This window comes from Trachurus trachurus (assembly GCF_905171665.1).
Source record: "Trachurus trachurus genome assembly, chromosome: 6".
NCBI classification, from domain to species: Eukaryota; Metazoa; Chordata; class Actinopteri; order Carangiformes; family Carangidae; genus Trachurus; species Trachurus trachurus.
In genome coordinates this window covers 8,687,732-8,831,910 of record NC_139897.1, presented here as the reverse complement: position 1 = coordinate 8,831,910, position 144,179 = coordinate 8,687,732, and the positions used below count along the sequence as shown (strand labels likewise).

General features: G+C 43.7%; 1 protein-coding gene across 1 annotated transcript; it reads left to right on the top strand.

Annotated features, from left to right (window-relative positions):
* Nucleotides 1-40,200: 40,200 nt before the first annotated feature.
* Nucleotides 40,201-139,854, top strand: plxnb2b (plexin b2b). The gene is made up of 36 exons (XM_083972955.1): nucleotides 40,201-40,342; nucleotides 94,516-95,642; nucleotides 96,339-96,527; nucleotides 96,903-97,028; nucleotides 98,222-98,322; nucleotides 99,868-99,994; nucleotides 100,611-100,770; nucleotides 102,064-102,175; nucleotides 102,736-102,847; nucleotides 103,250-103,351; nucleotides 104,031-104,126; nucleotides 104,761-104,848; nucleotides 105,188-105,369; nucleotides 106,081-106,229; nucleotides 110,498-110,606; nucleotides 111,467-111,603; nucleotides 112,044-112,220; nucleotides 113,403-113,496; nucleotides 116,671-116,874; nucleotides 118,799-118,978; nucleotides 120,102-120,238; nucleotides 122,259-122,359; nucleotides 122,679-122,908; nucleotides 125,316-125,497; nucleotides 128,143-128,209; nucleotides 128,871-129,017; nucleotides 130,170-130,326; nucleotides 131,220-131,320; nucleotides 132,822-132,906; nucleotides 133,297-133,448; nucleotides 133,703-133,863; nucleotides 135,701-135,848; nucleotides 136,071-136,135; nucleotides 136,255-136,330; nucleotides 137,430-137,504; nucleotides 138,073-139,854. Exons 2-36 carry the CDS (start codon nucleotides 94,518-94,520, stop codon nucleotides 138,175-138,177), a joined length of 5,559 nt encoding a protein of 1,852 aa, XP_083829081.1. The 5' UTR covers nucleotides 40,201-40,342; nucleotides 94,516-94,517; the 3' UTR covers nucleotides 138,178-139,854.
* Nucleotides 139,855-144,179: the final 4,325 nt, after the last annotated feature.

The following is a 144,179-nucleotide window of genomic DNA, read 5'->3' as shown; positions in this document are numbered from 1 at the left end:
AGAAAACGCTATAATCGGTTATTTTTGCAGAAGTCTCAGCACCTAAAAGTACGTAAGTATACTCCTGACTGTTCGTAGATTTTGTTCTTAGTTATGAACAAATTCTGGATAAGAAAACATTCATGAATGCCACAATCTTCGTAAAAACTTCGTAAGTAGGACTTAAGAACAAATTTGTTCTTAAGAACGGTTCGTGAATGAGGCCCAATGTTTGGGAAATTAAGGTCAATCAAAGTGTAGAAGTAATTCTGCAAATTTAGATGAATAATACAAAATATAAAGGGCATTTATCATCACAAAGTTATAATATAATTCTCATCATTATACATTTTTGACACTATTGATATTGCTGCATACTGTACAATCGACTTCAATTGAATTCACAAGTACATGCCCCTCTGAGTAAGACTTTCTCCATTTTCTGATCCATAGTTTAGTTCTTCACTTTAACAGAAGTATCAGTCTCCTTAGAGACTGTCAAAAATTGCCGTCGCCGACTATATTTCAAGTCGTCTAGGCGGGGTATTGGGTAAAGTTTTCAACTAGCAATAATCGCGCCTCGGATAAACCTCATGGGCTACGATACTGCCACTGCGCAAAGATAGTTTAGCTACATTGCAGGGGGAGGGTCTCAAACATCTGCACAGCCCTGTGTTAGGGTTTTACAGTGCATATTCACACCCTAAAAAAAACAGGCTGAGATTGCACTCAATGTTTGGGAAATTAAGGTCAATCAAAGTGTAGAAGTAATTCTGCAAATTTAGATGAATAATACAAAATATAAAGGGCATTTATTATCACAAAGTTATAATATAATTCTCATCATTATACATTTTACACACTATTGATATTGCTGCATACTGTACAATCGACTTCAATTGAATTCACAAGTACACGCCCCTCTGAGTAAGACTTTCTCCATTTTCTGATCCATAGTTTAGTTCTTCACTTTAACAGAAGTATCAGTCTCCTTAGAGACTGTCAAAAATTGCCGTCGCCGACTATATTTCAAGTCGTCTAGGCGGGGTATTGGGTAAAGTTTTCAACTGGCAATAATCGCGCCTCGGATAAACCTCATGGGCTACGATACTGCCACTGCGCAAAGATAGTTTAGCTCCATTGCAGGGGGAGGGTCTCAAACATCTGCACAGCCCTGTGTTAGGGTTTTACAGTGCATATTCACACCCTAAAAAAAACAGGCTGAGATTGTGCTCAATGTCTGGGAAATTAAGGTCAATCAAAGTGTAGAAGTAATTCTGCAAATTTAGATGAATAATACAAAATATAAAGGGCATTTATTATCACAAAGTTATAATATAATTCTCATCATTATACATTTTTCACACTATTGATATTGCTGCATACTGTACAATCGACTTCAATTGAATTCACAAGTACACGCCCCTCTGAGTAAGACTTTCTCCATTTTCTGATCCATAGTTTAGTTCTTCACTTTAACAGAAGTATCAGTCTCCTTAGAGACTGTCAAAAATTGCCGTCGCCGACTATATTTCAAGTCGTCTAGGCGGGGTATTGGGTAAAGTTTTCAACTAGCAATAATCGCGCCTCGGATAAACCTCATGGGCTACGATACTGCCACTGCGCAAAGATAGCTTAGCTACATTGCAGGGGGAGGGTCTCAAACATCTGCACAGCCCTGTGTTAGGGTTTTACAGTGCATATTCATACCCTAAAAAAAACAGGCTGAGATTGTGCTCAATGTCTGGGAAATTAAGGTCAATCAAAGTGTAGAAGTAATTCTGCAAATTTAGATGAATAATACTAAATATAAAGGGCATTTATTATCACAAAGTTATGATATAATTCTCATCATTCTACATTTTACACACTATTGATATTGCTGCATACTGTACAATCGACTTCATTTGAATTCACAAGTACACGGCCCTCTGAGTAAGACTTTCTCCATTTTCTGATCCATAGTTTAGTTCTTCACTTTAACAGAAGTATCAGTCTCCTTAGAGACTGTCAAAAATTGCCGTCGCCGACTATATTTCAAGTCGTCTAGGCGGGGTATTGGGTAAAGTTTTCAACTAGCAATAATCGCGCCTCGGATAAACCTCATGGGCTACGATACTGCCACTGCGCAAAGATAGTTTAGCTACATTGCAGGGGGAGAGTCTCAAACATCTGCACAGCCCTCTGTTAGGGTTTTACAGTGCATATTCACACCCTAAAAAAAACAGGCTGAGATTGTGCTCAATGTTTGGGAAATGGATGCCGGCACCCGGCAGCCCTCGCAAAAGATACGCAGAGCTTCTATTTTTGCCGGACGCCGGAGCACGGCGCATCAAGCAGCACAGAGCAGGTCGTGTATGACAGGAAATCGCGGGCAAAATACAAAATAAAACATCCGGTTAATTTTCAAAATAAAATACACCATGTTTACAGCGGAGCATATTTCCTGCTTTACACCTTGAAAACATTGTAATGGGCAGCGACCGGCCTGAAGTCAGCAGCTAGGAGGTTTTCAGACATCATTTCACCCCGTTTACACCATGGACAAGGAGATAGTGATTGTAAAATCAAGTCGGGTCAGCACCAAGTTGTTTCCTCTGGATTAAATTAAAGCAGAAGTAAGTGGTCCGGTCGTTTTCGCTAATGCTGCGTTCCAGGCAGGCTTTTGAAATCGTAAATTACAGCTTCAAGTCACAACTTACGACTTTGTAGCTTTCCAGGCAACCCATTCGTGTTTTTCCGACCTGTTTTACCGGTGAAAGTCACTATAACGGCCACTCGTAACTTCCGACCGGTGAACTCGTACCAGATCGAACTGGTACGACTTCACGGTCGGAAAAATACGAGTTTCCTTGAACGCACCATAACAGTCCTCGTCCCTACGTCGCCACATTCACGGCGTCCCTTGGCTGCACACACAGCCCTGCATGCCGTTCTCTCTCCTCATTGGATAAAAACTGTAGGATACGATAAATGTTTTCTCCTCGGCTCAGAGCAGAGCAGAGTGACTGACAGACCCGTGTTTCAGACCAAACACTCTATGTAAGTGATTGCTGTCGGAAGATATAACTATTTAAGACTTATATTAACACAAATATATTACTTACTTCTGCTTTAATTGTTTTTGATTTTGTGGTTCACTTTATGGAAACTACAACCCGCTTTATCGCGAGATCACGTGTTCCCGCTGTGCGGCGGAGCCGCAACAATCAACATCAGGGACGGAACCATGGACGGAACCGGTGTGAGTTGACGGAGTCAGAGTACGCAGCCGTTCCGTAGCGGACCCGTTTCGGAATCGTTCCGCATCCAGTGGAATCCCGGCGTCACACAGGCAGAGCCCGTCTGCAGGCCTCCTTGGCAGGGCAGACGTCGCGGTAGAGAAAACGGTCGCTAATAAACATACCCGCATGTTTTTTAGACGTTTACCGCCGTGTGGTCTGTTGGTCTCATTGATGAAATCTTACAATTGTGGCAGTTGGATTCTTTGAATGAAAAGTGAAGCTGTGAGGAGGAGGAGAGGAGGTGCAGTGCTGCGGAGCTCTGTAGTCTATGTGCACAAATCACCACATTTACATCAATAAATAACTGTTTTACAATTAACTGACCAGTCTGCATATATTTTAAATTTATTTTATGAAGTTATATTACATGTTACATGGTTACAGTAGCCTACATGGCAAAGACTACTCTATACCATCTTTGGTTAGGGTGAGACTAGGTCATGGGCACATTTCATTACACAATGTAGACTGGTCAGATGCATACTGGATATCTGGCAATTTGCCTACTGCAGATTTAGCTTTTGTTTGCATACTACATTTTGGCCAAATCAGTATAGGTACTAGTAGTAGACATCGTCATGGTAACGCAATGCTGAGGGAGTGGTTCATTTGCATTTAAAGGGAGGGGCCACTGAAACAGACCGTTTTGCAGAGCCCTGTTTTTGAGAGTGCTGTGATGTTTGATCTTTGGGGTATTTTGACCGAAGCACGTCACAGACATGTCTTTAAGACACCCAGGAACTATTTTAGTTGGTGCAAAAATGAGCATAATAGGTCCCCTTTAAGGTCAATCAAAGTGTAGAAGTAGTCTAGGGAGACAAGTTTAGCTTTTTAAATTCTTACCTATCAAGTATTCTTTGAAGTACTTCATGAGTATTTCATACCACTTCACTACATTTTATAGAGAAATGTTGGAGACTACTTTTGACTCAAATGCATGAAGTGAATTTTGAACTAGTGGTCTTGCCATGCCGAGGCTTCAAAGCGCATGTTGAGTATCCAGGAAGTATTTTGCTATGTGTGTATCGATGACGTCCGAAGCCTCGATGGCCCGTTGCTCCGCCTACTGGTTCAGGAAGTGATTGTGATTCTGCTAGTTGGCGCTATTCGAAATAGAAGGGACAGTGAAACACAATGGAGGTTCCCCTGCATCTTGTGGTATTTATGCATCGATTGCAACAGTGGTTTCTGTTTCAAGAGCATTATCTCTATTTTGAATAAAAATGATTCCACATGTTCAACAAGCACATTCACTGCCCCACAACCCACATTAACACAAATATTCATTGTCCTCACCCCCATTCCCACTTTCCCTTAGCCTACTGAACTCAAATCGCCTATTTAAACCAGTAAAATGTATAAGATACATACAGACCACTAATAATATCATTGCAATATTTTTTCCTGTTTAATTCTTTTTGGCCAGTAGATGGCCTAGTAGAGCAACTGAAGCCCCAAGAAGCTTTGCACTTGAGTGAACCAATTTGATGAAAAGCTTCAATGCTTCATGAAGCTTCATCTCGCCATCACTAAATTGAACTAGTTACTTTGAAATTTTAGATGAATAATACAAAATATATAGGGCATTTACTACCACAAAGGTATAATATTATTCATCATCATACATTTTACCCACTATTGATAAGTTTGAATTCCCAAGTACACGCCCCTTTGTAGTTCTTTGGATGTCGTGACATCACATACGTAATGACGTGAGACGTTCACCACCTCGTTTAATCTGCTCCACTTTTTCTTGTAACAGCGTAATCAGTCTCCTTAGAGACCGTCAAAAATTGCCGTCGCCGACTATATTTCAAGTCGTCTAGGCGGGGTATTGGGTAAAGTTTTCAACTAGCAATAATCGCGCCTCGGATAAACCTCATAGGCTACGATACTGCCACTGCGCAAAGCTGAAGATACTACAATAGAGTACGGGATCTGACTCTGCTACAGAGAATGTTTAGTTGTGGTGCTGCATCATAAGTTTCAAACGACCATAACGTTTGCGGAGCACATTTATTCCGTAAACCCCTCTCTGTCTCCTGCGCACGGTAGCGTTTGGTAGTCGTGTTTGCCTGTTTTAAGTTTTTAATGCATTTCCAACCATGTCGCAATGCATCATGGGATCAAATGTCTCATTCGTTCGTTGTCATACCCACCCGAACGTACAGTTTCTTCACGTTTACTTACACTTGTACATTGTTAAAAATGTATACTGTAAAATGTAAACAGCCCCAAAACATGATGTTTTTTGTTTTGAGGACGTAATGATATTGAGTACTACTACCAAGCGACAGTCTACGGCGGCCCACGTGACCAAATTTCAAATCGCAGATCGCTGTTTGGGGGGTAACTCACTGGATAAAACGCAATCATTCAGTGTTCCACCTGCGCGCGCACAATAATAATAGGCTACCTACAATAAGTAACGAGCTCGTAATAAATTCAATAGGATGGAAAACAAGCTGCTGCTCATGATTTCTCCGTCGACGATGCTATGCTAGTGAACCACCACCAGATGTCACTGTAGTCAAGGACTGTCACTAACTATTTCTGCAGCCCCACTCGATAGAGCCAACCCTATAATAAACAAAACACGTTTCTGTCGAAATCATGTGAAAACCGACGCAATTGAAACATTATACACACTCCTCACGGTGTTCTTCTGAAATGAGAATCAATATCATTAGGATCGTTATCATATAATGTATTCAGTAGTATGATTGTTAACTGAAGCCACCGAGGTAATTAAGGTGAATTGATGTAATTAACCATGTTAATGTTTATTTTTATATTGTGGTTGTTTATTATGAAGTGTCACACAAATACCAACAACACTGTCTACTGTTACTTTTTTATACAATCATTATGATTATTATCATCATTATTATACTGTTATAAAACATGCTATGTGTTACATCTGAACATGTATTTTAATGTTGACTTGTCTATATAATGTCAATACAAAAGCAATAGCTTCTGTGTGCCTGTACTAACTGCAGTGTAGAGAGTCTGAGTCAACAAAATCTGACCCTAGGGCTCAATGGAAGGTTAATTGGGTAGGGTCTTTGGTTAGGTTATTTCTGTGGTAGAAGCAACTGTTTAGTGAACAGTGTGGGAACCTTTTTTAAACTCCTTTCATAATATTCCTTTAAACATATTGCCTGTTTACAAAAACCCTTTAATTTCAGGCACTGTGCCAGAGATCAGCAATGGAAGCATATGACTTTGAATATTTAATATCCCTTAGAAAGAAGCATGAGGTGTACTGTTGTCAGCAGTGATGACTGGTGGTTCCTCTCATTTCACTATTATCACACCCTTCTAAAGGTTACAGATCCATATGTGTTCAGGGGTGCACTAAAGAAAGGCTGCCAAGATTAATAAGTAGCCTACAGTTTCTGAACAATGTTAATAGTGCACACAGCTGATGCAGAACTTTCTATTTAAGAAGAATAGGTCTGGGGACCACAGCAGGAAATTCTTGATCATTTTTTATCATTGGTTTGGCCCAAAGGGTCAACTGTAAAGTTTTAGTGAAGGTCCTAAGATGATGGGTGGAAGAGGAATGTAACCCCGTTAAAGTAGCAGGGTCTATGCGTTCATTTAAAATAATGAGACAGATTTATCAGAAGTAATATCCTCTCGGAGACAGCTGCCGGGACAGGGAGGGGAGAAACGAGGACTGTCTGATTCTGCATGTGTATTTTCATTTGGTCATAAGCCCTTACTAATGGTATACACTTTGCACACTGTGTGTTTGTGGTATGACACAGACTGTAATTTCACTGTGTGGATATTAGAACCCCTTTCACTTGTTGTGAAGCTTCAGTGGGATAATGCAGGTGCTTTTGGGTGCTCAGCAGATAAGCATTGGCGTGCCAGGTGTTAAAGCTGCCTGGGCTGACACATTAGACAGGGATTTGCTGCTGCCAGAATGTCAGGCCAATGAGGCTCGTAGAGGTAGGCTTGGATCACTGTCAGGGACAGGTAAGTACGCAGATAAGGGGATTACACCATGTTTGCGCCAAGTAATCTCAAATGAATCCTGCCAGCCTCTGTTTCATCCTCACCTGGAAAGCCCAAATTTCTCTTTTCTCAACCCAAGAAACACATTACATGGACAGAGTTCAATTCACAAGATGATCCATTTAACCTGGCTTAAAAAGCCTTTGAGGACACATTGGGCTATGGTCATTTAACAACTGTGACAGTAATAAGCTCTTCTAATTCTCCGAGGCACCTGATTACTTTTTTGTATTAGTATTTTCCCGTTTATCAGCAGCTCTGCCCAGTCAAGCGAGGTGTGGGGTTTTGTAATCACCTGGGCCAAAAGTGAGGTCTGGTTTGGTGGTCCCTGACTGCAGGGCTTAGACTTGACCTGTTGAACAAAAAGAGTCTGTGAGAATAGTTGCAATTCCTTCGGGCTGTGGCTCTCCCTGCTGGTAGGCAGAGAGATGAAAATAGAGTGTAACAGATGGCTTAGCTGTTTCTGCCATTCAGTGCAGGCTGCTGGGCAGCCCATATTACGCCATGCCAACCAAAAGGGGCTCAGTGGGCAGCCTATAGTCCTCAAGCAGGCTGAGAGATATTTTCCCCCTGAACTATCAATCACAAGGCTAAAAAAAATGACACAAAAAACACTGTCATACAGGTCATGATCTAACCCAACGTACTCTATGTAGAGCAGCTCATAGTGGGTTAAGTAAGACTGTTTTGGGTTAGGGAAATGTAAGCTTGTCAGCTAAGTCTGTGGACTGTGTGTGTGCCAACAAGGCTGATCCAGCTTAGACCACACAGTTCAGCTTTCTCCCTATAATCACACTTTTACAGACCTTGTGAAGGACACACAACCTCTTTGAGTTACTGATCAGTGACTCAATAGGGAAAGGATATGTTACACACTGTGTAAACATGTGTACGGGCCTGTGTGTGTGTGTGTGTGTGTGTGTGTGTGTGTGTGTGTGTGTGTGTGTGTGTGTGTGTGTGTGTGTGTGTGTACATACACAGACCCTTGTGTAATCTGGGCAACATCACATCAGCCTGGTTAAGGACATTTATAGATGCTGAGAGTCCCTCTGTTCCCTCTCAGAGTGGGGCCACCTGGACAATACAGGATGAGCTGGGTAAACTGTGATTAGATTGTGTTATGAACAGAGAGGGGGAAACAATGACATTTTTCTTGGGTAAAGTGACAGCTCAGCCACTGCAAGGGGACATCTGATAAAAGAAGACAAATGTCGCTCATGGTGCCTTTTAGTTTCCTCCCCAAACTTCAAGGTCAAAGACAAAGTGTATCTTAGTTTCACTCTGTAATGCCACACGACTATGTACTATATATACAGTTTAAATATGTATATACCCTGTATGTATAAACATACATAGGCCTATGTATATATATATTTACATGAATCCGTAATATGTTCTTTTTCCCAATTTGCATCTTTAAATGTCAATCTTCAAATTCAAATATTCTCTCTCTTTCTCCAACACACATGCGGACACACATACACACATGCTTGCAGACTGTTCACACCAACCCACACACTGCTGCCACCCTGCTATTCCCAGCTTGCGGTTATTCCCAGACTGAGTCAGAATGGCACCATAAGCCTGTCTGTCCGTTTTATGCCAAACCTGATGTCGCCTTGTCGCACATGCCTTTGTGGAGGATCTGTGCTCTGGATACAGTAGCCATAGCTCAGTTGTTCACACATCCCTCCCTTCCTCTGTAATTATGTGTAAGTCATATTGACAGCTGGAGGCACACTTGGCTAGGTCAGGAAGCCATTCAAATCAAAGTGTTCCTTACGCTTGCGTTTTACATGACCTCCCCGTTGAGTTTTCCTTCACACCTTCACATTCACACCCACAACAGTTTCCTGTGTCTACTCGCCGCTGAATCTTTGCTACTACATCTGGTGTTGTCCAACTGCTGATAAACGGAAGACAATGCAAGAGCAAAAAGCCGTGACTGTGAAAATGTTTAGAATAATAATATAACATCTATCTTTGCTGAACATGTGATTAGATGCGTCTAGCAGGAGACTCACATGGCATATTCATCCCCGGTGTTGATATCTGTAAAATGCATGCAGTGTTGATGCTATAATATCCTTTCCTATGAAAGCTAAGACCAACTGGTGTATGGTATTTATAGTATACATCTCTGGTCCTGTATTTCTTAGTGAGAAATGAATGCATCAAGACTAAATAAATCAGCTGTGGAAACATTTCCAAAATACCTCCTCAACTTTAATCCTACTATACTTCTAATGTGCAAAATCTACTTAAGTCATCTTTTGCAGTAATAGAATTGGTGATGACTTACTGATGGTGCTCAGATATGCCTCTGTCTAATTAAATTGCTGATGTTGTCTGCCTGTGATAACCATCTACTTATTTTACAATCCCATATTATATGAGATTATATGCTCATAATTAATTCAAAACAACATCTGTGAAAATGCAAACTATTTACTTAATCACAGGAAACAATTCTGAAACAAGTCATAGCTCAATGCCTCATGTACAAGACATACAGTATGACATATTTTGCTGATATATGTAACTGTTTGCTGTTTATTTACCCATTTGTTAATGGTATTGTTGTCTTGGATTGCAGGCATATTACTCAAAGTAGATATATGACATACAGCAAAACAAATTTTACATTAAGCATCCCTGTTTACCATCTGTAAGCAGCCTGCAAATATTGAGTAACACTATATTGTGACTGTAAGCAGAAGGAAGTGTTTGCAACAGCTAACAACTCCCCCTGGAGACACTAAACAGATGATGAATGTAAAATGCCAATGTGTTATGTGCATAGAAGATATATATACAAGACGTTAAAATAGAAGACGCTTTAATTCTTGACAACACAGAATTCATAAAAACGTCCTTATTGCTGTATACAGCCATATCACAGTGTATTATAAACAATTGATTAAATGTCCTACACAGCTACATACTGTAGTTCCTCTTTGTTAATGAGGTTGATGCTCTATAAACTATACAAGCTGCCACCTATAGAGGGCAGTCTTACCACATGGCAAATGGACTGAACTCTGAACCTTGAATCTGATAAGGCCGCTATATCATTATGGACAACTGAAATGCTGTATCATAAATAAGGTTGTATAATATGGTGATAGTCAAACATTTTACAGCCTGGATCAGCTGAGGGACACTACATGACAAATGGCACTGTTTGACACCAGCATGATAACAGATTATCACTATTCAAGCAACATAAAGGCGAGCTGAGCGAAGGTATAAGAGCATTGATCAAAATGTCATCACACTCAGGCTATCTAATAGGACAAAGTGAACTTCTATTCCACTTTAGTGAATTTAGAGAGCTTGACTTGGCCTTTCCTGGCTACTGACATCCCCTGGGCTAGCATGTTCCAAGACTCAGCAGCCTCATTACTCTTTAGACAAACAGGTTTGGACATATTGAACTCAGACCCGAAACAACCTGGCTCTATGCCGCCACTTTCCACTCCCCCAGCTCTATTTGTGATTGGGGAGTGTTTGTCTCTCTCACTCTATCTCTGGGTGTCTGTTTGCCTGACACTTGTTTGGCTTGGCCTACTTTCTCCTTGATCTCATCAGTCAATGTGAGGACCTGTGAAGGCCATCTCCCCATCTTGCTCTGTGAATCTCTGCCAACGCCGTGCCTGTGTCAGCAGTTAGGGACTGACTCACACCCACTCAGTCTCCAGTCTCCGCTCCAGGGCCCACTGGGCAAAGGCAGCACATCTCCCCAAACAGACAGCCTCATTTGCATGCCCATAAATCACTAACAAAACTGACACAGAACCACACAAGAAGGCATGACTTGGAGTCACAAAACTCAGTCTGCCAAATCGTAGCATTATCTGATATTAGGCTTAAAGGCAAAAAAATAAGCTATTCATATAACCTCTTGGATGGGGATAGAGAGAAACAAACTTGAGTAGCACACATACGGCCCCTATCTGAAATCAAAGAAACTTTTAGCGTCCTTCTGCATGAATGTGTCAGGAAACTGCAAATTTCCTACCGCACAAAAACCTAAAACATATGGTTTGATTCAAAGGTTGTTACATATTCACATGACAGTGAAAGATGATTAAACTTTTCTAGATGTAAGAGCTGCAAAATTATACATCTTGTGATTAACGATTCAGAAGCCAAGGTACAGCGCGTGCACCAATAATTTGTGTTACAATGACTACTAATATAGTTTTTGTAAGGACATAGTCAAATGGGGCTCAGTGAAATATAAATAACTGAGGGGTGGTTGCGTTTGAAAATATTTTTAAACCAATCAATATCCTCGAATTCCCTTTCACACTAATCTGTGTTCATTTCTATGAAATACTGATGGTTTATTTATGTTTTATTTTGTTGTTTAATTGACTGGGAAAACGCAATTACATTCAGTCACTTAAAATACAGCTAATGTTTTGCACGTAGAGCTTATAGTGACAGCTCATTTACAGTTATTGGTAGTCTTTAAGATCACACAACTTAAAAATGAAACCTGAATGTTAACGACGCAGGAAGAGACCAATGCAACATACTTTACTCTGCACTGTGAATCATCATAATTGCATAGTGCAACAAAGAGACAAGGCCACAGTGATAAGTTTAATTTATACCACAATTAAAAGTCAAGCAAGACAGAGGGAGTTTCTGATACAGGTCTAAGATGTTGATTTTATTTGTTTAAGGATAATGCTGTTAAAACTCCCGCTGCCAATCCAATACAGTGGAAGTGAATGGAGACTTATTGCCGATGCTCAAAGGATCAAGAAATGACATTTAAAAAGAAAAAACTCAGCAGCAGTGTGTCTTTGTCAGGATAACTGACACACGGTTTCCTCTGGGAATACCGTTTATCCTTTCAAAGACAACATAAAAGCTTTCCACAGTGATGGCTGTAGATCATCCAGAGTAAATGTGACATGGTGTCTGGATAGACATGTGCTCTGAGCTATTTTCAAATGCCATGTTTCTAATTGTTTTGAACACCTCAGACGAAATGGCTGTAGCTGCTTGGTCAGTGAGGTCATGTCCTCTGTATTGTTCATGAGGAGGTGGGGCTGCAGACCTGTGGAGGAATTTGCATTCTATAATTACACACAAGCTAGACATGAATAAACCTCAGTGTGTGGGCAAACTAGTGTATTAATAGTAAAATATACATACATACAAACAAACAAAAAAACAAAAAAACAGAAAACACAGCCCTGTGCCTGCATGGGCATTTCCCACCTTTTGTTAAACATTTTTCATCTGACAAAGTAAAATATAAGTTATAATTACTTTCTTCCATTTAGTTCCTTCTGTTTCCTGGTCCATGCATAATGGATGTGTGCCACATTGTATTGAGGGAACAGTCATTACTAATACCTATGTTTTTATACAATGACAAGTGTGGTGTTGGAAAAGTGTTATTTTGGTGGAAAATGTCTCAACTCAGCAGCACAGCCTTGCCCACACCATGTTTTTAAATTGTCTGCAAAAAAAAAAAAGGGGGGGGGGGGGGGAGAAAAAACTGCAAAACTATCTGTATCCTAGCCCCCACGGGATGAGTTTGAAAATGTTTTCAGTTTTGTGATCTGGGTGAACTGACCTTTTAAGCTTCTCCCAAGGCCACGTAAACTTGTCATGGATCAACAAGTTAACTGACGTGTTATTTCATGGGGCTGTCTCCTCTGCTTCGTAGGGAAAACATCAGTTTTTTTTAATGTTGTTGTGGTGGTGGGTCCTGACAGAATTATGTAACTGTGGAGGCTATATTGTACTACGGTGGTTGCTGGGGGCGGGAGCGTTCATGAAAACCAAAACCACCGACTGTAAATATTCATTGTCCTGCCCGGAATGACCCGGAACCGCCCGCTCCCATTCGACCCTCCTGTTGTTGGATCCGGACCTCGCTCCGAAACCACAGCGCGGGGCTGCAGCCTCACCGTTCCCACCGCCCAAATATTTCGGTGCGTTGGCGAACAGCAACTTGTACAGCTACTACTTGCAGCTTGTTGTCTACATACACACACTACACTGAGGCTTTGCCGGCGGTGAGAGCGGAGTGGGAGGAGAATAATTCCTCTCCGTGCCCCGGCCGCGTTGGTTCTCCTTCAGCGCGCGCTTCTCTCTCTCTCTCTCTCTCTCTCTCTCTCTCTCTCTCTCTCTCTCTCTCTCTCTCTCTCTCTCTCTCTCTCTCTCTCTCCTCCCTCCCCTCCCTGCCTCTTTCCCGTTTCTCTCCTCCCTCTGTACAACCTCCCGATCTCCAAACGCGATGACAGTCAAGACGGCGGACGCGTGAACGGATCCCACAGGTGTGTCCCTGCAAAAAAAACAAACTGAGCCGTGGCTCCCGGAGACGCACTCGCGCACACGCACTGACGCGCGCGCACACACACCTGGAAATGACCATGTGACTCGGCACCTGGGCGTGGAGAAAGTCCCAGATATCCTGAGCGGAGACTCTTTTGTGAAGGACTTGTGCCTGTGCCTCCTTTCAACAGGAATTGACAATTCGGTCAAACCAAGTGTAGCTGGTGTTTTTTTTTTGTCTTTCTCCGGAGTATAGTGCCTTTCTGAAAGCCCTCACAGGACGAGTGGGCAGAGTAACATGTGAACTTGCTTTCGGACTTATTTGTTTTTATATAATTTCATCACGGACTGTTCTTCAGTGTCTGGGCTGTTCGCTGTGTGCAACTCCACTCTCTTCGCTCCTTCTCCTCCAAGGTGAGTTTCGTGGGGAAGCTGCATCCCGTCCAAAGTGGGATTGGGACTATTTACTCCGGCGTTTAACAGCACTACTTCCAATTCTATTGTGAATACGAGCAGTAAAGTTTTGATAGGCTATCATGCGCCTCATCGATAGGACATGGAAGCGGAAACCGTGGCCAGGAACGCCGCTGTATTGTTTTATGAAGCGCTTTTACTCTGCTGCTCTGAAGTGTAGTTCTTACCTGCTACATGCCCCGGAAATACGCTGCTAACAAAGCCGCCCCGGAGCATCATAACAATCACGGCGTGATAACTGGGAAAGACTGTAGCTTTCTTTTTCTTTTCTTTTCTTTTTCAACAATGCAGACAAAAAAACACTGTAGCTTTCTGAAACACTTAAAGTTTGCACAGCTGTGTTACTGTACTGAACTGATGAAACGTGCCGTTGAGACTCTCGGTAGTTGTAGTCACGCCTGGCGGGGCTGAAAACTTGCTCTACTGTTAAACTCAACAGCTGTGTGTGTGTGTGTGTGTGTGTGTGTCTGTGGATAAAAGCCCCTGTAGACGTGCTCTTCTCTAAACCATGCATTTCATCTCAGGAGCATTGCTGCCACAGCATCTGCCCGGTCACCTCACAAGGAGCCGTCTGTCCCCCCCCCCCCCCCCATACACAGGCAATTTCAGTGAGGGATGAGCACATGAGCTGTGTTCCTCACCTCTGGACAGTAGCCTGTACATCAACATCTGAGAGGACACAAATAGTAGGCTAGTGAGCATTGCCTTCTGTTTGTTTCCTCCCCTCTCGCCCACCGCCCCCCCTCCTTTCTGTCTTGTCTCTCTTGTGGAGGACAAGGAGACAGAAGCACTATTCATGTCCCTGTTGAATCTCCTGTGCAGTTCTGTATCTCTCAGTCCCTGGCGCGGCCCTCAACAGACCACTGTATTGCCTTGTTGTGTCTCTAAATCGTCCTTTTATTTGCAGCCCCTGGCATCTTCCGCCTCCCTTGAGCGCAAGACCTACTGTACTTTAGGATTGCTCCATCTCCTGGGGATTATTCCCATTAAATAACATTATACAAACAGAGTCATAGTGGGAATGGATTAGTGCGGGCAGGGGGGCATGTGGTGGCAGGAAAGGCGACTGCTGTGTGGAAGCAGTGGTGGCTGGAAGGGGGTTAGAGCATGGGGTCAGCCTCCAGTCTCCTGACTGAGCAGGGATGGTTTTCCAATAGATGCCATCTGCTCACATGGACACACAGGCAATTGAAAACCAAGCTGCTTCCTTGTCCTTTCCCTCTTTCAACCATCTCTCTCTCTCTCTTTCTCTTTCTCTTTCCCTCTCTCCCTTTGCCCCACAATGCTTCATTCAGGGTTTATCTCTTCCACTCTGAATAAATAGAGACACCTTATCTGCACGCAGGAGAGTGGTGATAAATGTTTTCTCCTGTTCCCCCGCAAGGGTGAAAAAGACAAACGTACCACACTTCTTCATCATAGATGCTCTTTTCAGGGCAGGCGAATAGGAGACATTTCTCATTCAGGTCATGGCAGCATTTGAAAATTCAGCAAAAACAATCCCGAAAAGCTGAACGCAGGCTGATACCCTGTAATACAAGGGAGCCGAGGAAATAACAAACAAAGCAGGCATTTCCACAAGTCTTTTTTTCGTCTTTTTTTGGTAATAGGCTGCTGGCTCTGGAAATGAAACTTTGTGGTGAGATCCACTCTAAGTATTTTTGGATCCAGTAAAATAGCCTCTGACCAACTGAGAAACGGAGGTAGTGAATTGCTGGCCAGCGAGCACTCAGCTGTTAAGCTCCTGCATGTTTTGGGTAAGCCAGAGTTCATCCTGTCCTTTTCAGTGTTACACACTTTTCTCAGATAGTTTAAAACCATGCCATCTCCTGGAAGCATGCACCACATTTCAGAGAGTGTTGCTGTATTTTCGAGGTCAAATGAATTTGAACTCATCCCTAGTCTCTTTTGTTTCCTTTGCATTGGATTACTGACTTCTGTCATTTTCATTTTGAAAATAAAACCATAATCCTTGTAAGCAACAAGCAATCCCATGCCTCCTGTCTGCAGCCTGCAAACAGAAAAACAGCACTGAGCTAACTGATACATGAATTGTGTCTGTGCCAGTGGCTCATTGCAAGTGGTTCATTTCAAATGACAACTTTTTTCCCCTCTGTCCCCACTGAACTAGTATTGCATTGCTGTCTGTTAGACCTACTTTAATTTTTTTTAAAAGAAGGTAACTTTCACAATCTCTGTGGCCACCATTCATGCCGTTCAGAGTGGACTTTGTAAACTTGCAGGTCATAAAACAGGTGTGGCGTTCATGAGAAAAACCCATATGCATTACCTTTTTCCTCTTGCTTATCTAAGGTACACACGCGCTTCCGCGAAAATGTGGGCAGACGCGTGAAGGGCGTGTCAGCTCGGCATTAGACAGCTGAAGAACCTGGGGAATAGAGATTTCCTTCAGATTGGAGATAGGCTCGTCTTTTCATGTCTGAGGATTATCCTACGATGAAGGGAAGTCATGCTGAGGTGGATTTCTGATCTTATCTCCGCTGAGTTTTTACAGCTGCCACCCATGCCCTTGGACTTCATGGCCTTGTCCTAAACTATCACCTCAACAGCTTTCCTTTCTTTACTCCGCCCCTCTTGCTCCAGTGCTTGTTTGTGTTTCGCACGCCGAACCCTCACTGCTCGTGCTACTCAACACTTCATTCCCCTTGTTTCCTTCTCGCGCTCGCGATCGGAGATAATAACAAAGCCGATGTATGACAGACCTACAGGGTGTGATCATGCTAATTCTCATACTAACTCCCCCAGCAGCAGGGTATGAGATGAGGCTCTGTGGCAGAAGATAGCAGCTTGGCACCAACCCACCACCTCATTCAGCTCTCAGTTCACTGAAATCCAGGCTTTAAAGGAATAGTTCAACATTTTGGCAAATTGGCCCACTGCCATAATCCCTATAGTCATAGCAGTAGGTTTATTGACTTTATTTGTTGGTGCAAGCTATTTTTAGAACGGCGAAGCAGAGCTGTGAGCTGCTCAGAGCTACGCTACAGAGGCTCATGGGATTTCTTGGTTTCCCTCATCAAACTCATCAAATACACAATCCAACAACTCCAGAACGCTCTGGTGGACAGGTTGTGACCTGCACATTCACCACGCTTTGAGATAATAATGGAACATTACGAGACAGAGTTGTTTTCGAGGCAAATGCAGAGACCGCTTGCCGAAAAACAACAACGGTTTTGCATGAAATTACCTCGCAAACAACTCCATCTCGTAACGTTCCGTTATCTCATATTGATAATAACGGAATCAATAATAATATTGATGAAGGAAACGGAGGCTAAATTCCATTAGCCTCCACAGCGTAGCTCTGAGTAGTAGTAGTAGTAGTAGTAGTAAACCTTTATTTTACCAGGCAAGAATTGCTAAGAATACATTCTTATTAAGGCAATGGCCTGGTAGGAGGTGAAAGACCTCCTAAGGGCAAGGGAGAGGGGGAGTATAACATTAAAATATAGACAATAAAAGCGCATACAACAACAGTGACACAAAAGAAGAAAGAATAGAGACAATAAGCCAACATAATGCAATGACATACCACAAAATGACAGTTATTTTGACGTACAGTGACATACAACAAGTTATGTAAGGACAGAGATACTAAATGTAAAAACAGAGATACTAGACAACCATAAATGAGACAGTAATAAAACGCCAACAACAACAAGCAGCTTGCGGCTCTACTCCACCGTTCTAAAAATAGCTTGCACCGACAATTAAAGGTAACAAACTGACTAGGCTATAGGGATTATGGCAATGGACCAATTTCCCAAAATGTTGAACTATCCCTTTAACTTAGTCCACAGGCTTCCACGCCAGGCACTTCAGCCTCAGACATCACAGTCAAGCTCTGCTCAGCAGGGCGCACCTTTACCTCCAAAACAACCTTGACTCATTTTTTCTGACCCATGCTGTCTTTCATGCCAAGTCCACGACCGGCCGCACCATGTGCTCAACCCCGACCGTGGCTCACTTTCTTCTCCATGCTGTTGCTGCTGCTGCTGCTGCTGCTGCTGCTATCGCTATCCTCACTGCTTTTCTGAAGCTCTCACCTTTTTAACCATTGTGACTCTTCCCCACGCTCGCGGCACTCAGAGAATTAGTGAGAGGAACATGATGAATATTGTAAACACGCTCGCTCTCCTGAAAGAGATGAATGGTTCAGGTATAGGGAGGGAAGGGAACTGTCTTAATTGTTTGGTTGAGAGGTTGTGGGCAGAGTGTTCAGCACAGAACTGAGACATCTTGATATTTAAAGGAAAAAAAAAAAGGTAGACTGCTGATGTGATATATGCAGCTGTTTGAAAATAAAAGTGAACCCAGAGGAAAACATGATCTCCACTGCTGCTCAAAAAACATTTTGAGAACAACAGTGGTGTTTCCTGTCAGCAGCCATTGGGTTGCCTAGCTGAGGATTGAACGCAAGTGATGGATACACAATACAGACATCTGCCTCAGCCTACCCCCCCACCCCCACCCCCTTCACCCACTTTCCCATGGCAGCTGAACTGACAGGCTGACAGAGACACGGTATCACAGAGGCTTTTGATGCTATACCTGCTCACTGGAGGCATGTCAACCAGCCCACCTACTCAGCCCACTGGCAAAAGTTCACACCTAGCCAGGCATTACAGCCCAGCTCCAAAGAAGCAGGCATCTGAAAACTTATCAGCAACGATGAGAGTGAGGGGGGTGGGGGGTGGGGGGGTCACCTTGATTCCCACCCAGGGAAATCTTAGTCAGATGCTTTCTCTTCAAGGCTTGTATTGGCAGGAGAAGAGAGAGCAGGAAGCTAATTTATTTTTCGCTTTGGTAATTGAGTCTGGCACGCATTGCTATCAAAACGCCGTCCATTTAAACACTTGAGAGGGAAGTTGGTCGTGCCTGCTTCAATCAGCGTAATGTGACGGGCGATGTTTAGTCCAGCTTCTTTGCTTTATGATGAAAAGACGACTCTCTGATCTCTCAGACTTTAACATATCGAAGATGAGTCGCCGCTTCATTTCTGTGCAAATTGAGGGTGCCTGTGCAGGATTTGGCGGCTTGCTGATATATCTTTCTCTGAGATTTGGGTTTGAAATGGACTTAGGCTTATAGTAGCCGAGGAATAATGGAAACTGTGTGCAGAGCCACTTATTCCACCTGTAATGTATTTTCACTGCACTTTTTGTTCTTGACTCGGAGTTGCTCTATGTTGAGTGCCATTTAATCCGAGCTAGGGAACCAGAGGGTGCAATTCATTTTTATCCGTGTGAGTCATTTCGCAGTTAATCCTCAAACTGACCAATTTACTCCTGCCAAGATCGTTTTTAATTATCACCTCTGCTTTACAGTTAAATATGACATCCAGCTGGTTTATGTTAATTTGGTAGATGTCATCCAGTATTGGACCTCTGCTTATTTTATTTTATTTATTTTGTGCATCTACACTAGGCGGTTGATTACAAATTACTGAGCCCCAGCCAGGACTGGTGGGTGACAGATGCAGGAAGGGTCAGTGCACTGGCAGCAGCTGGAGATGAAGGTCACAGCAACCTGATAGAGCTAAGGGAGAAGATAATGTGGCAAACCAAGGAAGACATAGATGGATGGTCTGTTGCAAGTGCAACTCTATAGAGGGGAGATGAATGATCCTTGTGGAACTAGGAAGTAACTCACTTGCAAGTGCAACGGTGAACAACCTTAATATAAATGAATGGTGCTTTGAAAAATACCTCATTTTGTTACCAATACATTTGCCGCATTTGTTGGCATGAAAAAAAGAAAAAGACTGGAAAAAAAGGAGACTTGCAGTGTTTATTGCTCTAATTTTCACTTTCACAAGAGACAGCTATTTATTTATGTATTCATACATAGAAGGAAATATTTTTAGATGGGCTGCCAGGTATGTTAATAAGCCCCAGATTCATCACTATAACTGGTATAAAATCTCACAGTTAAAATGTTCGTTTAGATCATTTCTACTTAGTATTTAGACAACCTCAGAATTACATTTTAATACCATAAATACAATCTATAGGCATACTGAGGTTTAAAATGGCACTAGCAATTTAGATTTTGAGGAAACATATGCTGTCCTTATTATCACCGGCATCTGCTGAAGTCTGCTGCCAGCTGGAAGTGGACATGGGGGTGGCAGCACTGCTGGAGGTTGGGTGTCTGTCTCTTGGTTGTCTGTTTCAATCAAAATTCAAAGTCAGGAAAGTTCATAGGGAAGAAAGATGAGATGTTCTTCATCATACGTTCCTGTCCTTGTCAGTGTAAGGCCTTTTTTTAAAAGGCCGCTGGACATTATGTCTTTATGAAATTGTGAAGCAGAGCCCACATACAGCTGAAATTCAGGAGCACATTACACAAACATGGGCGGTTTATATATCACATTGTGTATTTTTCCACAGAGGCCAGCTCCGGCTGTGATGATACAGTATGAAGGCGACGCTGTCTGCCTTTATTACAGCTCACAATACGACGATATTGTGAAAGTGCAATCTTTTTTTTTTGTCTGAGTCGTGTCCTTGTCTCTGTTAAATGAGGTGGGTATCGTGGCCTTTCCGTAGCCTATGATCCAAGAGGGACCTATTAAAATCTGTTCATACAGCAGTTGTTAAAGTTACCGAGAATCTAGTTAAATGCCAGTGGCTCTGTTGCCTCTCATCTGTACACCGACTGACCGTTTAACTGCGGTAGCACTCTCAGCCTCAGCAGCAGCAATAATGCTGTCAGAGATACGGCTTTAACCTCAGAGAGAGACATTTTGAGGTGACCACCGCTCTCTAAGATTTAAGGCTGCTAATGTCTGAGGTTGGCTTCTCTAAGAGAACAGTAATGTTTGCGAATACAAGTTAAAGTTTTTTTTATTTTTTATTGATAAATGAGCCACCAGGTGCAGCAGCAGAGAGAGTCGGTGGAGGGAAAGGAATAATGGCAAATATGTAATAAAAGAGGGAAAATGACATAGACTAGACTGGAGGTGAGCTGCGTCACATTTTGTTTTGTCTTTTTTTGGGGGGAAGCAGACTCATGGAGGGAGTAAGTATGACTCAGGCCTTTTACCTTTGCACTGACCTTGTAGAGTTGGGGCATTATGGCGGAGGCAGACCTGTAGAAGTTCACATACAGGAACATTAACTATACCCAGTCATGACCTCAGTACAGGGGCAGCATGGAAGTACAAGCTGCCCTTGTGTTTATAACTTCCTGTTTATGTTAACTTCTATGAACATACTTTTTAGTTTCCTGTATCAGCAGAACAGAGTCTCTTTTTATCCTCGCTCTTGTGCTGGAGAACTTTTTATTTTTTTTATTTTCTGATGAATCTTTTTTTTTTCCCCCAAGTCTCTTCTTTGTCTGTTCTTACTCAGTGTGTCTATAGTCTACGTGGATATTAATCCTGGTGCTTCAAACCTGCCTGGGGCTCAGAGCTGTCTTCTGAAATGCAGATCTGTGGAGGTGTCATCATAGCTCTATGTCTTGGGTGCCTGCGCTTGCCCCCCAGCCTCACTCTCCTATTCACGCAGCCGTGATGACATGCATTATTCCTCACTGACTCATCTGGGCAGCCTCAAAGCTGCCCAGTTGTAGTTATTCCTCTCAACTTTTTTTTTTTCCATGAAAAAGGAAGTTGTTAGATATTTTGTGCTGGTGTCTGCAAATCACGTAGACGTGGCATCTGCATTTTTCCACACCATCACTCCTCTTCCTCTAATCTGAATACAGCTGTTCAGCCATGTGATGGTCATGCAGATAACTTGCGCTTCTTGCACAGTTTATTTTCGTCCTGTGACACTGTTTCCCAGTATTTCCCCCTTTCACAGATCTGTGTTTACAGCCGACTCCGCGCTGGGTTTTTCAGCCTCTAACCAAGACGAATGATATGTGGAGAAATGACATCAGAGTCACAGCCACATGCCCCTGTAAGAATACCTAAATATTTACAAGCCCTCATAACACACGCTAGCCTACCATTTGTCTAGGCCGTAAGTTTTTAAACCCGGCCCTGTGGTCGCCTCCCTCGGCTGCAGCTACGTCTGCTCTACGTCTGAGCCGATCCCACGCCATTGATCCCTCCGAGGAGCCGGGCTCTTTAATTACAGTCATTAGGGGGAGTAGATCTGCTGCTGGGGTTAGAGAACCTTATTACCAAGACCTTGTCTCTCTTTCTTCTCCACGCAGCAAAACGAGCTAATGCTGCTCCGCTAGTGCGTCCTGTGACAACACGCTGCAGTTCCAATGCTTACAGAAAACACGCTGCCAAATTGGATCCCCAAATCACACAAGTCTCACCAGGAGACATTCTCCTCCCTTTCTACTCTCATCCGATTTCAATTGGACATGGAGGAGAAGTGTGCAGCATTCCAATAACAGATTGAAGCAAAGTGGGGTGTAAGAGGCCATGTCAGTGTGGCGTCGCTTGTTTACTGGTGGACAGATGCCGACTGGCTGCATGACCAGGCCGGAGTAGCCATTTATCCACCACTCCAGACCTCCATTAAGATCTCTCTGTAGCCCTCCCTGTTGAGATCAACAGTACACTTCCACTGACATGTCTCTACTCCACCTCCTCCTCCTCCTCCTCCCTTAGCCATAGTTTTTATTTTTAACCAGGTTCTGTTCTGTTTCACTTGCAGTCCCTGTCTGCCGTCGGGCTGTCATCATGCATTCCTCTGTGTCTGTCGTTTAATTAGTCATATGGAGCTGGTCTCCTCTTTGGGTAATGGAAAAAACAAACTCACATCTCGGTCCCACTGGGTTGTTGTGTGTCTACACCTTCCAACTTGAAAATAAAACATTATCCCCCTCGAGCGGCCTGCTTAAACCACACATCTGTTCTACACACAAACAAAACAACTCCTAATCACAAAAGAGCATCGAGATTATTAAAAAAAAAGTCTAATTCCAAGTGATAAAGTGTCTGTTTTTTCAGTTTGGGGGAAAAATGATCAGACTGGATTAAAGTGATTTGGTGTTTCTTCTACATAGACAGAATTCTGAGCCTCAGGATCTGAATCGGGCCTCACCACACGTGTTAAGTCTTGGCCGGTGTGTCCATGAAATAACAATACTTCATGTCGACAGCCTTCAATTGTTTTTATTTTACTGTTCAGCAGCATGACCTGGCAACAGCCTGACATTTATGATGAATATGGTGCAAAAATGAATTTCTGTTCTGCTTTTTATTCTAAGGAACTTCCAACATGTTTCTGGGTCAGAGTTGGCCGTTAGGTGCCGCGGCCTCATGATAGAATACAGTCATACCTTTGTCTAACGGCGTGCACCTCATGTTGGCTGGTGTTGATGTTAGCCTGAGACCCCAAGCTAAGCGCGGCCCCTGTATTCCAGTGCACTATTAGCAGCTGCAGACCACCCGTGGAGCTCAGACAAATAAAAATCCCATTTCCTCCCTTTCCATTGCTGGTATTAAGAGCTAAGGATTGTGCTGTTGCCTGAGTGCCAATGAAACAGCCACTCAGTGTGTGAGCAGTTAAAGCCCTCTCAGCGCAGTGAGGGCGAGGCCTTCCTTCTGTATGCATCACCCCAGCCGGCTTGATCGATTCGCTGTTTGCTCTGTCTTGTCTGAGTGCGAGCTCACACTGCCCACTTCGCCCACGGAAAATAATTCGGACTTTGACCAGGGCAGGCTGCCTCCCCCAGGCTTCCCTTAGCACACAGGCACAGATATAGTACACAAAATGCATACATGTACAGTGAATCCTTCCATGCACAGTCTGCCCCGCCACTCCCCCCCCCACCACCACCACCACCACCACCACCCCTAAGGGTGCTGGACAGCCCAGGCATGGATCCATGAATTCCTCATAACACAATCTGTTGGCTGATCAATAATTCAATTCTATCTGTGAGCGAGCATGTCTGGATCCAATCTCACCTGCACCTCCCTTGGCCTTCTCTTAACAGGGTGGGTGTTGTGTCCTTGAGCCCGGGCTGGGCTTATGTCTGCGCCGTTCTGTGTGTTGTCGTGTGTGCTGATTAGTTGGCTTTAGTTAGTTCTCAGGCTGTGCTTGTTCTGGCCCATGGTTGTGTATCCACTTCCCCTGTGCATGTGTGTACACGCATGAGAGCCCTTGGCTGTTGTGGATTACAGAGTGTTCATTATTTCAGCTGTGTACATCTCTCGTGTCTTTGTGTCCACAGCAGTGAATGTGTCCATCTATAGTTGGCAAAGTTGACGTGCGCGCGTGTATGTGTGTGTGTGTGTGTGTGTGTGTGTGTGAGTGAGTGAGTGTGAGTGAGTGAGGGAGAGCTTATGCATGATCTGTCTCTCCCTCCAGGCAGCTAGACGAATCAAAGGCATGGATCTCATTAAAAGGTATAGAGCCTGTGGAGAGGTCAGTGGCTAAGTTCTCTGATTAGTGGGCTCCGGTGGGCTGCCTGGGTGCTGTGTTTGGCGGCGGCAGGCGGGTGGGTGGTTGGGGGGGGGGACCCCTCATCAACATGCCTCTCATCCCTCTTCAGCCCACACCTGCAGGGCGATGCGCCCAACAGTCTTTCTCACCGCGAGCCTCGGCCCAATCCGACAGGGTCAAGGACGGCGCGGGGAGAAGGCGAGGATTTACCCCGAGTCATCATCGTCGTCGTCGCCCACGCTATCTACCCGACTTTCTATCTCGCCCCCTAATGGGCTGCCTACTTCCAGTTCTGTTTTTATCCCTCTTTGAGTGTTTTATCAAAGGCCACATTCAGTTTCCATCCCAGCGACAGATTCTCTCACTGCATATCAAGCTGCACCACTAGCCCGACGAGCAGCTTTCTGGGTCGTTAGTAACTCGTTCCACGGCCTGGACTCCTATCAAAGCCAGCGACCATGAACCAGGGATGACTTTCAGCCAAGGGCAATGTGTGCGTGTATCCGTGTGTGTGTACGAGTGCGAGACCATGAGTTAGAAAGACAGGACACTTCTGAAGGTTGCCTGACTTTGGACAGTTTCTCCTTTTCCCTCTGAATGGTCTTTTTCTTCGCTCTCCCCGTCTCGTCTCGTCCCCTGTGTGCCTCTGGTTTAATGTCCCTCCAGATAAAACAACGCCAGTAAACTTCCTCTTTGTTTCTCTCTCTCTGCTTTTCTTGCTGATAACCACGGTATCTAAAAGTAGGCCCTGGCAGCACTCCTCGTCTATTCACCCTCCTCTCTCCCCCTCTCCAACCCATCACTTCCCCTTCCCTTCTCCTGGTATGCTGTGAGTGTATTGAGTGTAATCAGTTGATGAGGGGGGAAGTGTGTGCGTGTGTGTGTGCGTGCGTGCGTGCGTGCGTGTGTGTGTGTTTTTAATTCATTTTATTTATTTATTTTCCTTTCTTTTTTTCTGGGCCTATCAGAGTGGCTGTGGTCAGAGAGTGTAGCGACTTCAGCCAAAAGAGCCGCTGAGAGGCTAAGCATGGGCTGGATGTCAGACGCGCTATCAAAGTGTATAAACTATAAGCAAAGTAATCCGGAAAATAGCGTAACTATAGCGGTCAACAAAAAGTACGGCAACCCACGCTAACCCCCGCTCTCTCTCTCTCTCTCTCTCTCTCTGAACCAAAGGAAAAGCAACAGGTGAACATAAGTGCTAAACCCATAATGACGTGACCCGCTAGTAAAATAATAACATAAACTAAACTCAAATTAAACAACACCAAAACAACCCTTAAAGGTATAATATGTAGGAATTACCCCCATCTAGCGGTGCAGTTGCATATCGGAACGTATTCTTGATGTTGCATTCAAGTGAAATCGGGCAGACGTCAGACAGACAACAGACGCTGCATGTAACAGGATAAACAAGCGTCTATGTAAACAAGTGGTCCGCCAGCACGAGGCAAAACAATACAGGCATGACAATATGTTGTCATGGTGATGCCGTATTGTTTACCTGACCCACGTTTTACCGTCTTTCTCTCGTCTAGTAAAATGACATCCGTCCTTCCTCACACTACACAGTGGTGACAGTTTTAACAGGCGCTACCTGGAAAACTTTCTCCCCGAGCCGACAGCTCCGCTGAGTTTCTGTGGTTACCTACGGTCACGCTGCCACTGAACGTAAAAAATGGCGATGCAACATGGCCGCCTCGGTTCGGTGCGTCGCCCACCGTGTATTTGTAACGACTTGTAACAACTCATTCTAAAGTACGAGAAAGCTTTCATTTGTATGCGGGTGTGATTTGACTTCAGTGAAATACGTATTTATGAAAGCAATATTTGATTTTTGCTAATAAAAAGCCAAATAAGTTACATACTGGGGCGTTACAGAAAACCCTATTCATGGCTCCTACAGAGAGGATAGGTGCGAATGTGCTGACTGTCACTTCCATTAAGTGCAGTGTCCTCAAACACCTCCCCCTTGTGCTCAGACCTGGCTCTTAGTAAGGCAGGGTCCCCTTATGGACAGTGTCCAACCTCTCTAATCCACAAACCCCTCAGTCCACAGATATGTTGTAGTAATTACAGGGCAGTTTTTTTCCCCCTGTAAACTTTTCCTACAGGAGGATTAAGGACACTTTCAACCCTTATTATATATAGTTATGTACATGGTTTTGGCATCAATATGCCCCAAGTGCAGAGAAGGATGAAATCACATTAGTCCACATGCACTGCTCTATGGCTTCCCCTGCCTCTCACCCCCCCACTCCCTGTCCCTCTCAGGCTCAGTCAATTAATAAAGCTTGACATTTGTTGGAGAAAACAAATAAAAGTGCTCGGTCTGAGGATTGCCTTGCATGCAAACCACTCTCCCATTTTTTTTTTTTTTTTTTTGCGTTGTTTACATATCATTGGATGTCCTGATCCCTGGACAACAGCGTGCTGCCAAAATTCAGTTTAACGCTGCGCAAGTGTCTTTTCTAAAGGGCAGTGCTGCGCCTCTGGTTGTCGAAGTCTGTTTAGCAGAATAATCAGCGCTTTAATTAACAAAAGTCAGTTCAGAATATCAATTATAGTTTTCCTTTATCTGCAGTCATGTCACACCGAGAAACAATTATGAGTGATGGTGAGTTTCCATTGTCTCTCGCTGGTGATAATTACCAATGTTTTTTTGCTTATAAATCACTTTTTTCCTTTAAAAAACTTCTCCTGCCCTCTGCTCTCATTTGTTATTTCCCTTTTTTTTATACTAATGAGTCCCCTTAAGCTTCCCCTTCCTTTAAATCATGAGTTTGCTGGCGAGTCTTTGAGTGTGTTGTGTTGAAGAGAGAGGGCAGTGTGTTTTCAGTCGGAGCCTTAGGGGCCCCGCTAACATTTTGTTTCAGTCTCATCCCAGTCCAGACACGCTCTTCACTCTGGTATGACAAACATCTCCACAGCACTCGCTCTAACTGGAGTTAAGCCTCGATGGCACACAGCCACCTCCGCGCACTCATACTTCATTCAGCCACACTTTCATACACATTCGCAGTCTAACTCTAACCCCCCCAGCTTTCTGTTTATCTTAGTTTCATTGTCAAACACCCTCACGCAAACACTGTCAGGTCTCCTGTGAGTCTCCAGGCTCTGGGGTTCATCTTTTTCTTCGCTGGCTGGGGGTAATGACATGGTTGTGGCCTGCACTGTGGTCACCGTGAAACAACAGTCCCCGCTTCGCAAACCACACCTTTCTGTCTGTTTGTGTAGTAGTGTGTGTTGTCTGGAGGTGTGCCACCAGCCCAGAGTCAAACTGTCATCACCCTGGACCTCCTGCAGCACTCACTGAACAGTGTTTGGTGTCACCTTTTTCTCCTCGACATGTCATCCCTTACTTTTTTCTCCTCGCTTTATTAAAACAGCCCTCCCTTCTTTTTCTTTTCTTTTTTTTAACTTCTCCTCCATTGTTTGAAACTAATTTGTCATGCTTGATTGTGACTGATACATTGACTAGACTTTGGTTCTCTTCCAGTTTCTGCAGAGTTGTTTGCATTTGCTGGTCGGCCCGTCCAGAACGCATGAAGGGTGCAGTGGAACCAATTATAGCAATGGGTTTTTGTGCGCAGTAAGCGTAGCATGCCGGTAGTCGGTGTGATGGGTTTTTAATGGGACCGAGCCACAGCCACAGACGTAAAGGCTTGTTGTTTTTGGCGATTGAAGTGGTCAGCGTGTGATAGGTGGGCCATCCGAGCACAGGCCACTTGAATCTGTGACTGATTGTAAATATCATGCGCCACATGATTTCCCCACCCATATTTTAAATTGCTTTTTTGTTCCATGGATTTATAATTGAAATGTGAGTCACATTGTTTAAGTTTTTTTTTTTTGTTCTAAAAAAAAAAAAAAAAAAAAAAAACCTGAACATGAAACAAAAACAAAAACCTTGCACTGATGGGGTGCCTGAGCTTCCATCACATTGCTCATAACTTTATATTCAGCACTAAGTGGAAAAAGAGAATTAAATAACCGCAAGTTTTCATTTCCCACACTCATAATTGATGTGCTAGTTGTTTGCTGATTCATGGTGAGCGTTGAAAGCAAAGTCTCATCCCTTAGAAAGTATTCTTAGGATGTTATCTCTTAAGTAATGAAAGTGTCCCTTCTTCCCTGTCTGCGGAGCCGGCGTGTGATCCTGCGTCTGGCTAGGGGCTGTACGGTAAATGATATGGCTGGGGCCATTAGCTAGATCTTTGTCTGTTCATACTGCTGCCTCTTCCTGATAGCTGGAGTGTTTTCTGCTTATTAACCATACTGTCATATGCTCTTTTGTAAAGACGCACATTAATCTAACTGCACGCCGGCACATTAAAATTCTTTAGAGCTGCGCACATTGAACCACAAGAGGCTTGATCAGCTAAGAAATGAATGAGAGAATATGCCATTGAACTACTTTTTTTGCTTAGCTCAGTGTAGCCTATCGAAGAAGTGATTTGTATTTGTGCAGCTTTTAGGTCCCCCTGCCCTGTTTGCAGTAGCCGGCCTGAACAGGGGGGTTGTTATCAGAGGGCCTGAATGAAACAGCTGCCTAGCACTCTTCACCACGGCTCTGTTCGAGTCCTTCTACGCCTCTTTTGAAAATGTCGTGTTCTGCCCATTGTGTCAGACACACTTTTTCGCTAATGGCTCCTGGCTCTGATCCAACCACGTCCCACATTCTGAACCTGGCTTTGGTTGCATCAGCCCCCCCCCCCCCCCCTCCATCCCCTCTCTACCCTCCATCGCCACTAGGAGACTTACCTGGATCATGCCAGCCAGCCAGCAGCCGGCTTTTGCTTGAGAAACACTTTTCCACAGTAGCTGGGGCATGTGGAGGATAAGCCTCACCCTGTGGACCGCTCCAGGGAGGGTTAGCTAGCACCTGCCACTGCTAACGCGCTAATATTTAGCGACGAGAGGGTTTCAGCGAAGCCCTCTGGGTACGCCACACAGGATTTTTCACTTCACAAACTAGCCTAGTCACACTGAAATGGCTTTTCCTACTATTTTGGCTCTGCCCTCTCTCTGCCCTTGACTCTGGGAGCTGTTATTGAAATCAACTGCACGTACCGACCTGTCAGCGCCACGTAGCCGCTAGCAGCTAGCCTAAGTACATCACCCTTATCTGTGATGTCACTTGCTTCCTCCCTTGTCCATGCTTGTCTGAGCCAGGTCATACAGCACCCCCCCCCCCCCCCCCCCCCCCCCCCCCCCCTCCTCCTCTCTAGACCTGTCTGCTTGGCTGTAATGCAGCCTAAGCCTTTTGTTGAGAAGGGCATTAGCCTATATTTGTGGGCATGGGCGCTTTGTCATCCAGACCTGGGAATGGCTGCTCCAGATGGGTGATTAGTCACCGCTGTGTGTATGTGTCTTTTTAGTGACTGCGAGAGAGCTGCTGGTGTGTGTATGTGACCTAAGATCGCTGTGATTACAGGGGGATGAGCCCGACAGCCTAAATGAAGATAAAACACGGGCGCTTGTATTGCTTCATGTCATGCGCCGCTGTACGTGCATGTGAGCATGGATTTTCTGTGTGTTTATTATCTTATAGCCAGAGCCCCCCCCCCCCCGCCCCTCCACTCCACACTCGCACCCTCCTCTCTGGCACTCACATCCCCAATTCAATCCCATCTATAGCTCTGTTTCAGCTTGCAGGGGCTTCCATCAGTGATTTGGAGTGCAGCTCTCATGCCTGTAGGCTGCTGTAATGATAGCTCTTGCACAAAAAAAAAAAAAGAAAAAAAAAGGCCCAGCTGTTTGTTCACAAAATATGAGAATGAAAAGTGGAAAGGAAGAAGAGGAGGAGGAAGGAAAAGAGAATGAAAGCATCACCAGCCCTCCGTTGTATAGCAGCAGTCTCATACAATTTCATGGAGCAGCCCTTACAAAAGCAAGAACACGTGCACCATGAAAGATTAATTGGTTGCTGTTAGCCTAACTCTCATCATCACCTGCAGCAGCGAAGGTGGGGAATACAGAAAAGAAACGTGTTGCCTGGTGTCGGCGAGGATAATAAGGCACCGGGGGGAAACGCACCCCCACCCCCCACAACCCACACCTCTCTCTGGCCTCTGCCTGACAAAAAGTTTCCCAAGTCAAACACGCCAGAGTTAGAAATTGAATCTGAGATGCTGTTGTTTTGTGTTCACCAGGTCTAGTTAGCATGGTGACGGCTCATCAGCTGGCACTGATTGCACCGTGGACATGGTTAACAGCCCATTTAGAGGTTGTGCGTGTGTCTGCGCATGCACGAGTGTAAGGACGTGTAACATCGTGTGTGTGTGTGTGTGTGTGTGTGTGTGTGTGTGGTACAGCGCTGTCCAGACACATCTGCCTGGCTTTAATTAGTTTTGCCTGGCACAGGGACCAACCAGTCTCTCTGGTGTTTAATAACAGCCAAGACAGTGGGCATTTATCAAGGTCTGAATACAGCTAAAGGATTGTGCATTCATTTGGCCAAAATCACTTTAACGTGATTATGCTCTTTTTATTTTCTGAGGCCGCTTGTGAAGAATTTCCTGTTTTTCCCTGCACACTGGGGCATGTTGAAACACAAATCCTCTATGCTGCGAATATTTTGGCTCCCTGTCAGTGCTCTCCTTTTTCGCTCGCGCTCGCGCTCCCTCTCCTCTCCTCCTCTCTTCTCACTTTCTTTTTTCGTCAGTCATTGTAGTAATATGTCGTGCATCTGACCCAAATTTCCCAGGGTCCCTTCCAGGGTTCTTCCTCCGCCTCGTCCCCCCCTGCTCTTCTTGATCAGAGGCATCGCAGTGTGAGAAGTGTCCCAGGCAGAGAGACGGAGGCTATGTTTCGTTGTCTCCTCAATCAGAATCAGTAAGCGGTCCGCAGGAGCAAACAGACCCCGCTCTAAATGCCTCCTCCTTCAAAGTGTCTGTGCCTTTCCCCTCCTCTCTCCTGACTGCAGTGGATTCTAATCAGGGCAGGAGATTTTCGCTGATGGGCCAATATGAGCTGACAGACACCCTCCCCTCCCTTAACCTATCTTCTGCCTCCTCTTCCCCTCCATCCCTTCACATCTGCGAATGTTACCTGACGAGACTCATTTGTCAGCCCCCTCGCCAGTCCTTCTCTTTCCGTCTGCTTGCCCCAGCCACCTGATCCCTCCCTCCTGTTGTTCCCGCCAGTGCCAACAGAGCTGAAGAGTCTGCTGTGTGTGTGTTTGAGTGGGCGGGGAGTCAGAGGAGACAGAAACTAAACTGAGCAGAGTGGAGGTGCACACAGGTGCGGCTCCTCTGGCTGCCTGAGGGATAGCTGTCAAAGTCTCTTCATTTTGGCCCTGTTTCTTCATGCCGTCCCCTCAGTGGCCTTTGTATGCCTCACTCTAGTCCTACTCAGGTCTATCTAAGCTCTCCTATAGGACAGGGTGGCCCCAAGAGTTGTAGCACCCACAGGGAGCACCCTTCCCCCCCAGCTGTTGCTCCAGCTGTTGCTCTTCATCAGTCTTCAACTTCTGTGCTTTTGTATTGTACGGATATTGTTTTTGTTATTATCTCTGACTTACTACAAGGGCATTCTCCCCATAAGGGATAATAAAGATTTCTACTACTACAGTAATATATTGCATGCCAGAAGGGCCTAAAAAATATGGTGAGGAATTCAAAAGCAGCAGGAGCAGCAGCTAACGTTGCCCCCAAGCTCCACTTGCAAGCTGAGTGAATGCAAATGGACTTTTTTAAATAAAGCAGAGTTCCCCAGCCGTAATAGTCTGCATGCTTTGCACAATGCTGCAGAGCCCCATATCCCCTCATTCAATTCCACAGCAACTTCCTTTTTGGGTGGGATTGGCTGTCTGATTCCCTCCTCTGTCAGCTCACTGGAGAAGATTGCTTTGATTTTTTAGGGACAGACTTGACCAGATTAAATAGAGTAGGTCCGGGCCGCGCGGACGGGTGGCTCCCAGCCATCATCTCATTTGTGTTTCTCATTGTCGCTCGCGGCTCCCCTCTATTTTTGTTCTCTCCCCTTCCCTTTGTTTGCCTCATGCTTCTGCTCAGTATCTGGCCAACGATTGATAAGACCCAATCCCTGACAATGCTTGGCACGCCGCGCAGGATCGGTGGCGATGGCGCTCATGCATTGTGGTGAGCGCGTGTCTGCTCCGGCTTTGGGAAAGGAGATGGGATGCGACTCACGTCATTGTTTATCTACCTTTTCCACTTCCAGATGGCGCTCAGCAGAAAGAATGTGCTTCTTGACACACACACTCTCTTTTCTCTACCTCCCTCCTTTTCCTCACTCCCTCCCTTCCTCCACCTCTCCCGTGGCTCAGGCCGGCACACGGACATGGATTCAGGTCCAGAACACGCAGCGTGAGGTGAGGGGGAAGTTTTGCGAGAGAGCCAGGAAGGCAGACTGGGACTTGAGAGGGAGTCCTGGAAAGTCAGGTGGTGGTCTCTGAGCGCGGCCGATGGCCGTGTGTGTGTGCTAGGACTTAGTGTGAGAGCATACGAGCTAGTTATCATATCTCTGAGACTGCAGCACTTTCCCTGTCTCGTGACAAGTGTTTGTGAATATGAATAGTAAGGCATGAGTGCGCCAGTACAGCAACACATTTGAAATACTTGACACATTTTCTCATTTTTTTTCGAGGTCATTGAATCAAAAAGAAAAAAGAAAAAAAGAAAATCTTGTCTCGGGCAACAATTGAGTCGGCCCGGGCCTCGGTCCTCTTGGCCATCTGGATTGATGGACGGTCAATTCCAGGAGCGGGAGATAATCACAGTGTGTCAGCCTCCTCCGATCCAAACTCTTATCTGTGTCTGCCCACAGCCAGCATGCCACAAATGACACAGAGACACGCGTTTTCCCTTTATTGTTCCAAAGACCCAGGGGGAGGGAGTGTGTTTATACATACTGAACTTTGCTTTTGCAGACTTGTGCGACTGCATCCTTCGCTAGATGAACACAATTCACCTGAAGTGCACCTTCACCACAGGAGTACTTCAACAAAACCCACCTCCCTGTTTTGGAAAGTGCACACACTTTATGATAAAGCAGTGCTTTTGGATGTTTTTCCTCCATCCTTTTGCCTGCTGCCTTTTGAGATGAATTATGCACTGTCTGAAGTGTCTGGCGATAAGCCCTTTTTCATCAGAGTCCTCACTGCGAGACCTTCTACAGTGACATGTCAGCAGTATCAGGTTAGCTTCTGGCTTCGTCCCAGGTCACTATAAGGTTCATTTTTTTAATCTTCTGCTTTTCAGTCCCATTGCATTCTGTATCGAGTGTGATTAAATAAGACTACTTCACTGGAGTGTGTAGTGCAACAATGGACTCAGGCGAAAAGTATTCATGTTTCTCGCATCCACTCTGCTGGCTAAAGGTCTTTGAGGGGTTATTTTTTTCCCCAGAGTGAGCTGTACTAATTGTGGCCTAATGACGAGCTGTTATGGGTTAGAGTGGTAAAAAGCAGTCGGTTGGTGAGGCTTGCTGCCTTTCCTATGCGGGCTGATTACGCTGTCTAGTTAATGCACCCTCCTCAGATACAAATGGAGGGTGGTTATTGCATCAGGAGAGACAGTCAGCCTGTCAAAATCGCCCTCTCCAACAGACAAGAGAGGGAGATAAAGAGAGATGGAAAAGAGTGAGAGAGAATATATTCTGGAGAGCCAATTTCACTGAGGGGATGGAAGCATGGTGGTGCAATTATGAAATATAGCTTTCTGTTTCAATAATGACCTTTTCTCCACTGACTATATATAGGCCAGTGTGAATGATTTAGAGAATGGTCCAAAGTGTCATATAGATGATGACCTATGGATTCTTATGGAGAGTAAAGACAGTTTCCAGTGAAAAATAGTTTCAAGCTGGGCACTATGCTGAGCAATAATGGTGATAATGACAGCTGGGACACTGTAGAAAGCAGTACACAGCACTTCAACACTCAAGTTGTTGTCCTTATGCTACTGTTAGTCACTTCCACGTCCTCCTATGCTGGTTGCGTATGTGTGGGAGTGTGCGCCCATGAGTATCTGCCTGGATTCTACAGAGGGATAGGAGGGCACACTCATGTGGGCTGTTTTTCTTTGACTGTAATTAATCACCAGTGGGTCACGTGATTTTTTCTTTTCTTTTTTTTCAAACCAAGATCCATCATTTTCATAGAAAAATCTTTTTCAGCATAACTATTGCTGCAAGTCACACATGAAAGCCCAGCGAAACATGGCCTCAGCACTGCTGCCAGTTGTGCCAACACCCACACTGGCTCCAGCACTGCTTACTATGCATCTGTCTGGGTAGATACTCAGAGGTGGCACAAGCCAGCCGCTCTTCCAGAAGCTGAGCCGGTGTTTGGGGGGGATAAAATGGGGTCAGGAACTGAAAAACTTCCTCTGACCTGCTGATGTAAGAAGCTGAAAACATGTTTGGCTACATTCAAAGCACACACACAGGGATGTAAAATATTTATGATGATCCCTAGCAGTAGCAATTACACATGCACGTATGTATTAGCATGTTTACATACAGTACAGAAACATATGTTTTCACTCAGCAATTACCAGCTGGTCTTCATGTCGGTTTGTTTTATGTCCAGCAGTCATGTACAATCCTCCTGTATCTATGTAAATCATACATACAGGAGGACTGCAAATCTCTCTACACAAAGTGTAGCACTGGAATATCTTTCAAAATCCATACTTAATCTTTTAATTATCTCTTTATTTTTGAAATTGATATTTTTTTGCTAACCCTAACCTCAAATTCAAAATGGGTGTATGAGAATAAAAAACAAAGAAAAGCTTCATCTCTTGAAAATGTAAATCAGGAATAGACATTATTGTTTCAGTACTTGATACAACTGGTCAAACATTTTACACTTCAATTTTTCAAACTGTCATTTGAATGTCTCAGTTTTTCAGAAACTTAATTGAAAAAGAAACAGTGGAAGATTTAAATAGTACAGAATAATGAAATCATCTTGTTAGACTAAATTAAATTTTTGACTCATCCAACAGCTGAACACACTCGTGGCATTATTTCTACTTTGAAAAATGCAAAATCGTTGCAAGAGTTCCCACAAATGTGTTGCACAAGGAGTTTACTTTGCTTTCACCTTCTCTCCGGTGCGGGTTTAGGTTAGGACACTTGGTGCTCGTGTTGTTCTACTTCTTGTCTTGGAATGTCTGGGGTCATTATCTTTCTCCTTTGTAACTTCCTGCTGCACGGTATATTGCCCTAATAATGCATTACAGGGCGTAGCAACACAGTTTGCTCTGACATTGCCTTTGTACAGAGAGAGGGTTTGTAAGTCAGCAACAAAATCTCCACAGCTGTGGTAATAGTGTGTATCCATTGCTGAAGGAAAAGCTCTGATTTAACCGATTCCCCGCACCCTGAAAAGGCCTCTCTTCTTTGACATTCACATGATTCAGACATGACACAAACAGTTTTTAAACTGGGGTAGTGTACCTTGGTACCACTTCAGATTTGAGCTGCTTACATCTCAATAACAACAGGAAGAATACTTCTATAAGACAGTGAGGCGCTGGTCATTAGGGTGTCGGTGTAAATTACATAAAAATACATCAGACCACAGGACAAACACTGATTTTTAATATGAAAAACATTGAAAATAGTGATAATATATCAGAGCTTGGATTGTTCTGTGATGTATTTGAAATGATTATTTACTGTCGACTCTCACACTCTGGAGAGGGCTGAGGTTCTTGGTTGGGTTAAAGGAACTATTTGTTCATGCTACGACTTGCTAAAACTTCCAGAGTTTGAGCTCTGTCCTGAGGGGGAAATGGACTGTTGTAACCGTTATGCCTTTTCTTCTCCTGGAGTTAGCATGCTAACCAGCTAACCTCAGGTTAATGTGTCATTTTCCAATATGAGTCACTGTAGCCTCTAATCTGACCCGAAGACATACCACTGCACGGAGGACGTATTACATAACAATGACCGAAAGTTTTGTTAAATGAGAATGAGGATTGCCTCCGCCCATTCCCGGCCAGAAACCATTTTTAGCGGCAGAGAAAAAAACGTACAAATGGCTCCTTAAAGTGCAATTTTGCTGTCATTAGTTGTAGCTATTCTCAGTTTAATTAGTTTGGATGCCACTGAAAAAAAAATTAGCGATTTGAGTAAAGTCAGTGAAATGAGTTTATTTTCCAGCCCAGAACACAGCCCCATATACCCCTCTCTCACACACACGACCCCCCCCCCCCCCCCCCCCCCATGGTGCGAGTGTACAGCCATGCCTGACTCCACACTCTTCTTATCATGATTGCTTGCGAAAGGTGGCGGGACGCTGAGTCCATTCACTCCGCCAGACAGCTTCATAAAGCGAGCGCGATGGTTCCCAGTGGGGCCCTCATCAGCGGCGGAGAGCGGTGAAGCGCCTCTGGACTCTGCTCTCTGAAGTGACAATAGTTCTCCCGCCGACAGAGGGAGAAAAAGGGAGCAGCGGCGGAGAAGAAAAAACAAGATGGCCACCGAGCAATAGGCATCTTTTGAATGCCTCATAGGGAGGTCATCCAGGAAGTAATGAGGTGAAACGCCGCAGTAGAGCAGTAGCTGTCAATCAGTTTGGACATTGTTGGGTTATAATGAATGCCTGAGTGGTAAGCACCCACATAACGAGGCAGCTTGGCTAAACGTACACCACCTGTATCCCCCCCTTCCTCCGTCTGCCTCTCTCCCAGTAAGCTCCTTCATCCCTCACTCTTTTTTCTTTCTCACTGAGGACTAGGCAAGTATTACTACCCATGGACCATTTCCCGAGCATAAACCAACGTCTGTCTTACACACGTCTCCTGCTTTGGCATTAAAACCATCACTTTCCCCCATCCCTCTTCCTCCTCCTCTTCTTCTTCCTCCTCTATCTCCTCTCCATCTCTCCCCCCCCCCCCCCCTCCTCTCCGGTAGCCGTCACAGCCGCTGAACGATTTCCTCTCACTGGGAGGCCCCTCCGAGTCACTGTGGCAGTGTCAAACGAGGCTCCTATTTAAGCTCATTAAATGTTTCCAAGAGAATAGGAAATCAATGGTGCATACCGGTGCGCAAGAACTTTTCTCTTAATTTAATTTCCCCTCCCCCTTATCTGTTTGCACATCTCTCTCTTTCTTCTCCTCCTATCATTCTCGCATGTTCTTTCCAGCATGTTGTTCTCCTTTAAGTGGTGGAGGTGGTGGCGGGGTGAGGTGGTATGTCGGAGGTGGGGGGGGGGGGCAGAAACGGTCGCCTTCAGAAACCATTTTGAACTTGTATATGTGACGGGCACCATGGTGTGTGGCTGTCCAGACTTCTCAGCATTGTTTGGATCTCACCACACAGAGCACAGTCGACTTGAAAGTTTTGTGCACGCTGACCTCGGCCCTGGAGTTTTTAGCCTTTGTTTCAGGGCCGTGCTGTTGAGGGAACAGGCTTGGACCAGAGCGGAGTGTTGCAGTGAAACAGTGTGGGGGAGTATGTCACGGCGATGAACCCCCCGCTCTCTCATGGCCGTCTCCTTCCCTCCTTGACTTGCGCTCATCATCCTCTCCTTATTTTGTCCCTTTCCATCTTTTGTTTGTCAGATATGTGCATTAGATTGTTGTGTGTGTGTGTGTGTGTGTATGTGTGTGAGAAGAGAGAGTATATGTCTGGCAGAGCTGGTGTGCTGTTTGAAACTCTGCCTGGGGGCTGGGCCCACACCTTCTCTGGAGCTCCTGTAATTGCTCTTTTGGGGCCATGCCTCTGGCTCTGAGCCCGTCTCCATCACTCTCACTCTGTCTTTCTCCCTCGATCTTTGGCCTCCTCCCTTTTTTTTTCCGCCCTCGCTCCGATCCCCCCTTTTCTCCCTCTCCTCTCTCCCTGCATGCCTCATTATGGCTGAGCCCCACCTGCTCAATCTGGGAATTCTCTCTACACACACACACACATATGTACGGAGCCACTCAGCAGTTTTCCGAGCTGCCTGTCGCTCCAACTCCGTGTGTGCTATAGGCTATAAAACAGCTTTGCTAATACGGCTTGGCCGGGAAATGGAAACAATAGTGCCGTGACATTTTTTTTTTCCTTCTGACTGGTGCAAACAGACAGTTTCTCATCTCTGTTCTGGCTGTCAGAGCCCCATTTTTCATAAAGCCCCAGCTCTTCAACCCCAGCTTCTGCCATTGTGTACACTACTCGTCTGAGCTTTTTCCCCCTCTTTCATTCCAGACCTCCCTCCAGTCTGTCACCCAGCAGCCCCCTTTCCACGCCCGTTCCCAGGCTAGGGGGCTTACTTTGAAGGCTAATGGATGTGGCCAGTTGCAGATGCTCAGCAGCAGCAGGGCACTATCATAGGAGTTATCTAAGGGCCTGAGTGGCCTGTGATGAATGGCTGGGAGCTGTGTGTCTTCACCGATCAATAAGCCACTAGCACCCAGATGAGCTAGATGCCCCCTCGCTCTCCTCTCCCCCTTCCCCACACATATATCTCCCTCTCATAATCTCCTCAGTATGTTTGTGAACTTCTCCCTCCAATTCATGGCCCGAATTGCACCATTGATCTTTTATCCTTGGCTTGTTTTAAATAAAAGGCCAGTATCTCCTCTTCACCCAAGCATGCACAGTCTCTGACAGCAGTTATTGCTACACTGGCGGCAAAGAGCACAAACATTACTTTAGCCTGATCGAAGGCCCCCGTGATCGAAGGTCCGTAATCGGAGAGGGGAAAAGCGGCTGTATGAAGCTGCTGCACCCACCCGGGAGCACCGCCGCGGTTTCCATCGCAAAGACCGCTGATGCAAGCCGAGGTCCCGTGTGGATAATACACACACACTTGTAATGCAGACAAACACACATGCATAGAGCAAACACTCCTGCTGTCAGGGCTCACTGAGCGCAACTTGTCCCAGAGCACCTCAAGCAGCCCCACCCAATCTGAAAGGAAATTACATCTTGTCAGTTTACCCTCATCTTTGTCTCACTGTTGTGCACACATGTACAGTATGCGAGATCTCTCCAGACCACCAAAGCATGTAAATGTGTATTTCCTTTGCGGAACAACAGGTGTGTCATAGCTAGCGTATGTGTTGGTTTTTGATATGATTTTTTTTCCTTCCTTTTTTTCTCTTTTTCGCTTTGCACACTTGCGCTTCGTCCGCAAGGGATTTGTGATGAAAAGAGCCGACTGGAAATCTCTCTCCCTCTCTTTCTTTCTCCCCCAGGGACTCAGTAGTCTGTATCCTTCTCTTCTCTTCTCTTCTCTTCTCTTCTCTTCTCTTCTCTCCTCTCCTCTCCTCTCCTCTCCTCTCCTCTCCTCTCCTCTCCTCTCCTCTCCTCTCCTCCTCCCTCTCGCTCTGATCTTCCCTCTGATCTGCCGTTGTCTCTGTCACAAAGAGCAGATTCTCAGCCTAGTAATTGCATGTCTGCTGGCCACCACACCTGTTGCTGTCAGTGCGGCGGCGTGGGAGAGAGGAAGGAGCTGTGCCCTTTGGCCTCTACAGCTCTAACCTCCGCACCACAACCTTTTGCTGTGGGGTTGAGCCCACAGGGGGAGGTGGGAGTGCGATGCGCCGAGTGTGTACGTGTGGTACGTGTGTACGTGCGGTGCGCTCTCACAGTTGATTGTGTTTATCTGTAACCTTCAGCGTCACCTCTAGCATGTGTGTCCGTGCAAATACGTATGTGTGTCTTCTCAAACCTGGCCAGTGCTGATGGTTTACTCTCTCCCCCACTAATCCTCTCCTCTCCTTTCTCCCCTTATCCAGAGCCTGGGCCCTTAATGAAGCTGGGGGTCAGCGGCAGTGTGCGGCTAATTGGCCAAGTTTGCCCGGGGCTCTGGCTGCCTGTGATTGAAGTGTCCAGTGAGGACCCACTGTGCAGCCGCCGCTGCACCCTGCTCTGTTCCACTCCAACAGCCAAGACGCTCGCTGCTCCCTTGTCTGCCTTCCCCTAGTGAGTAGCACCCGAGGTCATTCTATTTTCACTTACACTCCAAATACTTTGTCCAGTTTTCTCTCTTCTTGTATTATTTTCACGCAACAAAGAGTCTGCAGGCTCAGACTTTTATCTGAATCACCTGTCCTGCATGTCGCACTGTTTTTTCTCCCTATAAACATTTATCTTTTCTGCCTCATTTTTCTAAGCTCCTATGTGCTTCTTCTTTGTTTTCTTTTTTTTTTATTATTGCCAGACCTTCATTCCCACACTCGGCCCCAGCATTTTCTCGCTTTCCTTGGCTTGTGCCACCCTCACTCTTTCACATGCCACAGTGGGATTCGGGCAATTACCACAGTCCCCCATTGGCCAGAGGCCAGACAAAAAAAACACACAACTTCCAGCCTATTTCTCTGACGATGAGTCCAGCAGTCCCATCCCTGGCCAAGTTGTAAGGCACTGTTTTGACTTAACAGGAGGGGTTGGAGGCAATGGCAGAGGGTATTGGGGGTTTCTCTAATTAGTCGAGCCTCCAGCTCCTACTCGTTAAGGCAGTGCTGGCTCCCATTGTTTGGCTGTCAGTACAAGAGTGGAGGTAGTGTGGTGATAGTGAGCTCTAGGGAAAGGGCTGAGTACTCAGGGTGTGTAGAGCAGAGAGAGGGGAGTGAGGGAGCGGCCGTGCTACCCAGCAGATAGTTGACTGCCTCACCTGGGAGATGATCTGGCAAGGTTCAGCCTCCAAGTGCCATAGTACACCAACAGAGACACTTTTTGTTATTGTGCTCATAGAAGTGGAACATTTCTGGCTAGTAAATGGTCAACACTGTGTATTTGTGTGTCAGGAAACAATGGTCCAATTATAAGACAAGACTTAGCCTACAAACTGGGATAAGTTATATTCTGTCAGAACTTTATTTGCACACCAGTAAGTTTCTGTGCTTGTTTATTAAGGCCTGCAAGTCATTAAATTTGCTCTGATGCTCATTAAACGAAGATCCCCAGCAATTAAATGCTCCTATCATAGTTTTATATAGACAGCTGTAAAACCTTCCTCTGCTCATACTTCACCGAGGAGTGGGAAACTTGAGTCACCATGACGTACTGAGCTGATGAGATGAAAGAAAAGGTGAGGAACATTGACATGCAGTCTCACATAAATGTGCCGTATGTGAGATCACCCACCGTTCACTGCTTCCTCCCTAACTGTTTCAGCTGTGTACTTTAAAACCCAAAGCTGCCACAAAGCCTCAGGACTTGCTGGTTTCTTAGTGTGCTACACTCGTCCATCTGTGCAGGGCTTAGCTTGACAGACAACTCCTTTTCTCACTCATCTTCTCCATAATCAGCTGTTTGCTTAGGTCATAACTCTCGTGCTCCACTTTCCATCGCATTTCCTCCAGGCCTGCATGCCCGCCAGCCTGCCCGCTGGTGTTAAAGATAAACAAAATATGGCTCATTTGAAATGTAGGCTACCCCAGGTGGTTGTTCTGCTTGTGCTGAATTAATAGCACATGGGCAGAGAGATGCCATTGCCCAGAGTACTTAAGCTACACTTGTGACCCAAAAAACATGGCACATTAAAAATTCAATTCATTCAACACTTTTGGAGTTTTCTTCAGTGTTTTTATCCCTTTTGTTGTTCCCACGCTTCGTCTCCCATCCCAGAAGCTGGTGTAAATGTCATGGTAATGACATGCTTTTTGGTATCCATGTGGATTAGGAGGTGCCAATCATTTCTCCCATGAGCCTTTGCCTTGGCACAACCCAGGAGCAAAGAGGTACTTTGGGATGAATGAATTATGATGCACATGAGCAAACAAGTTTGAAAAAAAAAAATCTTGTTTTCTTGTTTTTCGCCTTCCTTTTTCATGATGGGAAGATGGGGCCTATATTTTTCATTTCCCTTGTGCGGCACTAACCTTTTTATCTTCTGCATTAATTCAAGAGAAGTTTGAACGTTAATCAATGCAGTCACCTATATAGTATTATTGTTATACTGAGATCCGCCTCTTTAGAAGTACTCCTTTTGAAGGATATAGCAGTTACAGGTAAACAGGAACGTTTTAATGGATAGTAATAAGTTTGGCACATAATATTTCAAAGAGGAGGCTCACCGAAAATATTGTTTTTAAAAAAGGCTCCATGTTTGTTTAGAATATTGCTGATGGCGATACCCTGACTGGCACTTTTGAAGTTGGTTCAGGTTAATCAAGTGAGGAGAAAGCTGTCCGACATCAAAAGTCCTTTCCACGATATTCAGAATGACTCAGAATTTAACTATGCATCCCCAGAGATGAGAGTGAATAATTCATTTGTCACACTAAATCAAAGTGATCGTCCTAACTTTAATGCCTGGGATCTATGGAAACTCTGAAATTGTCACAATGGATTGTCAAATGACAATGTCATGTAGGCCAGAAGCTCTGCTGTCGTCAGGTCACAGTGGAAAAACTGCTCGATCCCGCTGTGTTTTTTTTTGTTTATTTGTTTTCTCCTGGACCACATAGACATTTTGCCAGTTTTCTCTGCAGTGATAAATGTATAATTCAATTCCAGGCTTTAAAAATGCATCATAACCAAGCAAAGTATTGCGGTGCCGGCATAATCTTAACACCTTCAGAATGTGTAAAGGTGGTTAAGAATGCTGCGAACCCCCTCCAGACATACCTGCCAGATGATAAACTATCACCGCAGGCAACACAGACATGATCCCCTCAACAGTAGCCCACGTTCGGTTTTCTCATCGAACACTGCAAATGCCATGTCCTTGTGGTACCAAAATAATATAAAACACCTTGTTCCTGACTCATCAGCCCTTTCCCACCTCCTCCGAGCTCCCCCAACTCCAACACTGTGCTGCAGTCCTCCATTTTTCCATCGCCCCCTGCGAATATCCAAGCTGTCGAGGCTGACTGGGCTGAACGTTTCCTTGCCAGGGCACAGTTGGAACAGATCCGGCCTCCGGGCCACATATACAGCTCCACTCCAGCCCCTGCAAACAAGGCCTGCCCCGCGCAACTGTCATCTAAATGCTAAGCGCTTTGGATCTCCACTGTAGATTCCTTTTGTACATACTTAATCGTGTTTTTGAGACTGTCTGTCCTATTGGAACGTAATAGCTTTACATGATTTACAGCATGCTGAGCTTGATGAGCGGCTGTTTGAATTTGCACTGAATCATCATTAGAGAAAGAGCCTTTGTTAATCCACAAGGTGTACAGTTCCAGAAATCTGTATAGAGGATGCAAATGCTTTTTGTTTGGTTCCACTATTTGAGGATTATGTGCTTTACTGTACTCAAAGGCATACTTTTTTTGAAGCAACAAAGTTTTGTAACGGTTTACAAAACCGTCGAGTGAGTTAATCGCCTATCTGCACCCTCAATGACTTAGAAATGTGGTCGTCAGCCTTTTATGAGAACGTAAGCTAAACAGTCAGGCCCCCTGTAAGGGGAGGTGCACTGAGAGACAGATTCCAGAAGAGCCTCTCAAATAGTTTCATGTCAAATTCACAGACATACAAATCTCCACAATGATCTGCCAAGTTTCTGCAGAATTCACTGGAGCAGGAATAGCAGAATTTCACGCCCCCGCCCCGAGTCTCTGTTCCCCTCCCACCCCCCTCCGCCATCGCTGGACGGCGCTTGGCAGCAGAAGGTGATGGCAAACAGCTGCGAAAGTCAGTGTGTGTGTGTGCATGGTTGAATACACACACTAGATAAAGAACTTTGTTTTTATGGTGTTTTGTCTCTTTGTTTTAAAAAAAAATTTGCAGGCATCTTTTACACAGCAGCAGACAAGTCTGTTATACTAATATAGAGCTCACAGTGGACTGAATGAAATATGAATGTGGATGCAAGATGCAAAATGTTGAAGTAGTTAAAAAGCTCCAGATCTGATGTTTCAGAACTGATTCTGCAGTTTCCTTGGCAGATAAACAAGCGGGAGCAAATGGGAAAAGAGAAGATGATAATGGACTTCCTTCACAGCTTAATTCCTTCCTGTGTGTACAAAAGGGAAGTGAAGCCAGTCCCCTTCTGGAATTATTTTATACTTTTACCCAGTTTTGTTGCCCCAGCAGCGTTGTGTTTGCCTGCTGACTAGCACAGGCACATATTTTCGGAGGCACGCAGCGGATACTTCCACCTCAATATTTAGAACGTGTGCATTCATAGATGGAATAAAGACACGCTTTTTTCTTAAACATGTTTTTTTTTTATGTCTGTGAAGTATACAATCACTGAGCCTTCTGAATATAAAACCGTAGATACCAGCTAAGGCGCTGAACCTCCCCATTAAAGCTCTCCAGGCAAGATAGCAGCTGATAAGCCGGTGTCCAGAAACTGTCAAAACAAGAACGGCGTGTGATTTCTAAGACATTTGAATTTACGAGCCTCACTGCAATATAAATTCCATTTGAAATGTGTCAATTTCATGTTTTTCTATACATAAATAAAGACGTTCTTGCCGTAAACTGATGCAGTAAAAACACAGTTTGCTGCCTTCACCAAAATTCAGGGTGCAACAATGCAGGAAATGAAGTGTTTGATGCTCAAATTTTCCCGGGGGAGGATGCCCACAACCCCCCCCCCCCCCCTTAATGTATCCTTGCCAAAGTTGAAACGAAACCCACGCTGATGCTGACTAGTATGTTGTCAGGAAAGAAAACCATGAGAGAATGATTCAGCAGGTCCTCTGGATGCTTCTCTGCAGCTGCCAGAGATGTGACTGCTCAGAGTCACTGAAGTCTCTTTTATTTGGGTGTGCTGAGCAATATAAATAATGAAATGGAGCCAGTAATTGGTGGTTCTTGGTAATTAGGACCAAGCTGTCAGCTAGGGAAGTTGCCTCACTCTGATGCCGCCGCTGCAAGGGCAGTAATTACTATTATCCATGGGGGTTGTTGACACAACAATAATCCCGTTCTCAACCAGGATAGTGGGGCTTATGTTTACTGTGCCCACTTTTAAGAGGTTCAGCTACAGTTATGCCAAAGACAAAAAATCTTGAAGTATTTACGTTAAAGTCCAGGTCCAAGTCAAGTAGCTAAAACCAAATCAGGTAAATAAAGGAGGGAGACCTCCTCGTTTTACAGTAATGGCCTTGAACGTCCTGCGCGGCGCTTGTGTGAAGAGCTCGTCCATATTTTCATTAGTAAAACAGTTTGACTCTTTCCCTGCAGGCGGTGTGACGCCCAGCCATAAACAGCATTATCAACCATCTCAGCAGGTTTTCTAATACCCCTGTAATCCTGTCATTTCATTCATGGATACCGCCGGGGTTATTCTGGGCCTGGAGCATATCTGCCCGCCTGTCTCTGCTCCTCTGTGTGAGAGATTGGATTCCCCAACTCCCCTTCTGCTCAGTCTTACCACGCACACACACACACACATACAACACGCCAGCACACATGTCCATGCCCGAATGTTCGTTCATCTCTTGTCAGATCCCCATAGTGTAAATGGGCCGGTCAGGCCACGATGATATATAGGGTGGCGGACAATGGCGTCGTATAGCCGGTGTAGGGGATGATTCCTAGTTGCGGATAATAACTTATCCTCACAGTCTGTTCATCTGGCTCAAGACTTACAAGCACAGCATTTGCCCCATGAGATGGAGAAAGCGAAAGGGCCTCAAAAGTAAAGAGTACCCAGGTGACATCTCCTCCTCCTGCTATCATGCAAAGTAATGAACCTCCCTATGTCTCGCATGGCTTCATGCAAGATAGCGTGGAGTGTGATTATTGGGTGGGTGGAAAGGGGGCAGCTCGGGGGATGTGAGGCTGAGCAAAGCGAAGACAAGTTGCTGTTTTCACCAATACAGCAGCACACAACACGCAAATTGCATCGTCTCTGAATTAAACATGTGGCACCTTGTTGCTCGAGGCGTGATGGACATTCAAACATATTGCCAGGCAGAGAAAATGGCTTTTTAAGTAGACTATTTATGGTGAAGATATTGTATTCATTTGATTATAATAAAACATCCATTACACTCTGAGTGAACGGCATGGGGAGGTGAGGCCGACAGAGTGCAGCTCAATGTAATAACAACTGCGCGTCTGCTCTAAATGAGCCAAGGAAAAGAGCGGGTTCCTGTAGATATTAGTTTCCTTTGTAGGGGTGCTCAGATCTGGTGATATGCTTCGTGAGGAGTAATAAAGAAATATATCTGTTTTTATTGTGCCTTGGCGACAGAGTTATGTTTAGAGCTAGTATAAAGAGCTGGAACATGGCGTAAAATGATATTATGGCCCATTAGGTGGGGGCCCGAGCTAAGCATCGCAAGCGGTAACCGAGGACCGGGGGTAATGGGGCCGCGGCGTATTGTCTGTGATCTGCTCTTTCACTTCTCACTGATTGAATCGTCTACATCACTGGCACTCCATCTCCTGGGGAACCGGAGGAGACGAGGTGATTTTGGCTGAAGACATCACTCTGTCAAACCTGGGAGATAAGAGAATGGGGTGGGGGATTGGAAGAAGAAAGGGGGGTGTGGGGGTCTGTAATGTAAAGGAAAGGTGACGTTCAGGAATTATAGTTAGATTGCTGTGCAGAACAAACAGATCCCAAGGCGCACAGGCATTTCTGTTTGGAATAGAAATCATGTTGTGATTTTATAGCTGCTGCACATAGGGGGCTCTTACAACAAAAACAACAATAAACTGCAGTTTACTTGAGTTGGATTGCTAACTGCGAGCAGACGAAAATGTGAAAATGTGAAAATGTGACTGCTCTCCAGCCGGCCTCTCCTGGCCCTGCTTTAATGCTGCAGTTCAGCCTGAACCAGCACTCTCAAGGTTCTTCAGCTCCCGACCTTGTATCTGTCTGTCTCGCTGCTCTGGATCTCTGCAGAGCCAGCCCCTCCGCTGCCGGGGCTTTCCCCCTGTGGATATCTGTTGGAGGGGTTAGGATCACATTAAGGTGCTGCTCCTTCTGGCAGAACCTTTGCCGTGCTCTTCCCTCAGGACCCACTCCTGCTCGGCATACTGTAAGGAGAGGGAAAGGTCTGCAAGAGGGGAGAAGCAGAGAGAGAAGTAAATTAGCATATCCTGCTTCTCAGGAGTCTCCTGCCTGTCGATCGTCTACAGCGAGCAAAAACCTCCCGCCTGTAAACTCAGCTTCACCCCTTTCCCCTCACCAAGCTACACCCTTCCAGTTGTGTGTTGAATAGGTCGGGCATTGTGTTGAGCGGCGTAGTTTATCTGCGGTACGGCGCAGCCAGCATGGGGTCTCTGGGAAGTAATCTGAACCAAGCAGGCGAAGAATTCCAGGCATCCTGAATGGAACCAGATGTGTGTTTTCGTGTTCGCTCGGTCTCACGGCGCGCACTCCCTGTGAGTTTGAGTCTTATGTGTGAGTTAAAGACTTACATGAGCATGCTTCTTGGAGAACACTCACTATATATATATATATATATATATATATATATATATATATATATATATATATATATATATATATATATATATATATATATATATATATATATATATATATATATATATATATATATATATAAGCATGCAGGGGCAGACTGGCTTTCATAACACAACAACTAGATGATATGATAAGAAACAGGATCAGTCAGATATGGCCACTGCAAACTTGTTTGTGTTTGTATATCAAGTGACCTCGGCCCCTCCCCCTCACAGATTACCCGTCGGATTGTGTTGCTTGCACATATGAGGTTGTTTTGACCCTTAGATGGTGAACACACACACACACACCCTCAGCATTTTTGAGACAGTATTCCAGATCTTGTCTTGCATACTCGTGCATTTTTTAATTTGCTCTAAGGGTACAAAATGTGAGTAACACAAAGTCCTATAACAACATCCAAACAGTAGTTTGGTTGCTTGTGTTGGAAGCTTATATTATATTTATTTATATTTTGTGAGCTTGAACAGTGTAGAGGAAAAGTACCGGCTACGCCAAAACCAATAGTGGCTCCGCAGCGTATTATGATTCACTGAAGAGATTACACAAGCAAGGAACGGATACCTGATGAAAATATTTTTTATAGCCAGAGAAAAAAGCTATAATTAGAGGTCGGTGCACAATTGTTTCTCTTACTTTCTCCCCTCAATCTACTGAGTGGAAAAATTGGTCCACATTTTAAAAGCCATAGAAAATGGTAAAGTGGAGCATTTACATGAATTGAGGTGTCAAACCAGTGACCTGATGGACCTTTTTCATGATAGACGTTTAGTTACAACAGAAAAAAGCTGTAAATGTAGACGTCAGTAATGCTATTAATCATACCTGTGCTGTTCCTGCAATAATATGCCAATATGATCAGGCTGTTGCTTAGGAAAGTAAGATTTACGTGTCTGACTACCCTGTGACAATTTGTTCTGTGCGATATTGTGTTTGATCTTCTCGTGGCCCGGTGCCAGTTACAAATTTGAAACTCTGTAAAAAATGTAAGTGTTAACATCACCATCTGGTTTCTGGCATTACACCCACATTGCGTAAGTGTTGACCCCGCGGCCGTGGCTAAAGCACTTAGATGGTTCCGCCAACCGCACAAAGGCTTCTCAAATCTATTCCACGTCCACAGACTTGTTTCTCCCTCTTCTTGGCTCTTGCTATACCATCAAAGGAAGTGGTGTTCATTGGCCGGGGCTCTTTCCTGGCAGGAATGTGTGACTAAGTGTGTGCGTGCTTGTTGCCTGAGCATGTGGGCCGGTATCAGCCTATCACCACAGGAAATGACCAGCCGTTTGCTTTGAAGTCCCAGCAGAGTTTTTCATTATTCCTACTATCTCCGGAGACACAAGGCGACAGACCCGCCCCCCCTCTTACATTGCTGATGGTCTGCGCTCACCCTCCGCTGCTCCCCACTCAGAGCTGTGCCACCAAAACGCCTGTTAGAATGCAGAACAAGGGTCTATTAGCATAGAGTATGGGAGCGCTGGCCGCCACAGGGCACAAACCCCACCACTACCCCCTCACATCCACACGGCAACACTTGCCTGAAAAGGCTGAGAGGGCACGTGTAATTGCATTTTCTTCTCCCTGTGCAGAAACTCAAATGCAAGACACGGGGAAATTCTAAGATTCCCCAACCCATGGCTCATCCCTCCACTTCCTCTTTCTCAGTTATTCCCACTTGCCTCACCGCTAACCTCCACCCCCCTTCAAGCCCTCCTCTCTCTTTCGCTCCTAGCATGTCGAAATGTGTGGCGTGCGATGAAATTAATTGGATCGCAGGGTAGAAGTGTTCAGCCCCCTGTGGCGTGCTGCTGTGTGAGGTAAGATTGGCACACGCTTGCCAGAACTTGCTGGAAGACCAAGAGTTGCTGCGTTGCCGTTCTGTGCCAATCTGGAGCTCCACTACCTACACACAGCCGCGCACGGAATCAAGTCTTTTCACAGACACTATACTATACACTTCTCTCCCACATGCGCACACATACACTCACACACACACACACACACACACACACAAACAAAAGCTGCCTCCTCTCCAGTGGTTCATACAATATATATATGTACAACTTTGAGAGCAGGCAGGCAGATGTGCTGTTTATCTGCCAGTAGGGCGCATGCCAAGACAACATGCCTGGGTTGGGTGTGGTTGAAATCTGGGTTAGGAAATCCCTTGTCGGGGTTATTACATGCAGTAATGCTAATGAAGCTTTTGCTCTAGTAATGGCATTACCAAATGGAAACGCTAACCCACATGTTCTAATCGAGCATTATAATTTACAACGACAGAATCCTAATGACTAAATATCTAGTCTACAAGCACCAGGACAATCTGGATCGTGTGTATGTTAATTCAGGCTTTTATGAGATACAAAAGCAGAGACTCAAGGCTACAAGCTGTTTGTGTGAAGTCGCTTGTAAAACGAAAAGAAAAGCATGTTTAACTCTCTCCTAGAGGTGCTTCTGTTTTGCTGAAAGCCAGTGCCAGTGCTTATACCGCAGCTTAATGAATATAAACCTGGTGTACAAACCTCCCATTTTCATTTAGCAAATTTATTCCAAACTTCTCAATGCATGAGCGTTTTCTGTTGTATAAACACGAGCGGCCTCGCAAGAATGGAAATAGCAAAGTTTCAGGCGCTCCGGTGGCCAAGGGGGGTTTAAAGCGCTGACCATGAACTGCATCATCCGCGGTTCAGGTCCAGCTGGGGGATCTATTTTATGTAGCATGCTTTTGTTTTCCCACCGTCTCTCATCTGCCCCTCATTCTTTGACTTCTCTCAGCTGTCAATCACGTCACGGAGGCACGAAGGCCTGTTAAAAAAAAATGCAGAGCCTCATCACCGCGATAAGTACGAATCTTATTGAGATGAGCGAATACCTGATTGGATAAACAAGACCGAAAATATGAGCAGACACTCAGTGCCAGCTTTCATTATCCAACAGTCTGGTTAATCAATGTTATGGACACATTTTAGTCGGAACTCAAAAAGCATCAAGGTTCGATACCCAGCTCTGCCCTCTGCGTCCAGCTTTTCCATTTTAATGTGCGTGCGGTGCCTGTCTCATGTCGTTAAAAATGCTTTTCTCAGTTAAGAGGTTGCTGTTTGTCCACCCTAACCCACCCCTCCCCATCCTCCCTCTCTGATCAGTGCTGTGCGGCTGTGGCTTTTTGACTTCTCTGTTTGGCCTTCTCCCTCCGTCCTGCCGGCTGGCTTTGTCTGATTTATGACAGTCTGGAGCTAATGGTACAGAACCAGGATTTGTGTCTGTGGTGTTGTGACTGGACCGGTGCCGGCTCATTGGCCTCCTCTCTCCCCTCTCTGTCTCTCCCTCTCTCTCTCTCTCTCCCTGGATGAGGTGAGCAACAGTGAGATGGCCGGTGAGCAACTCGGCTGTTGATCAGCATCCCCGTGCTCCGACTCATTCGTCTTCATCACCCCCACACACGCACTCCCTCCTCTCTTTTTTTTCCCTGCTAGAGGTTCCAGGCTGCCGACTGGCGGGGGAGCCGACTCACCTTCAGACAAGGCCAACAGACCTTGCCTCACCTTTTCATCCCCTTTCATCCCTCATTCTTCACCTGGCCCTCTCTCTCTCTCTCTCCTCCTCCTCCTCCTTACACATACACATTTTCCTCCTCGCGCTCTGTCCCTCTGTGTCGCAACTAAAGACCGGGGCCAGGCTGCAAGGCAGGCAGGGGGCCTTATATGTGGGACCGTGTTAATTGGCACGGGAGTCTGGAGACGAAAGCCACGTTATCTGCCGCCACAGCCCCCCCCCTCCTCCTCCGCCAAACCCCCCCATCTCTCTCCTTCTTCCTCTCTCCCTCTCTCCATGTCTCTGGAGGCTGCTTCCATCATACCGCTTGCGTCGCCAGGTTTGTGAAGGATGTCGCTGCCAGCTGTCTTTTTCATGGACGGCTGCCAACCTTTCCCCATATCTTCCGTCCGTTGTCATTTCCTCATTTATTCCCATCTCGCAGTTTTTTCCCACCTCCCGCCGTTTATCTGTTAATGAACTCTGTGTCTCGAGCCCGTTTCTGTTTTCCAGCCTTGTCTCGATGTGTGGAGTTTTTTTTTTTTTTAGGCGAGGACGGGGTGTTATGAAGCCTTCGTTGGCACACTGGCGCAGTGGTACCAAGGTCGGGCAGGGCGGAGAGCGCCCAGGTCGGCAGACAGTCTGTGTCCATCGCACCATGCCAGCTCTGCAATCTGTGAGCAGTGTGTTAAGCGCAGAACAGACACTCCATTTCCCTCTCGGCCTGCCGGCGTTTGCCTTCTTCAGTGGCCCGATAAAGGTCAGAAGAGCACGAGCAGACAAAGAGAGCTTTATATCCCATCTGAACAATGAGAATCAAAATCGATCGGCAGCTTCTGCTCGACCTTCCTCTCTCTTTCCAACCGAGCCGAGCAGCATATTTTCTGCGTGGAAGCGGCGGTCCTGCCAGGCCGCCTCCAACTCTGATTGAGTTCTTTGCACTGTGGGTGAATTGCAGCACATTCCATTTGTGAGTTTTAGATAAAAGGTGATGTTGAAAGACGCAGAGCCGCTTCTCGTAGATGCGTAGTCATGTAACGGAAAGGCTGATGGAGCCCACCACACACACCACGCGTCCTGTTCAGACGGCAGCGGGGATGGAGAGAGGGGGGTTTCTATTTACCCAAAGACACGTACAGTATTTGTCTGTCTGCTGCCTGTTTGACTGTGTGAAAGTGAATCCACTCGTGTCTGTGTCTGTGTCTGTGTTCTAGTTGCTCAGTAGCCATGCCTCCCCCAGTGCACGAGTTGCTGCTAAGCCCTCCTGCACTCTCTCTGACCCCGGCCTCCTATGAGGTGTCACAGCGAGCCAAGTGTAAAAGAGATGTGTGCCAAAGACATGCAATCCCTCCTGTCATGATGAAAGTGAAACAATCTCTCTTGCGTATGCATGCACACATACACACACGCGCAAGTTAGTCATTTCTTTTGGTCACACTTTAGAACTTTAGCTCCAGAGAGCTATTGCTTTATAAATGAAGTTCACTTGGCCTTTAATTATATCAATTAATCTGAACTGGCAGTGCTTTATGAAGAACACACAGGGCAAGGCTAATTGAGCCTTTAAACCAGTTACATCGAAGGACTTGTCACTAATAACTGCTCTACAAATCTGACGAGGGCTTCCCTGCTCTTTCTCCAAAACTCTCCCTATTGATCTTTGTTGTTTTCCGTTGTTTATCGGGCTTGCATTTCTGTCCCGTGCCTCTGTTTGCCCTTCCACACACCAAGAAACCCTCCCAGCTGTATTGCACCCGTGGCGATGTCGTCTTTCGAGAGTTGCAGTTTCGAATATCCTCTCATTGATGAACTACTTTGATACCCTTGTTAGAGCGAGCTGATTTTTACCGTCGGGGGAATTAAGGGCGCTTTTGTGCGCCGTGGCTCCTCTGTGTCATGCAGAGCGGTGATAGCGCCTTCTCTCTGAGAAATAGAGGAGCAGGGACGGAGAGGGTGGGAGGGAGGGAGCAGCTCTCTGATCTTCTGCCTCTTCTCAGAACCATCTGTCTGGTGCTGGCCCAGCATTCTGTGCTGCTTAGTATTAGCACTTACAAATATATACATTTCTCACATCTTAGCTTTTGAGAGCAGTCGTACCCCTCGCTGAGTTATGCTCGTCTGGGAAGATGGGGAAGCGAGAGCAGATTGGAGTCGGGCAGGGCTGTGGGAGCGATGCCTGCCATTGCTTCATTGACAGGAGGGGAAGCGAGAAGGAATGGGAGGGAGGGAGGCAGAGAGAGAGGGAGGGGGAGAGCACACGATTGGATGGATAATGGAATCAGGGCTGTGGATTGGCCGTGTGATCAGGGTTTGTAATATATCCCACAGTGGCTAATGGAATATGTTTGCTTCCAGCAGCTTGATATCACAGCAAGCAACATTAACTCTGAATACTGCCTAGTATATGTGCACATCTATCATTCTTATTCCTATATTTCCCTTAAGCATGTGTCGGCAACAGGTTTTTTACAGAGCAGCATTGTGAAATCACTTACGCGTGTGACAACAACACGGCCTTTGATGGCCACATTGAACCTGCAGAAGTGTGCATTTGAGTTTTTATTCATTCCGTGTCTGCCAGATCATTGGTGCCGTGGAAGATGGTTGCAGCTCTGTTAGTCAAAGATAGACGCTTAAGAAGTTTCGGGGGCACAAGCAAAGTGATATTCACAAATGCTAATAAGCTACATCTAGTGTTGCACTCTTCCTGACAGTTGTCAGTGTTAGGTAAGCTTCTGAGTCGTACAGCAGGATGATTTGGTGTTAAGTCTGTCTGCTCTTCTCTCTCTCTTCTTTTTTTTTTTTTTTGGAGATATCTTGTGGTGAGGAGCTTTTATCCAAGGCTTCCATTTCTCTTTAGAAGCTGGTGACTGACTCTCCCGCCCCTCCTCCTCCTCGGTTCCTCGCTGCTGTGAAATGGAATTGCTTTCTCGTTCGTTAAAGATTTTCTTGTCGCTGCCTCGTACTACTCCAGGAGTGAGATCACTCGAAAATGGCTGCAAGTTCTCAAACACCACTGGAGAATTATGGCGTGGCAGCAGTGGTGTGGGGGGCCGTCGGGGAGGTAACATAAATAAAGAAAATTGCTTCTTTTTTTTTTTCTTAAAAAAAAAAATATTTTTCTGAATTAAATCTGTTTTTGGGACTTTTTTTTGACAACACACAAATTAATTCTGGCAAGTTGTCGCTTTACATTAAAGCATGACGTGGCCTGCTGGTGTAAGGGAAAGCAATCCCTCTTGGTTGCCATGGAAGCAGGTACGTTGTAGCATCGGGCACCAGGCGAGCTGGTTCTGCCAAAAACCCACAGCCCACCTATATCCTATATTCTTTTCTTGGGGTGAATGGTTTCCCTTTCAGACCTATCCAGTCCTCTCTGTGAGAACATTTTGCCCATTTTCCAATCACACTGGTATTTATAAACCACTGCTCCCATGTGTGGTTTTACTCCAATCCCTCCATGTGATCGCTCCCTCTCACTTTAAGAATCAAACAGCGGAGGATAATCTGGATGTGCTCAGAGTAATCCCACTCTTTTTAAATTATGTTTCTCCAAACAGTTGTTTGCGGTGAATAAGCCGTATGAACTTTCTCACACAGCTCCTCTGGTCCGTCCCTTCCTTTTTCTCCTCCACTTGCTCTTTCTTCTTTCACTCAGACTCTCATCACCAGCTCCATCTGCCCCAGAACGGCACAACTGTTCCTCGCGTCTCACACCCATGCCCCGGTACCCACAGTGTTGGCGTACCAGTGCAGCGTTGCTTTGGTGGTGGTGGGGAGAGGGGGGGGGATGCTGCGCCAATCTTAATCACATTGGGTGAGCACACCTGTGAAAACAGATGTCCACCGGGGCCGGCATGCTGTTCCTCTTTAGGGTGGAGAGTCTGTGTATGGCTCCGTGCCACCCCTCTTCTTCCCTCCCTCCCCCTACTTTGCACTGAGTTAGTCCGGTCCCCAGCAGGCAGACCTGGCCGCCGACACCCAGACAGGAAGAGCCTCAGGCAGGGGTGGGGGGGGCAGGAAGCACCGGCCCCTGTGCTTTACCCCCTGCTCTGTTTATTTTAATATTATTCCTGCCTCCAGATGATAATGAGAAAGTGTGATCAAAGCCTCTCCACCTTCCAGCAGAACAGAACAGACGTGTCGATATTATGAAATACAAAATCATTTCCACAGGGATTTGAAGCTGCGATGACCCTAAAACAATATTTCGCCCTCCTCATAAGAAAATTTGATAAACACCAGGTGTTGACCTTTCAAAATAAACCTCACAGATTATGAATGGATCTCACTCATAAGAATGGGCTTACACTGATATTTGCCATATAGAACGGCAGCAGTACAGGCATGCTAATGCCTCCGTACGATTAAGTGCTTTATGATGGCATTGCTCAGCAGTGTTGTGTTTTGTATAATTACAACCTTATCTGATAGCAGGCATCTTATATAGCGGGGAGCCACATAGCCGTACTTTAGCCCCGGACCCGTCTGGAATAATGCACGCCATTAAAGTGGTTCGTCAGATAACTACTGGTGTTAATGAGTTAACCAGACAGAAAGATCTGTATTAGTGCATTTAGAAAAGGCAATAAAGGCTTCACCAGCCTTAGTAGAAAAGGATTATGTGTTTTCTATCCAGCTGTGCTTTCCCATTTACCGGGCCAAAACCTCATTCATTCCATGCTGCCAAATCCTCCCGGCGGCTCAGTTTCATAGAGGTGCTTCTCCTAAGTGCCCCACCTACATCGACACGGTACCTGGCACAATCTCTCCTACTCCTGCCCACCTGTGCTGCACACAAGCCGATGTTTTGAAGGGTTGGTTCAATCATTGTCAGTTTTCATATTTCCGTCTGGTAAGCTTTTTTCTTCACTTTCAGCGAAGGGCATAGGCTCCTGTAGCCATTTATATCTCTATAGGAGGAGCAGTGATTGTATTACCTGTGCTGGTTAGTGATTCTAATCTGGTCTGGAGAGGATATGTCTGTGACCTGTCGCCCCCCGGCGTGCTAATAATTACACTCCCAATTATCGACTAGTCCTCCCTTTAATTAAAGTGCAGTTTAACAAAACACTATGTATTCTGGAGACCGAAGTTTTTTTTACAGTCTTTGAGTTTCATCTCTGTTTTGCTGGCAGCAATTAATTCTTGAGTTCAGTCAACTCATGCAATAAAGAAAAAAACTAAAGATAAACGCGACCAAGGCTGTGTACACCCATTTAAAAGGCTTTCTACCTTTGTATAGTCGAGATGGATGTGTGTCATGACGTCTAATCTACACTCATGAGACATTAAAGTGTCTGCAACTGTCTCTGTTGATAGTTGAATAACAACTCATGAATAACTTTTTTGTCTCTGTGTAATCATTTTTAATGTTTGTATCATTAAAAATGATACAAAGACCATTATTGAGGGTCATGATGTCCATAGCATATCATTCTTTTCTTTTTGATAGAACCAGCTCCTGTAAAACCTGTTGAAGGCCCAATGACAACTTTAATCACAAGAGAGGACAATAACGTGATTTCCCAGCTCTACATGTATTGTTAATCCTGTCCAAAATGAAAACTCTTATTTACACAAATGATATCCCATTCACAAGCATCTAGCCCCAGTGGAGACAAATCCAGCTGTATGATTTCATGCAGCTGTATTTAAATGAGGATTTATATTTACGTTATAATTTGAGTGAACCAGCCGTTTAACAGTTTTGCATTGAAACCCACGACACACCCATTCAGTGTCCTGCCCTGACAGGGCCCACACCCTCCCCTCCTCCTCCCCGTTCCAGCCTCCGTCCGCTGCACCATCCTCTCGTCCGTCCACCATTGATCCAGGCTCTTATCTCCACTCTGATCCCTGTGTTATTTCGGGAGCATAGGGATTGCTTAATGATCTATTGACCCAACTTATCGACCTGTACAGTCAACCACAATGGACCATCTACTAAAGAGGGGCCTGCAGGGCACGCGCTCCTCCCTCGTGTACTCCCACTCATCTCGTGCCCTCCCACCCTCCTCTGCCTCCAGTCTCCACGCTCTCTGCTTCCCTGTGTAACCCCCACAGAGATTTGGTCTTAATGTGCTTTAAGCGTCTGGCTTGTAAAGTTGTCTGTGTATTTTTGCTATTTAAGAGTGCCGTTTCCAAGTCGGCCGCTGATGACATGGCTCAGCTAAATCCTCTCCCTGTGTTTTTCATTTAACTTCATGTCAGCGTGCGTATGAGTCGCTGACAATAATTTGTTTAGCTACTCATGTCTGGTCTGTTTGAAGCTAGACTTCCTCATTTGAGCTGCGACTTCTCTGCTCCCTCCGCTGCCTTACTCCATGATTGGATCAAAGAGATGGGCGCAGATTGAACTGAATGGAGCTGTGCAATACGCGCTTTTATCCAGCTTTCATTTACATGTGTGTGACATTAGCTTCAGTAAACTTAAAGGGAATGGAGATCGCTTCCTGACAGGTTGGGGGGGGGGGGGGGGGGGGGGGGGGGGTCTATTTATAGACAGCCTGTTGTGAATGAGGATGTACACAATCATCTAACAAATGTGAAGAAGCCACTTAAGCACCACCACACGTCTGATTGGATCTTGTTCTGTGTCTTGTTTGCACTATGGCACCTTCAAGTGCAAGTGCAGTTGTTGTGACACGTTGAGCTGACTGTGGGTGAGATCCTGAGGGATTTGCAAGACACCAATAAATGACTCCTCTGTGTTTAATGCTTTTGTTCCTTTTTTTTTCTCCCCGCTGGTTCCTGATTGTTTTTGTCATGCATGCAGCGCAGCTTAAAGATGGCATGGCTGGTCGGTCACCTGCCTGTGACAGACCCTGGCCAGACCTCCATTACATTTAGTATGGATTTCCACGGTCCCAAGAGAATCATTTATAATAATTTGTACTAACCTCTCATCTTGTGCCACCATCTGGTAAAAAAATCCCACAACCATCATTTTCGGAAACATTTTAGTCGACTTTTTATTGATGGATGGTGACTCTTAGTGAAAGGTTAGTGACGTTAAACATTTACGTTTATCCTTCTCTACATTTAACATCTAATCACCTCCCGTTCACTCTTTGTTGTCCACATTTGGTTTTTGCGGTGCACACATGTGATGTGGGGCATAATTAACAATGAAAGTTGTCCGGTCAAGGGCAATCTAAATAGACTGCCAGGGTGCATGAATTATTGATATGCACAATTAATTAATTTTTGTACTAATTTGTGAGCAGAAATGAATCAAACCTCTTGACTCCTGTTACCTGCCTGCGTTCAGACGGCTGAGGCTGCTCTCTCAGGACGAAGCTACTCACAAAAACAACGGTGCTTAAGTCGGGTTGTTTATTCTCTCAGGTGGGAAGTATTCAGTGAACTGACACATGTGTGAATAAATAAGGTAATTAGTGAGAAAAGATCATTTGAACGCATAAAAACAATGAAATTGTCAGATTTCTCGGTTTTGTTTATTACTTTTCTCTTTTGACATGTAATTATAGCCTCATTGGTTCGGTAGCACGGCTGGTTCATCACAAAAATTAGCCCCTCATGTTTTATTTATATGACCTAAACCTGTTGCTCATCACAGCCATTAACAGTTAAATGAAGGTATTTACAATTTTGCACACAACCTTTTTAATTATGGCTGAAATTAAACCGTAGGTCATTTCACTGTCATTTGGTAAAACTGATGTTTGGAATATTACAAATGTGCCAATATCCTGCAAAAAAATTGGCCGTATAACCCACATTATATTGTATAAGATGACTGTCATGCACCCCTGACATGAGAGGTACATGCATCATGTCCTGACATGCAGCCACACTCAATGCAGGTCGTGATTGCGAATGGTGACACGCCATACGTGGCATTATGAAATTAATGTGGCTTGATCGATATCGGACGACTTTCAAGCAGCTCAATTTTACACTTGCTGCAGGGAACAGATGGTACTCACTGATAATGTGTCTGGAGGTGGATCCATGGCGGAGGAGATGCAGAGGGGAGACCAGATCCTCTGGAGCACTGGAGAACGGAGAAAAGAGGTTAAGGCGCTGTGTAATACTTATTCACACAACCTGCATGGATGAATAATTCCCTAATCAGATTTACGTAATGAATAGTTAATTGCACATCAGCTCCGACTGTACACAACACATGACCCCTCCCGAGCTCCAGATTCATTTACACACAAATAGCAGCAGCACAGTTGCCACATAGAATGATATCTGTACTCTTGCGCTGTTATCATCAACATCAGTGCGTTATGTAGCTGCAGGGCATAAATTTGTGTTCACACTGTGTTTGAAGGAAAAACATTCTAGTGGCATTCAAATATTAAAATACACCCACAGGCACGCTAATGCCTCGGCAGCAGTGTGTTACATGGTAGTTCTGCTCTCTAGAGCTGAGAGGATACCTGTTGAAGAATTTCAGGGTGCAGAAACCTGTCTAGTCTATAATTGATAGGCCTTGCCGGTGCATTGATAGAACCGGGTATCTATGTGAAAATAGGCCTCTATCTACACCTCGTAAATCTCTCAGTCATGTCAGGTTGAATCTTCTCAAACTACAGGTCCTGGGGGAACGGGCGAATGAGACAAGCGCTCCGGTGTTGAAAAGCTTGTTATTGGAGCCCATTCCTGTTCTGGGATTCCTTTTGGGCCCCTGTGATTACAGTGCCTCAGCCAGGCCGTATTTGTGTGCATGCCTGTCACAGAGTGTGTGTGTGTGTGTGTGTATTTCTGCCTGTGTGTGAGAATATCTGCTCCACCAAGTTTTGCTCTGTGTGTGTGTGCTGCTTGTTACTTGCATGACTCGCTCAGGGCTGAAAGCAGGACTGAGTGAGGGATCAGAATTCTTAAAACCAGTCTGGGCACATCTGGTTGTGATTGGCAGGAGAAAAAAGGGTCCTTGTGTTCTGGGAACTGGCAGCAAAAGCTTGACCCAACCCAGTATAACCCAGCCCAGTACAGTACAGAGCCAGCCAACATGGAAAAAAAAAAACAAAACACCAACAGCAGGACTGCCCCCCTTCACCCCTCCCTACTCTGGGCCAATTCTCATAATCCCATAGCAAAGCCCCTGGCAGCATTTCTTCTAAACACTGTTCAGGGCTTTCCCATTCCTTCCATTTCAATATAAAGGGAAAAAAAAAACCAGTAGGAGCCTGAGCCAGGTAGACCCAGAGCGCCATTACTTTTGGCAGCAACTCTTGTCTAGGATAATGATGCCCCGGGGGGTGAGAGTGCACCTAAATGTCTGTTTGCTCATCTTGCAACCTTAGCCAACGTAGGAGGAGGGTAAAATCGCTATGGGCGGGGGCGCGGGGTAGCTACATTGAAAGGCATTTCATGGTGGGTGCTAAAACGGTGTGTTCTTCCATCTGTTTGATTTTCAAGTTAAAGGTTGGGCAGGTCTCGCCTTGCTTAGTGTGTAAAAGGATGGCACACCACAGATTGAGCATGACAGAGAAGACACCCTCCCCACACACACACACACATACACACACAAACACACACACACTTTCAACCAAGCGTAACAGAGAACAGTGGCAATTAAAAAGTGATGCCAGCGTTTATAGCCGCTGCCTCGAGCCATTGTTTGCCCTGCCTACTCTCATTGCGCTCATTATTTGGACCGGCGTTTTTTACCTGTGGCACGTCAATGTGGTGCTGGTTTAGGAGATAGCCCGGCTGGCTTCTCCCAGGTGGCTGCGGCTGAAAACAAGCCCTGTCACCTCAGCGAATCCAGCTCTAATTTAAATGGAGTGTGTGCGTTTAGCCTTGTGAACCTGCAGCCCCTCAGCTTGGACACAGAGACGTTAAACCGTACAGCTCCAGCTACAGAGAGGATATCATGGCTGTGTGTTATTGTGCCTTCAGTGCTGCAGAGACTATTTACCGTCCTTATTAAGCAGGCTGTCTGGTGACTGGGCAGCAAACCTGGGTGTGTGGGAATTCTCCCTGTACTGTACGTGACACCGTTCTGTTTGGGATGTGTGTGTGTGTGTGTGTGTGTGGAGGCAGCCAGGCAGGATGCCTGAGGCGCGGAACTGAAGCCAGCGCACTACTGGTGTTTCCACACATGCCGCAGATCCAGTGACCCTCACCAGCATAATGACTGTGGGGTTAATTCCCCAGGAGTGGCCTGATGCTCAGAGGGAGGAGATGAGAAGAAGTGTGGCGAGGAGGGCGATACAGCGAGGCCACAGCTATACACACTGCTCTGCAGATCCTTTTCTTCCATGTAACACAGAGTGATCTGTTTCTGCCCCATCCTTTCTGATAGGATTTTGCAAGCTGCCAATAATCCACTGGCATTGCAAGGAGCATCTCTCTCTCTCCCTATCCCTCCCTCTTGCTTCCTTTCTGTTTCTCATTCTCATGGATTTCTAAAGCTAAAAATAATTTCACCACAAATAAAAAGCTGAGAGGGGAGGGGGCTTGTTTTTCTTTCTCTTTTTTTTCATCCCTAAATCATGGCTGGAATGTTTGAGGGAGGGTTTTGCTGGCACAGAGCAAGAAGTAGAATTACACAGTGACAATCTCCTTCTCCATCTCTGAGGCACTGTAAGACGAGGCAAAGATGCCCATTTCCCCGCCGCATTAAGTGATTTGCAGCCCAGCGTTTGAGGAGGATTCTTCATGGGGAGCACATGAGAAATCATCCATTTGCATGGCATTTTCTTTCTCAAGATGGAGAGAGATGTTAAGTGCTGTTACCATTTTCCTCTAGACACTGTCAGTTAAATTGTTCTCATAAATAATGTTTTCAAATGAAACCACAGTTTGCAGCGCTCATGGAACGTTCCTGATTAATGCCTCACAGGCCTGTTTGCTCTGCTTGTATCTTAGTGTATTTACTTTGCATAGCTGTAAATCCTTCCCGCTGCATGGCAGTGCAGACCCTGTCCATTAGTATTCAAAGTGCACAGTAATGAGATGGGGGAAGTAGGGGTGCAGTGAGAAAAGTCTCCGTCGAATTTGGACCTTTTGATTTTCAGAAACTCTCCAAATCCTAGTTCCTATCTGCTGTGGCTGCAGTTTGTGATTTCTTTTTTGTGTGTGTGTGTGTATTTGTGTTGATGAGAAGGCTGCCAGTTCGACTGTTATCTGAAGAGGAGAGGCTGCGTGCGCGTGCATGTGCATGTGCAAGTGTGTGTGTATGGCGAGGGATGGCCGTTACATAATGATGAGATATTGAGTGTGTGACCTGTACCACTTTATCTCACCCTGCACAGATTGCATTCCATAATCTAATGAGACAGATATTCTTTAATGGAAATCCTGGACAGGGTCATGATTGCCATGATAAAACTTAAGGTCACACTTCACATTATACAAGGACTGGATCGCATACATGAGTAATAAGCAAAGCCGTTATTGCTGCGGAGAACACACTGTAATCATATGTTGCATCGTATTATTTCTTTGCTTATTAAACAAGCTGAAATTGTCCCGCTGACAGTCGAGCTGCAGTGACAAAAACCCTGTCACTAAGTAATTACCGGGAAATCAGTGCATTATGAATATGTGGAGGACGGAGAGGAGCGGGATCAGTGCAAACAAGTGCAATATGCAGAAAGTGGTGCACGTGGCCGCTGCAGGAATGTGAGGTGACTTTAATTGGTCCGATAAATGAGGTCAGCACAATTTCTGGGAGTTCGCGCTTGAAATATGGGCGTCAGGTAATACAGACATCACACGGGCGCCAAAAGCAAGCTGTGTATTCACAAGGTGTGCGACACAGACGTGCAGAAGCAACCTTATGGAGGGTTTCTCGCCAGATTTCAGCGTTTGCAGCTGCAGTGTGAAGATGAAAAAGCCTCAGACAAGTCCTGGACTTTTGGCCTGGGCCTTTGCTGGCTTTGGCATCATGTGAAATTTTCCGCTCCCACAAAAAGACAAAAAAAACAGATTAAGTAAATATTTTTTTCCGTCCAAAATCATTGTGTGCCGGTAATACCAACACAAAAATTCAGTCGACATCAAAAGCGTGTGTGGGAAACCTTCTTTCAATTTAGCTTTTATGTTTAATGCATTGTTTGGGAGAGCAGCTCGGCGACACGGTGCTAAATTTTTGAAGAGGTTTGATGACAACAGAATGAAAGTGTCGCTTGCGAAGAGCAGATGAACATGGTTGGTGAGTGGAGGTAAACAACATCATAAGTAAAGTAAATGCTGTATCAGCTCGGAATAAATTCATCCGATGGACCAACACTGAAAGAGAGATGCAGCGGCGACAATGACATGAAAAAAAAAAAAGTCTTCCCACCAGACGGTGAATCATCTTAATTGACGATCAACAAAAAGCAGTGGGCCTTAATTATGCCTGAATGAAAATAGAGACAAACTGTGTGAGCGATACAGCTGCAGCGAGACAAGAAGAGTGATTGCAGTTGGAGAATTACCATGGAGATTTTTCTTTGCATTCCATTGGTGCTTTGGCCATTGGAGGGCAGCCTTTTGGTTTCAGTTCAACATGGTCGGCAATGAGAGAGGGGACAGACGGTTTGTTTTTTGGGTTTTTTGGTTTCAGTATCTGGAGTCGGGCTGCATCCATCCCCCACTTTGCTCCGTTTCTGTCTGTCTCTGACTCTAGCTCCCCTGACTGCTCTCCCTCTTTTGTCCCTGACTCGCATGCCTCTATTTGCTGGAGGGTTTCTGTGCTCCATGCCATGGAGACCCCAGCTGCACAGATGTGTTGCCTGGCTTGCAGTTTTTAGCATTTGCCTGGAGCAGCCACCCCTCCAGGACCACCGGTCCTGATGAAGAGCAGCAGAGGCTCCATTTGGCAGCTTCTCATTCGACATGGGGCTTCTGTCCCCAGACGTCTGCCCCCCCTCCTCCACCACCTCTCTCATCCTGAGTGCTCCTTTGAAACAAGGGAAGCTGCCAGGAGGGGCGAGAATCCATCATTACTTTGGCCCAGGGCGCTATGTTTAACTTTAGCGCCCAAATGGAAAAACGTGCACAGCACAACAAACGGGTGGCAACGGAGGCGCCCTCTCTTCCCTCCGTCCATTGAAAAACTAGGAGAGGAGCACTCGGCTCACCCTTTCCTTCTGATTATCCATCACCCCGGAGCTTGTTGAAAAATCATTTACTGTACGCGGAGGTGATTGACGACACAAAAACCAAGTCTGCGTTGGCCGCCGTCTCATCAGTCCACCCCTTCAGACATAATGCCCTGCCTCAGAGGACAAACGTACGCACACTCGCACACAAACACACTCCCAACGCAATCTCAAATTGTTTATAGAGATGTGACACTTAAAGTTCAAAAGAGGCTGGGGGGTTGTTGTAGGCAGAAAACATCACAGCTCTCAATGGTGAACACCCCCGGAGAAATGTTTCTCTTGTCACTCTTTGTCTGATTCTCTCTCAGAAATCCTCACCTAACACACAGCGGAGAAGCTGACCTGCTTGGTTCAGTGCAGCAGCATCCATCACAGGGAAAGAAATGAGACCAAAGCCAAAGATAAATGCTGCTATTTTCTTTCTTTCTTTTTTTTTTTTTTGGTGAAGTGAAAGCAATACTCGCCACTGTTGTGGACGTACTGTTGAGTAATTTAGTCCAAGGCAAAAAAACAAAACAAAAACATGCAGTCTGCTAAAGTGAGAGAACCTCAGTGCGGAGCATGTGGTCTAATCTGACCTTGGGAGTAGGCTTGAGGTTCCTTCAACATTTACTGGTGGGCTTATAAAAAATGTTATGCGGATTAGGTGGAAACTTCTGGAGAATCCTTTCTAATCCACCGTTCCTCATGATCAAAGGGAGCCAGATAGCACTGAGTTGAACTTACTTTTCCTCCCCACTGTTTTTTTCTCCCCCTCCATCATACTGTAGAGAATCTTTTCTACATGCACTTTGCCCCAGCTTTGTCCGATGGCTCCAATGTATTGTTCAGGGAGAGTGGGGGGTGAGATAGGGTGAGAGAAATTGGACTGGGAATATCCTTTGTGTGGTGGGCCCTTTCCCTGCAAGTGTAATTGGCTGGAATGGTGAATTGAAAGAAGTCATGGTCGGTCATGTGTGTGGTTTAGAAATGTGCAGGGTCAATTGACTTCGAGACTTTTTATATCTCTTCTCTCACTGCGATGATGTCTCCTAAATTGCCCAGAACTATTGTTTTCCTCCTCTCATTAAGCACAGACACCCAATTTGCTCTAATTTGCTAGAATTACCTATTATTCTAGCTAATCGTGTTCTCACCACTGCTAATTTGTGGTAGTCAGCCCTGCTTCGGTGGTCATGTTTTTTTTTTTGTTTTTTTTAGAAGCTTGGCTTATAGGCAAAAGGCCATACAGACCTGCAGCTTTGGTGAAATTCACAAAGTACATTTATGTGGGTATTATACATAAGCACACCTTTGAGGTACATGAACTTTGTTTGACATATATCCGTTTAATGCGATGATCTACCTTTACTACACTGCATTTCATGAAGAGAAATTAGCCTACACTAGTTCTAGCTACCGATTTTATGAATCAAAAACCATCTTGATGTAGTTTTACATTGCGCTCTGAGGCTTTTCTCTGGAGCTGGAAAATTTAAAGAAAGGCTTCTGATTGGCTGTTTTCTGAGCAATGAAATAAAAGTCCACCAAATGAGCAATCCTGTGAGCTTGAATGATGGTCCCAGGTTGACTGGGCTTAGACTGCTTTGTTGTGAGATCACAAAGTTACAGCAGTCCTGATGACTAATTTTTAAGGGGAACTATGCAAGTCTGGTCGCTTTTCTGCTGTTTTGCCAATCCTCCTCCCAGCATGTGCATTTGTTTCTAATGAAGCCAGTGAGAAAGCAATCCATGGAGCGGTGGATAATGTTATTTATCATATACGTGTTACGACATGTACATTGTGTCGTCTTATCTGTCATAAACAAGAGATTATGGGTTTACAGGGCGTATTTGTGTTGCAGTGCCGCCAATGAGACACTGGGTCTGTGGCGCTGATCTTGCAAGGTTGGTTTTCGGCCAAGAGACGCTACGTGGGAGGCAGAGAGCCTCCATTCTCCCTGTAACAAGTCACATGTCATTTATTTAACCATCACAACTCCAAAACAGTTCAATTAAGGTAAAAATGTAGCATAAATAAGCTAAACATCCTATATAGTTCCTCTTTACGGCAGGGGTTCTGAATGCAAGCTGTATGCATTTCTATGTGGACAGAGAGCTTTACTACTTTTGTGGTATTAATATAGAACCCATGTGTACTTTATAATTAATTAAGACATGGAAATAAAACAAATTCCTGTTTAGTTAATTTGTCTGAATATGAAGATATAGGGAAAAAATAAATAACAAGTTGGTTGTTTCTAATCGTTTGCTCTTGTGACCCTGTAGATCGACCCATCCCCTTCACTGGGAACGACTTGGCTTATAGTGTATACAATAGCTCCATGCTGCTTTCAAATGAATATATCAGTGGGACATTTTCCTGGTCATATGTCTATTCTTTTGTCATTTCAATCAGATTGTAAATGGTTTGTGCTTAAATCAAAGGATCTAAGAACCCATTTCAACACTGATGACAAAGATTAATTAGGGAGTCTACATGAGACGGTCCATGTTTGATTTAATTTTCTGAAATCACCAACAAAGCCAAACAGTAAACAGAGTCCAAGAAAAATAAGGCGAAAGCAGCCTTTTGAAGTGTGATATGTTGCGAGCTGGCCCACCATCTGTGTGAGCTGATCAAAAAACAATTGACATGTGCATCTTTACTGTGATGTTTTAGTTAGAGGCCCCGGTCTCTGCGGATTGCGTAAGCAGAAGGCACTGCATGGCAATCAACATTCTCAAAAAGCTCCGACTTGCTTGATGAAAACTTGGAATGCTCCACTCTGTCACTGCCAGCGAGACGGGAAAAACAACAACAGTAGTATCTGTTGTGGATGAGGGAGGCCCTGCAGCCCACTCATTGTGATATGCTATCTTAGATGTGATATGAGAGACGTACACACGGCTTTATTGAGTCTGTGTGGAAGCTCTCCAGAAAGGAGAGCACGAGTCAATGCGGTATTTGGTTGGAGGGATTTGAAGGATGAGAAGAAAAGAAAAAAAAGGGGGGGGGGAAAGGGAACTCTGAGAAATGAAGATGTTTGATTGTTCTTGTTTTAAATAATGGCGCCAGAGGGGATTTTGAAAGCATGTGTGTATGTGGTGTTGACACCTGCGAGGTAATAAGAGTTTCTTTTCAAAGGCATGGTTGGATTTGTGTCAGTGCCAGGCTCTTTCTCCTGTGTTTTGATTTCTGAAAATTAGAGTGCACAAATCTCTCTTCCACCAAAAGTGTCTTTAGCTGCCCCAGAACAACTCTTAATGCATTTTTGATAGGCCTACTGGCTGGTATTTTACCTTAAAACACTGCTCCTCTTTTACGAGTCACAGGAGACAAGAAGTAATTGATATGGATTTTAATTTGCCAGTCCTATCCACTCCTCTTAACATGCATTAAAAGTGCTGAAGTGGAATGGTCTATGGAAACTGTCATTGCCCTTTTCACAGCGATAAAAGTGTGTTTAGGTCTGCTGGACAATTTATACCTTTTTCTTTTTTAATAAGAGAGTTTTTTCTTTGCTCACTGCACCAGCAGGTCACTCCACCCTATGAAACCTCTGGGGCACAAACCATCGCAGGGTAAACAGGCGAGGCTTCTTTAGAGGATAGTCTGCAGTGATGAGTTTGAAAAGAGAAATCAGAGTGATGAGTATCCGCTCATCTGTAGATTTTGAACAATTTACTCCTCCTTGAGCTGTGCTTACCAAAATGGAAGCAATTAATTCCATTTTGGTCTTGCCCGTATCCTTCCAATTTCTTATCGCAAATTTGTTTCTGACGTCTTTGCTCCTCTGAGGACCATTTTCTGTCCCTGCCTTTGGACTTTGAATAAGATGAGGAGGCCGTGTGCTGAGCCCTGTGTGGCCCTGGGAAAACAACAACATCCAGTCCACACTCTTGATTATTCTGGTTCACTGACACTTGTTGTTTTAATATGTTTGTCTAAAATCAAGGAAGGAAACTTGTCCATCTTATGTTATCTCAGCATTTCTATAGCTAGACCTTTCCCAGACAGCCCTGACAGGATATTGATGGGCCTCCTCTCTTAAGTCGCTTCCATTTCCCCCATTTTTTGCTAAGCCATCTTTCCCCCCCAATCCATCCCGCACCCCCGCTACCCCCTGTCCCAGCCTGCACACCCATCCCTCTCCACAGGACAAAGAGTTCAAACCCCTGGTGGAGAGGAGCTGTCTGGCTCACTGTCAACCGTCCTCCTCCCCCTCACCCCGCGAGACTGCAGAGTTCAGACGTTAGAAGGGTTGATTGAAAATAAAACCAAACTCAAACAGAGGGATGCTGCTCTTCTGTGTGCGCAGGCTGTTAACATAAGTGAGTGGCTGTCATGCGTTTTGTTGGCATCAACACTTTTCTTTGGGCAGCCCTGCAGAGAGGGATTGCTTGTCGCGGGGAGGAGATAGTTGTCAGGACACTGTTCGTGCCCCGAGGATGGAGACTAGCAGGAGCCCTTCTGCCGGCTTGCTTCATTTCTAAAAGATGCAGGGGAGAGTGGATGGTGGGGGCTTCTGGAGCAGACTGGTTCCTGCAGATCTGAGCGGCCAAGTGGAAAAAAGGCCCTCTTTATCAAAGCTTCACTTCAGACAGCACTTGGTGACTGGTCATTTTTACAGAGGACCCCGTGGCCTGGGCAGGGCAGAGTGGCCACATCAATGTTCAGGGGGCAGCAGAGTTAACGGAACAGGCAGGAAAAGAGGAGGGACTGTGGTCCATCAAGGCCTGAGGGGGAGATGGACCAGAACATTACTACTCCTCTCTGTCTCCCTTCTTGTTATAGCCAGATTAAACACAGACTCAACTTTTTGAATTGGTAAATTATGTGTCCAGTGACTTTATTACACTGATCCTCGTCCCGTTTGGTTCATTCCAGAAAAAGGCAGCACTTCAGTCCGCCAGACCCTCCAAAGACTGCATCAGTATGAGACTCAGTGACAGATTGACAGTGCATTTGAGAATACTACTAACTAGAAGCTAGTTGTCATGTTGATGAGTGTTATGGTGTTGAAGACGGATTTACACGTTCCCTCCCACTCACTCATATCAGCTACTTTGCCACCCAGGCTGGGTTTTGTGGTAACCGCTCTTTGAAGACCTTGAAAACCTGCTTGCTCAATCTGTGTCTTACTACTAGAGACGGCATCCCACAGTGAACACAATATGACGGTTTGAAGTTCTCACATAGAAAATAATTTTCTCTGTGCAGACTGTTGGTCCATTTTTAGAATAAACCTTTCAGGAGCTGTTAGGATGGGTTACACAGAAAGGTAACCTAGTAAAGTAATAAAGCAACCTTACTGTTTTGTACATAGTAGCTAACAGTAATCTCCCACAGTTTTGTTATTCATTCTGCGTAGACTTGACAAAGTTACAACTACTAATGAGCTTCCGCAGGTAAAGGTGGGAGTGTGAATAACCCTGTGAAGAAACGTCACTTGCTATTTGCAAAATGGATAATTAGCAGTATACATGTGAAAACACAGGGGCTGATTGTCTCACCAGTGAGTGGTCACACATACTGTAAGCTCCACGTCGTCTGTACAGTACACAAGGCGATGCGTGTGAACAGAATGAAAAAGTAAAATAACTGAACACATTAATCCGACTCCTGACAAGCCAAAGTGCAGAAAACGTTCATGTGTTTATATATTTTTGAAGTGGAACAGTGGAACAGAGACGACCATAGATGGTAAAGTTGTCAAGAAGAAGAAACACAGCTCTTGCTGCTTCTTCACTGCACCCATGGTTCAGGACTGTGACTGTGTTGTGCAAGTTCACACTTCACAAGAAGCATAGCTCAAAATTCGGTTCACACAGATTAAAATTAGCTAGTTCACATTCATACTTCATAATTTTGAATTTGAACAACTTCACAGTCCCCAAAAATGAACGCCATCGTCTTCTTTCTTCCCTTTTTTTAAATTATTTTTTCCACTTAAATTCTCTTTTCATCCTTCTCATCCTCACCCAGCCGCCAGTCACTGTCACTTCACCAAGTTCACTTCTGAGAGCCAAGACAAACCATACAAGAGTGTGTGTTGCTGTAAGTTTGACTTGACTTTGTGACTTTGTGACTCTTGACTCGTGGTTTTAACCTTCCATAATGATTTCTCCTGATCATAATTTACTTGCAGATTTGCCTCAGCTCTCTGTGTCATTTCAGATTCACTGCAGGTTAGGCTGACGACGTGATTTGTTTTTTCAGGCACAATTCACATTAAAGTGTGATTTTTTTCTCCTTGGAATCTGCTCTCTTCTTCTGCAGTGTTTGTATTGTCAGGACTAGACGCTGGAAAGATGTCCGACACAGAGCGCAGCGCTTCTGATGTTTGTTTTATTTTTTTGGAGCATTACCACTTCCTTCTGGTGTGTTCACCAAGCTCATGTTCAAATTCTTAGTTGGAAAAGTGTGCGTTTAAAGGGACAACGAGGAGTTTGTATTTGGTTATAAAAAAGTCTCATATGAATGTGGATGAATCTACGTTACTCAAATTGTTAATGGTTCCATTTTTGATAAATATATCGTTTTGTCTTTATTGTTATTTTGTTTTTATTATTAGTAGTCGGCTCGCTCTGCATTTCCTACTTTCGGTTTCGCCGACGCTGCCCAGCAGGTCATGAGAATAACGCAGCCGAATCACCGTAATGGTCGGAACTACGACAGTATCTGATCGTCTTCGAACCTCCGACTTTCATTTTTGATCAATGAAAACAAATGTTTTCACTTTCTTCCGTCTTGCGCTGTTCCAAGTACGGAGGCTCATGGGAAATGTAGTGTGATAACACTTCACTTTCCAAAACTCCTCATTGTCCCTTTTAATTCATCTTTCGCCCAAAAAAAAAAAAAAAAGAGCATTTGTTTTTTAAAAAGTTTTGGAAATATTCAGACGCAGCCCTGCACTAGTCTTGACGTCATAAAGGTGGGGGGGGGGGGCTTCTTGACATGGCAACCATCCGACAAGCTGAAGCAAAACTGACGCCTTTAATCTGCCTTAGCCTCCATTCCTGGCTTTCTATAATTGTCTCTCGTCTTTCCTTACTCAGTTTTACATATTTCTGTCTCGCCACCCATTCCTGTCCTGTCTTCATCCCCCGTTTGCATTGGTGCTCCACCCCGTTTTTATCTCCTTCCCTGCCTCATTCCCTCGGGCCCCATCTGTCTGAACTCTGTCCATTTCCACTGCTGACCTCATAAAGACGAAAGTAAGAGGATTCCACTCTCTGCGGTGTCAAACAAAATCACGCTGCAGCCCCATATAGGATAAAGAGCTTAGATATTAAACATATTACAGCTTCAAAAAAAAAAAAATACTGTATGTGATGTCCACCATGTGGTTGTAAGCCTTTTCTTGATTTATGCTTCCCTCCTCAGTGTCAATGTGACTCTCCTTTACGAAATACAAAAGCTCATGTGTCTCTGTCACGATGGAGTCTGTCAGATCATTTATTTATTCATGAGGAAATGCAGAATTATAGATAGAACTGGAAGAAAAAACTAATACGGATGAAATGTGTGTCTTGCCGATGTATGTGCGAGATGGTCTTCTTCCTCTTCTGCCAAGAGGCTGTTGGGGAGTTTTTTTTTTTTTTTCCCGATACAGCACTTTAATGAAAAACTCAAAAGACCAGACCAGTAATCCCTGACAACAGGCACACAATCCCTGATTTGTGATGTTGAGCATGCTGCATTGTAAACAAATCCAGACAGCATACCAAGGCAGCAAATATCGAGAAGATCTATTAAGCCGTACAAGGTCATTGCACTTGAAAACATGGTGTGCTTTTCCTCCCACTTGTACACAACAACTGTCCATTTAAAAGCAAACAATGCAAATAGAGGAGGAACTTCTATTTGGTATAAAAGGATATTGAAAAATTAGAAGGCTATAACAGAGATGATTTTTTTTCTCTCTTTTTACAGAAAGAAGTAAGTGAATGCCTCATTCGTGCAGAGCGAGAGCATAATTCTGGTACTTTCCCCCCGCTGTCAAGAAGTCATTGTAGCAGCCCAGGATTGGATTTAGCTGAAAACAATTCGTCTCTGCCACGGTGACCCTCAGGTGAACTGTGACTGCCGAGAAAACGCTTCTTCACCCAAAGTGTGGGGCGCAGATTATATTCGGTGGCTGAGGTGTCATTATGGGTTTGCTTTGATTTGTCTGGTTAATGTTCACCTCTGTCCGGGGGAACACGAACCACGGCCAGCGTCTCTGGCTGTGTGAGAGAGCCCAGCGTGTCTGTTAGTGGTCTGACACTCTGACTCACTGAGAATGTGATACTCTTAAAGGAATGACTGTGGTTACACTCTGTAGTTTTTTTTTCTGACACACACACACATACACACACGTACATGTATATGAATTCCCCCAATCTCTCACACTTGCATATAACTCTCTACCAATCTCCCTCTAGCCATCTCCACCGCTCTTGACATATGTCAACCCCGTCCTCTTTTCCACTTTAATTTCAACATCCCTCGCTCCCTTTGCATCCAGCATTTATAATCAATGTTATTTATTACGAGAGAGATTAACTTGGCCTAATCGACACAACCCACCCACCCATAGAGAAACTCTAAACGTGCCTGTCTCTATTAAGTGCCTCCTAATGAAAATTCACTGTGTTAGTAGATGAGTGGAGCGACTCAATGGGCACACCACAGCGAAATGATGATGAGGTTTTTTAAAGCAGGCTGGCATTGATTTGATCCTGGATGCTCGGTTGCATAACCGAGAGCTGCTGTTGCTGTACATACTAGTTATTGATCGGGAAACGGAAAACACAGGTGATGTCGGGTTATTTTTCAGAGGCACAGTTAGGCAGCCTCTGTTTTTTGTTCTCTCAACACGGATGATCTCTTGTTAGAATCACACAACCTGCTTTCTTCTAAATGTGTATTTTTTTTCTTTCTCTCATCTAAAAGTAAGAACCCACAAGGGGCCGGTGAGAGAAGATTGTCACTCATGAGAAAGCTGGTAGGTAGGATTTTAGGATTTCGCTGCCAGTTGGAAGCTTAGGCCAGATGAGTTTCACAGGAAGATTGGAACACACTTGCACACGCACGCACACACACACACACACACACACACACACACACACACAGAAGCGCTCGCACATAAATACATACGTGTGTGCGCGGACACCACTTGAGCTGCCGGCTGACAGTGATTATAAACCTTGGGAATATCTCCCACGTGTGGCCTCACGCAGCTATCAAGAGCTTGCACGCCATGCGATCTAACCTCCTGATCCTTGGTCTCCTATTGCCATGGTAACAATCAGTAGTTATACACCACCTCATCCCTCCCTCCTCCTCCCGACGCTCAGATGTGACTTGTCGAGGATGTGGATTGCCAGGTCACAAGCCCAGCGTGTGTCCCACCGAGCCAGCCGAGAACCAATCAAGGAAATGGATGGACTGGCTCCATCATACGCCACTTATTATTAGTCTCTGCTGTCTCTGCACGGCCGCATACGCACCTGTGCAGCTACTTAAGTATTTGTGCCTCTTGGTAAGAGTGCACACTTCACTTTGCTTTGAACAGGGGAATTCAGACCCCTCTCTCTCTCTCTCTCTCTCTCTCTCTGTCACTCGCTCTGTCTCTCTCTCTGTCACTCTCTCTCTCTGTGTCTCTGTGTGATAAATATATGTGGAAGCCTTTGCCAGCGAGGTATGCTCTCATGCTGTAATCATGGCTGGACATTAACACAACAGCTCTCCATTTAGTCGCCACAGCTAATTCGGCAATGCACTCTAGTCGCCTTCCATTCACTGATGTGAGTGCTTGTGGAGTACAGTACAGTAGCGCTTCACAGTTGTTAACAGCTAACAGGGGAACATGCAGAGATGAAAACACTACACGCTTTGAGACGCTGTCTCACTCCGACTCGGCTGTAGTACTGCCCCAGGAGACCATTATGTTGCTCTCTGAAATGCGGTAAATTCGCACAAGGGGAGATGGAGAGAGGGGGGGGGGATGCCGTGCCGAATGTTAAAGATTTCTTTTTTTGTTGTTGTTGTTTTGCGAGAACCTGCGATAGATGTGGAAGTTAGCGATATCGGTTTGGCCCCTCTGCGGAGCGAAAAGGAGTGGTTCTTCTGGGGGATGAGGAGACGGCTTTGATGTGGGTTGTGTTTCCAAAAGTGGTGGATCTGCTGTTGAAGAATCGGATGTTTCTGTTTTATCCGTGTTGTTAGTCATGTCATTAGGGAAATCATTTGTAGATGTTCTTGAATAATTTTAGCTCTAAGCTCCCACGTCAGATGTTTCTTGCTAGGCTATGGCTTATCTCCCCCGAGGGCCTGTTTAACAATTAGTTACCATAGTGCACCAGCAGCACCCACAAGACTGCAGAATATCACCGAGTATCAGCCTTTCTGTAGAGGAAAAGTAGTTTTTATTCTTTCTTTTCTGTCTCTTGGTCGTTGTTCTTCGGTGGATCTGACTCTGCACCTGTGTCACTGTTAATCCACCCAACTGTTGCACGTGTGCCACAACATTTCAGCTGCATTGTTTTAGCCTTTATCCTCGCACAAATAATTTTTTCCCACTTTAGTGATAATCATTAGCGAGACAAAGAGATGGAGACATTGACAAGTGAGGCAGCCACCCCGCTTGAGCACTCGCACGAGGAAATGTATTTAATTAGTTTAAAGATAGCAGGGGTGATCATAACATCAGCAACTTGGGAAGTTAAGCGCCGTCTTTACTTTGCTCTTGTTATTTGATGAATACTGTGCAAGAACAAAGAACCCCCGTCTGACTGTACCATCCTTTTGATTTGGGTCTAATTGGGTGCACGTTAGCCTCTGGTACAACAGATACAACTAATTAGGCTCTTGTGCGTGTAATTAAAACGATGTACCATGGCCAAGCTTCCAGCAGGGTATGTGTTTAACAAAAGCAATTAAGAAATTTATCACCTGAAAAGATCCTTTATCCGTTTTTTATCTTAAAAATCAGGCCCGTCTTTGTTTGTTTTTGGAGGACAAAGGCGAGTGTGTCCTTTGCCACCGTCCCCTGCCTCTGAAGGGGACGCTGCTGCTGTGGTGGCGGCGCTGGAGCTGTGGAGAATTAGGTTTGATCCTGGGAGGCTGGCACTTATCAGGAGTGCTGTGATACGGGGGGCTCAGTAACCTCCTCAGAGATTCCTTTCTCCTCTCCCTCACTCTCTTTATATTCTCCACTCCTCCCTCCTTCCCCTCCCTCATCATTTAGCCCTGTATTAAAGATTCATATGGCACCTACAGTGTACTCAGAATACACTACGCCCCTCCTGCTGCTCTCCTCTTCCTCCTCGTTCATTCTGCCCTCTACCTCCTCTCCTCACCCGTTACCCAGCCCCCCTACCCCCATATCAGTGAATTCCCACTAATAAGGATACTTAGAGTAAATCCTCCCAACTCCCCCTTTCCACAGCGGATTAGCGTTCTCACCCTCGGCAAAGAGAACAATCGGTTGAGAGGGGCAAAACAAAAGGCCTCCTTGTTGGTGATGTACTGTTTTGGATCCTGGAGCTTGTTTTCTGTCTTTCTCACACTCTCTCTTTTTTTTCTTTCCTCTGGCTGATACAGACAGTTACTCATCCTCTCTGTCTCCCATACCTCTTACACTATCCCCTCCTCTCCACTCCTGCATGTTTTTCTCTCCGCCTGAAGCTCTCATTACCTGATAGGCCATCCATGCACATATGCCCCTCTGACCACTTATGGATTTGTTTTCCATTAATAAATTCCGGAGTCAGACTGAAACTAATGCCATCCTTCAGACCCAACTCAATCAAACGACTGATGCTTGTAATTTCTGCTGAAGCAAATACAAGTTCCCCGAGGACAACATATCTTTCCTAATCACTCGCATTCCCCTCACTTAAACCAACAGGAGAGACAACAAAGTTCGTATAGATGATAAATAGAGTTGTTGTAAGCGTTTATCCCTCTCTGTCTTAAGTCACTCTATCACATGTAGAAATGAGGCAGCTCACACCAGCCCCACCGGAGTCTTCTAGCAATTAGGCAAGTGCCAGAAAAACACATTAATCTAGCTATTATATCTAGCCTTGTTAATTTATAGTTGGGTTGGAGAAGCTCACTCATTAATTGGCTGTGTTGGATGACACACAGCGAAATTACATTTGCATAAATCATTTTTAAATTGCCCCCCAACATTCAGCGGGGAGCAATGCTGAGAATAAACCCTTTTGGTTTTAAGTGTTTTGCTTATTTGACAGCAGTTTAGTGATGAGAGAGAGCAGGCATGGGGGGGAAAGGTGTCTGGGAGAAGTCGGCGGGAGCTGCAGGCCGCTCTGGGCTCTGCGGTAACCATCTCGCCCACGTCTCCAATACAAGCAATGAAATTGGCTGGAGTCAGCAGACCAGGACGGAGATAGTGACTGGCAGGGTGCAGGGGTGGGGGGGCAGAGAGGGTGGCAGGACGGGCACCCAAGCAGCAGCAGGAGGAGGAGGAGGAGAGGGGGTGAGTCACATCCAAAAGGACTCTTGAGTTTCATTCCAAAAATTGAATCGTCAATTTCCATTCAGCCGGCCACTCTGCAGGATTGGAAATGAATGAGTGTCAGGGCGCTTGGTTGTCCTGGAAATAGAGGTTAGCCCCGGAGTGAAATTTAACGGTGACAGCGTGGGTGGGCTGGGAGGGAGGGAGGGAGGGGGTGGGATGGAGGAGTGAATAAGGTGGGAGAGGAGAAAGGAAGGTGGACTGAAATCAAAAGTGAAATTAAACACAGGGCCTGACCTTGGCGTGCTCCGTTTTTTGAGATGGCCGGCCCCGATAACTCCTCCGGCTCGAGGCGCGCACGGCCGGCAGCTTTGGCGTGACCGAATCTGAGAGAAGGGGACAACTGTAATTATCAGCAGAGGGCTCAGGAGATAAAGAGAGGCCGGGATGTAGGCTTCACTGGCAGACATCAGCACTATCTCACATTCAAACTTCACACTTGTCACCGGCCGGCGGCTCGTGTGTGTGTGCAAGGGTGTCCCATGTTTCTCTCACAGGGACGTGTCGTGTGCCTCTGTGTGTTACCCCCTCCCACCCCCACCAATATAAACCCAGACTTTGATGTTTGGCCCCCTCCACCCCACCACGTCTGAAGTCTGCATGCGACAGAATGTCAGCGCACTCACCTGACATGAAAGACACCGTGGCACCTTTAGAGCCGCGGTGCAGATGCTATCGCTGACACGCCTCAGCTACGCCACACGACCGGCCCATAATGCCACCCTGCTGCTTATCAGGCCATCTGCAACCTGATTAAAGCAGCTTATTTTTAGGCGGCGGGGGGCTAATTCCCTCTGACCTTTGTGTGCCTGCATTTGATTAGAAACAGTGATCACACAAGGACCGAGCAATTAATCAAAAAAAGTGAATCAAAAAAAAAAAAAGTAATCATAGCCATTCATCAGATGAGAGGTGTACGTGTAGATCTGCATCACATCATACTTGTAGCTCACCGGGGAGATGTTCAGATGATCTACTTGGTAATTCAATAATAATGGAAAATCCTTTACAAGTAAAGTTCTGCTTAAACACAAGTATAGTAGAAAGTTTAATGATCAGATACTGTGAAAGTATCCATTTGATAGTGTAATAGTATTAAATGTAGAATCTTGTTGTGAAAACAAATTCCAACTTGATTGATTGGAACCTTTATTTATCCCTGCAGGGAGATTCTGGTGTCCAAAACAGCGACAGTTAAAGGGACAAGGAGTTTTGGAAAGCGAAGTGTTTTCACACTACATTTCCCATGAGCCTCCGCGTGCATGGTGAAATTCTTGGACCGGCGCTAGACGGATGAAAGGAAAGCATTTGCCAAGAAATTTTTCATTGATCAAGAATGAAAGTCGGAGGTTGGAAGACGATCAGATACCGTCGTATTTCCGAACATAAACGGCGATTCGGTGGCGTTATTCCCATGACCCGCCGGGCAGCGTCCGCAAAACCGAAGGTTTCGCCCAGCATTACACCACTAATAATAATAACAAAATAATGATAAAGACAAAGCGATATATTTATCGAAAATGGAGCCATTGACAAGTGTGGGTAACGTAGATTCATATGAGACTCTTTTATAACCAAAAGCAAACTCCTCGTTAAAAAGAGCCAAGTCTGTACAAAAAGTGCCATGTCCATGGGCCAAAGTGTCAAGCCAATGTGCAGTGTTGTGATTTAAAAAAAAGGTGCAAAAGGTGCAGTTCTCTATGCAGGTCCTTGGCTTCTTAGCCCAGCCGCTCCATTATATCCAATCCGTGTTGTGGAACCTGATGGCTACTGGCACAAATGACTGGCCAAAGCGTTTGATGAACTGCTATTTATTTATAATTTATAATTCAGTCCTTAATTCCAATCAACTGATAAAACATGTAGGATTTTCAGATTTTTGACATTGCAGTTTAAAATTGAATAACTGCTAACACATTTTCACACAATTGATGGCTGCAAGGGTTAGCAGTGTCACGTCCCAGCTAGAAGCCCCATGGTTCAGACCTGTCGGCCAGTTTACATTTTCCTGCAGGTTGTCTGGCTTCCCCCCACAGTCCAGTGACTTATGGGATGGCGACTCTAAATTGCCTGTAGGTGTGAATGTGAGCGTGAAAGGTTGTTTGTCTCTATATGTCAGCCCCCGTGATAGACCGCCGACCTGTCCAGCGTGTACCCCGCCCTCTCCCGTGTCGGCCGGGATTGGCTCTGGCCCTGTGTGCCCCCTAAAAGGATAAGTGCTATCACTACTCAGTGAACGACCAAATGCCTCTCGTGTTAATGTCACGCTGAGCAGGATGGCACAACCATCAACAGTTATGTTTTGTTTGTGCTCAGCATCGTCGGAGCAGATGTGCTTCCTGGTAGCGACATCATGGGGAACTGCAAATTCAATGAAAATAAGCTGTTCCAACAAATTGCTGTGATATAGCTGAAACTGGTACCAGGCACTTGTGAATGAGCCACAGTGTATTTTGGGCAGAAAGTGTTTCAAACTCAAAGGGGATGGGAATCCCTCTTGAAGAATGAGAAACTCAGAACTGCCAAATCAGCCTGCCAACAGACGCCAGGTATTTCCCAGCTCTGCTCCACAGTCGTCTCATCATTTCATACTTGATGACAGTGGAATTGCTCTTTTACAGTCATCAGTCTCAGCCAGCTTTGCCTTTGTACCAATTATTATTCAGGATTTTTATCTTCTTTTATGTTGTAGTTTTGACTCGAAATTGTTACTTTTGTCATGATTTGATCATCAATATTTTCACTGGACCAAAAGTCTTGTTTGCAATTGTAGCATTTGGGCAAAATTGATAAAGGATTTGGCATTAAGCATTATTATATGGTCTTAAATCTAACTTGCTTCTAGGGGAAAATATATATATTTTATGTCTTTATTTGTTTTTATTGTGAACCTGAACTGATTTTATAACAGTGAGACAAGATGCATCACTACCACACAGTTATGAGACTTGAAACTATTAGAGAATTATTAGAGAATAATTCGAAAATTTTCAGTCTGGAATATTTTTTAACATACTGGATTATTTCATGCTTTGAGAAAATGAGTTTGGTATGAAGTCAGGTCTTGGTTTGATTAGGTTGATGGGAAAGAAATGATGCTGTGTGATGCAAATCAAAATTTGTGAAATAAGAAGTCAAAGTATAACAGCTTTTAGTAGTACAGGATGCACATGTGCCTGAAAACTGTAATTAAGTGAAGTACTTGAGTAAATATACTTGGTTACATCCCAGCACTCTACCTCACACACAACCTCTCAGCATAAAGGTTTTTGATACTGAGCCAAGCGAATAATATCCCTTAGCCTCTAAGCATAGTGCAGGTAGCTATAATGTGTGTGTGTGTGTTTACGTGCCTGTGTGTGTGTGTGTGTGTGTGTGAAATGGCTCCTGCCTTTTAAGCATCTCACTAATACGTAGAGTCCATTTTTCCAGGATTACAGGTGGGGGTGGTGGAGCTGGGAGCTGGGAGCTGGGGGGGGGGGGGGGTTCTCTCTACGTGCCTGTCATGCCAATAGGCATCCATCAACAATCACTGCAGGTCCAGCTTCTCACAGCAGCCTCCTGGGGAACGGAGCAATCATGGCCACGAAAAGGCTGTAGCCTGGATAGTCTGGACGGGATTTGGGGACTCTCTATGTTTTTCTACCCCCCCCAGAGTGTGTTTTGTGAGATTGAGGGAATGAAGTTCTGCGTATGAATAAATATGCTTATCTAGTAGAGCTGAAACAATAAGTCAGCTAATCACCAACTATTATGATAATTGATTAATTTTCATTATTATTCATTTTTTAAGCAAATATAACAATGCTTCTCTGTGCAGCTTGAGGATTTTCTTCATTTCTGTGGTGTGTGTGTGTGTGCATATATTAAGAACAATATGTGTAGATTGTCTGTGCAGTTGGACTAATTGGTTACTTTTACTAAATGTCAGAATACAGAAAAACATCACATCTTCTTGTTGCTTGTTTTGTTGGACCAACCAAATTCTCACATTTGAGAAGCTGGAACCAGTAAATATTGAGTGACTAACAACTAATCGATTATCAATGTTAAATTATTTTCCAGTCAAGTCAAATGTGTTTCCATAACCCAAAATGACACATGTTCCTGATGGGCTGTACAGTCTGCCTGGCATCAGACACCCTCTATCCTTAGATGCACTTTTCAGATGAAGTACACCACAACCCCTCCTCCCTCCCTCTCTCCTCCCCCCAGTCCTCCAGAAAAAAAGTTTAACAGAAAGAATCGATCAACTACCTAATCACCTGAGCGCTAACTCTCTCACGTCCTTTTTTTTCTTTTTCTCGTCTCGCGTCTCAGTTCTCTCGCAGAGTGACACGCAAAAATAATTCTCCCTCTCGCACTCACACACAGACACCTCTCCTCTACCTGTTAGATAGACTGAAGACTTTGTAGTAGCAGGGGCAGACAGGAGAGGTGGGAGTGGAGGGAGGCTGTGCCGGCAGACTGGGAGAGTGGCAGCACCACTGATCATCTCCACGATTTCAAACTTAATTAACCTGAGCGTCGCGCCACACGTCCTCCGGCCCGTCAGCGGTGAGTGCCGGTTCACTATCACCCCGGAGATCTTCGGCGATGACAGGATGAGAAAGGCGAGGAAGGAGAGGGGCGAGACGAGGCAGACGGGAGCTTGTCTTACCAGAATCACAGAACTTACCAGCTATAAAACCATCATTTCTCTTTGTCACAACTTTAAATTTTAATATGTTTTAGTCGTTATTAGACTCCGTCGTGCTCGTTAGATTAACCACTGGGATCTGGGGAGATGGGAACAGCAGGTTCTACAGCAGGACAGGATGGGCAACGTGTGTGACATTAATGGTTTTAATTCACCAATGCACAGTGAAGCTGTGTGCACAACTTTGGTATTTCAAGTAGAACAAGTGAGTCTGTATATAAATGTTTTCAGGCGACAGTTTAGGGAAATAAATTTACTGTTTTCCATCTTTTCTGTGAAATAAGTTTGACTAATCAGGTCTTCAACCTGTCTGGTTGTCTGTGTGCCTGTTGCCTCACTGATTTTCTTTTCACTCATGTTTATTTCCCTTTCTTTCTTTTCTTTACTTAATCTGCCAATTATTTCCTTGGTTTCTTGGAGCCCAACATGCTTTTGTCTGACCAACACTCCAATCCAAAGATATCTCATCATTCAGGGGTAAGAAAAGTAGCCAACATTCACATTGGAGAGACTGGAAGTAATTTTTTTTTTTGGCATTTTTACTTGAAAAAAAGTGAAATAACTAATTGATTCCCAAAATAGTTGCCAGTAAATTTTCTGTTTATCAACACTCCTTCCAGCCCTGTTAACGTTATCGCGTCCCAAGGTAACAATTAAAACACAGAATGTTTTGCCATCACGCATAGCAATAAAATCTAAGTTATGATAAACAGCAATTATCCTTTTAGAGTTCAAACTGGAATCCCAGCAGTCTGTGTGCGTCTTTCCGCCGTCTCCTCGTCCGCAGGTTCTTTAAGCTCTTCAGGCGTAATTGAACCAGAGTCCATAAACATAATCCTGTTGTTAACTAACTTTACCCTCAGCAGTTCAGTAGCACAACAAACCCACGAGCAGAACCTCGCTTGCCCCCCCTGCCTGCTCCCAGGAGCCCTGACTGCAGACTCAACCATCTCGACAGTCGGAAGGGGGGAGGTTTGTGTACCCACAAGGGCCTGCCCCGAATTCCCACAACCAACCAGGAATTTAAAAATACCCCGGCTTTGCTGTTTCTCATGCAAAGAGGGAGAGAACCAAGACAGAAGATTGATCGGTGACAGCGCTCTCGCTCTCTTTCAGTCTTTCTTTATTCTTTGTGTTTTTTTTAAAGCTCTCTTTTCTCTCGGAAGGAAAAGAATCTCTTTCTCATGTTTCCTCTCATCCTCTGTCCTTCCCCTCTTTTCCTTCCCTCCGTCATCTGTCTCGCCATCTCATTTAAGTCAGTGACATTTGATGTGAAGTGGCGCGGGCCTGAGAGCTTACAGCCACTGACTCATAAAAACACACATGCGCGTGGAGGACTTGATGTGGAGGGAAAGGTCAGACATACTCTCCCAGGGTCTAATCACCCACTCTCATTGAGTGGCTTGCTCACTCAGTCACACTTGATTGAGTGTGCGTACCGGTATGTATGTATGTATGTATGTATGTATGTGTATGTAGGCGAGTGTGTGTGTGAGAGGGGATAGCTTGTGCCTGGAGAGCACTGATTGGTCTGCGTGAAAGTGTGTTTATCAGAAAATATGCATTCCATGACTTGTGAACGTACGATTAGCAGATGACCGCTCTGGGTCAGGTGACACACACATACAAATGTGCAATACGAACACGCACACGCTCAATCCTCTTGCCCGAACATGTGGTGTAATCAGCGGCCTTGTCAGGGGAACTGTGGGGCTGTAACAGGCTCATTAACTTCTCCCTCAGCCTTTTTTAGAGAGGGAATTGGCCAAGACGAGTGGGCCACACTCCTCTCTACCCCCTCTTAATGCAGTCTATTCTCGGCTTAGTTTTTTTGCGATAAGTGATTGTGCACGTGTGTGTGCATGTATGCGTGACGTTCCTCTTTCCCCCAAACCTCCTCCTCCTCCTCCTCACTCTTGTTTCTGTGCTTATTCCCTCATTAGTGAACTTTCAGTGCACGCCCATTCCTAGCTTAGTTTAGTGCGGGGCAGCGGGGATTAAGTATTAAAGAGCCTCAGCTGCTCTGGGGCTCCTGTAGCTCAGCGTTCGGCCACCGAGGCCTGATAATGGTGTTTGTTTAGCCATTAGTCAGGCCCTGCTTAGCAGCTCTCTCGCCCCTCCGGCTGCAGCAGCACTGATAGATGATGGATGAAGATTGTAAGGGTTGGCGGATGGAGGGATGAGTGTTGTGGAGTGGTTTCGATAGCATCAAGAACATTTGGTGGGAAGTGTGTGACACTGAGGATAAGTGGCGGAGGTAGCCCGAGTAAATATGGCTTTTCATTAATATTTGTGATAGAAGGAGGAACTTGGAAGTCCCTCTTATGAGCTGAAGCTCTGTGTGGAGGCATAAACACATTTTATCACACTCCAGCCTTCCTGTGATTAGTTCTCGTCGTCGGACTAATTAAAAAGTAGCCCAGTCTATTTCCTTCTGCATGACCAGCAGAAAGTACACCTTCTCACTGGAAGCTATTTAATTTTATGAGATTTTTTTTTTCTTTTTTTTGCAGCTAATTTAGCCATTACCTTTTAAGCTCCAAACGTGACCTTTTCTCCATATGCTGAGGAGAGCTGCCTAATCTTTGGGCCATTACCTGAGAGCTGTTAGTCATTACAGAAAGCCGGAATATTTCTGGGCCTCAGCTGGTGCTCGTATCCCCCACCATCGCAACTCTCAGTCACCATCCACACTATGACTCATCTTGACAAGTGACAGGCACCTGCCAGCTCGCACAAAGGAACCATTGAGACTCAGTCAGTAACTTGCGTTTGATTGCCCTCCTTCTGTTTCTGTCTCTCTGTCTCTCCATCATTTCTTATCCCCCACCACCAGCACCAGCACCTTCCTTCCTACTTGTCTTGCTCGTTCAGCTCTTACAAGTCCGGACAGAACCGGAGAGATGTCATTTTTCACAGCGTGCGTTCAGTTCGTACACAATCCCACCTGTGTTTTAAAAGGGACAGTTCCACATTTCTGGGTGATCCACTCCCTTCCTCTCAGTGTAAGACTGAGAATGCCAATCTCCTTGCCATATGTTGCTACTGGTAACCACCAGGTTTTGAATCCTCTTTTTTCCAGCACATATCATGTGCAAGACCAAGAGACTGCAGAAAGTAACAGCAGGGAGGCTGGGCGAGCAGAAAGGTAATTACAGGAAGTGATATTGAATCATTATATCCAGCTACAACTTAAGGGAACACAAAGTGTTCTACAAGTTTAAATCAGTTGCTTTCTACTGCTGACCCTTTGGGTCTTTGTTAAATTCAGACACATTTGTGCTGTGAGGAGACGCTGTGCTCCGTCTGTCTTTTCCTCTCACCGCGTCGACTTTCTGCTTCATCATCTGTCACTACACGCTTCCAAAACAAGCTCTGGGAAAGACATCTGATCACTAAGCTGCTGCATATATACAGCAAGAAGGTTACTACAGCGGGTTCAGAGGTGTTCTCCAATTACCTGAGTAACCTGATTACCCTCAGTAACCTGGTTTCTCGAGTGCACATTAACACACTGAGACAGGTTCACAACAGAGGTGGCATGGATATACTGTAGGTGCAAGGCTGTTGAAACGCCTACACACTGACTCTAAAAAAAAAGATGTTATTTTATTTTTTCAGATGTTTTTTATGCTTTATCCCAGTTGCATTTTTGTCTTGTCAGATATATATTTTAACCTTTGGTTGACATTTTGGTGTTGCTCTTTTTACCATCAGGTTCTCAGAAAATCTTTTCTGCTTGCAGCCATAAGACTTTTTAATGATCAATAGTGTGCAATAAGTTGTTCTTATCTCAATTAGCGTTTTAATTCACCTTAAATCGGTTTTATTTAATGGTTGCTGTTTCCTTTTGTGTCTGTATGAATGCTGCTGCTGTGACACAACAATTTATGGATGAATAAAGCATAAACTTGATTGATTGATAGCCAGTGATGCTGTATTAAAATATGAAAAATATTGACAAAAGATTGTTTGTGTAGAATACAATGTGTAAATTCCCAAGCTTTGGAGGTGTTGGAGATTGTATGTTTTTGTTCTTCCCCACCGGCAGAAGCAACTGTAGAGGCTGGTTGTTGCTTCCTGCTGCCACTGTTTACATGCTAGGACAGGCTAAACATGCCCTGACTGCAGCTCTGTGCTCTCAGTGAGACACTCTGATCGGTATCAGTCTTCTTCGCTCTTTGGGAGGAAAGAAAAACAGGCATATTTCCCGAAAAACCTATGACCTCCCTCCTCCAAGGCCAAGGCTACTTTAAACCCACGCTTCATCTCCTCGTCCACTGTTCATGAGAAACTCCTGCAAAGAGGGGCAGGCGAGTAATCAGTCACCATAAGATCAGTATTCCCCTTGAAACCAAACGAAAGCTGGGCAGTGAGACTAAACCACATTACAAGATACCTTCATGGCTCATTGGCGTTTATGCTGGTGAAGTGAAATCATTATAACCAATAAGGTGTGTAATGGATTCTTTCCCAGCAGTCAGTCTGACTGCCTGACTTCTTAATTGTGGTTGCATGTGTGTTGGAACGTGAGTGCGTGCTGTATGGAAGTGGAGGCTGAGTGTGCACGGGGAACAGGGGATGGCTGCAGGGTGGTGTATAGATTAGAGAAGCTGCCTTCCAACCAGGGGAAGTGGCAACTTAATTCTCTGTATATGCATGCGCTCGCAGAGAATTAAGTTGCCACTTCCCCTTCCCAACCTACTGAAGTACCTCTGAGCAAAAAACCCTGAGTCATTACCTGAGCTTGAAGAAGTGACAACAACTGTGACAGTGACAGAAAATCCTGGCAGCCATCAGTTCAGTGAGTTATAGATAGTGATGAAATGAGATGTCAATTAATTGATTAGTCTGTGTATGGAAACATTTATCAGCATTTTTTGATAATTGATCAATCAATCATGTGAGCCATTCATCAAGCTAAAAATCCCATTTTTGCTCTGACAAGCGCCTCAATGTTAAATTGTGTCATAGTAAATTGTCATTGAGTAACTGCAGCTTTTTGGCTCCAAAAAACCTCATTCTGGGTTCTGGATGCTGAAAATGGGCTTTTTTTTTTCTTTTGGGGGCTTTATAGGGTAAACAAATTATTTGCATCTCTGGTTGTGCGTGTGAGCAGCATTTTTCATGCAGTTACAGTGTTGGATCTCAGACGCAGATCTGCGAGAGGAGTCGTTGAGCGAGCTTGTGTATGCATGCCTGCCCCTGCAACTGTTTGTGTGTATTAGCAACCGTCTGGCTGCGGCGTCGATGTCAGAAGAGCCATTGGCTCCTGAAAGTAGCTCTTTTCCGCCAGGCCAGACCGTTTAATCAGGTTCCCCACATCCGCCAGCTGTGTCCACACAGCAAACAACCACTCTGTCCCGCTGGAGAGCTGCAACATCCAGCTGGGGGGTGGGGTGGGGTTGGGGGAGGCCAGTTAGCATTGGGAGATTAGCCCAAGCTGCTGCTGCCCAGACGGGGAGAGAGAGAGGTTGCATTTGTGTGTTTGTTTGAGAGACAAACAGAGATTGAGAGATTACAAGAGACAGCGAGGTCGGCCGCTGTGAAAGGAATAAGGCAGGAAAGTGTAGTAGCGAGTGTGTTTGAGTGTGTATTCTCTGCACAAAAAAAATATAAATCTGTGCTCTGCTCAAGTAGTTGGTGTGTGTGTGTGCCTGTGGTTTTGTGCTCGCTCTGCTCAAGTGTCCAGCTGGCAGAGGAGAGATAGCAGGAGCCTTGAAAATGGTGACGGAGCGGTAAACAGACACACAAACAGCCTATCACTCCTAATGAGGAAAAGTGCTGTGCCTAAAAGGATGGGGAGTGTGTGTGTGTGTGTGCATGTGTGTGTTTTGGGGGTGGGCGGGAGGGGTACACACACAGCACACACACCTTCTGACTAGTGGTCATACATCACAGCAGACAAACATACTTAAGAGGGCCGATGTATGTAGACAAGAAGGAGAAACACAAGTATACAGATGTGAGGACTGGGACATAAAAAGTCCCAAGTTCACACTCTCCTCGGGTCACGGGCCAACTTTAAAGGTGTTAGCATATTTAGGCCAGAGCAGCTGGATCTTAGTGAAATGGACCAGGCCCATCAATCCCCCCCCCCCCCCCCCCCCCCCCCCCCCCCGCCCAAGCCTGTTGCCCTGAATACAATGGCTTGGCTGGCTGCTTTTGGTGAGCGTGGTTCTCCCAGTCAGTCAAATTGAAATAAATGAACTGCCAACCCTGACGGCAGGGTAATTGTTCATATGGAAATTGGATTGCCGTCGTCACACCAGCCTCCCCACTGCAACTCATGAAACAATTTCACTGTAAGGATGGGATAAGAGCGCCTGCATGTCAGAAAAAAGAAAAAAAGATGGCAGACATGCAGAGAAAGAAAGAGTTCTCCACACTCTCCCACTTCATGTTTCATCTAACAATGCCGCTTGTTCTGCCTATCCCCCTTTTTTTTACTCAACGGCGGCGGGGAAATTAAAGCGCAGGGATCCACCCCTCCATTTCCGGCTCCATGTACAGTCTCCCAACCCGTGTTGTCATGTTTCCTTGTATAAGCTTTATCGGGCCTTTTCAGCACAATCCACGCTGCCAGAGACATGAGAAGATTTGCTTTAGAGCATTAACCCCTCGCTCACCTCTCCTTCCCTGCACTCCGCCCAGCCCCGAGGCCTCTGGGGGACACGCGAGCGGTTTAATAGCAGTTCACTTTTATCAGTATGTAACACTGAAAGCTGCTTCGATGTGAAGACACCCCACACCCCCCACCACCACCACCACATCAGTGTCAGACCCTGGCATCTGTCAAAGCCAGCTCTCCGATAAAGAAAGTGCTGAATATGAATGATCCCAGTATGGGGTGGTATCCTATTATGTTTTCGGGGTTGGGCGTCTGTTTCTGTTTTATTTATTATTTCAGTTCCCTTTCGGTATCTGTTTTAATGAGTGAGAGGAGCACTCACGCTGGTTCACAACTTGCCAGGTCAGCAGTTGCGCAAGTGTTTTGTGTGTGTGATCTAATCATTAGACACACATTTCTCTCGTCTATCATTTCCCCCACCGATCTCCCGCCTCCCTGGCTGGCAGTGTCGTCCTAGAAACGGGTGTGTGTGTGTGTGTGTGTGTGTGTGTGTGTGTGTGTGGGTGGGGATGTTGCGTGGCAAGAGGATTGGTCCGGAGGCGCGCGGGGACTGCCACGCTGGGATTTACCGGCCCTGTGTCAAAGAAACACAGCGTGGCAGTTCGGAGGGAAGAGTGCGACTGTGTGGTCGGAGTGGGATTACCTTGTCAGCACTTCAAACTGCGCCGGTGCACGTATCGGTGTGTGTGCACATGTATCACTAAGCCCATGAATATGTGTGTGTTTGTGTGTTTGTGTGCACACCTGCCATTTTTCAATTATCTTTCATTTTCCTCTGCTGAGAGCGGCTCTTCCTGTCCAGACATGTCCTAAATTGTGGAGGGAGTGTGGAAGAGTTGGCGCTGTAGTTGTCAACAAAGGGAGTGTGTGTGCATGTGTGTCACGAGTAGTGAGCCAACAAAGGGATCCACCTCCGTGTGCTACTTTCAAGTCTGTGCGTGTAGCACCTCAACAGTTTTTTTTTCATTTGATGTTTATTTTCCCTCCAAGCAAAGAAACCAGAGGTGGAAATTACCACTCACCGAATCCAATCATGACTATGCAGTTTGTTCGCTTTTCTTCAAAGCTTCAATGATCACTTCATCGTCAATAATTCCACAATGTTCTTTCAGATTCTGACAACCTCTCCTTAGCTGTACTGTAGGTGCAGTCTGTTGCAGCTTAAAGCCGTTACACACAGTTCAGCAGATCCCGAAACAAGACCTGCACAAGAACAGGCTCAGTGTTTATGTATAAATACATGTCAGAACAGAACAATGAGAGTAGAGCAACAAGGATTGAACATAGAACAATATAGTCTTATAGTCTAGACTTATTTTCAAGCTCTGTCCCGGGTGTTTACACAGGCCATACATCTTTATGAAGACAGAAATCAGCTTTCTGAACCTAATTTGGCGCATTTGTCTTTAGATTAAGATTTAAAACACAACAAAAACTCATGTCACTTCTATCTTTCTCTTTAATTGATCATTTTACAAGTAAATCACAGCACAGTTTCTTTGTGATATTTCTGTACAAGCATGTACACCTTTGTTGGGATTGCGCTGTGTTCTAGTGGACATGTAGCACAGAGAACATACAGATGTAGAGAAGAAACCAGTCAAATACAAATATGACAAACAGATGAGTCAGATGAATTCAGTTTTCAACTACTTCCTCAGTTTCACATTTTGCCCATACAGTATATAATCGGTCCATACACCAGTGTTTGGCCCGGTCTCCGTCTCTGTCATGTTCCAAGTCACTTCTCCCAGACTGCGCTAACTTGTTGTGACTTGCTGGTTTTAGCCCCTGAACCCTGTTTGCAAGGAGCTGCGTTTAAAGGTAAATGATCCGTACATGACATCTCTCTACCGTTCATAACACGTTTGTGTGAGCGGGGTTTTTCTTGAGGCGAAGTGTGTGGCATCAGGATTAAGGTTGAAAAGATGAGAGAACAAAGAAGGAGGAAGCTGCTAATGAACAAATAATGTGTGAGATTTGACTTTACAAATAATTGTAGGTCCAAGGCTGCCTACTATGTTTTCGAAAAAGAGTTCTTGGATCATTATCGTTTGAGTTGCTTTGGGCTGTCTTTTAATAAGCTCTTCACAACAGTACCATATTGTTCATCACGGCTGAGCTAACAATGACGCTCCCGTTCCTCTGTGAGGGGAGCTCTGCTGCTGCTCTAAGCTCCTGATTCAGTCAGTGACGGTGTGGATTCAGGTTAGCCACTTCAGTTTAGACATGTGTTGTTCAACTAAATATTTGCTTTTTACTGTAACTATGAAGTTAAATGTGAGAAAAGGAATTAGTAGAGAAATCTAATTCAATTCAACAGTGACAGTTGAGCAGTTTTCTTTTTTTTGTTAATGCAACAATTGTGCCTTTCACCGAATCACATTTTTTCAGCAGTGCCAGCTTCATTAGCACACAATGCGTTTCATTATTATTTATCCCAGGCCATTGGAGGCTTCATTAGCTGCAAGCTGATGCAGCACACAGTCTCTAAATTTAGCATCTTTTTATTTATTCAGAATAGCCACGTGTTGGATGGTATGCCCAGTTGCCGTGTTCTCTCTCACAGCAGCTTAGAGGCATGTCGAGAAGAGAGAGGTGGGCTGGTCTGGGCAGAAATGGGCCTCATTCCACCTGTGTCACCCCCGCCAGACGTCTACCTCTCTTCAAGCTCTTTGAAGCTTCTTTAATTCCAGCGTTCAGGATTAAACCCATGAAAAAAGGATGAAAAGTGATAGAGCGACAGAAGGAGACATCCTTGGAGAGAAGGGGCTCCTTTGAAATATGTTAAGAATTTAGTTTGCACTGACCCACAATGCAGCATCTGAGAGAAATTTACGTGACACTTTTTTTTTTTCCTGAGCAGGGTCTTGCTATAGGATTTGCATGAATAGGAAAAGCACTCTTTGAAGTCATGGATGTAAGTGGAACTGGAGTTTTCTGAGACCTAAATGAGCGCCCCGAGACAACCGTGCTTGTATCGTAAATTGCAGTCTGAGAGAGTTGCTTTGTCACAGCACGTTTGATTAGGAGTCGAAGGAATCAAGTGATTTTTCTGCCACACAAGCCATTGACATAATCCACCTTTTGTCAAAGCCTCGCTGTGTGGTCTGTATCACAGCAGAGTGAGCTGATGGAAATGTGGATATTACAGTGCTCAGTGGACGGCACACAATGGAAATACATTCAGGAGGGGGGTCATGCTTCAATTACTGTCCATATTTACAATCACACTCAATATTTAAACAGCGCAGCCTTTCTTGTTGTGTACAAAAAAACGTGAAAAATAACTCGGCAGCATTAATCAAACAGCCATTGTTTGATTTCTAACATTTTGTAGATGCACACAGACCTACTCCAGGTTTAACATGGCACAGGAGACGTTACAAAACACTGGATGTTCCCATCAGGTGTATCCACAAACGGAAACAATGCACATTAAAGGTCATGCAGCATGTCAGACTTCCTGAACCTGTTCCACCTTCAGCATAGCGATGCAAAGCAGCTTGTGGTGAACAGACGCATTCCAGCCGTTGGAGTTTACAAGGATCAAGGCATGTGTGGATTTTATAAAATGCTGCAGTAGATAAATTCAGATTTTATTACAATTACTTTGTGCAGTTTATTATTGCACTTCACAAAATGAAAGTGAGAGAGGTAGAAAATGTACATGTGCAGAATGGTTTAATTAAAGAAGGTGGAGGGAGGATAGATACAGGTCAGTGCTAGTGACGCCGCAAAGTTCACACCCACAGTGCTCTCTGGAAATGTCAGATAATGATCGCAAAAATGACATGTGCCTGTTATCACAAGCAGTGCATTCATGCGATCAGTTTATTGAGGCTTAAATTGATTTTCTTTTGGGTGGGCGGTTGGAATTTTGTCATTCAGAACAAAGTCATCTGTATCTCTGCTCTTATGTCCTTCAAATTGTTGCCAAAAGCCAGAGAGGAATGACGGCTTTGTGAAGCCGACTTTTACAGAGAAAACTTTATTACACCGAGACCGTACTCATTTATTTCTGTGATCATTTTTTAAAGCCGTTTTTTTTTTCTTTTCTTTAACGTTGTCTGTCTGTGAACATTTTGCAATTTGCCACCGCTCTGTGTCGGTGCAAGCTTGACTGTGTTTAGCTTATGTTGTCAACATTTTGAGGCAGCGAAAGCCGTTTTGCAGCTCGTGCACTTTCTTGTGACGCTTCCTCGAAAAGTCGAACATAAAAGTGAGTTATTGTGGCGCCTCTCCGAGCTGACACATGCTTGTAATTGTCAACTCAACTTTGCCGGTGGAAACGTCCCTGTAATTGAAGTTTTTGTCACCTCAGAGCTGAAATTATTGTTCACATGATGTTCCTTTTATTTTGTCCATCCATTTAGTGTGCATGAAAACTCTCTTGTTTTTTTTGTTTTTTAGACTATTCCTCTTAGTTAAATCCTGACAAAAGGCTGAGTGCCCCTCCATCTTAATTAAAGCTGTAAAAACCAACCACACACATTTCTGTCCTGAGTAAGCACAGACAGGGATTTTATTGCACCATTTCATTTTTAATGGAAATATTTAAGGCTATGAATTGAAAAGGGCACAATACATTTACACAGTGGAATGGGTAAGAAGGGGGAGAGCGACTGAGGTAGTAAATGGGGGAGCCCGGGTAAAAAAAAAAAAACCCATAAAATGATCAAACTGAGTAGTGGGCACTTGGGGTTGACAGTGAAATTAACACAGTCCCCCCAGGGCAAATGTCTATAATCAGTGGTCCCCCCGCTTAGTCCAGTGAGGGAAGGCAGGTTAACATAATAAAACATACTTCTGGCAAACGACATCTCATCAGTTTCATCAGGGGTTTTCAATTTAACAAACGTGCCTGTGGAGATGACTCACAAGGTGACAAGAGAGAGAGGATGCTGTTGAGAGCGTGCGAGCTCCGAAAACCACATGCAAACGTGGATGCACATTTGCTGTGTGGGCAATAGCTGTTTCGAAACCACCTGCAGTTCCATATTTACCACCGCCTGGGCAAACAGCAGTGAGCGAGGACTCCATAGACACCTGCTGTTGGCCAGGACATGATGCTGTCTGCATTTTTTTGCCGGGATATTGTGTGATCATGTGTTTTGCGAGACAAAACGGTGTACTTCCTGAGCACATTGTGCTTGGAGGTGTTGTTGAAGCAAAGTGCAAATGAAGTTGGAACGGATCCAAGCTTTTTCAAATAGGCTTTTACTGTTATGCTTTGAGATCGAGCTCTTGGCCTTAATCTTTCTTTACCCCTTCTCAGAGAAGTTAGATTATTTCACCAGTGATCATTTCTGATATTAAGTCAATTAAGACCCAAACAACACAGCCTTTATAGAACGGGAGCGTAGAGTTGAGTCCAACACAAATAGCTGCACCGCGTTAGCTCAAGGCAGTTTGTTTTAATATAGTTGTACTGTAATACAATAAATCTACACCATGACATGCTTCACAAGTAGTACTCTTTAAGTGTCGGTTCACCCAAATGACAAAGCAAAAAGACCCCTTATCTGCTCCTGTTGATTGTACCCATGGTGATATCTTTTATTTTATTCAGCTAAGTCAGTGGGTTTCCTGCACCCACCTTCATGTGATGCAAGTAAATGGGATTTGCATTTGAATTTGGCATTGATATCAAACAAAAAACATGTATTCTGCAGGATCTACAGAGCTGTGCCATGAACAAAGAAAACTTCTGAAACTGAGTTCACCTCTGAACGACTCGACGCAGCTGGAGAAATTTCAGACGGATCTCTCATAACCTTGCCAAATCAAATCAAAATTGTTCAGGTGTAGATTCAAGTGAAGCACAGCCCCCTTGAAGGCAATAGTTGGGAAATGTGTTTTTTCACTTTCTCACATGAGAATTTGAAGAGCAGATCCATATCACTCTCACATCTGTACTGTTATATATGAGGGATAAAATCCAACCACCAACACCTAAAGCGCTCTAATGCGTTCTGTATCTTTGTTTAATCTGCACAGAAATCAAAGCTAGGCCGAGCTGAGCCGAGATATCCGTCTCCCGAGTCCGGCTTCGTATTTAGCACGTAGACGTGATGATGGTATTGATCTCAAGTAATAATTGAACTCTCAGCGAGCGAGCAACAAATGCCTTTTCCTGAAATGTCAAAGCGTTGCTTTAAACCTTGTGATCGTATCAGGATCATATGAATAATGATCAACTGTTAATCGTACAATCCTCCAATTTAAGTCTTGTGTTGCTGATAGTTTGTATTCAACTTCACCAATAATTTAACACCTCGCCTTTTTCTGTTTTCCTCAGAGATGGCAAGCTGGGTCTCCCTCCTCCTCGTCCTCGCCTGCCAGTCGACCACATGGGCCCAGAAGGAGAGCAGCAACGTCCCCACCCCGGAGTTCACCTCGGAGACCTCCATCAACAATGTGGTCCAGGACCCCCAGACGGGTCGCATCTACCTGGGAGCGGTCAACACCATCTACCAGCTGGCGCCGTCGCTCCGCCTGGAAGCCCGCGCTGAAACGGGCCCCAAACAGGACGCTCGGACCTGCACGCCCCCGGCCTCGGCCTGCCAGGACACCAAGCCCATGCCCAACCTCAACAAGCTCCTGCTGGTGCACCCGTCCAACGGGTCGCTCATAGTGTGCGGCAGCCGCTACCGAGGCATCTGCTCCCTCCTGAACCTGACCAATGTGGAGCAGCAGCTGTATTACAGCGACAGCAAAGGGGAGAGGACTTACGTGGCGAGCATAGAGGATAATGTCAACGTGGTGGGCGTCATGTCCACCTACGAAAAAGAGGGACACACCTTTGATGTGTTCCTTGTTGGAAAGGGCTACGGAAGCCTGGACAGCACAAAACTCATCAGCACACGGATCCTGCGGGACTTCCGGGAATGGGTGGTGTTTGAGAGCATCATCGAGTCAGCCACGGTACAGACGATGCCCTTTGTTCCCAGATACCTGCACGACTTCCGCCACGCCTTCAAGGACGACGGGTTTGTTTATTTCCTCTTTTCGCGGACACTCGATGGTACGGATAATAAAAACTTTACCTTTATCTCTCGGCTTTGCGAGGAAGACCATCACTACTACTCCCACACAGAGCTGCAGTTAGACTGCGGGCCAAAAAACCGATACAACAAAGTCCAAGCTGCGTACGTGGCCTCTCCAGGAAAAGAGCTGGCGCGGGTCATGGCCGAATCAGGTACAATGTACGGGAACGTCGCCTCCTGGAACAAAGTTCTGTTCGTGGTGGCGAGTCCAGATGACGACGAAAACGAGTCGGCCCTCTGCATGTACCCGCTCAACTCCATCAACGAGCGGCTGGTGGACATCATCAGCGCCTGCTACAGCGATTCAGGGAAGATTTCTGGGTCTCTCGCTGTGGATAGCCCCTACTCATCCAAATCTGAGTGCACGTCGAGCATTGCAGTGAGTGCTTCTTTTGTGTCGGGCTGATTGATGTTTAAACAAATCAGGTTTAAATAAATGGGTGCATGTTTTAGGATGCACAGATGTGACTGTTTACTTAAATGGGCCGGTGTTTACTCTGCTCTGCAGATCCTTTGCATTGTCTTGTCTAAATCTCTGTCTGTCTCACACATTTCCCCCCGTCCATATCTCTTTTCCCAATTCCCTCAACTCATCCCGTCCAACACTATATCGTAGTCGTAGGAAAATAGAGGCTCATGAGCCAAATCGGGCTCTGTTGCAAAAGTATTTATCCCTGTGATGGAAGCTTAAGCCAAAATATTTATATATTTTTCAAAGATCTACTATAGATAACAGTGCAAATACAAGACCCATATAAACTATAAGCTGATGTAGTTCTGTTATTCTTTGCTAATGCACCTTGTGCCCTTTAAAACCATCCTAAAACCAAACTGCTTCATAAATATATTTTATTTTTAAAGCAATTAAAAGAAATGACCAAGTGAAAAAGCATTTATTTTCAATATGCTAAGTAAGCTTTATTTATAATACAGCTCATTTAGCAGAGCACCTGTAACATTACTAATGAGTTTGACTCTCACGTATTCCCTCTTTTATTGCTCTGAATTAAAGGACACACAATGCACAATTAATGTTTTATTCAATTAAAGTTTTGTTCCCAATTTCTCTTTGCAGAAGGATACATTGGAAAGCTACAAGTGTGGTGCAGACTTCCTGCCTTCCCCTCTGGCCAGCAAGCCCAAGTTTGCCTTAAAGGGACACGCAGTGTTGACCATGCAGGGTCTTCTGACCTCTGTGGCCGTCGCTGTGGAGAACGATCACACCATCGCCTTCTTGGGGAACAACCAGGGAGAGGTCTTCAAGGTAGAGTTGTACTTATGACCTGCTGCTCTTCTTTATTTTAGATTCTTAAAGGGATAGTTCAACTTTTTTGGCAAATTGGCCCATTGCCACAATCCCTATAGTTTTAGGATTAGGTTCGTTATGGTGCAAGCTATTTTTAGAAGGGCAGAGCAGAGCCGTGAGCAGCTCAGAGCTACGCTACGGAGGCTCATGGGATTTCTTGGACCTTGCACCGACAATTAAAGGTAACAAACCTATACTACTCCTACGTAAGACTATAGGGATTATGGCAATGGGCTAATTTGCCAAAATGTTGAACTATCCCTTCAAGTGACAGGAGGAGGTTTGGGGAAATAACCTCATATCTTATAGTGTTTCTGTTTGTTTTCTGCCCAGGTGCATCTGACCGCGAACCCTTACGTGTACAGCCAGACCCCTAGTGACAGCATGGGGGAGAAGGTCAACAAGAACATTTTCTTTGACCTTGGTAACAGCCACCTGTACATCACCACTGAGAAAAAGGTGTGTATGCCAGGGTCCTCTTCTAACACGTATCATACATAACATGCTTCCCCTCAGGAGGCGTTCAGATACAGCCCTCTTTTCAGGTCACCAGCATTTTGGAAGGACTATGAGGCCAATGTACAATTTCTATTGTTGCATGAAAAAGACTCAGAGCCTAAAAGTGTGAGTTGTATCTGATGACTAGTATGCTGCCTTTGTAGACAACTGCATTGATGAAAAGAGAAGTATATCTCTTCATCAGATATCTATTCAGATAGATAACTAAACCAAAACCAAAGTTTATTCATCAGTTCCTCTCTGCTATTCCAATGACACTGAAGAAGAGTATTCATCACTCACATTTCCATCGTCTTGAAGTTGAACTAGATGACTCAAGTTTTTGTGGATGTCCTTGCCACACACAGTATGGCAAATTTCACGCCATCAATAAAGTATTCATTGTACAGGGTATAATCAGAGGAGGAAGAGCTACTCAGATGATATAGTAAAGTAAAAGCAGATACCATAAAATGTAAAAAAAAAAATACTCCATGATAGGTAAATGTCTGCATTCAGAATTATACAGCAGAAAAAAGTAAGTATTACCAGTGAAGTACTTAGGTGTCAAAGGTAAGAGTCCTCACAATGGAGAGCTGCCCCTTTCAGAATGTTACATCATTAAATACATTACATAAGCAAACTATTTTAAGATGATTGTACCATATGGAGCCTTGTAATCATAGGGAATTGCCATTTCATTCCACTTCATTCAGCCTATTTGAATCACCGAACAACTGGCAGATGTGAGCAGTGATTCACAGGCCTGGAACAAGGCTAGATCATCATCATATAAGTGGGTGTGGATGTCTGATCGCTTGTGTGGGAAAGGGAGAGAAGAAAGAAAGGGTCGATGCGGCCCTCCCTAATCTGACATTAAGAAAGCTGTGAGTGTGGGGCAACTCCAAAGTTACCTCGCACCCCTGGGTACAGTCAACATTTAGCATGTAGATGGAGGGAATGGTGATTAAACACAGGGAACAGGGGAGCAGGCGCGAAGGACCGTGCACTGTGACAGAACTTGTTTTATTCTCATTCTGCACACCAGCAACAAACTAAAACACATTTCCATTAAAAAAAAAGCTTCTCACTCTGTGCTGTGTGTCTCCTCTAAGCTGCACTGTTTTATCATATTTCATGTCGTAATCCTCCAGATTACCAAGGTGCCAGTGCAGACGTGCCTCCAAATGAAAGACTGCCAATCATGTGTGGAACTGAGGGACCCGTACTGTGGCTGGTGTGTCCTGGAGGGCAGGTGAGGGCCACGACGTGTGCACACCTCATGCATGCACTTATAAATGCACGCACACAATGACAAACTAACACAAACACCCACGCTTGCAGTTCCATCTGTAAAACCCAGTGGGGTATTTGTTCAGTGTTTTATTGCAGACACTTTTAGTACCCCCTGGTGTTTATATTCCATCTCCTGTTGTCCGTGCAGCCGTAAGGAATTAAAGCTGTTTGTCAGCCTCATGCAGCGAAGGCAGTCTGTGCAATTTACTCTCATCAGCCTATATTTATCAGGGTCTGGAGGGGAGAGGGAGCGTTACGTGTCATGTAGTTTACTGAGATGTGATCATGAACAGAGAGAAAGCAGAACAGTTGTGTCACCCCAGGGGATGTTCATTCCCTCTGTTTTGCTTAGCATCAGGTTTTTTTTTTAGCAATTATTTGATCATTTGATTAGTAAACTGACAGAAAATTAATCATTTCAATGATCATTTAACTTTCAAGCAAAATATTTGATGGTAGCAGCTTCTCAAATGTGATATTTGAGCTGTTTTTCTGATATTCTGTCTGAATATGTCTAGTTTTGCACCTGTTCGTCAGATAAAACAACACTTTTTTTTCCTGTTTCTGTTGTTTAGCAGATAAGAGGAATAATCCACGAATCGAGAGAAACTGTCAGACTGAGCCATTAAAAATAATCATTAGTTGAGGCTGTACTTATTCAGTTTGCCATCCTCTCCTTATTGTCTCTTCTTGAAAACATGTTAGTCTAGATTTTTTTCCCACCAAAATCTGCTGCCTTCAGTTGACTTGTTTGTTTGCACAGTATGGAGACATGTGACAGGACAAGGGTTATTATATTTTATTCCCCTGGCATGTTTAGATTTGCATTTCCCCAAAGAGATGATGACAACAAAACTAGGACACCTGAAGCTGTGGTAATGATTATGTATTGTGTGTATGAATGAACTGTTTTATTTTCCATGTTTTCAAAGCAATATGTTGAAATTATGTGTCTCAGTGTGTCAAATTAGATTGCACATCAATCTGTTTTCATCATTGAATAATCTGGCAGTTATTTTCATGATTTAACAACAACAAGCCTACAGTACACCCCATAACAACATGATCACATTGCTGGTTTTCCTCGACCAACTAGCCAAAACCAAAACCAAAAAAAGTCAACTTCCCCCTATCATTTAACAAAGTAAGTCCTGAGAATTGAGAAGCTGGAACAAGGAAACGTTTAGCATTTTTTGCTTAAAAAGACTTTAACAATTAATTGGCTTTGCATAGATAAGGTTATAATGGTTATAATGACATTAAGTTGTGAGAGACTGACACTTTACTGCACAACCAGATGCACAACCCGTGAGGCCGTTTGACATTTTGCATATCTACAAAAAAAACTTTACTTTGAAAATTGAACAGGCGCCAGGTTACTGTGCACAACAGCACATTTAGAAATCTGTTAGCGTCCATGGGCTCTGTTTTTTGAGGCCTTGTGAAAAGTGTTTGGGCGACGTGGCGCCGAAGCTGAAGGGAGTTGTTCATCCTTCGTCTGTAGGTGTACCAGGAGGTCTGAGTGCCGCCGGGCAGAGGAGAAGAATGGCTGGCTGTGGAGCCCCAGGCAGCAGTGTGTCAAGATTGTCTCCTTCTTTCCCCCGAACCTTTCCTGCAAAAAGACTCACAAGGTACAGCGCTGCTTCTCTTCTCCCTCATTCTTCTTCACTCTCTCCCTTTGTTCTGCGTGCCTCTGTCTGTCTCCCTCGCTCTACAGTACACAGCCCCACTTACGTGCACACCACACAAACATGCACCGCCTGAGTAATAAACCGTTTCCATTGTGAATCACAGGCCCCAGCGCCGGGTCTTCCCACTCCGTATTGATCCATCCAAAAAACTCCAAGCTGGCTTATTATAACTGACCTGGTTGATTGTGCTCACAACCTGAAGATGGAGAGCCTCTCTTATGTACTTTCTCTCTCAAGTTGTTTTTTTTTCATTTCTGCGCTCCGTGGCTACCTCTCTGTCCCTCCCTTTCTGACTCACTCTTTTATTTCCATCAACAGCTCCTCTCCTCCTTCCTCATTCACAGTCGCTCTCCAGCAGAAGAAACAGTTCTTCTGTATTAGCTTCAGTTGAATTATATGAATTATCACTGAATTATACACCAAACAGAATAATAGTTCACTTAAATGTTATCTAACCATCATTCAGCTAAACCCTTCACAAACTGTAATGCTTGCAAAGAAAAACTCCCTGTTTCTAGCAGTTTACACTATTGTGCGTTTTTATTTCTCTGTCCAGGTGAAGATCAACATCCCCTCCCTGCCGGCCATCGGCCCCTCTGACCGTCTGCACTGCACCATCGAGTCTTTCCAGAGTGAAGGCACCATGTCTGACTCCAGTCAGGTCTCCTGTGAACTGCCTCAACCCTCACTCATACCACAAACACCTGATGACAAAGGTATTTCCTTTATATCAAGGAAATTTAAATCAAATTGCATTTGATTTAAATGTCCTTGAGATAACTATGACCTGGACAAATGGGAATATACACAGGCCTATTTCCTTTATAGTAAACCTGCCCTGTTTTAACACATTATCTTTTAAGGGGAATGTCTGTTACAACTGATTCTGCATTACCAGCAAGACAAAGTAGATATCTGCCCTGGAGCTACAGACCCTGAGGGGCTCACAAAAGCCCCAGGTTTTTGATAATTTGAGTAATTACAGATTTGCATCACAAAATTACAATATCAACAAAGAATTCACTGGCCGTGTCAGGCGCAGGTACCCTGTCTCCAAATCTAGTTTGCAATACTTTTTTTTATGAACTTAGAATATTATTCCAACAGGAGTCTGTTTATCCATTGTCTATTCAGCAAAGAATAAAACATGAAGCTTTTTGGAGACACAGCAGAGGAGCTTTTCCGTCACAACTAACGGCACATATTTACTGATTCACAAGAAAAGATGTACAGGCATCAAAGTGGCCTCAGCCTCAGCTAAATGATTTCCAGGGAGTACTGGACTTAATGACTTAATGATTATTAAAATAATTACATTAACACATTTTTTTTTCTCCTTATTTTATTTATTTATTTATCTATCTATTTTTTATTCATTTTTTTTATTTTTTTCTCTCTCTCTCTCTTCAAAATTCCATTTAAGCATCCATCCTCCGCTCCCTCTTCCTCCTTTCTTCCTTTGTTCTTATTGTTCCTATTTTTCCTTCTTACTTTCAGAATTATTACTGTCATTAGCGCTATTATGAGTTACGTTATGTTTGCTGTCTAGCTAATGCTATCACAACTGTTATCCTTAATGCCCTTTATACTGTTACTATTATTATGACCAATGTTACTATCATTATTCTTTAATTTCTTTCTTTATTACTGCACTATTACGATCACCACACTACACTGCACTTGAATTACACACACACACGCACACCTTGTGCACACTTTGTTTGTCTTGTATCTCACAATAAAGTTAAAGAACACATATTTTAGGGATGATTATATAAGTATTGTATAAACAAATTATTCTAATGATATTTGAGGTCAAATTGAGTTATTTACAGATCATGTCTTATGTGTCAGTCGTCAAATACACAAATTACGTATTATAATGAGCTATATAAGTCGTGGACTCCTTCCCATGGACATCACCTCCCACCCATAAAAGTGACAAACCTGTATTCCCCCGCCACATGCCAGCGCAGCACGTTTTAAGCCTCCTTCTGCTGTGCCCTCAGACTTCGTGGCCGTGGCCATCAGGATCTTCGTCAACGAGACGGTGGAGCTGGCCACGCGGGAGTTCAAGTTCTACAACTGTGCCGCCACAGTGAGAAAATCCGAAAACACACCGTGAGTCAGACTCTTAATCTATCAGTTCTGCTCTGTCACTCGCTGAAAATACCCAGTGACACTGAACACAGCATCAACTGACAACCTTGATGTAAATGTATCACCGTGCATGAGCAGATGAGAGATCAAGGCTCTGTTTGTAAATTGTGATGCATGGCGGTTTTGAATGCACCTCTTGCATTTTCTTTCCTCCTTTTATTACCATGGTGAGGAAATTGCCTCAGTTTCCTTTTCATTAATCAAAAAATGAAAGTCGATCTCGCCATTTTTTTCTCTCCCTCCTTATTTCTTTTTCTTCATTTCTTTCATGCTGAGGAATGTGTGATGAACGAGCTTTGCTTATGTGAAGTTGCAGAGATCCATTTCGTTGTCAGCAGCATGGATTTTTGTGCCGGACGCTCTTTGATGAGTTTGCATGTTTTTAAATTTTCGTTTGTGCGAGGTTTTTTTTGTGTGTGTGTGTGTGTGTGTGAGAGAGAGAAAGAGAGAGAGAGAGAGAGAAACAAAGCACAAGCTGGTTTTGGTGGTTTATGTGTTTGTATTTATCCGTGTATTTCCAGCTGCATGTCATGCGTGGCCAGTCAGTGGGGCTGTCAGTGGAACACAGCCGACCACACCTGCAGCGACATGGACCAGAATGCGGACAGTCCGCACATCATCAAACACCGTCAGGTCAGTCACCTCAAGGGGAAACACATCAGCAGCAGGTTGGCAAGTCACAGACTCTTTCCTCTCATAGTACTGTATGTGTGTGATAGATGTTTAAAAAAAAAAAAAAAAGGCGTTCAGTAAGACGCATCTCATCACCACATGTGAAGCGCCTCCTGAGCGATCCACATTCCCCCATCTGAAAATTAATAAAACACTAAAATCCTGGTATCAGCTGCCACCATCTTGCGTGACAAATGTTGTAGCGTGGATGGTATCAATTTACAACTCAGCAGATGTTGCAGCGATACACTTATCTGTCGCTGCAGATGAGGGTGTCCGTTAAGTGGTTGGCATATTTAAAAAACGTAAATGATTAAAAGTGAGAAGATCTGATTTGTTTTGATTTTGGTTTTGCCTTCTCAGGGAGCCAAGTGTCCTCAGTTTGAGAATCCAGATCCTGTGTTGATCCCCGTGGGCTACAAGACTCGAATCAGCTTTGAGGGGATCAATTTGGATCTCTACCAGGTAAAGCGGCACAGACACAGAATTTAAAGCATGCCTGGAAAGCTTTTCAGCTCTTTGCAACACTCCTTAAGTTTGGTATCAGGACCACAGAGAACCGGTTGGTGGATAACCAGTGTAAAAAAAAAAAAAAAGACTCTCCTGTCTCACAGAATAATTACTAACACTCTGACAACAAGAGACTCTCCAGATGCAAAAAAGAATCAGTTCAGTACGTGTGGAAAAGCCGACAGAATGTGAAAATAATGTGTCAAGAAACTGCAGAACAAAGGTTCTGTGTTTTGGTCGCAGAACCATTGTCAGTGCACCTTACACAGACTAAAGAGACTTTCAGACAAACACCTTTCTGGATTCCTCTATTGTTGTTATGTAGAAAATCATTTTCAGTTCAGACGTAAACAGATTTTGATTAAAGACATCACCTCATCATACTTTTGTAGTCAATTAAAGTGTTGACAGTTTCTAAAATGTCTTTAGGAAGAGAACTTCATATTACTTTTATTTTGTGGCTCTTTCATATTTCAAAATATGTCCTGATGTATTGCATGGTTTATCAGTACAACCTGTATATTTTATATGTACTATATCTATATGTTGCTCTTTAATGTTAGAAAAAAGGACATAACCCTGTTTTATAAAGCTACATGGGTAAAACACCATGTGTCTTTGTGTGGCTCTCCAGGGCCATAGCTTCACCATCGGCACTGAGCTCATGAGAAACGTGGAGGAAGAGGTCAATTTTGAGGACGGGCCCTTCTATACCTTCAGTGGCTTCAGTGTGAGTATGGCAGTGCGCTGGCAGCTTGACTCGGCACTTGACACTTGATTGTGTGTCTGCTTTTACGCCGAACTGCTGATTTAGTTCCTTTTACTGAGCTTGTTGTCATTTCTGGCCAATTTACCCTCCACTAAGCACAGGTCCTTGAACTATGGCTGATTTGTGGACTTGATTATTGAAGTGAAATTTAGAACAGAGATATGCTCCAGAGCATTACTTGATTTCATGCTGTTTTTTTTTATTCCATATGCATGCTTTCTGTCAAAGTGGAGCCGACTTTATGCTCCAGACTTATAAATCAAATCACTCTTTAGCTGGTTTTCACAGTCACTTTGATATTCTATAGCTCCCTCTAATGGACAGACTCCCCTCACTGGAGTTATTTTAGCTCCATCTCCACATTGTGAATTCTGTGATTGGGAAGCTCAAACAGTGCGTAGCCCCCAGCTATGTTCTTTTCCAACATTGATTTCTTCAGCTGAAAATCTGCCAGACTGGGTATAATTTTTTTTTTCTTCCCTTTTTTTCCCTTTGGCATGAGGGAGCAGCAGCCCACACTGTTTGCCGAGAAGAGCTTAAGTGCCATTAATCACTTGATTCTGTATTAATAATTCATTTTCTTCCAATTTCTTAGTTTTCCTACGATAAGTCACCGGAGACCAATGTTCTTTTCTACGTGAAGGACAAGGAGTCAGGCAAGAAGATGGACAGCACGCTGAACGGTATGCTCTCACATTTTAATGTGGAGACCTTATTTACAATGCCTGGTATGCACACTGGTGAGGACGTGTGTGTGTGGCCTCCATTAGACTTTAGGAAGCTATCTTTGATCAGTGATTGGAATTAATCAGCAAATTGATTACTAATGACTGTTTCACATCTGCATTTAGATTTTATTCTCATGGTCATGTTATTTAACACACATTTCACAATGTTACAATGGCATAGGGTTGGTTTTCGAAGGCATCTTTTGGGAAATAGCTGTTATTAATGCATTAACCCCAATTAAAATCATGTGTAGAATCAACAATAGACACCTGATGAGTTTTTTTGTATCATAGTCACTCTGTACAACTGCTCCATGGGGAGGGAGGACTGCAGTCTCTGTAAGAACTCAGACCCGAAGTACAGCTGTGTGTGGTGCCCCAAGCAGAAGGCGTGTGTGTATGAGAAGCTGTGCAGTTCTCAACAAGGCGTCCTGGATCCCAACAGCATCGAGTGCCCCGACCCCCAGATCACGGATGTGAGTATCTACAGAGTTGTCATGTGTGTGTGGAGTGTGGACACTGGATCCAGAAGCAGCAGCTGCTTTAAAGGCCTGTGATTAGCAGGGAAACAGTGTCGACCGTGGTGATTGGATTGGAGAACTTCATTAGCGATATTTCTTTCCTCCTCTTTGTTGACAGAGCAGCTGAAAGTCCGTTTCTCCTTGAGGGCGTGTTGAGCTGGTCTGCAGCCTATTAGATTGGATCAATTCTTGCTTTTGCTTGCTTAATTGTTGGCGCCTCATTGTCATTGACAAAAATCCATCAGTAATTGTGTTGATGTCGATGCAACGGAGGTTATGACCAGGCTGACTGGTACATCAGCAGGCCAGCATTATTGACTAATAGTCACCAGTGACTGTTAAGGAGAGTCTGCAATTATCTTTAGATGACTGTAAGTTTCTATTTTTAATCTCTCTGTTCCATGTAAAGCTTGAGATCATCCTCTTCCATTCACTGAAAGGGAAAAGTACACTCATTATTATTATTTCTGTTGGGTTGGACAGACCAACAGAACTGTAATTACTTTAATATATTTTGGAGAGCTCCAGCTCAAGGACCTTTAAAAGCAGAGGAGTCCCATTTGGAGCCAAATCTGCTTTGCAAATCAGCGTTTGCTGTAAAATTAGCAAATCCTTTCTTCTTATAAACACCCACCCCACTCCCACACACTCTGTCTTCCCTTTCAGATTATCCCCCGTTTTGGACCCACGCTGGGAGGCATCTCCATCACCATCCGCGGCTCCAACCTTGGCATCCACAAGGAAGATATTAAAAGCATCACCGTAGCCGGAGTACCGTGTGATCATCAGCCGGAGAAGTACTCTGTCTCCACGAGGTAATAGTCACGCACCTTGGTGCACACACTGTCTATTTATTGGATTCTGCTGGCCAAACTGTGTATGGACTGGTTTTATCCCAGCTCTTCATCCCGTTAAGTCTTGGATACATAATCAAGGAGTTCTTTGCCTTTCCTCGAGGTGTCCTGGGTGTATATTATAATTAGCTCATTATATCACCGTATTGATCTGAAGGTCTCCAGACTCTGGTTAATTCAGAAACAGAATCACTCTTTTACAAGGGGACAGCAGTGGAGGGAGGGTGTTCAGGTCGTTTCTTTGAGTTGACAACATACCAATAGTACGACACAAAATTACTTATAAAGCTCCTATATTCAAAATCCTACTCAAGCAGAAGAACTGAGGTGTTACCATCAACATATCCATAATGTATCAAAAGTAAAAAACAAACCCCTGTAACTAATATTTATATTTATATATTTATATATACCGAGTCTTAACACTGATGTAAGTCAGTGTCTTAACACTGATGTAATAATGTGTAAGCAGCATTTACAGTTGTAGCTGTTTAAGGTGGAACTAGTTTTTACTACATTGCATACAGTTTGGGTTGGTGAAATGATTAGAGGGGCAGGGCGGAAGAAAACATAAAGCTCTGCAGCACAAGCCTGTATTTATATTTTCGACTTTTCTCTAATTTTCTCTCAAATTTTTTTTCCCCCTCTTCCGGCCTCAGACTGTTTAAACATAACCGTCAGAGAAGTTTAGAGGGGAAATGTCTCCCTGGTGTGTGATGGAAATCTGGCGAGGTGGTTAACTTGTGATGGAAGAATTTTCAGGAGACCCAGATAAGCAGAAGCATTTATTGGAGCTCGGTCGGGGAGAATAGGGATGAGCAATATAAGTTAACCCTGTGTGATGCCACCCCGGTTCTGAAGGACATCTTCCCTGCTGGCTGTATTTAAACTCCATACAAACCCCACTTCTCTTCATGGAACCACAGCACTGGTCCGTATGTTACCAAATCCTGATCATTCAATCATGTTAACCTGCGTCATGTTTTATACTTCATGTAATACCATTGCCCTCATTAAACAATATACATAACATGCATTTCTTTCCCTGTACTAGAGCAGTTAGAGGCAGGCATATATTTCTTGGTTCATATGACGTGCAGGCGCATTATGCCTTTTTTATTTTCTTTTTTAAATTTATTTTTAAAATGTTTCATCCAAGTTTGTCTTCAAAATCCCAAAAGTCATGATACCTCGACTTACCATAATATCACTGATCATTTGCTATGGTACTTGAAGTGTAGTGTTGACTCTTTGAATGGCCAGAAAACAGTTACCATAGTGTTACCATATACTATACGAACATGAAAGAGAAAGACAGAAGGAGCGCTGATGCTAAAAGAGCAAGAATTAAACAAAACCAGGCTCACAAAGCCCAAACAAATCTGAGACATCGCCCGAAGAAAAATTAAGATGTAGCTCTTAAACAGCATTATGCTGTGTCATGGACCACATACTCATCTATATCTATAACCCATGCTGATGCATGTAGGCGCAGCAAAGATTAAGCATGTTCTCCCCTGGGATGCTAACAGGAGATCAAGTCCTGTTGGGAAGTGCTATCCTACCCCATCCTGTCTCTGCTAGAGTGGCAGCAACAAGAAAGAGGAAGTCTTCATCTGTCTGTCTCTTGTCTGAGCCTGGCAGATTAACAATGCATAATATTATTAGCGGGCTCTCAGGGGTAAGTTTGCCTTGGCGTATTGCCCACCCATACATCTCTGCTTTAGCACTCGCCACTGTATCGTTAAGGTGGGACTCTTTAATTTTTCGCCACAACTTGGGCTCCAGAAAAGACAAGAGATCACATCTTTGTGCTGTGTCTCTCAACTCTTCACACACCACAGCATCACAGCACTTTTCTGTGCCCACACTCATGCCAGACTTTAATTTCCTTCCAAGCTCTCACTCTCTCTCTCATGTATCTGAAATCCCAGGCCAGATTTCCTTTACTGTGGTCAGTCATCACTTCGGCCATCTGCAGCTTACACTCATCAAAGGAACCCTCATATGGCCATCCACCATTTATCCATTCACACTTGACTGCTGTGGAAGGCAACACAGGATATCATATTCTCTGCCGACTGAGCACACCGTTAGGCCATTCTAGGATAAACTTGTTCACAATCGGGCACTTTAAAGTTATACTTTTAGCATCTTTTGGTGAATCATTTGCAGATGTACTTTTTAAACTCTTCCGTGGACTGATTATCATCCATATTTGCAACATTCAAATTCACATTAAGGCATTAAACTGGTGGGCAAACACATCTATAAATATTACAGCAGCGTCAAAGGTTCACATTTCCTTCTGTGTTGTCTTTTTCTACACCAGTGGAGGCAATTTGAGACTTAAGAGCAAAAAACTCTGAAAGTATTTCTGCCTTGTGTTCACACTCTAGCAATCAGTGCCAAGGTCTACGAAGCCATAAGCAACAGTTACTCTCATTTCCTGATGGACACAGACTCACCATGGGTCTTGATGATGCCAAAATGAGCATTTTTCCAGCTGACTCACAACTTGTACACGTGGGCATAACCTCACCGTGGGTCTTATCTGTGTCAGACTCAACTCAAACTTGCTCCAGGAAGATGTAGACTCATCATGTATCTGCTGATCAAGCACTGACTTCAGCAATGCACCAAATTTCTCTTTTCCTAATATATCAAACTTATCAATTTTGATGTGACACCCACTGGGAGCTTTGAATGGCACACATTTGCATGAAAAGAGATATGCCAGGAGGTTTTTTTTCCAATACCAATGTCCTCCCCAAAGGGAGACTATACATCTTGTGACCCAGAAGAACACAGTGTTATGGTGGTTCACTGGACGCACACTCCATTACATCCTTCACATGGTGGAACTGTAAACAAAAACCAGACATCTGAATGCACACCCACCATTTTTTGTCTGTTTGTTTTTTTTCTGAGTAACCAATCGGTTTAATCTTCAACAATGCTACATTATGAATCATTTTAATGGAAAATCTTAGTCTGAAAATTTAAATGTAACTGAAGCTGTGAGATAAATAGGGTAAAATGTGCAGCATTTCTTTCTGCTAGTGGTGAAGAATTGCTTCTACGCTACTCACTGAGGAACACTACTGAATGTCGGTCTTTAAATGCTGTCTGTCTCCAATCACTCAGCTATATATGACAGAATGGGCCAGCCTTGAAGCTTCCAAACAGCCTAGATTATTGGCGATATGATGCGTATTCATCGAAGCACAGGTTTCTTTAGTGGTATATTCATGCTACAGACGCGCTGTTCCACCTCATTCTAAAGGTGTTTAATTATCCGAGCGTTGCCAAAAAAGGAAGAGAAAAAAAGTATACCTCTCTCTAATACACTTCAGTAACAGCAGTGTTTAAAAAGTGTTAACTTCATACAAATGTTCTAAAGAAAAGACAACACCCCCATCGTTTCCCCACGCCCACTAATGGGAACTGTTGACACCTGGCAGGAATTGATCCACATTTTGGACGAATTCTTGTCCAGCCATCTGCATGATGAGGCATAAACCAGGATTTATGAGAGCAGATGGAATGTTTTTCACCCTTAAATCTTCCAGTTTTGGAGCTCATGTGACGACTGTTGCTGCCTGATCTTTTGCCTGTTGATGCTTACTTTCTTTTAAGTTTTTACACTTTTTCCATTTATATACATTATTATAGCATTCCTTCATATTACAGTTTGGATTTTGAATTGTCTACTCGTGGCCAACCTGTTAGCCTGCAGGAGGCTTGCCATTTTATGCTGACCTCTTTCATCAGCAGCACATTTTCCCCTCAGGACTGCAGCAAACTTAGACATGTTTGCAGTGTCTGTAGTTTACTGGAAACGGCGTGATAAACCAATGTGGGAAAAAATCCCAGAGGGTTCAATTTCTGAGCTTCCACAGGCAGTCAGTCTGGCATTAGAAATCATACACTGCTACATTCATAGCTACTTAGTCAACAGCGTTAATTAAACCTCATCTTAACCTGTTTAGCATTTCTGTCATTTCATTTTCCAAGGTAAATGTCCTACATTCTCCTGATCCAGCTTCACCCATTAGAGCATTTACTGTACTTCTTTTTCCAATGTGATAGTTAACTGGATATCAGTAGATTAGATGATTAGATTAACAATCACTTTTGAAAATATTCAGTTGATTAATCAACACTGGAAATTATTATTTGCATCTTTAACCCGAAAAATCCTTTTTCTTTCATGTTGTGCTGTGCAGTGTGGTGTGTGTGATTGGACCTGTTGGCAGAGGCTCAAGCTGGGGCCAAGTGGAGGTGGAGGTGAAGGGGGGGAAGAGAGGAACATCCTCCATATACTTCACCTACAGGGTAAATATTCTCTCTTACCCACAACACACACACAATCACTCTGCTCAACCGCGCTTCCACAATGGAGGTCTACAACTTTGACCCAGAAAATAATCACACCCAAAAGGTTTCAGCTGATTTCGTTGTTTTATGGTTTCTATTATGCTTTTTTGCTTCCAACTGCATAAAGCCCCTTATCACAACACACCTAGTGCATGTCATTTAACAACATCCTAATGTATTGCCAAATTATGCATTTAGATGCTGTCATATTACAATGGTAATGCATTGTAAGATAAGCCAGAATGTATATGCATACCCCTTTAACCAGATGCTGTGCAGTAGTTCCCCTTTTCTCTCTAATACTTTAACAGGCTGCAGCGTAGCTATTTAACTGGCTTTTCATATCTCTGGCTCCACTAAAGCTTCCCCACAAGGGAGTGCTCCGCCTAACTGTTTGCTCAGCAAATTGAGGCAGATGTGGTGCCTAGGTGTGTGTGTGTGCGACTGTGCGTGCATGTGAGAGTGTTTCAGATAGAGTGGGGGAGATCAAGGAGGGTGAGAGGGAAGTGTGTGTTTATATGACATTGCACTGTATATGTGTGTGTGTGTGTGTGTGTGTGTGTGTGTGTGTGTGTGTGTGTGTGTGTGTGTGTGTGTGTGTGTGTGTGTGTGTGTGTGTGTGTGTGTGTGTGTGTGTGTGTGTGTGTGTGTGTGTGTGTGTGTGTGTGTGTGTGTGTGTGTGTGTGTGTGTGTGTGTGTGTGTGTGTGTGTGTGTGTGTGTGTGTTTAAGAGCTTGTGTATGCTTGTAAATCCTTGCAGAGGAATGATGTGTATGTATTCATTGTGTATCTTGTCGCCCTCCACCCCCACCTCACCAGAACCCGATTCCCGAGGCGGTGACACCTGCTCGAGGTCCTAAAGCTGGGGGCACCCTCATTACGATTTCTGGGCGATTCCTGGAGACTGGCAGTAGGGATGATGTCCAGGTTACCATCGGAGGCGTGGGATGCACTGTGTAAGGATTTCTTTTCTCAATAATTGTCACAAACGGCAAAGACCTGTTCCGTTTCAGTTGAGTCTTTTCAGTTGAAAAGTCCTAATTATTATTCAGACATTGCACTCTGTAAAAATTCTATAGTAGCCTCACTTTGAAGCCCATAAATTGATTTTTTTTGAAGCAAATATTGAATTGACCTTAACTTTGGTGTCACAAGCAGGATTTTTTTCCCCTTTACCATTTGCTTTCACTGTTGTGACCACAAGTGTTCTGTCAAAACCAGTGCACAGTGACATTTTAGGCAGAGGTAAGGGAAAAATAACAAGCTAGAAAAGCAGCAAAGCTGGGATTTAACAAGCTGTCAGGCTGCTGCCGTGTTGACTTCCACTGCACGGTGACCTTGTGCGACCCCCACTCCTCCAGCCAGCCAGCGCTAAGTTATGTCCTTGTCTCGGCAGGGAGAAATTCGGAGCAGAGATCACCTGCAGGACAGGAGAAGCAGATAAGGTGCCCTCCGACCTTCTCCCTGTCACCGTGAAGTATGGAAAGAATACCTCAGAAACCATTCAAAGTGCCTTCCAGTTCCTCGAAAATCCCACCATACTGGACCATCACCCCAAAGGAAGCTTTGTCTGGTCAGTTTAATTATGCAACTTGCATGTCTTTTACCTTTAATCAAAGTGTGTGTGATGCTTCAGCACTTTCATTTTACCTGGAGGCGTGTTGGACTGGATTTTGCCTGGAGTGGTCAGTCTGCTGCAACAGTTTGGGATTCCCAGCAGACTTCTTAACACTGAGCAACCTCAGCTGAACTGTGTGTTAACAACACAGCTTAACATCAGTGTACATTACAACAGTGAACATGATAACGTCCCAAAATGAAAGTGTTCAGCGTTACTGTGCAAAAATATATTCTCCCAAGGCTGTGTTTTATTCATTCCTTTTTTTAAAGACCCATTTATCTTGAAATATCAGTAAGACTTATATCACACATTACACCATTATTTATTATACACAGTGAAAAGACTTTAACAAAACATTTGCTTTCGGAGCTATAGTGAACTTTGTGTCCTTGCACTGATCTACATCCTTCATGTAGAAGTTTGTTGTTCCCAGATGTGTAAAAACAGAGGTGATGAGGAGAATGAGTGATAGTCATCATAATGGACAAAAATAGGAGAATAACACCAAGGTTGACAAATAAAAGAATGTCTCCTTGAATGACTTGTGCTGAGCTTTTTGTTTTTGGAGTAGAGAAACAAAGCAAGACAAAGAAAAAGCTGCTCAGTTGACATTGAAGACAAAGTCGAACAGAACCGTACCATACATAGAAAACGGAGCACTTTGAAAGCCACCTGTCTTGTTCTCTGCACTGCATACATCTGTCTGTCTGAAACCTTGTTAAAGGTCATTAACGCCAAGAACATTTTAGTTTCTTAAAAGTGTGATCTGTCCTGCAAGAGTTGCTAAGTATGGCTGAGAGTGTGTGTGCAGATTGGCTGAAGGCGATACAGACGCTGGCCTTTTGATGTTGCAACAAACGTCTTGATGGTCCCTGAAAATGGATGCATTAGACGGTTACCTACTGTGTTTTTTTTCTACTACTGAAAGCTCTACGGCACATGTGATCAGACACACAGCCTGGACCAGCAGGCAACAGACAGGCCACTCGCAGGCTAAACTAATTTGTTTCCATCTCGGGTAAAAATCACCCCTGGTGCAATTTAAGAACCCATGTCTGTCTTCTCTTAATGCTCCACATCGATGCTCATATGTGCACTTTTCTGTGTTTTTTTTTGTGTGTGTGTGTGTTTTAGTGGAGGTAGGAAAATTGTGGTGACCGGCTCCGGCTTTGATCTGGTCCAGACTGCTGTTATGAAGGTCCAGGGAGACAACGCAACATTTACTGAGGTTTCTGATCCCATTTATTTATCAGCATCCTTCTCTCTTTATCTTCCTCCACCTCTAGTAATGACCATGTCTCTGCTTTTCACTCTTTCTCTTGACTGACTTTATTCCTACAATTCTCTTCTTTTCCATTTGCCCCCCCCCCCCCCTCACAGCTCGGCACTGTCCATCAATCCCCACATCTCATGAGCCCACGACTACAGTGGTGATTCATTCAAACCCTGTGAAGCATTGCAACTGTTTGAGCCCACACACGCTAACAAAATGCGCGCACACACACACACTGACGCACATTTCCACTTCCCTGCTTCCACTGATCAGTGAGATTTCACGAGCCAGTTTTACTTCATCTTTCCTTACTTCACTTCTTAGACCATAAATCCTTAAAACCTGTAGGATTGCAGATAGCAGCGCCACTGTTTCACCCCCCCTCCCCCCATCCCTCAAAATCTAACTTATGTTCCTCGTCCAGCTTAATCAAGTTGGACCGACTCTGCCAGCAAACTTGAAGGAGTTACAAACAGCAGCTTGCTGGCGCCTGCCCTCCAGTGTACCGGCCGGTGTTAAGCAGCAGCAATTTTGTTCATTTCATTTAAAGGGCTAAATTTAATACCGGCATTAAGGTTGCAGAAGATTATGTGACTATGTCGCTCTTCACCACTTCACTCCTGGCCAAGTCCCTGGTCCGTGCTACCCAGGGACAGGAGAGATTTGAAAAAGACTTCTGGCTGCCACGAACTACCAGCGTATGTAATGTGTTATCTCAAAGGCCTTGGCTGGTCAACTTCATAAGCTTCTCTTGATTTAAGTCCATCCGCTGAACTGGACCCAAATATTTGGAGTCATTATGTCTGCTGGCATGTGGTGAAAACGTGTTGATATTGTAGGTCAGGTTAGTGGCTCAAGCATGTTTTTTTTTTCTTAAGAGAATAGAGAAGTGTTGTGACAACATTTTCACACACACTGAATGCCAGGTGTTGTTAAGTGAACCAAACAACAGAACCAAATTGTTAACATGGCCTGTTTAGAGGAAGAGGTATTAGAGTTAACAAAGACAACATACAGTATCTGCCCTTCAAGCTGTTAGACTAACTGATAAGATTTTAAATGACATTTTTGTGACAACATCTGTGTTTATATTTAGAAATAAAACAAAGCCAAGTCTACATTTACAAAGGATTGTCAGGTCCAATATAATGCTTGGTCCAGGAAAGTGTTCCCAAACTTTTCCATAGCAAGGTCCCCCGAATAGCATTATCTTCTGGCTAGGGACCCCCTTTGCAAAGCCACTGAGTTTTGAAACAGTTAGCAGTTACAGTAATGGTCATGATGTCATGAATGATAATTTGTCTGGCAGGCAATTAGAAAGATGAGCATGGCAAATAAGGTTTTGATATGTTATATTATCATAGATGAGATTTTATAATAATGCCCCAAATACAATTATTTTATTTTATTTTGTTATTTGCATTTGTTGTCATCTTACCAATTGGCTTAGGACCCCCTAGGACAGTGTTTTTAACCTTGGGGTCGGGACCCCACATGGGGTCGCCTGGAATTCAAATGGGGTCCCCTGAAATGTCTAGTAATTGATAAGAGAGGGTTGGGGTTAGGGTTTTAAATAATTATTATTACTTTTTAAATTATGATTAAAAACACCAAACACAATCTTAAACAACTTTATTCTATACTTTCACTTTCTCGAGTTCAAATAAAATGCAGCATATAAAAATATCCTGAGCTGGCGCATCTTGATTGACAGCCGTGATCATGTGACTGCACGTGATTGCGGGGCTTGGGAACCACTGCCCTAGGACCACCTGGTGGCCCCCACTTAGAAAACCACTGAGTTAGATTACATGTTACACTTTGTGATGCTGCAGTGACTTCCTGTTTACACAAGTCTTGGATGGTGCTTGATGTTTGTAACAGGTCTTGTAACAGATTTGAACATTACTTCATTTTGATGAAGCTCCTCTACTGGCTCTGTGGCCACTGTAGGGCTGGCATTCAACCTGTGTTATCAAAACAACTATTGTTTTACCTATACTTCTATTGATACATCTTGTGATGCTCTCAGACACATCATCAGTGATGTTTGATGTGTCTGAGAGCATCGCAAGCTGCTAAGAACAAAATAGGCTGGCATTCAACCTGTATTATGTATTGTTTTAATATAACTAGAGAAGTTATATAACTGTAAGTTTTTGTAGACATTCGTGGTACAGTAACTGATTTTCATCTAGTACCATCAGGCCACACTGGTTTTGTTTGTATCATTGCACTGGTGAGAGATAGCAGACTGCTGACAGGAAAGGGGAGAGAGGAAGGATGTCATGCAGGTCCACAGATTAGATCTTAAACATTGTGACCACACTGTTGATGTTTCAGGCCCCGAGCCCACTCAGGTCCTGAGCAGTGACAGCTGTACTGTATGGGATTTCTTTAACTGTGCAACCTGGTTTAGTTAATAACTAATTTGAATCTAGAGCAACTTCACAAGCAAACGTTTTGATGGATTTGTGACCCAATTCTGTTCAGAGTTAATGACAAGAGGCGTTTGACTCACACCAACCAGCCTCAAAAACTGTAGTAGGTTTTCCTTGACTTTTCAAAAGCGTTACGCAATCGACCCTACATCTTTTGCCTTTTCCTTCTGAATAGACTGCGTGTAGGACTAAAGGGTGTTGCTGTCACACACGGTATTGTCAGCCTTGTATGGAAACAATCAGAGAATGACAGAAATATCACCACCAGTCCAGTTAATCAAACACAGATACACAAAGCCAGAGGAGGAATAACTCAGCGTGGCTTGTGATTCATCAGTGGCTGCTGTTCTACGATGGCACATTGGGATTTTAATAGAAACTGAAAAGAGACACGTCATTTCACCTACCCAATTGTACTAAACCAGGCTTTTTTTTTTCTCCCCACACGACCCCACCCCCTAAACACGCTTCCCTCATACAATAAAACCACAAATTCACTGCCTCTTTCAAAACAAACTCTTGAGCGCCCACTGTTTTCCTTTTGGTTTTCATATTTCTAATTTTAACCCATGTTTTCTACGTTGGACTATATTTGTATATTCTCCTTCTTGTCTTGTTCTTTACTTTGTGTTTCAAATACTTGTTGCTGTTTGTGTTAAATTATGACATTTTGCTCTCCCACCCTCAGAAGGCCATCGACAAGGAAAAGAACGACACGGTCATCCAGTTTAATTCTCCAACCGTCACCGGCTCCCTGGGTCAGCACTTCAGGACGTTCATACAGCTGGACAACTGGGAGAAGGAGCTGAAGCCCTTCGACTACCACCCTGACCCCATGTTCAACAATCTGACCAAGAACATCATCACCGAGGCCAGCATCATCATCGTCACTGTGAGTGCAGACCTCACAGCTCCTCAAATGCTGCATTTCTGGGAAGTGGGCCTTCTTTGTGTGAAGGAATTAAGACAAATGGTGTTATTATGTGACTGAGGGATAGAAATGGAAAACATTCTTAACTGCAGCTGCTGTGCCACATTTTCACTTCTTAGCTGTTGATATTATGGTTGAGTTTCACTGTGTAGAAAAAAAAATGCAAATGGCAGCACATTTATTATTTTAGCTCAGTAATGTAATTGTTCTTGAAGTCAAATGAACCAAGGCAAATCTATGTTAGAAGTTGCAATTAGTAAACATTATTTGCTTTAATTCTTAGAATCATAAAAAATGAATCCCTTGATATAAATTTCCCTTTCTCTCAACCAGGGGTCGGGGGCAAGAGTTGGTTAATAGCAGAGCAAAACACATTTCTGTGTTTCAAATTGTAACTTTTTGTTTATTTGTGTTTATTTAATGGGTTGTACCTCTTCAGGGCTCAAAGCCTTTCAAATATAGCAATCCAATACTGAAGAATCTCTTTTTTTGATTCATGATGATGAGGCATATTAAGCAAACAGAGCCAAATGGTTGGAAGCAGCTGCTCTACAGTATACATTGATTATAAATAAGGGTTAGTAGAAATACACAACAGTGCATTATGAATTAATTACTTATCTTATTGGAAAGTTCAGAAATGAGGCTCAGCATGTCATACTTGAGCAAAAATATGGAGAGCAACATTAGGTTATTTAGTTTACTGTATTTTTTATTTTGACTCATCTTAACTAATGGTTATTTGATTATCCATTCATTTCAGCTAGCTTTCACAGAGTAGTCACAAATGTATATCATTCAAATTCAAATTCTTTATTTTTAAAAAGGGACAGTGCACATTAATCAACATTTCTGAATAGAAAGTAAATGTGCCCCAATTAGCTGAGGTTTTCATCGTCAGATGGATAGACATGTTAATAATAATACATAAAAGCAATTAAAACAGCATACATTACATAGATTAGACATTAATCCATGCAATGTATGTTAAAAAAAAAGATACATAGATTTGACATACAAACCAATCACATTGGCCAAATACACCATACCAAGAGACGGGACTCAGCTCATTCAACACTTCAACTTCAACACTCAATACCATAAATCAAGTACAGGTAGAATAACACTCAGCTGCATACTCAATAGTCAATACCATAATCATACTTTCCTTGTAATATTATTTAGCTTGGTTTGTCTGACTGGCTCTCCAAATCCAACACATAGTCAGTTTATTGTCACATAAGACAAAAGCAGGAAATCAAGTGACAAGCTGAAACTTGGGAATTTGAGGCCTTTTCCTTGATGCTGTTGCTTTGACGCAACCAATTAATAGATTCCAATAGCCTGTCACTTATTTTCAGCTTGAGGGATCCACGGTTTTCTCTCCTTAAGTTTCTTTAGGTAAACACACTTTAGGTAAATTAGTTGTGAAAGGAAAGGGTCTGAGGCCTTTTCAATTACTCAGCTGCTGGTTTACTCTAAGCTAATTTCACCTTTCCTATATCCCAGACTGCATTAGAATAATTGAAAGCATGTCTGTAGATATAGGAGTGTGCTGTGGAATCTCAAAGTGTATACTGCAGCAATGCCAGGGCTGTGGGATTGACTGGAGCTGTGCCTAAAGTGTCTTATGTAAGGAACTACTTGGAAATGTGCTTACAACAACTATAATCTTAATCTTTCTAATTAATTTTGGCACTCATGGTGGAACAGTGAAACGCTGTTCTAAACTTTCCACCCTGTACAAATGAAAATGCTTACAATAATGTTTTTAATACTCAACATATGATGCTTGATGGTTTATAAATGCAGTAATTAATCCCCACCGCCTCTGCGTTGTTCAGTCTCGACTCTTTGAGCATTACGGTTACTCTCCCCCCTGCAGGGTCGTGGATTCGCCAAAGCTATGACGGCCAAAGAGGCTCAAGCATTTGTGGGCGATGTTTCCTGTCTGGTCAACACACTTCAGGACGACAAGCTGTTCCTGGACCCGCCATCCAGCACGCCCCGTGCAAGCTCCAGACGACAGCGCAGAGACACCCGGCCTGAGCTACTGGAACTAATAGTAAAAAAAAATATGTGAATAAAAAAAAATAAGTCAGGAAACATTAAAAGTACACAGTTATGTCATTCTGTATTATATCATCAGTATATTGTTACATAAGCAGTCATTTGTAATGCAGCATTTAACTGTTATATTGTCGCTGACTGAGATGAAACCAATTTTCCATTGATTGGTTAGTTTATGAAAATTAAGAAAACAGTGAGAAATGCTCATCACAATTACTCTGGGTAATTGTGATGAACATTTCTCCTTTATTTAGGAAGAAAGAGCAGCAAATCCTCGCATAGGAGAGGCTGGGACTGTGAAATGTTGACTTAAACGATTATCAGAGTTGTTGCCAATTACTCATCTGTCTCTTGTATGCAGTTCTGGTGGGTAGTTAAATCTATATTAAAGCATCATATTTTATAAGCCCTTTAAATCCTAATTTGTAAAGTAACGAGTCAATAAAACTGTCATATAAATGCGGTGCGGTAAAAACTATAATGTTTCCCTTTGTGATGTAGTGAAGTATCTGTACTTGAGTCACTCTCCATCACTGGAGACACGTGCACAAACTTGCAGATGCAGAGTGTGCATGCTTCATAAATCTTTATTGTATTTCTCTAGGCGTGTCCTCTGTACTATGAGACCCCCTTTTTTTCACCGGTTTAACAATTTTCATGTAGCTACAGGCTCTTATAGTTATATTTAATTAAATCCGAGCCATGATTGTGATGAATACTGTAACCTCTTCTCTGGATAATTCCTCTAAGTGAACTATTGTTTTATTTCTGTGGCTGTGTGCTGCATAAAGAAGCGACACCACAGCACTTTGAATTGTACAACCTATACCTACACAGAAAAACCTTGATTATGAAGGGCAAACTGAGTGTATTCATGCATTTGTTCAGTTAATGTGGGCCCCATCAACTTGAACCTAGACCCACACTTTAAAAATACTGAAAGGTCCCACAGCTGTTTTAGCAGAGCAGCATGCAATTATGCAGATTCTCCCCAGTCCCCCGTTTCCTCTCCAACACTGTCGTAGCTTTACCACTAACACACACCTGAATAACTCTTCTGGCTGAAATGTTGAGAGCTTGTGCAGATAACAAGGTTCCCTCTCTGTGCTTCTCCACAGATCAAGTTTGGGAAGGGGGAGTGGGAGGTCGGTAAGGTAAAATATGAGAATAGGAACGACGCGTCTCTCTACATCATCATTCCTGCTGTCATTGTGCCCATGCTGCTGATCATTGCCATCTCTGTCTACTGCTACAGGTAAGTTCAACAATGTCAGGTTGATTTCACTGATGCTTATGTCTTTAAAGGGATAGTTCAACATTTTGGCAAATTGGCCCATTGCCATAATCCCTATAGTTTTAGTAGTAGGTTCGTTATTATTTGTCGGTGCAAGCTATTTTTAGAACGGCGGAGCAGAGCCGTGAGCTGCTCAGAGCTACGCTACGGAGGCTAATGGGATTTCTTGGTTTCCCTCATCAAATACACAATCCAACAACTCCAAAACGCTCTGGTGGACAAGTTGTGACCTGCACATTCACCACACTATGAGATAATACGAGGAACGTTACGAGACAGAGTTGTTTTAGAGGTAAATGCAGAGACTGCTTGCTGAAAAACTGCCCTCGACAGGAAGGCGCATCAGTGGTTCTGCATGAATTTGATGAGGGAAACCAAGAAATCCCATTAGCCTCCATAGCGTAGCTGTGAGCAGCTCACGGCTCTGCTTGGCCATTCTAAAAATAGCTTGCACTGACAAATAAAGGTAACAAACCAACTGCTATGACTATAGGGATTATGGCAATGGGTCAGTTTACAAAAATGTTGAACTATCCCTTTAAATTGTATTTTTAGAGTAGAGATTTGATGAAAATCTGTATCATCCCAACTTCTTGAAAGTTAAATGTGGGTTATGGCTCGTACTTAATAATCATATTTTAAATAAATAACTTGTTGTAAAACAGACTTTACACTGGACTCAGCTCCTGTGTGTATCAAAATAATTGCAACCCCCCACCCCTTTTTTTAACTAGCTTAAATTTCTTTTCTCTCTTTTCCTTCTCCTGGAACTTATTTAAACCTCACATGTAGAAAAATATCAAAATAGTAAGCCACAGACTGGGCTTGCACATTTGATGAAGATAACCATTCTTTTTTGGGGTCAATCAGTTCCCAGAGAGGTAAAACTCCCTGCTTGAGCTCTAATGAACAAACTTTTATGAAACTCAAATAACATAAATTCAAATAGGCTCATTTGGGGATTTGAGAAGGGAAGTGCTGCATAAAATGTACCAATTACAAACATTAAAACAAAACCCACTGTATTTACCCATGTTTTACAGCTAGAGTCTTTTAGCCACAAAACAGCAGCATCTGAAGCATGCCATCAGTTTGAAATAGGTTTACAAGCAAATCTTTAAAACTTGTGGATAAAACAGCGTCAAGTTTGGATGTTGGACATCCCTTGACCTCTCAAAAAACAGTTTGCAAACTGGGGTAAAAATGAAGTCCCATAGAAAAGTAATAAAAACTGTGGTTAGTTTCTTTAACTGCTTTTTTTATACATTCATGAATCTAGACTTTGGCATCTATTTCAAAGATGGCTTTACAACTTTGATCCACAGCAGCAGAATCAGAGCAGCTTGTACGAGCCAACTGAAACATGAGATGTGGTTTGATCTCTGCGTATCATCTACTGTATAAGATGTGACCTGCAGATGATCCTTTGTTATGTAATATTAGTCTTCAGTTCAGTGGAGTCTTGTTTATTTTAATTGCTAGATGGCTAATGTACAATAATAATAATAATAATTAAAAGCTAATAACAGCTTCATTATTTGGTGTGTATCATCATAGTGACTTATTATGTGTGCATGTTAGTGTCAGGGGGAAACAGTCTTCTTAAGTACTTTTAGTTTTGACACTCTGTTACTATGTATAAAAAAAGGCATTTTATGCTAATTGACATAGGTCTGTTACAGGAAATCATGCATTTGTTAAACTTGGACAGTTTCAGCTTAAAATCCATAAAACACCTACATCAGGAACAGCACACCCACAGTGGCAGAATAATTGCTGCAGTAATATTTTAGTTAAACTCAGAGAAAACACTGTGTTGCCAGGTTATCAACCAAATGTGCCAATTATCCTCCCTAAATTACAGAGTCTAATTTTGAACAATTAGATCTTTGAAGTGACTTATTTTTTTTTCAACTTTTATTTAAAACCCTTTTCACAAACTTCTACTGTGTTGACACCTGTGTTGTGCTTGTCTCATCAGGAGAAAGAGTCAACAGGCAGAGAGGGAGTATGAGAAGGTGAAACACCAGCTCGAGAATCTGGAGGAGAGTGTGCGAGACCGCTGCAAGAAAGAATTCACAGGTACGTACGGTGAAACGGTGGAAAAGCTTGGCAGCATTACTAATGCCCCTCAAAGGATCCATGTCTCTCAGAAGCTATAAAGTAATGAAGTACTCCATAACTCTGATAATATTTCTTTGATGCATGGTGCTAGAGTGTATTAAATAAATGATCCTAACATCATGTTATCATTATAAGTTGAAGTTTTGCAGTAGCATATTTGGAAAATAATCTTTCATAGTAGAAATTATATTCCTGTGGATCGTCCCCACTCTGTGACACAGTGATTGAGACTGCTTGTTAAGAAGGAGTCGGGTAATAATATATCTCTGTCTTGCAGACTTGATGATTGAGATGGAGGACCACACCAACGAGCTGAGCGAGGGAAGAATCCCCTTCCTGGACTACAAGACCTACACAGACCGGGTCTTCTTCTTGCCCTCTAAGGACGGTGCCAATGATGTGATGATCACAGGGAAGCTGGACATCCCAGAGGCTCGAAGGGCCACAGTGACCCAGGCACTCAACCAGTTTTCCAACCTCCTGAACTCCAAGACCTTCCTCATTAACGTAATTACACTTCACGTCATACACGCGCATCACTATATGGTCATCTGTGGTCTGATAATGTCCACACACACATATGTTACAGCTGCCTTGTGAAGGTTTGAAGCATTAGGGCTTAACAAAGTGGCTGATGCAGCATTTTCCTAATTTTCTTTTTAGCCCCATTAGCAGCAGGGCTCAAGGAAACATCAGTGTTGTCCAGCCCATTACTTTGGTCTGCACTGAAATATCTCAGCAACCACCAGCAGGCTGACATTTGTGCTTGAGTGAAATATCGACAATTGGATGGATTGGCACAACAAAAGGGTTGTTGGAAGGCTGGGTTTATTAGGGTGCGTCTGTGCACCTGATTTATTAAAAGAAAAACATCTTATTTAATCACTCCATTCACCTCCCACTGAAAGTGTGATTTAATTTAGGTGCAAACATAAAAAAAATAATTCCAAAATCTATATTCTGTTTGGGGCCTGCGTCAGTGCATAAAAGGGTGAGACTTTAATTGTTACAAAAACCGAAGACTATAACTTAGTCTTAGAGCAAAGAACTGTAAATACATAAGCAATTCCTAAATGTTATATTGTTATTAAACCTGTATTGCCCATTATTAACCAATAATTATCTAAATCTAAAAACTTGTTCCACAATACAAATGATTAAAGTGTTTTGTTTATTAGTTTATTATGTCGAAGACAATCCCAATTATCCCAATCCCAATCAACTGTTTCAATAACAGTAAAAAGGGGAGGGATACATGTAGGCACCCTAAAAAACAAAACAAAAACAATATATTACAGCACATTGATTAAACAGAGAGTGTTAGGACAGCTAGGAGACAAGATAAATCAATGAAGATAGGAGAGAACAGTGAAACATCACTACAATCATGCAGAGACAGCACATACAATCAAAATATACAAAAGCAGCACATAAAATATAATCACACATCAGCACATACAATCACATTCAGGAGTGCAGACATACATCACGTAGCCTACTGTAGACAGGCAGCATCCATGATCATGTCGCAAATAACACACAGCCATATGTTAGTGTGTGCAGCAAGCCATGTTTTTTAACTTGGCTGTAAAAGTGGAGTATGTATGTGTATCTTTGATATGGGTGGGAACTGGGAAGTGAGTTCAAATTATGTATTGCTTTAACAGAGAATGATAACTGGCCAACTGTACTTTTCTTGAGTGGGACTGATAAGTCACCACGTGTGGTGCTTCTAGTGATCTGAACAGTGCTGCGTTGTGAGACTGTGATTTTTCCTCTAGTGCCATGTCCATTACAGGTCAAACTGTTGACATCCCCTCCCCATCAGCCTCAGCTGTGTTTTGTGTTTTTGTGCAAACACACCACACCATCATGTTGATATTGTAGCACTGAGAGCATGTTGGCATGCTGATGTTAGCATCTAGCTCTAAACACTGTTGTGTGTCTGAGGACTGACAAATCATAAATCAATTAGTGTGACTTTAGATGCAAAACAACATGTATTTCTTATGCTCTATAATGGATGTCAACATAGCAAAAGTACTTTTAACAAAACCTTCTCATCTCACCAAACTATCGAGTAGAAAGCCTTGTGGTCCTTGAGCATGAGTAGTAATGCATTACTGATTCAAAAATGCACTTGTGCAGAGTTGTTTCTGAATAAACCACAATAACCTTGTCCATTGTTATGAAGGAGTATGTCAATTCATCAGTGTGACTTTTTTACGCACTGGGACATGAGTGGAGTTTTATGGCCAGGAGCTGTAAGGCTGTATCTACACAGGCAATCCTCCTAAAATGCAGCGGGATAAATTCACTGTTAGTTTTCAGGTAGCAGTAAAAGGATGAAACCACGTCGGCCTTGTTCTTTGGTTATGTGGGAAAGCTTTGTTTAACAGAGCCACAAGTATGAATTTACCTCCCACTATATCGATAGTGCACACTCCTCTACATCCGTGCATGCTTTCAATATCTGCCATAACCCCACTCAATGATACTTTAAGGTCCTTTATGTCTGATTTAAATTCAGGATGTCCTCCCTTGAAGGACTCTGTAATGTTTTAGTTAGCAGAGTAGGCAACAGTAATAGAAGTGAAAAGCAGAAGACACAGCAGAGGGAGACGTGTGAAGACTCCTAATAATACAACATTGCTGGCACAGAAATGGCCTCTGAGGTGTTAACTGCATATGTGTGGGTGATTCCTCTTCCACTAATTGGTATCTTTTCTACACCACAATATTTTACAGGGCAGAACTAAATTTACCTTGATAATTATTGTTTCCACTAGCATTAATCCGTTGATTATTTAAAAGCATATCATGGTGGATTTTCCTCAGTGTGTGCCGGCTTCATTGGGATAATTAATTCTGCTCGTCATTTGCCTGTTCCTTTGCTTTCGTGTTTTGTTTATAGTTCATCCGTACTCTGGAGCGCAGTAATGACTTCAACGCCAGGGCCAAGGTGTACTTTGCCTCCTTGCTGACAGTGGCTCTGCATGGGAAACTGGAATACTACACTGACATTATGAGGACGTTGCTGCTGGAGCTGATGGAGGAATATGTCCAAAGCAAGAACCCCAAACTCATGCTGCGCAGGTGAGTGAGCACCAACTCTGCTCAGTAGATAGTAGTGCAGGCACAATAAATAATATCAGCGCCAAGGTCGAGCTAAGATATGAGAGCAGCTGCTTAACTTGGATGCTTTGTTAGCCACGCTGGAGGGATATAGGCTCTCAGGCCATGAAATGTTTGTACAGGTAATTGTGTTCCATGGAGGATGAATCTTAGAGACTGTGGTGACCCCCTGACCTTTCATTAAAGGAATAGTTCACCAAAAAATGAAATTCACCCTCTTGCTGATGAATACTCCGGATTAGTTTTTCATTCCTCAAAGTGCATCTGGAGACCCGGGAGGGGGGTTCGTATAAATCTTTATATGAGAGTCAAAAAAACCTTGTAATATTCCTCTTTACTGCTCGTCCGCTGCAATCCAAGTGTCCTGAAGGGATATAGACTCTCATATAAGGATTTCGTTGGACTACGAACCGGCCTTCCAGGTATCCAGATGCACTTTGAGGAATAAAAAACTACTCAGGAGTATTCATCAGCATGATGGTGAGTCAATAATGACTGATTTCCTTTTTTTGGTGAACTATTCCTTTAATGAAAGGTCAGGGGGTCACCACAGTCGCTAAGATTCATCCTCCATAGAACCGAATTACCTGTACAAACATTTCATGGTCTGATTTTTTGTTGAACTATTCCTTTAAGTGCCACCATTTGGTCTGTTTGCACACATGCTGTAAAATATCAATTGGATAATTTTGCATAGATATTTGTGGATTAAAGTGAATAATTCTTAATAATTTTAGTGAGCTATATATTTTTTGTGGTGCTACAGTCAGATTGAAATATAAGTCTTTGGAAGAAATGCATGGATTTACTAGTGACAAACTAGTGACATCCCATCAGCATCAGTTGTACTTTGTGTTTAAAGATAATAAGCAGAATGCTAACATGCTAAACCAAGATATTGACCATTACACCTTCACTGTGTTAACATTGCTACTGTGAGTGCATTAGCATAATAACACTGACATTTAGCTCAGAGCTCTGCTGCCTTCAGACATCCTTACAAGGATGTTAATGTGGGCGTAGATTCTCACTCTTGTTGAGCCACTTCAGCCCTGAGATTTGAGAGATGTCCTTATTTTCTAGCTCTATAATCAGAATCTTCCCATGTCTAAACGCTGGCACTGATATTACTGTATCAGCCAGTTTAGGGGAACTGGGATTCAGTTCAAGCTGTGGTGGACTGTTTCATTCTGTTGCCATGTTTTCTGTTGAATTTTGAATGTTGAATACTGTGGTTCACTATCAAGAGCCAGACGACTGCTTGATCTATTCCAGTCCTCCTCCTTCTGTTTCTCCTTCTGTTTTTTTTTCCCTCCTTGGAGTCCAACCACAATGTGCTGGATGATTTTTCTTTTGCTGTTCCCTTCATCATCCTCACTGTTTCTTATCTCATAACTCCTAACCAATGGGACATCGGCTAAAAATTACTTTTGGTCCATAATGTTCTTGATTGAATACACAAGTCAGATTATATTGGCTTCGTGGGAGTTGCTTTATGGCTTCATCCTGCATCTAGATGATCACGATTCAATCAGAACAACTTTCATCAACTAAACTATCACCTGCAGCACTCGAGCTAACATTTATGTCCACAGCAAAACCATTTATATCGGCTCAAGTGCTGCAGGCTCTTACCATTTATCATGTCTCAGAACTGATTCTTATTACTTCACCAAGAGGAGACATCATTTATTCCAGGAATTATGCATCATTTAGACATTTTTTGAAAATAATATTGTGCTTAGCCTGAAATCATAACGTGGTTATTCTAGCAACTTGCCAAATACTGTGGATGTCTTCCTCTGATATTACCAAATACTAATTGCCCAGTGTTTTCTCCCTTGGCAATAGCTCATAATTTCATTGTTGTATCAGAGTCTGTAAACATTCAGCTGACTAATTTGATTGAAGTAAACAGCCTTAAGAAAAGAATCTCTAGTTTTGGTTTTATCTGAGCTGTAATGATCATGCCAAGGTCAAATCATTCACTGACGGCTGCATCCCCTCCCTCGGCAGGACCAGTTGTCTGACAGTACAGTCGCTCATCACTGCTGGGAGGGGGTTATGTGATCTGAACTGTCTGTTGTGCCGAGGCACGCTGTGACTGGCTTTTATGCAAGTACACATCTTAATTATCCCCCAATGGAGAGCCTCATTATGCTGATTAGGCCATTGTGCCAACACAGGCCCCACGTACATACAAGACATCTAATTAGGCATGCTAACAGCTAACAATAGGCGCCACCAGTGGATATCTGTCATTAGGATGGGCGATCCGTCAAGTGACCACTGACATGAGTTTTGAATTAAAATATCATGACACTGACAAGCTGTGCGGGAATCTCCCTGGTTGATATGTGGGAGAAGAGCTGCAGTAAGAAAGTACAGTCTCAATGGACACAATGAAAACGCTCTACAACTTTCTTGGCTGAAAGAGTCGTAATTTTAGTGGCATAATATGAAAATACTAATTAAATAGTCACAGTTTTTTCTTTTCTAATCAAATGTTGTGTGCATAACTCATTAACATACAGGATTACTGCGCCAAAAATATTCACTTTTGCTCCGACAGTGACATTAAAAACGGCTCATTATGTGTTTTCCAGGTCAGAGACGGTGGTGGAGAGGATGCTGTGCAACTGGATGTCAATCTGCCTTTACCAGTTTTTGAAGGTGAACATGAGCTTTTGGGGACATTTACTGTGTATGAAATGTGATGTGAGGTGATGGTAAATGAGCTTCAAAGTTTAGTTGACAATTAGAAGAAAATTGATTACATATTAGATTGTTTAAGTGATCTTCTGAACGAAAATGCCAAGCATGTGATGACACCAGCTTGTCAAATTGTGGTGTTATCTTTTGACAAATTGAATATCTTTGGGTTTTGCTGTGCCGGTCAGAAACGAGATATTTGATGACAGCGTATTAGGCTCTGCTCTGAGACAATGTGACAGACACAAGTCTTATCTGGTGTTTCATAGATTAAACTATTGACTGATAGTAAGAGGATTGTTTGTTGCAGCCTGAATGATAACTATATATTTTTCATATCTATTCGATGGCACTTGGAGCATACATAATTACAAAATAGTCAATTTAATTTATTTGTGAATGGACTTTATGACATGCTGCAGCTTTAAACCACGGGCTTAGTTTATGGATTTCTCCATTTCTTTTATTAGAGCTCAGTATTGATAATCAGCATTTATCCGTCTTCCAAACTGCTAATCACAACAATTAGCTTCTTGACAACATCTGTGGCAACTTCTAAATGGCTTTGTGTGTGTATGTGTGTTTTTGTGTGTGTGTTTGTGTGTGTGTGTGTGTGTACCAGGATTCTGCAGGCGAGCCGTTGTACAAACTGTTCCGAGCCATCAAGCACCAGATCGAGAAAGGGCCCGTGGACGCCCGAGTGAAGAAAGCCAAGTACACCCTCAACGACACCGGGCTGCTGGGCGACGACGTGGAGTACTCCGTCCTGGTGAGGACAGACGCAGACACGCAGACGAGACAAAACCGTCTCACACACATAAGAAAAAAAACTCCACAGTCAGAAAAATTGCACACACTGCTTTGAGACTGGATGTCGTTTTGTGCCTGGTGAACACACACACACAACAGACACAACAGACACGCATAACAGACACACACTTACACACAGTGCAGTTGCCATGGTAACCGTCAAAAACCCCCCAGGCGACTGCCCGCTTTTGTGTGACATCCATTTTCAGTGTCAATGTTCTCAGCTTGGAAACGACACAGGCAACACATTCCAATATAGCAGTGCAACGCATGGCTTAGGTGGAAGAACTACAAGTCGGCGCAAAGTAAAGAATCACGACAAGTCACCTGCACAACCCGTCCTCATCCCCTCCAACCTGCGCCAGCTCCACATCCATTTGGGCGGCTTTCAGGAGTCAGGAAAAAGCTCGTGTGTCTCGCTTTTGGTATCGTGTTTCAATAATGGAAGCTAATGTGAACACAGCTGTTTTCTGTTAAAGTCAGCACAAATAAAAAGACCCATGGGTAATGGCGTTGTCGAGGACAATTATCAAATTAGCCTGAATTACACGTCTCCCGTTGTGATGGATCGCCTTCTGTGATTGAATTATAGAAGGAGAAAAAACACGATGAGCTAGATTTCACAGGCAGAGGCAGCGTTTCCTACCGGCTTCAATTCACAGTGTGCTCTTCTCATTCACTTCAAAGGCAGGCTGGGCTCACGGGGTTACCGTGGCCGCTGGATTGTCTGCGCCTCTGTTTGAATCTGTCGAGTGGTCAGTTAGTTATTTTCTGACAGTGTGTGTGGGACGTGAGGTGGGTCAGACTCTGCTCCTGCTGAGCCCTGGTCATTAGCTGGCCAAGGTGACAGGAGTCCTGTCAGGTGTCACCGCAGTGTGTGTGTGTGCTTACAGAAACCCGGTTACCATGGTGACGACATCCTGATGGAGCTTGTGGTGTATGTGGGTGTGTGTTTGCGGGTGGGCGGCTGGGTGCTCTGGCCATGTTTGAATATTTCTGCATATTTGTCATGTTGTTGTGTGTAGGTGCATGTGAGCCGTTCATGCCATCGCTGTGTGGTCTTAATTTGTGTTTTCTTTGTGTTTGTGTGTGTGCCTGTGTTTTCCCCCAGACCTTGCAAGTGCTGGTGCACGGCGAGGGCCCAGATGTGACGCCCGTCAAGGTGCTGAACTGTGACACGATCTCACAGGTGAAAGAGAAGATCATAGAGCAGGTGTACAGGAACCTGCCGTACTCCCAGAGGCCCAAGGTCGACAGCGTCACGCTAGGTGAGTAAATGACGGGCCACCTAAGAAGAGCAGTCGGAGCATGAAACATCTCATAATGATGAATAATGGAAGGCTTACAGGCAGTGGCGAAGATGTCAAAACGAGGAGCTATTTCAGTCCTGACTGAAATGCATTTATAATTAAATCAGAGTGTATTTATGTAAATAAATAATTGATTATTTATTTAATTTTAACGTCATTTAATAGATTATTTTTGATGATTCCTCTCTTTCTGCGTCTGTTTGTGGAATAAAAAATGCTTCATTGAGACAGAGAAGTTTTTTTCAGTGTCAGCAGCATGAAGAAAGCCTTCATCCTAAAACAAAGTTTTGCTCACTACTGTAGTCAGAAACCTTGGGGACTGACTTGAAAGGCTAAGGCTCTATAGACATTTTCCAACATCAAAGCAATTTTTATTCCCACGCATGCTGTAGATCTCAGTCCTTTATACATTTTAGATAAGCAGAGATCCGTCTTCTTTCATGGTGAATCACAAAGATAACCCCCTTTATTTGGTGGTACTCGTAAATGAATCATATGTCGCAGATGGTGTTGAGCTCAGGTCTACAGTGGTGTCAGATTTTTCGAAATTGAAAATGTTGGGGTGCAAATCACAGTTTAGAATTAGATTTAAATTATTCAAATACTGATGTGTCAGTTCTTCACCCAAAATCAGCTCAAGTGTGTCACCAAACCCCAGGAGTGAGAGCCAGGCAGACAGTAGGATGGATTTATTTAAGAGCACACTCTCACAAAATAGGAGCAGGGTAACAGCGACCCTTGATGACATAAATGCAGTCGGTATTGGAAAAAACACAAAGACAAGTCAGTTCACCTCCATCTGGCAGAGATAATTTCAACAGATTGACTTTCTCCTCCTGCCTTCACCACAGAGTGGCGTCCCGGCTCAACGGGGCAGATTTTGTCAGATCTGGACTTGACGTCCCAGAAAGAGGGCAGATGGAAACGCATCAACACTCTGGCACACTATAATGTGAGTACTGATGAAATCCAGATGCCTTGATGCAACAACAAACTCACATTAAAGGATAAGACTGAAAATAGCAAGGGATCTGAAGAGGCATGGGGGAAGTAAATAACTATGTGGGCGTGGGGATGTGAATGGGGTTGCCTATTTTCATGCCATTTCAATCAGAGGCTAAGCTGTACATCTTGTGTCACACTAGTGTGTATGTCATTTATGTCTGCTGCAGATTTGTAGACTCAATTACATCAGTGTGCACCAAATTATTATTTTATTGTTCCACTTTATTTCCACAATATATCTAAATGTTTAATTTATACTATTTACACTCACTAGTAAAATGTGTGTACAGACATGTGTACTCTAAGTGCTGAAAACATACAGTATTTGTGTCAGTTACGCATGGTAATGACATGACAGAATTCATTAAACGCATGCCTTGGCCTACTATTATAATTCCATGATAATGGGATGAATTTTATACATGCAATAATTCCAGCCATGCAACCATGCGTGTAGCCTTACATACATGTTATGTGGGTCAATGCAAACAATGACAAAAAATAGATACATGTCCAGAATGTCAAATAACTGGTCATTTATTGTTTAACAGTGAGAAGTGAATGACCATCACTGCCTTTCAGTCTATGGATGAAGTCCTATTCAGCCACAAAAAGCTTGTGATAAATGTTTTTACAGTCCATAGGGTTGTCAATGTACCACATGTACTTGTAGGTGTTCAAGTGTCCTTCAAAGCCTTTTATGTGCTTGTCTATCAGCTTTATAAATAAAGACTTGGAGGTAGGAATGGCTGGTAGGTGTTGGTTTGAATGATTACAAAACTCTGTGGACGCTAATCGCTTTGTGCTAGAGGTGCCGCTTGTAGTTCCTTGGCAATTTGGACAAGATGGAGCGTTTGCAAAAAGAAAATATGTTTATAGAAAGGTAAACCTGTTAGTGTCCCCAAATCAAATATACAACCATTTTTCTTCACTCTTTTCCCAGCAGCTCAGCAACAGGCTAAACATTTGAATGTCTCACCAAGCAACTAAAAGCGCCTGCTCCTGTTCTGCTTTTGTCAGATCTCAGTGGCGAGAGAACTACTAAATCTTCTTGGAACTATATTGATCCTTGGAAAATAAAGGTCACTCTCAAATATCCTCTACTTGTTCTGCTTTTCGGCCACTTAAATCCCCCTCTATCAAAGGTGGCACTCTTTCTTTCATCCAAGCCGCCAATGTCTTGCAGTTGCTCTTAGAGGACGGCCTAGCTGCAATAGATTCACTGGCTGTGTCAGAGTAGTGCTAATCACAGTATTTGTGGGGTCAATAATGGGTTGACGCCAAAGAAAATGGCCTGTAAATACCCCAATAAAGACCCAGTCTTGTGGTCCATTCGATCGGATTGATTATGAATTAGACCTGGGGCGCTAAAAGAGACTGCTGACCTCAGTCACAGTCCCTATTAAATTCAAGGTGTGTGAAGTCATTGTTGTGTATGTGCATTCCAGGTGCGAGATAACGCCACATTAGTCCTGTCTAAAGTGCTCCACACTCAGCAGAACTATGACCAGAACCAGGAGAACCACGAAGAGCGTAAGTGTCTCTTTACGCACATAAACACACTTGTTGAAGTCAAAGTAGCACAGATCAGTTGTGTACTGAGAATAATATAATGCTCGTCTTTGTTTCCTTTCCCTCAGGCTTTTGTTGACATCCCCACTCTCTTTTAACATGCTAATACATGTTGTTTTATGTATAGCTCTCTTTGAGATTATGCAGAAATAATACACACTTTTATCTCTGGTCTTTTTATGTGCATTTCAGAATAGCTGATTGTTAAGCATTTCTACTTGTGTATTCTCTCTGCATTCAGATTGAGTTGACAAACACCCTCCCATTCTTATTCATCTGGGGTGTACATGAATCAATAAGGAGCAGAATCGTCAGAAGTCAGCTTTAAAAAGTGTTGTGTCTCCCTCATAGGAAATGCTCTGCTGGAAGACGACAAGGTGTTTCACTTGGTGAGGCCGGCAGACGAACTGGATGAGATCAAATCTAAACGAGGAAGCATAAAGGACAAGTCGATGACCAAAGCCATTACAGAGATCTATCTAACACGGCTCCTTTCTGTCAAGGTACAAAGACAGAATCATTTATTCAGCCAGACATCTGTGAAAGTAGCTACAGGCAAATAGCATTTTTTTTGTCTGTTCCAGGAGGTTAGGTTAAGGTTGGGTCTTGAGAGGTGCAGAAAATGCTAAAATATTCTCAGAATAACCCGAATATCTTCCCTCACACTGGGTGCAGATAGCTATGTCTCAGGACTTTGATATTTCTGGCTCTGCTCTCCGTCTGTGCCCTGTCTCACATTATTTGTGGCACCTTTCAGGGAACACTGCAGCAGTTTGTGGATGACTTCTTCCGCAGCGTGCTGTGCTCTGGGGCAGTGGTGCCACCAGCTGTCAAATATTTCTTTGACTTCCTGGATGAACAGGCGCTGAAACACAACAATGTGGATGAGGAGACCATCCATATCTGGAAGACTAATAGGTAAAAGTCCTGCAGGCCTGCGTCTACTGAGTCACTGTAAAAGTTCCATTTGTATGTGTTGTAAACGGCAGCGGGGGAACTACTCCTCCGATCCTGGACTTACGTAAGATGGCCCCACAACAATGCAAAAAAAACTCTGTGTTTAAAGGCCTTATAATGGAAGAACACAATTTTAGCACTTTAAGTAATGAGAGTAAATATAAGATACCTTCTTTAAATTACACATTAGTGTGTTTTTAAATATTTTCTTGATGCTCATTGATTCAGTCTTTTAGTTCTCAACTAAGAGTTTAGGCTGTTGAATATGAGAGGTTGTAAGATGATAAATGGTGTAGAAAGAAAATGAGAAAAAAAAGGGTTTGCCACAGGAATACACATTTTTGGAATTATATCTATTTGATATTTGCCTCAAATTATTTTTATTAAAATGAAAGCATATGAGCTGTAAAGCAGGGAAATCTTTCTTAGGTGGAACTGGTGACGACTCAGACACATTAACTCATAGTCGCAGCTTTTTAGTCAGTGATCTCATGTAATTAATAATGTTAACCACTTAACATTAACTGAAATAGTTGCCAAAAGCAGTGGATTATAAGTATAAAGTAGTCTGACTTGGAAATACTAGTACAAGTACACGTCTGACCAGTGCGCAAATCTCACCGTCTGGGATACAGTAACTCTCTAAGAAATAAAACTTACTTATCCAAGAAAGAGCTGAATACAAATGCACAATCCCAGCTCACTTAGTTTGCATTTGCAATCCCCTTGCTCCCATGTGACATTTAAGTGCATAAATTAGTGTCACGTCGGCTAAGGCTCAAGAATACAAGACGACGTGTTGCATGTAGATGCCAGTGATTGACGTAGGGCTAGCAAGAGAGCATCCACACAAGGATAGGAGATGAGCGATTTAATTACCTACTACATTCCACACAACATTCTGCATCCACCCGTACTGTTTATCAAATCAAGTGAGGGCCATGTATTAAATATGAATGTGTGTATGAGGCATAACAACAAACAAACATGGTAATTATGTCCCAGGCTAATTTAATTCTGTGATTATAGCAACATTGCTATTTTTATGCTTCCATTGTATCCTCTCCGCGTCCTTCCCGGGAGATATTACCAAACCAATATGAATTTTACACGGCTTGCGTTTCATGTCTCAGACAGTGGGGCTTCACACCGATCAGGGAGGAGAATTTTTTGGAACCTCTGTATTTTGGGCGTTCTTTTGAATTCACAAGCTGACGTGGGGTTAGAAAGACACACACAGGGCTCGTGCATCCCTGCTCAGAAGGGAAATTAGGGGAGTACTCTAGCATTTCATTATGTCTTCAGAGCTTTGGGTTGCAAGGCTTTGCGGCAACTTAAAAGGACAAAGTTAGTCTGCTACTTTCTAGTCTTTATTTCCAATCACAAACCCTTGTAGGCAAATAGAAGAACACCACTGACTGTTGCTCAGTCGCGTAAATCTCTGTTGTTAAAGAAGGTTCTCAGGTTATATTTTTGTTTTTCATTTTCAATGAGTGGCAATAATTCTCCCAGAGGTCAGTATCACATAAAATGGTAATGCAAACTGACAGTCGAGGGTATTGCTCAGAATAAACTGGCATCTACAAGAAAGGCGTCTCTCTATCCCTGTTATTATCTTGTACTTGCTTCAATTGCACCTCGGGCAAGTGCTCTCACACATGAAATGCCTACCTGACTCAAATGGTTTTCATAGATATAACATGGTTGATGAGATTTTCCTCCATTCCCAAGCAATAATAATAATGATAACAACCAGCACTGATGGACTGTTTTTCTTGGCCTTTTTGTTGCCGGGCAGCCTTCCTCTGCGGTTCTGGGTGAACATCCTCAAGAATCCCCACTTCACCTTCGACGTCCACGTGTCTGAAGTGGTGGACGCCTCGCTCTCCGTCATCGCCCAGACCTTCATGGATGCCTGCACCAAGAGCGAGCACAAACTCAGCCGGGTGAGTGGAAGCAGGGAGGATGAGGATGAGGATGAGGAGGAGGAGGAGGAGGAGGGATGAGGCGAAAGAGCAAGAGGGGAGGGTTGGTGGGGGGAAAAAAAGATGGATGAGGGGAACATGTTGGATTACATGAGAAGTAAAATGGAGTGAGAGGAGGAATGTCAAAGGTCACTCAGTCTTAAGCGCCATTGATTTCACAGTTTGTCCACTTCTTGTCTCTAGGACTCTCCAAGTAACAAACTACTCTATGCAAAGGAGATCTCCACCTATAAGAAGATGGTGGATGAGTAAGTATCTCACATGTTCCTTAAAAGCTGTTGTTTTCATGTCATTTCAAAGTACTTCATTGTAAAAGATTTGTCAATGATATAACCTTTGTCTTCTGTGTGTGTCTGTGTGTGTGTAGTTACTACAAGGGCATCAGGCAGATGGTACCTGTCAGTGACCAAGACATGAACACTCATTTGGCGGAAGTGTCACGGGTGAGACACACAGCTGTCATTTTCTGTGCCATTTAGTTTAACCTGCTATTAACGTTACACTCCTTTAGATTTCACCCCTGATTTAGTGAAAAGTAGTGGTTTCCGCGGTAACACCCAGCGCGGCTTAATGGAATGCACTCACCTTGTAATTTTAAGCTGCAGAATTGTGTAATCATTTCCCCTGACGTCGTAATCAGCTGCTCCCATGTCGAGCTTGTTGACTCAATTTGTCTTGGCCAAAAGCACCATGGGAGTTGTAGTTAACTCCTACCTTGAAGTATTATGTCCACAGGCTATTCCTTTGAATTCAAGGTAATTTGAATTCCTTGCAGAAAACTCCACCACTCATAATAAAAAATATTATATAGAGAGGTGATAAACTGGGTCTAAACACATTAACCTTTTATCAAACGCCCACAGTTTTGTGCACAAGACTGAAAATAATACACACAAAATAAAAAAAGCTTACTGCTCCTTTTGATTACAGTTCCAGCCCTGGTCTCCTTTGAAAGGTACCTCTTTAAACTTCACAACCAAAAAATCTGAGTGTGTGAATGGGTACTGAACAGTCAGAGGCACAGGCAAAGAAGAGATCTGTCTCGTCTATTTTAGTCGGTATAAATAAGAGAAAAAAGGCCTGTAGTAGCACATACTGTGGAGACAACACTTTGGAGCCTTAAGTCTGAACCAGTTCTGCCTCAACAGCTGTTGCAGTGATGTGGGGATCCTAAAATGTGTTGCACTGATAGAATCAGGAGACTTCGAGCTTTCATCCAGTGTTTCATTTGTCAAGGTTGTGTGAACATGGAGTCCAGTGCAGACCGAAACACACTTGGAATACCTAGGCTGAAGCCCCCATGAGGGATTATAAGGTTAAATCGGCAAGTGCTGATTATAAACAGGGTTTGTTTTTGTGAAATCCAAAGGAGTATAACTTTAATGTCTGAAGGTTAATAGTCATAGCATCTTTACACATGTTTGCAGATTTATTTATAAAACCTGAAAACAAGAGGACAAACGCTCATTCAACTCAGTGAAGGTTTGCTTTTTCTCTCTCTCAAATTGAATTAACCTTTAAACTGTCATTTATGTTCTCCAGTCTCATACAGACAAACTGAACACACAAGTGGCTCTCCATCAGCTTTACCGGTACGCCAGCAAATACTACGACGGGGTAAGAGGCCCTTCTCTTTCGTATCGCACCCAAAGGAGGCTATTCCACTGAATGCACTACTGCCCACTATATTATTGCTTTTCCTTTTTTCTCTCTTCACTCTTGATATGCCAGAAGAGTGATTGTATGAAATTTTAATTGAAAGCATTTCTGTGGGATGTGAATTGGAAAATTGCTCTGGGAATTGATTTTTAAGCGTCCATTGTGCATTGCCACTTGAGGTCACGAAAAGGGGATAAACAAAACCTAATGAACAAGTTGGATAAACAAATGGGGCTGTCAGTCTCCCCTAAGTGGGGCTCGCAAACAATAACAGCTTATATGACGTGACTGTTGATGTCAAATTATAACATCCTCTCCTCCCACTCTCCACCCCGTTTCTTCCCCTTTGTCCTGCGTACCTCTCCATCTCGTCCTCCCTCTCCTCGTTTCTTCGCTCTTCCAACATTCTTCCTTTGCCCTGCTCCGCCAAATCCTTCCTCGTCATTCTCTCTGCTTATTGTTTCCGACCTCTGCCTCATCTCTCCTCCATTCCTGTCCTCCTCACCTCTCTCTCCCCTCCTTGCAGATCATCGCATCCCTGGATGAGGACCCAGCTGCCCAGAGTAAACAGCTGACCCTGCGGCTCCAGCAGATAGCAGCCGCCCTGGAAAACAAAGTGACTGATCTCTAACCCACCGAGCGGAGGGAGGGGAGTAGTAGGATACTGCCAGTGACTACAGGGGCTTATTTCTTCTTTTTAGAGAATAAGACATGGAAATACGGAAAGATGAGAAGGGAATCCTCTAAGTGTTTATATAGTGCATCTTGGCCCTGGGACAATTTTCTGTACTGTGGAGTAACAGGGACTAATGAAATGCAGATAGAGAGCGAATAGGGGAAGAAAATGATGGGTTACACTGTCATAGGTACGCCTTAAAGCTCCCTTGCCAAACCTTAAAGGTCTGTGCTCTCACTCATGCTTCACTGACTATTGCTCCCACAATGCAGTGCGGCAAACCTCTCTCTCTCTGAGAAATAAGCCCCTCTGTGGAGCACTGGCACAGGAGATAATCAGATGTTCAATTTCTTTCTGTGTAGAAGAGGTTTTAAGAATTGTATTATATATTTTTTTTAATGTGCAGTCTTTATGCGGAAAGCTTTATAAGGAAAAAAATTATCTTTTTAAATGGATCACCTTGTGGTGTGGATAGTGTTTTTATTAGCCTGTGTGTGCGTAGATGTCTGTGTGAAGTCCAACATGTGAACAAGAGCGTACGTCGCTAAACTTGAGTGTGTGTTCACCCAGATTGTAAGTGTGTGAATGTGTGGGAATGTGTGTGCACACACAGGATGCCTACTGTCAGACGTGAGGGCGAAAGGACGCCTGCTTTCTGTCATTTTGATCCCCCCCTTATACCCAGTGACACACTGGAGCCTGTGCTCTGACGGAGCTTTTTGACAGAGACCAAAGGGTCCCCACAAGGACACCGGTTAATCTAGCAATGTACAGGCTCATATGACTGACGAGTCACCTCTAGTTTCAGAAATGTTTGAGGTGAACTCTTTGCTTTTGGCTCAGATTGCCATTTGTGCTTGATGAAATCAGTAATAGCACATTCTGTCTCCCTTTATTGTACAGTGCCATGATACATTCCACTTCAACTAAAGCACAGAGGGGACATTTTTTTAACACATTTCATTTAATGACTGTTTTATTTGCTATAAAATGTTCCTTTTTTTTTAAAGTGTCAGCAAGAAGCAACTTTATTCTGCCGTGGAGCCGATGTCACTCATATTAGCCCTGCAATAATGTCAGAATACCATGAGCCACATTCAATCATTGCGTTAGCTTACTAAATGTATTATTCACATACAGTAGCAATTCAGCAATATGTTCGAGATTTTTCCAAATTGATTCATGCATCGTTAGTGTTCATGATTTTAGTGCCATTTATTTTTAGTATTACCCTTATGATGTTCCAAATAATCATCAAGCATTCTGCCTCTAAAGCTATGAAACAGCCTATTGCATATGATGTTAATGGTCTGCCTGAGATGTAGTTGGTACTTAAATGGAGGGTTCTGAACAAATGACAGTGGTTTTAGTCTGTGTGTGATGTTGGGGAGGTCAGGTTCAATCATGTACATAATTGTTATAGTAATTGGAATATTGATATGTCAGTGTCAGAGCCAAGGTGTCAACAGGGTAGGAAAGAGGGTTTGATATTTCTTGGGCCATTAAACGCCACCACATTTTATCCCTAAATTGTAGGTTCTGCTTATGACAGATGATTTAATTGTACTCCCTGTGTCTGATCATGGATGTGTGTAGTTGACAGAGCATAACGAGCTCCAGAGACCCCAGAATGTTAACGATTCCTGCCTTGGCTAGAGAGAGGTTTGCACAGACCTCGAGCCTGCCTGCCTGCCTGCCATCTCAGCATGGCACCCTGGCATCCCGACCAACAGCACTTGGCACTGCCCACTCAGTGCAGTGCGGAGTGGCACTCTGTATAATGGAATCAGCAGGGGAGGCTTTTGATCTTAATTGCATGCCGACTGCAGACTCCATTCTTGTCTTCGCTGTTGTTTACTGCTGACTCCTCTCTCACTGACAGAGTCGATGCAAGACGCTTCTTTCAGAGCCTTTCTTTAACCAAAAATGTGCCTTATTGAATAGGATGATACATATATATATATATATTGTTTCTAAATTATTCTAACGGTAACCTAGGTGATTATGATGACGATAGTGCTATAGACACAGCAATGTATTTGGATTTGTGATATTATGTGTGCTGTCTAAAATGCTAGATGCCCTGCTGCAGCCATTTGCGTGCCAATAGGCTGAAGACATTTCAGTACAATTTCTTTAATGGTTGCAGTTTCAATGTGTGCATTTCCTTTGGGTGTCTGTGGTGTGTGCTTAGTAGGACTTTGGTGGCTAAGGCAAAAAGCCAAAATGAATAAATGTTAAACAGTGGCCAATGTGATTTGGGTTCCCCTTAAAAATGTCTGGCATTCCTAAATTAGTCTCAAGTCAAAGGGGTATCCTTATGTAGATTGAATATAACGCAAAATTGTGTTAATTTTGGTGTTAATTTTTTTTTTTTGCCCTGTGTTTCTAAGCTATTCCACAGTGTGTACGAAAAATGACTATCTATACTCGACAAATGACCTTTCTTACTGCTGTGCAGTTATTATTTTTATTTCTTGTTTCCTATACCATATAAATCTTTGTAAACAATGTTGAAATACTGTATTCTAACTGTATAATCCTATGCATTGAGTCCTGGGACAAAAAAACAAAAGAGAAAAAAAATACGCTGTTCGTGCAGTTGTCGAGACTTTTTCCATTTTGAAACTTGTGAATGTGCCGTAATGATAAAAGAAACTGGGACACTCCATTTTCAGTACAGGACCATTAATGGAAGCCAATGTTTTTCCTCCCCATCCAAGGCAGCTCAGAGGATCCTTGATCTTGCACCTGATCTGGTTGTACTGGATGAACTTAATTATACAAAGGTTGTATTTGGACGGAGCGGTTACCCACAGGTTTCATCATACACTCCTCCGTGAATAAACTCAGAGACATATACGCCCTTCATATCTGCTGTGTTTCTTTCACTTTTAGAATATTGATTTGCTTCAATTGAACACTCACCTCCCATGCATACTGCATGAGTTACAATCACCTTGGGTGACAGAGTAACACTTGCTAAAGGCAGTCGATTTCTTGTTGAGGTGAACTGAATATTTGCAGTAAGACTTTGGTATTTATACAGCTCATTAGAAAATCCTAGATTCACTGAAGAGCTTATACACACACACAGGAGTAACATGTGGATTTATGAAAATCATCTCCTATTCAAACCAGACAGTCACTTTATGAAAGAGAGGGCCAAGTGCTTGAACCTCAGAGTTTTTTCTTCTTATCACAGATATTCTTGCATATTATGACCCCAAACGACTTTCTTGATAGCATCAGTCTCCTTATGCAGGGCAGCCTATGATGGCTGACGCTTTTTTTCCCCCCTTCCAAATGCCACATCAGGTTCCTGTCACAAGGCTCAGAATACCAACGAGAAGCCAAGGTCTGGCTTCATGAAATGAGTTGATAATGTAAATAGCCGCACAGCATCTCTGTCACCGGCAGTGAAGGTTGAAAAATTGCTGCGAAAACATTAATTAAGTACTGACAGCTAAGAATGAAATTGGAAAAAAGAAAGATGAAAGGCAAAATTGCCTCATCTGACTGCTTAACTAACCCGACGCCTGGGTGGAGATATCAAAGACAGACCAGAGGCCTGCACATGCCGTCTCCTAACTGAGCAGATCATTGATGCAGCAACAGATAGAGCAACTTCAAGGGGCCGCTGCCAAAGCAAGAGTGATTACACTTGATAATCGCAAGCTCTGCATCTTGTACATTATCCTTGATCACAAGTGGAAAATTAAAGGAAAAATACTGTACTTTATATTCCTATTAAGACATGCAGCTTACATCATTTTGCGAGTCAACATTATTTACCATGCAATGCACTTGTGATAAGATTTCTAAATAACTGTGCCCTTCGATGTCTAGAAATCAATGATACTGCACACTAAGAGTAATTATTTGAAGCCAGCCTTTTTTGCAGGGCTCCTCACAAGAAATTGGGTTAAAATCTGCATGTTGCTGGCTTCTGTTCTTCTGCCCGGGATGTTTCACACACAGCAGCCAGCCTCTTTCTTCAAAAGGAGATAGTTGTGTTTACCAGCAGGTTGCGTTTCACCTCCACATGTTTCAAACCTTCTAATGAGATTTGGCTTTGATTTCCTTTGCCTTAGGGGGGGAGGAGGAGGAGAACTTGGTGAAAATAAAAACAATGATGGTGTGGTGTCATTTTAAACAGTTGTTCCAATGAATAATGTAAAAACCCCAGCAACAACTGATGCCAGGGCTCTCAAAGCCCCAACATTAAAGATCATATCAGACAGCATTAAAATACCCAGCTTGGTTGGTTTGCATTTTAACACACCTGCATCATTTTAGAGATTGAATTGAAGCTCTTTTCAAATCGGAGCGAGTGGGGATATATGGGCAGACAGTTAAATCTGCTCTCTTTACGAGTGAGTTTAATGGGCTGAGAGGTGAGTCCAAGGCTGACGTGTCTAGAAAAAAAAACTGCTCTGTGGTGTATGCAGAGTTTCAAGCCACAAACACACAACCACAAACATTTGATTTAAAACCCAATGATTGAAAACCTGTCTGCATATAAATATGTGTGCAAAGTTATTTTCAAAAACAATATGTGTGCTCTGGCTACAGCCATGAGTTGGACCCCTGTAGTGGCAAAAAATGTCTCTGCCATTACTCCGCAGTCTGGTTCTTTGTGTTATGAGTTGCATTTGTTTATTTAATCTGACAAGAAATAAGATTTAAATGCACACTTTAAATGCACACATTGCACAGGAATGAACAGGCACCATAACAATCACACAGTGATTCACATGCACAAAACTGTGCCTCCACATACACACAAAATAATTCATGATTTAGCTTATGTTTTGAAATATTCAAAAGAAATATTTTAATTTGAAAGGTGTTCCTTAGCTGTGTCAACTTGTCATAGGATCACACTCCCCACAGAGATCCTGTAGTGTATACTTACAGGTTTAATGACTTGCAAAGTTAAACATGTCTTTTTGATTTAGCCATATGACACATCCTGAGGATGACGCCTACTCCAAATGATTTCACTCTGTGCAAGCAGCAGGCTTTGCAGGCTACCTGTATTGTGAGCTCCCAGTGCTGTGGGACGAAGCTGTATGAATAAAGAAGAGAATAGGTTCAGGCTTTATTCAAATGTGTCTCATTCCCTTATAGACTGAAATAGTTACAGTCTACGATCCCCCTGCCCACACTTGCCATGAAGAGATACCTTTCCTAATACGAGAGATGAGGGACAAAATCCACTTTTGTCTATTGTCCCCAGGTGAGAAAACAAACAGAGAGAATTTCATACTCAGATGAGTTTAAATTGGGAAGATTCCCACTTGACTTGACAGACTGTGCCTGTTGAAGCCACATATTGGCTTTAACCCATCACTGACATGCACCTCCAAAACAAAGACTGCTGGTTTTGTCCCTGTCACTTACAGTTTCTTGGGGGGATATAGAATACGTACTTTATTGTCATTCAAATAGGCTACAACGTGTGCATAGAACGAAATTTCGTTTCACTGACTCTTGGCACAAAACAAAAAATATGTAGGCCTAGCCTAATATGATATATAGCCTAATAATTCCTTTAGGCCTATGTAATTACGACGGATACAGAGTGGAGAGCTGTCATCCCGACATGCTGCTGCAGGTGTTGTCCGATGTGAATCTTATTCTAAAGTCTCTAGAAACAAATGAAGCCTCAGAGGCTACAATCTCGCATGTCTGTGGTCGTATCCAAAAGTTTTAGATCCCGCCTTTCTCAATGAAAATATGCTGCATTCACTGCCTATGGGAGCGACGACACAACGAGTTTGACGAGCAAATGACTGAACAGAAGTTCTGTAAATCATGTTTATTTCTACTGATTTGCTTAATCAAAGCGAACACACAAGTCATATTAGTCCCACAAGTAGCGAGTAGCTACTGCTGTATGTGCATTTTAAGACTTAGTCTTAGATAATCAAATATAGAAATCGTTCCGTTTG

Excerpts from the sequence above, each read along its gene's own strand:
- plxnb2b (XM_083972955.1), top strand. The coding sequence starts at position 94,518 with ATGGCAAGCTGGGTCTCCCTCCTCCTCGTCCTCGCCTGCCAGTCGACC. Across the intron at positions 96,528-96,902 it reads ACCAGGGAGAGGTCTTCAAG|GTGCATCTGACCGCGAACCC; the intron begins GTAGAGTTGTAC and ends TTTTCTGCCCAG. Across the intron at positions 125,498-128,142 it reads CCCAAACTCATGCTGCGCAG|GTCAGAGACGGTGGTGGAGA; the intron begins GTGAGTGAGCAC and ends TGTGTTTTCCAG.